Source organism: Leptosomus discolor, chromosome 1, assembly GCF_034619465.1.
Source record: "Leptosomus discolor isolate bLepDis1 chromosome 1, bLepDis1.hap2, whole genome shotgun sequence".
Taxonomy (NCBI): Eukaryota; Metazoa; Chordata; class Aves; order Leptosomiformes; family Leptosomidae; genus Leptosomus; species Leptosomus discolor.
The window spans coordinates 139,831,847-139,976,025 of NC_141391.1; the positions used below are offsets into that span (position 1 = coordinate 139,831,847).

Here is a 144,179-nt window from a genome sequence, read left to right on the forward strand (position 1 = left end):
TTTGAACACAAAGTGGTTTTTTGTCTCGGCGATTAATCTCCCTAGGAGCAGCAAACTGAATATTCTAAACTCGTGTTAAAGTCAAGTATATCTGCTTCTTAAAGGAAGAAGAATGTTTTCTTACTAGGGAAAATGAGATTTAGTGTCAGGCGTTTGTGTACAGCAGGGTTGGATGGCCAAAAAGAAATAGTCTGGACATGCACACACACACACACACACATCACCTGTTGGGATACCGAACTGCAAGCACACAGGGTTAATGCCTGCCTCTTTTTCATTAGAAAGAAAAAAGAAAAAGAAAAAGAAAAAGAAGAAAAAAAAGAAAAAGAAGAAAAAAAAAAAAAGACGTTTTAACAATTTCTTTTGCGAAGTCCATACGTTGCAAATCCAGCTGCGTTACCATACTAGAGGAAATGAAAAAATGTTTCGGTTTGAGAGGACGAGTCCTTTATTTCCCTTATTGGATACGTTTCGTGTGTTTTCTCCAACACTCCGGCTTAAGGACATGCCTTCTGCAGCACAAACACAGACATAACCCGCACCCGCACATGCACACAGACAGATAAGATACGTATTAGATCCTGACACATACGGGGTGGGGGGAAGAGCAGGAGAGAGAGAGAGAGGGAGAGGGAGAGAGAGATCCTCCTACCTGGAGCCATAGATTGCAAGATACGTGGTGTTACCTGGGGAAGTCAGAACAAGTAAAAACACATTGAACTTCAGGGCTCTATGAGGCAGTTGATCAAGATCAGTGCTTGCTCATTTTCTCCCTCAGACTGTCTGTCTTGGGTTTTTGTTTTACCGTTTTGAGCAGCTCTTTCTATTTTTTCCTCCCTTTTTAGCTTTAATATCTGAGCCGGTTTCGGTCACCATGTCTCTGGGAAGAGCTGCTCATCTGCACAGTGTTGATTTTTTACAATTCGGCCGGCTTTGCTCCTGGGTAGCTTCAGCAGTGCTCTTGACTGGGATTTAATCGCCAAGATCAGTTCGACTTTTTGTGCAATTTTTATGGCTCAGTCCATTCCCTAGATCATGCACAGAAACTTTCGGAAGTGGATTTTCTACGTGTTTCTATGCTTTGGAGTCATCTATGTCAAATTAGGGTAAGTCCTTGTGCACGACATATCTCCTTGGCTTTTGGGTCACGTTATTACAGAGTTGTGAACAAAATGTTGAAAGGAAAAAAAAAAAAAAAAAAAAAAAAGGTGATTCTGTCTCTCTCCCCGCCCCGATCCCCCGGGTGTCCAAGCGGTGGCAGCCCCCAGAAGCCCCCCGTGTTTCTCCCCGCTCCCGGGGCAGCGCGGCAGGGCGATGCCCGGCTGCTCCAGCAGCGCCGAGCCTGGGGGAAACCGGTCGCGGGTGATGACGGATCCTTTTATTTTGTACTGCTTAAGCGAACTTAAATATTATCTCTGGCGTACAGTACCCTCAGAAAAAAAAAAAAAAAAAAAAAAGAAAAGAAAAGCAGCGTGACAGAGTTAACTCAGCCGCTGCTGCTGGGACAATAGAGCAGAGCTTAAGTATTAAAAAGGCGAAAGGGGCGGGAGGAGGGAAATCCCTGCTCTGAATCTGCACTCAGGGATTTGTTTCATGCAGGCCTAGACACAATTTGCGTTTCTATCCATCACGCGGACGTGTTGAAATTAACTTGACAACTGGTCCGGCTGCCTCCGCGCTGAAGCGCCCAGGAAGCCGGGCGGGCTCCGCCGACGGGACCGGCTCGGGGGCCCGCGGGCCGGCTGGCGGCGGGGGCTCCGGGGAAGCCCGCCGTTTGCTCCTCGGCACTTGGCCACCGCGATCCAGATCGCTCTGTTATTTCAGTTGCCAAGTTTCTCCCTCTGCCTCTCCCCCCCCCCCCCCCCGCCCAGTACCTGTGTGCCCTTATTAATATTGCTCGTCGCAGTAGGCTGACTTGAGTTGAATTTCCACATTCCTGAGCCCTAGCCGAGTCCTTACCTGTCGAGCTACAAACTCTTTAAAGATCCTGTCTTTGCATAGCTGCGGGATTTTTTTTTTTTTTAATGATCAAGAATGCATAAGGTGAGTTGCAATCCAAAAACTTTTGCTTCCCACCTTGAAATCAATACGGGGAAGGGGGGTGGGGGGGTGGGGCGGGGGAGCCAAAGGGCAGCCCCCCAAAGGCAGGAGAGCGGGGGAAGTTCCCCGGAGGGACGGGCAGGCCGGCCGGCAGCGCGGTACAGCACCCCTGCCCGGCCCGGCCCGGAGCGGGAGGGCAGCGGCGCAGCGGGGAGCGCGGAGCGGCCCGGCCCGGCCCGGCCCGGCCCGGCCCGGCCCGGCCCGCCCGACCGCCAGGACCTTCTGGGGCCGCGCAGCCCGACCGCCCCGCCACCTCCGCGGGCGCTGCTCCGGGGGCGATGCTCGGCGGGGACAGCCCCGTCCCCGCTGTCAGCGGCGGGGAGGAGGGGGCTGGCGGGGGGAGGGAGGGAATCGGCAAGAGGGAGCACGCCAGAGCCCAGGATTAAGGTTACACCGCAGGGAAAGGGGGAGCGGAATTAAATCAGGCTCCTCGGGGATGAGAAGGGAAGCGGCGCCGCCCAAGCAGGGTAGGTGCTCCCCACCGGCAGCTCCCCCAGCTGCAAGGGCAGGGCTGCCTCCGTTGCAGGGCGACGGCGAAAGCCACGGGCTGCCTTACGGAGGGTCCCCGGCAGGTTGCTCGGCGGGCACCAGCCGGATTGCATCCCTGTGTATCCGTTTGTTTAGTTAATTTTGGCACGGTTCTTCCCACCCCCGCCCCCAGCCACAGGTACCGCGCTGCCCCGCAGGCGAACCGCGGAGGATGCGTGGACGCGGAGGGGGCGCCCCAGACGCCCCCCGCTCTGCCCCCTGCCCTGTCCCGGTGAAGAGCCCATGTCCGCCACGTCCCTGGCTGGCTCATGGGCCCGGAGGCAGCCCCAAATCCTGCCCGCCGGAGACAGGAGGGTGTTTTGGGTGCTCTAACCTCTGCGGGGCTAAATACCTGCGCCGCCCTTTGCGGGAGCTGTGGTCGGCAGCGATGGGCTCTGTCGTCCTTCAGGCTCAGATTGACAGGGGTTTAGATGAGAAGTGAATCTGCTGAGGTTGTGTATCCATACGTGAAGAGATGACGGGGGCACCCCATCTACTCCAGTAGCTGGAGGACTTCGTACAACACATCCCTCCCAGAGAGGCAGGCGAGCTCAAAGAAAATACTTTGCAAAATAAGGGTAATGGTATTGCTGTTCGCTTTTCACTGCGGTTTTATTTTTAAAGGGAACAGAAGACTGAGCATATGTTACAGCCTGGAAGGCAAATCTCTTTTCGAAATTGATCGTAGCTGGTTTAGAAGGGGATTCAGAGCAAAAAATCACAACACACTTGGACTGAGTCTGGAAGTAAAACTAACTGGACAGCAGAAACAGTAAAAGCCCTTACAGAAACCCTATCAGATCCATCACCGTGCCTGTAAGGCGATGAGGATACTTCACTTTCTCTGAACAATAGGAGAGAAATTTGCTCTGAGATCCAGGGCTACTTCTAGGCTAGGCATGTGGGATGCAATTATTTCCTCTTTCATCAGCCACTGGAACTACCATTTTGTTGAAACCATATCCTTTGAGTGTAATGATACCTTTTCTAGTGAGGTCTTTGCGTAGAAAAAGGGGGGAGATGGAGTCAGATAAAATGTAGTTTGTCTTCCAGTGCATTAAGTTTGTTTTGCAGCGTGAAGGAGAGATCCATTGAGTCAGCGATAGCGAAGAGGTTAGACTTGGCAGGCTTTTTTTTTTTTTTTTTTTTTTCTTTGCTGCGGAGCACGTGTTCCTGTCTTAATAAAACGTGCTAAAAGCTCCACTTTCAGCTGCAAACGTGAGACCGAGGGGAGAGAAAATAACGCGATACATAAGTATTCACACAGCTGTTGGACGGGGTGGGGGGTGTCCCATGGGGTGACATAGCAGGGTACCATAAAGAAGCCGCTATGTCCAGTTAGGAGGAGAGAGCAAGGTCTTGCTCAGGTAGTTCTCCCTCAGGGAATTCCTGTTCTTCTCATTTCTGTTTCCTATCCCCGAGTTTGCTGGAGAGAGAGGCGGGAGGTGAAGCATCCCTCGATATTTCTGTCGACGACGTTTCCGTCCAGGCACCGAAGAGTGAAGCATCTGCAATCCGGCTGACTCCACGTATCCCCACGCGAAAATACATCGCATCAAATATTGACCTCGGCTAGCAGCAGGACTGAAACAGAAATATTTCCTGAGAAGATCGCAGAGCACTCTGCTCCAGTTTAATTGATAAATACATGGGAAGTTAAAATATCACAGCCGTACCGCAGATGCAAACCACAGCGGGTGCTCTGGGGATGAGTGATGGGATCTTCCGAAAGACGGAGCTGCGGGCAGTGCCCCGATCAGGGCTCTGGGGGCAAAACCCACCCTTTTCCTTTCTATCTTTTCTGGAAGGAAAGAAGAGGGGCAGAGCCGAAGGGGGCGGAGTGCACACCCCCCGCTCTCGCGCGGAGGAGGTCAAGGTGCGGTTCGAGGGATGCAGGCGGTGGGAGCTGGCGCTGCCCAAGGGAGCAACGAAAGGTGCCGGCATCCCTTCAGGGGACGGCGCGGACGCTTCTTCCGTGCCCCTGCGGCAAAGCCTAGCGGAGCTGGAGGCACACAGGGCTGCGGGGCGCGGTGTCCTTTCCCCACCCCCCACCCCGGCCCTTCCCTGGGAGACCGGAGCACGTCGCTGCCGCTCGGGACTCCCGGGGACTCTGCAGCGGGGAATTGGCCAGCCGACCACTCTCCTCGCCCCTACAGCGAAGCTCGCCCTGGCTTTGCGGCGTTTGCATCAAACGCCAACGAAGTCCCGCTCCCCTCGCCCATCCCCGGGGCTGCCCGGCCGCGGTCCGGCCCGCCCCATCCCCCGGCCCCGCAGCAGGCGGCAGCTGGGGCGCAGCCTCGACGGCGGGCACCACGTGGCAGCGCCGGGAGCCCCGGCGAGGCCGCAGGACCCCCGGGAGGAGATCCGCGGGATTTACGCTCGGAGCCCCGGGCGCTGTGGCTGCGGCACCGGGGCTGCCGGGCACCGTCCCCGCGGGGAGACGACACGCTCCCCGACCCCTCCACGGGCACCCACCTGCCCCCGCCTCTCCTCGCCAACCAGACATCCACTCATTTTAAGAGGCTCATCGTTCCCCCTTCTTCCCCTTGGCGCTAGACTTGCAGATCGGTGAGATACAAGGAATATCCGACCAGAAAAGGAATCCGGTGTGTTGCCAACCGGGCGCACCTTCACAGCTCTCACCGGCTCCCGACGTGGTCTTGTGCCGGACACTCCGCAGGTTTGGGGTAAGAAAGAAAGTGCAGCTGGGAATAGACAGATAAAAGAAAAGAAAAAAAAAAATAAAAGGAAATACTTCATTCGTGCCTGCTCTGCTTCACCTGCCTGACTATGGTGTCGTCAACCATTTCAGTGCCGTTCTGCCCCTGTTTTGTCCAAAATACACGTGTTTGTGGAAGAAGGAACAACAGATGCTGAAATGCCCATATTAGGTTTACTGACAATACCCTCTCCTCCAGTGCCACATCATTTTATTGAAGGGACTATATTCGGCTTCAATCAACAAAACAAGTGCACTTCTCGCTATTCCCGGCTGACATACGTATAGAATCAGTTTGGATGGAATTTAGCAGGTTATTCTTATCATCATCATCACCATCATCATTAATTTTCCGACATAACAACTGGCCCGTCTTTTTAGAGTGAAACTTAAATTCCTGAAAAGAAATGATGCAATTTGGTTTATTTTATACAAGCTTCCTCCCACATCACAGCTAAACTGTAGATAAAACTAGCTTCGATCCGAAAATTGTGGAGATTGGCAAACCGTCTTCGTTTCGGCTGGGCTGGGTCAAACTCTGCCAGCACCATTTCGAAGTTTTCCAACGCCAGCATCTACTTTGCCTTTTTACAATACACGTTTTCCCTTCTTCTTTCCCCCAGGCACATCTTTTAAAAGCAGATGCACGTTTAAAAGTATATCCGAAGCCGAACAAATGCTAGAAATAAAACATCAAAAGTGGCTACCCGTTTTCTTAGTTCACGTTCAGCACAGCTGCCCCAACCGCAGCCTGCAAGTCTGAGAAGGAGAACGGGCATCACAGGCGGTACACATCCATATGTGTCTCTCTTTCTCTATACACACACACACACACATATACGCATGCACGCACTTACAGAAGTATAAATACGACGATTTTAGAATCTTAAAGAATTATAAACCAGACGATTCTGGAATGTAAATAATCGTTGAAAGGCTTAAGCTTCTGTCCTTTGTTAATCGAGATTAGCGTTTCTCAAAAGCACGTTGACTGTCCCAGCATCTGTACTGAACTTGTAGATGAAAGTGGTTACATGAAACCAAACTGCGAGAAGATTTTTATCGCACGTTGGGCGGCAGACAACGTTTTTACACCAATTCTGCCATTCCCGTTTCATCCGAAGGAATATTTCGTTGTGTCACGGAGACAGCTGCACCCGTGTGCTGGGACTGGTTAACTGGAGGAGGTGTTCTCAGGGTGTTTGGAAGAGATCTTGGCCAAGAAAACTCCTTCAGTCATTAGGCAATTAACCTGGGACAAACATTTACAAACCCTACGGACCGAGGAGACTTCGGAGCCCCGTTCTTGGCTTATTTCGGCTACATTTGTGTTAAATTATCTGCGGTGCACGTTGATCTTTCGGGGTTCGTTTTCAAACCCTAACCCCGGCATCCGCAGCGCACGTCTTTCCACCATCTCTCCCATCACTAAAACGTCTCTTTTTTTTTTTTTTTTTTTTTTTTTTCCCTTCCCCTCCGAAAGAAAGGACAAACGCCCCACAAGGCAAAGAGGAAGAGCGACTGTCTCCTGCACGGCTGGGGCTACATGGGGCGAAGGGCTCCCGCCCGTCGGAGCGGGGAAGGGTCGAGCATCCCCTCGCCCTGGGGCGCGGCGGTGCCTAGGGGGCAGGACCCGGCTCGGGGGAAAGACAGAGAGGCAACTAACCTGCCGGGAAACTTCTCTTCCGTCTGGCATCTTCTCAGGAAGGAGAGAGGGAGAGGGAAGAGAGGAAATGCCAGCTCTTCCCGTGGGAGCGGCGAGAGGTGCGGGGTCCCGGGAGCCGCCGGCAGACGCCCCCCGCTCGCCCCCTACACGGGCTGTTTCACACCAGTCCTTTCCCTCCCCTTCGCTCACGCGAAATCCAATCTCACCAGGAAGCTACGAATGTGCATGTCTTTATTTCTCACTCAGGAGGGCTACGGCAACATATACGCCTTTTTTTTTTTTTTTTTTTTTTGAAAGATCATCCTGCAAGCGGAGCTTAATTTTTAACACCGGGGACAACAAGAGCCAAACCCCTGCCTCGGCTGGAGGGATGGCGAAGCCCTTCGGGGGAACTGGGACAGCCGCCCATAATAATGCAATTAACCAAGAGCGGAGCTGCCAGCTCCTGCAGGATCTCTCCCAGGGCGAGCTGAAAGGGTGCCACGGCAGACGCAGGGAGCCAGCCGAGCGCCGGGGGACACCTTTAAAAATGCCCCACGAAGCGGGTGAGGAGCGCTTGCGGAGCGAGGCGTACGGATAGGGCTCAGCCAGGGAGCGCGGATTCATTGCAGCCCGGGCTAGATCAGTGTCTCTCCATTGTCATCCTCCCCTTTAAAAAAAAAAAAAAAAAAAAAAAAAGGGAGAGAGAGAGGGAGAGGGAGAGAAAAAAGTAGGCGGATTGCAGTGAGTGACTGCCCAATGGCAGCCCCGAGTCTCAGGAGAGTTACAGAGAGAGGGGGAGAGAGAGAGAGGCACTTTCTGCCATCCAAATCCCTTAAACCATCCTCATTCCAACACGAGAACCCACTGTAACAACTTCCAACCACTGAGACATGACAGGCAGGAGCCCAGAGGCAGCAGCAGCAGCGAGAGCAGCAGCAGCACCACATACTCTGCACAGGGAGCAGCATTAGCACCAGGGGAATACTAGACACAACAATACAAACAAACAAACAAACAAACAGACAAAGCCCCCCCAAGCCCAAGGGACTGGATTCCAACTCAAATTCAAGCCACAGCTGACACCAAAAAGGGTGGGGAATTACGACCAGGGGGGGCCAGAAAGGAATAACCAAGGAAGCGAACTCCGAGAGTGTAAACGGGATTCAGCCATGATCCTTTTTTCATCTCGCAGTGTGTTACTCTCAGTGTATTACCCTCAGATTTTCCTCATCCTTACCAGTGGGAGTTACCTGTAAGTGATCCAGATTTTTTTTTTTTTTTCCAAAATACTGTTTGAAATGACCCCGCTAGCAGCTACCTAAGGGCAATGCGCAAAGCAAGCAGAGGGAGCCGGGAGAAGCCAGCACGGGCGGCAGCTCCGTGCAGTGCGTGGTGGTGAGGATGGTGGTGGTGGTGGCGGCGGCGGTGGTGGCGGTGGTGGTGTTGGCGGCGGCGGCGGAGGTGGTGTTGTGCTGGTGGCGGTGCTGGCGCTGCTGCTCGGACCCTGCCCGGGGGAAGGTACACACCGCCAGGTAACTCCCGGGGCTGCCCCGCCGGCGGGGCCGGGACCCGGCGTGGCCGCAGCGGGGGGGCGGCGCACCTTGCGGAGGGTGGCGGGGCAACGGGGCACGGAGCGGTCGGCGTCTCCCCTGGGGACTCCGACCCCGACTCCTCCTCCTCCTCCTGCCAAACCGGAGATGGGCATCGCTTCGCGCTCGTCGGGGGAAGTGTGTTTCTGCGCGGAGAGCCAGGGGAACGCGGGGCTGCTGCAGCCGGCGGCGAGAGCCCAGCCCCGCAGCCCGGAGAGAGCCCCCGGCCGCGGAGGTGCTTTGCGAGCCGGCTGCTTTTGCTCCGGAGGGATCTCCAGTCCCGCAGTTAGAGCTGGCTCCAGGACCTTTTCCTTGTGAGGAAGGGGGTGGAGGTAGGGGTGGGGGAAATGAGAGTCGGTGGGTGGGACTGCAAGGAGTTTCTGTCTCTCTCTCTCTCTTTTTTTTTTTTTTTTTTTTTTTTTTTTTTAATATCTATATCTGTATCTAACGTTGCGGTGGATAAATAGCGGCTGGGCTAGTCCGTGCGGGCTGCGGAGAAAGTGTCCGCCGTCGTGCTCCTGCAGGTCCCCCGGCAGGTCTCTGATCCCGCCGGGCGCCGCGTTAGAGGGTCGGGGATGACGGCCCGGTGTCCCGGCGCCGGCCGGCTGCGGTGCCGAGGGGAGCCGGGCCCGGCCGCGGCTGCACGCCGGCACCCGGAGGGGCTGCCCGGGAGCTGTCTAGGGCTCTTGCTCTCCGGCATTCCGGCCGAGACCGGACCACGCTTTGGGGCAGCCGTGGGGAGAGGAGGGCGCTGGGGACGGCAGGTCCTCCGGCCGGTGGAGCCGGTTTACAATCGGGACCCTTCTCCCTTCCCTGAGCATCCCCCCAGCCCCGGGGCACGGTGCGCCCCTCCGCGCCGAGACTCGGGGATCGGGCCCCGGGGAGCTCCGGGAAGTGCAGCGGGAGGTTCGGGTCCGGCCCAGGCGGCCCGGGGGCCGCGGCAGAGGGGTTCACCTAGGCTCCGTCTGTGACGGGGAACCCCCTCTCGGTATCCCCGGCCTCGCATCCCCCTCGGCTGCGGGGTCCGGGCGGATTTCCCTTCTCTGCCACTCCCCGTGCCGAGCTCGGACCTTTTTGTACGCCGGCGGGTGCAAAATTTGAGCTCCTACCGCTGAACTGTGTGTGGATTTATATGATTATACATCTTATTTTTTTCTCTGTATGCATGCACGGGAGTACATGCACATAAACAAGCACGTGTGCATGCGTTGCTCTGTGTGTGTGTGTGTGTGTGTATTTTCCGTGGGCTATAGAAAAACATAACCTACCGGCATGGAAGAAAAATAGGAATAAACACACCCATAAAAAGAAACTAAACGCCTATTTCTGCATTCTTAATTTTTTGATGAAGTGCACACGCCTTGGCTACCGATTTCTAAAGGCGCTTAATTTATGGAAGCACGTTAGGTTTAATTCGGTTGGATGCTATTGATTAAACCAAATAGCCGGAGTTGCCTGTTTCTATTCACAGGCGGGATGTGTCTGCTGGTAGGTGACCAATAGCTTATAAAAAACCCTGCAGTGCTATTCTTTTCTTCTTTTTCTTTTCTTTTTTTTTTTTTTTTTTTTTTTTTTAAAAAAAAAAAACAAACAGGAGGAAGGAGTCGTAATAAATAAATAAATACACCCTTTTAATATAAGCGTAGCCATATTTTTCTCAAAACCGTAGGAAATTACTATCCTACAAAGTTTGCCTTCTATAAATAGTTCAAATCTTGAAACAAAAGTTTTAAACCGCACACCAGATGCTGGGATGCTCGCGGTTTCCCTTGCTGTGTGACATAATTATAAGGTCCGAAAGCAAAAGCTATAGAAGTATAATAATAATACTAAGGCGACTGCTGAGGGGAAATACAAGGGAAGCAATGCCTGCTTTATTTAGAGCGAACTGCTTGGGGATCTTTTGAGCGCTGCCCCGCGACAATGAGAAGTTGTTGCAGATAAATAATGCTCCCTCGCCTTTCCCTGTGCCGTCCCCAGTTCATCCCCTCAGCGGCGGGTCACTCGGAGCTGGACCCGCGGAGCCGGAGCCGAGGTGGCTATTGCAGTCCAGCAGAGCAGAAGGGAAAGGGATCAGGAGGTGAAACCCAACAAAGAGAAGCCCCAAACCAGCGCGCACCTCCCTCCATCCATCACTCCTGAGGGACGGAGCCGGCTGCCTCCCCGGGGAGATAGTCCCAGGGCCGGCGGGGAGAGGCTGCCCGCCCCGCATACACCACCCGCTCCCCCCCCCCCCCCCCCCGCAAAAGTGCCACCCCCGAGCCCCGGCCGGGCTTGCTGCATCCCAGCTCTGTCCCCCACGCTTCGCCCCCAGTAAGCGGGGAGCAGCGGCCGGGAGAGCCGGGCACGCCGCGGGGCTTCGCCTCGCTCCCATTTGAAAGTTGAAAGAAAGATGAGTTATTTCAGTGCTTAATGGATAGTAGCCTAGCAAACTTGTGGTGTTTATCTTGTGGGTAAATATACTTCTCTGGCTTACTAATGGTAGCTTTTGAAGATTAAAGCATAGTAGAGCCTGTTCGAGTATTATCTTCTGGTGTCTGTTTCTGCTACCCTCGCTCTCTGGAGGGGAGGATGCTTCCCAAGCTGCTATTTAGTGAGTTCTCATGGACTGTCAATGGTTATGTTAATTTTGCCCGAGATCTCTATCATCTTTTGACTATGGGAACAGCTCCTCGGCTTCAGAGTTGCTGGCGCTTCAGGGATAAAGACGAAACTACCAGGGGCAATATTTAGCGGATGAGCAAAGCGAGCGCAGCGTGTCCGTGCTCTGTCTCTCTCGGTGCGTGTGAGTCGGGGCAGGGCGGGGGACACGATGCAGCTCGGTTATTCTGCTAAAGAAGCTGTAAAGCAAAAATCCCATCGTGAGGAAATGGGATTTTCAAAATGAAAAAAGGCAATGATGAAATGAAATTTTATTTTCAGAATGAAAAGGGCACCGAGGCCTCAGCTTTTTGTGTGCACTCGCTGGGAAGAAAGTTAAGTTATAGCAGACTACATCTTTTATAAAATTGATTTCTATATTGTAAGTACGCTATCTGATAAAGTTATCTTCTTTGGCATGCTTGCCTACTAACATTTGGCCCTCTGAGACGCTGTAAACATTTTTACAACCAGGAGCAATTAGTGTCTGACTTTTTTTGAAAAAGTGACTGCAGCTAGAATAGCTGGTGGTAGGATGATTGATTCATTTTAATGCTCTGGACATATTTTGGTAATCCAATTACATATTTAAAGTATAAAACTGACATTTAATAATATTGATGTAATTAGTATACATGTCTAAAAAACAGGATTATATATAATACCGTCTGGCACAATTTCTTGCATTGCATGTTTGAGTGCGCATGTGTCTGTACATGTATACATATTTAGCTTCTAAAGAAGATGCTGCTGCTACTCTAACTTTCCACTTGTGTACTGCTTTCACTGTTCATCTTCTTTAGGGTTGGATGCATTCACCAGCAACATGAGAGTCCATTCTTAAGAAGCTTATTTCAGGGATTATCTGCTGGTACATAGACAGAGTTAATTCAGTTATTTGCTATAAAGTGATTGGGAATAACTCGTAAAAGAGAATGAGTGTACTTAGTTATAGCAGCATAAATCTTCAAAGTGGCTATGTATTCTAACACCATAATACAGGAAATAATTTATATTAGTGAGTAGATATTACTGGCTGGCTAAGAAATGTAGAGGGAGAAAAATCCCCTACAGGTTTTTGCATCTCTTCTGCTGATGCTCCCATGTCCTTACAATTCTACTTCTTTCTTCACTTGTGGGAAGGGGGTTAGAAGGAAAGCATATTTTTCATATGCCTACAGGAAAGTACTCATGACTAATCCCTAAAGATTAGGATGCTGGACACAGTCCCTGAAGCTTGTTTCTTAATCTATGCAGTGCAGAAGGGAGCTATGCAAGCAGAGAACAGCCAGCCTGCTCTGTGGTGCAGAGCCTTCAAGGGAACAGTGGGCACTGCTTCACCATTAGTATCAGCCAGCGTGACTGATGCTCCTGCATTATCTGATACAGTCAGGGCTACACTGGCTGGCCCACTCCCCCCGTCCCAGTCAGATCAGGGCTGTACTGACCTCTGTGATAAAACTGTCTGTTATGGGAACAGGATTGTCTCTAGCTCAGTCACTGGACAGTGGTGTAAATCTGTCATTTCCCTGCTTTTACACCTTGTTCATCTTATAACTGAGACTGTGTGCTCTCTAGGGCAAGCTTGCTTTCTTGACTTCTATTTGTGCAGTGTTCCGTGCCTGAGGAAGGCTCTGTTGAGATCCTTAGATACTCTTTTTACATTGTATTCTAATAACAGTAATCTATAAGAGGATTTGGAATAGGTCTTCAACTTTGCTGTCCCTAGAGATGCGTTGGCTTAGACACAGAACAACTGAACCTTCAAGGGGTATTGACTATTTTCAAGATCACCTAAAGCTACTGCACTTGCTCAGCAGTATCAAGAAAGATAAAGAATATTTTCATGCTGGGCTGCTGTAATCACTATGAGCTGGGCTTACCTGCCTGACACAGGGTATTTCCATGTACAAAGATGGAAGAGTGATTGTGACATGACTTCTTGGTAGCTCTAGAAGGTAAAGTCCACCATTTCTCTGAGAGTCCCAGACTACAATTCCCTGTCTAAAACCACAGAGCTTTGGCAAATCTGTGACTGGCCACCTCTCTCTCTCTCATGGTCTAGGCCAAGCACTCAAGTTCTGAATATTCTTGAATCCAAATGCATTTGGATGTAGACATCTCTTTCAATCCTTTGCGGCAAGTAGGTTCTGGGAATTAGATGTCTAGCACACCTTAACATTGAAATAGGGGTAATGACTTAAGTAATTACAAGGAAAGGTGGCAGCATCCAGAATTTGTAGGATGTCAGCGTGGAATTATTACATATGTTGCATTGCTAACATCATGTAACAAGTGGGTACAAAGCAACATGAAATATTCAGATGAGTAGGTAAGATTAAATGCAGATATGCTTGCATATTAAACAAAGAACAAGGCTGATCCCTCAGAAGACGATCTTTCAAAGGAGGTCTTAAAGAGCTAAACAAAGTGAGCTGCAATTATACTTAGATTGACAAACACATTTTATGCAATGGAAAAAATGCACCCTGTGTACCTGGCAATATGGCATGCTAAAGGTATAATGGTGCCAAGTATTTCCTCAGTGCATGGGACTGCGTAATTTGGACTGAAATGCTGCCAGAGAGATCCCTAACCCCCAAAATACAGTTTAACTCTCTAGTCCTCCCGAGTCACCACAAGCAACAGAAAGCTGGGACCAGCTATAGATCAAAGGAGTGCTGCAGGCGTGCTGACACCACGCATTACAGAACTGGTTAATGTTGCAAGCCCGATTTCTTCAGCCCATAACTTTTGCATGTTGTTTTGCCCTCAGTGGACTCTCATTGGTGTTTCTCATGCGTGTTGGTGAACCACCTCTACCTGCTCACTGACAGATGGGTTTTTGCAACTCCAGGTCCACCTGCTTGATTCTTCTCATTATTTTTGCTCTTTCCTCCTCAGTGCTTCACTGCCCTTCTGTACAGCATTACTCCAACCTGCCCCAGGTATATAACACATAGTATACAGTAGCATGCTACATGGAAGAGTCATGGGAACCAGCCAGGCCTCTAGTCATTAGAACCATGATCAAAATATCTGTGCACGAAGACAAAAGCTCCATGACTTTTGGGTCGTGCCATTGGGCCATGCACATGTGAATACCCTGGCAATGAGATGAACAAACCCGTCACAGAAAGCTGCAGGTTTACAAGCCCAGAATTACTTGGGAGGCTAAGAAAACCAGGAGCTCAGGCACAGGAGTGGTCTGGAAGAAAAGCCAGCAAAGGTAGATTCTTGGAAAATGTCTTTCACTCCTTTAAGGGTTATTAGCACCCTCTCCTTCTCTTTTACTCTCCCTTTAATCCTCTCCCAAGAGTAAAAGGATACATTTTCACTCCACTGTGGAGAGCTGCATAGGACTTGCTGGCTACTTCTTGTCAAGACAACTCCTGTGTATTTGCTTTTGCTACAATACATACGTAGGGAGCATTGCAAATACTTAATCTGAGCAAATGTGAAGAAATTCTAGATACAGAGGCTTAAAGTATTTTCTCAGTAGGTTTTTCTGTCCGTATGCAATATATTTCTATGACTTCTCTCTTCTGTTACTGCCTAAATGTTGTTAGGATAAACATTTAGATAAAGTACTGAGTTGTCTTTTCCATGCTTTCCTCTTGGGCTTTCTTTCTAAAAGGAGGTTTTCTTGATAGTGTGATGGAGCTGAAAGTTTCCTGCCTCGTTTAGCCCTAATGGAGAATAGGCAGCCTTTTGAAAGTTAAAGTAGTTAAGGGTGAATAGTCGCTCTCATCATAAAAAAAAAAATCTTTCTTCCACTAGGATCCGACAGCAAGATGATTTTTACCTATTAATTATTTTACAGCAAATCTTACCTTATAAAATCTGAAGAGGGGCTAAATTAGGGAGTTATTTTATCTTTTTCTGGATATAATTTTAGTAGTGCATACAGTTTGTACCCATGTCATAGTTACAGTTTTGAACATTTATTTTCTTTTCAGCCTATGCTTGTGGATCAGATTTCCCTCATGGCAGGAACCCACAAAGGATAAAATTTACGTTTATGCAAAAATCACCATTTAATCATCATGGTGACATAGTCTTTGTTCCAGCTCTTTCAAATTTCACCCTGAGTTCCTAAATTATAAGAAAAAAAGGACATCCAGTGGTATAGCAAGCGTGCAACCGGGGGCAAAAGCTAGCCGCAGATAGTTAACATGTGGCAGAAGTATTTTCCCCTGTGAAGTGGCACCAACTCCACTGGGCACTGCACTGCGTGCCCCAAATTGTTTATTTGAGGTAGAGCCATCCTGTTGCTAATCAGTGGCACCACTCTCAAAGCTGATTGAACTCCAGGGACTTTACTGGCAGATTGGTGGTGCAAAGACACTGCTGAGAAGTTGCACCTTCCACCAGCATGTACCTGGAATACACAACACAGGCATTCAAAAATATTTGCTTCTGGTTGGCCACTGCTATAGTCCGCTGCAGCATTTTGGAAAGCTCTTATATCTTGACTTTCCAGCCCTGGGGGCCTAAGGCTTCTCTCCCCTGGGGTTACATCTGCAGCTCAGCAAGTTAATAGAGCAGGAGTGACTCTGCTGCAGTCGCTGGAGTGACTATGAGAGGGAACTATGAGAGGAGAACCAAGCAGAAAGTCAGCACAAGCCTTGTTCTTCCAGCACCCATTCGAGTACAGCCTTGGCACAGACTGCCATATTATGCAATTTAAAGGGAATGTGGCTGTATTTCCCAAGAACATACAGCGAAAGCAATATTAATAGGAGGCCATGTCAGACAAAACCCAAAATCAATTCTACAGGCTATTGAAAGAATCAATATGGTCTCTGATGCCAGTAAGAGCTGACATAAAACCAAAACCTTATTTATTTTTTGAGGGGAGAAGCACTTCAAAAGTACTGCGGCATTTGCTTGTTATGTGCAAAGCATTGCAGGGCAGCCCCGCTTTCAAAGCTGGAAGTAAGCACAATCCATAAAGATAGAAACCACTGTCTGCCTGCAGGTAGGGCCTGGAAAAAAATTTGAGGTGTATTTAATTTAAAATTGTTTAAGTGCTGCAATACTGAGACTGGGTATCATACCCACCCTCCTAATCTGGCTGAAGTGAGACATAATTATGAAATGTGACTACTATTTAATAATAGTTTCTTTCATTCAAGGACTGTAAGTGAATTAATCCTCCCAGTATTCAAGTGAATTGGGCAAGGATCATTTCACTCAGCGCTGGGGTGGAATGCAGCAGCTGCTATGTAGCGCCCAGCAGAGCTGTATGGGCATGCAGGACCAGCACTGGTCCTAACCTCCCCAGCAGCAAGGCAAGAAAACACCTGAAAAAGCCCAAGTGCATCTGTAATTGATCTGGACCCTGGCCAGGGCAGCAGGATAGCCCCTTTAAAGATTATGCTTTTCCATGGTGGGATTTGCTCTGCGGTGAAGACAGGCAAGGTCTGAGACTGGACCGATGCCTGAGATGCTGAATAGCAATATCCTGACTTCTGCCTGCCTCAGTTTCCCACAGTTTTAATAGGGCAGTAACAACGCTGGCATGGCTTGGAGGTAGGGGAGGGGCAGGAGAGCAAAAGCTGCCACAGCACTTTGAAAACAGAAAACGCGGTGTAAGTGCCACGTCATTACTTTCAATGACTCTTCTGACCGCAAGCAGCAGAGACAGCGTGATTACGTCTCATCTGAAACATGGCGTCGCTATTGCCTTCTTCACCACCATGTCCAGTGCGACCTCAAGGTGAGGGCAGGGGCAAAGCACCGCTTACCAAAGTCATGAACAACGTTTCTGACAGTACCTCCTCCTTCCACAGGAGCCAGACAGATACCACGGGCACAGCGGAGCAAGGCTTTGCCGAGAAGAGCTGCTGGCCTTGGGGTGCGAGCTGGGGCAGGCCGGGTAGCAGGCAGGACATGGTTAAGGGAGTGCTGAGGGAAATGGCAGCATCTCTCATGACTCCTTTGGCTGCTCGCCAGGGAGCCATGTGATTCCTTGGTTAAAAGAGTCCTCTCAACCATGAGACACTTTTTTTTTCCCCCTCTGGTTGTACCTTTTCTTTTCTGAAGAAAACAAAACGTACCCACAAAACTTTCCACATTAAAGTTATATTGTAGTCTGATGACTCAGGGTGAGAAACTCAAGGGGAATGAAGAGGAAGGGGAGCATTTCTGAATCAGACCTGTTGTGCTGAGCCTTAAAGGAGAGGAGGGTTTTGCTGGATGGAGAACAGCACTGCTGCACAGCACAGTGAGCAAGGAGCAAAGGATGGGTCTTAAATCTATTCCCCACTGCTGTGGACTGCTGCTAAATCTGTCAGGGTAGCTTCAAATCCAGTGGACTTTGACGCTATCAAAAGGGCTAAGGGTGGGAGCGCAAATAAATATGGCTTCATCTGATTCATAGTAAATACCTTTTTCTCCACTCCCATGGTCTAAAGGGCACATCATCTAGCTTTACAGTTTTTGGTTGTTTTATTGGCACCTCTCATCACACTATCTGAGCACTGCCCATGATAATTAGATTGGCACATCCCTAGTAGACTTCCTAGAGTCTTTTGTTCTTCTCCCTTCTCTGTCTCTGAGGAGCTCTGCCCAGGGTAGGTGCTTCTGAGGGGAGGGATAGGGTCAGGTTATTGTTGTTAATGTCACTCTGGTTATGTTGTAAAAGATGTATCAAAGAGGAAGTTCTTGCACTATGACCTAAAGGTCATCAGACTCTGGATTAGTCTAATCTCTGAAAGTTTATTCCCCAGACAGATGCTTTCGACCGAGAGTAACTTACCTCTGGGTTTAGAGCTTTGTCTTGTGCTTTATGATCTTCGCTTTTCCAGAGGAGCTCAACAGCCCTGGCAGCGGCAGAGGTTTGGTCTGTCTTCTCTTGCTGATCCATGATCCACTAATTGCTGTGTAAAGGTTAGGCTTCACACCTTGAACTAGGGATGAAAGAGAATAGGAGAGATGAGAAGGACTTGCATGCAGAGGCAATGTGCACAGCGTAACCTCACCTGGACACATGCTATCTGCTTTGAAGTCGGCATGCTGTTTTCATGGTCAGAGTGCTTTGGGAGTCATAAAGCATGTGTCTCACTTTGGCTTTGTCCTCTTCTGGGAGTAAAAAGGGTAAAACATTTTGAAAGTTGCCAGCCAAGCAATTTTCCAGGCTCATCCATCTGTTTGGGTCTCTTGTAGGCTGCACTGAGTGGGTAGAAAAACTGTGGCTGAAGAGTGGCAAGTTCAGGGATGTCCATTAGCCAGTAACACACAATGCAAGCTGTGCTGAGGATGTGGGGGTGCCAGACAGGATTTAGAAACAACAGCTAGCTCATTTGTAACCCCTAAACACAGATGTCCTTCTGAGCAAAACCAAGGCATCGTCTTGGTGTAAGTACTCACTTTTAAGGAATGCACTTGAGACAAGCATGTGTGTCTGCCCCTGTGCGCTCCTCTCCCCACCCCAACTATGCAGCGTGCCAAAGCCAGCTCCTCAGCAACAAGACTTGGCAGGTGGCACCTGATGAGATAATCATGCCCCTGGGACATTAGGAGGCATGGGGTGCAGCCAGGTGCTCCTAATCTGTCCATGGGTGTGATTTTCTGTGGTAACCACACCCTCAAGTGTTGTCTTACTGCAATTAGGAAATTTGTTCAGTTTAGGTCAAGTACTTCTATTAGGGTGCTCTTCACATCTAACATGTGTTGGCATGGCAGGAGCATGTGGATGTCCAGGGTCAGGCAATGCACTGTGCTTGAGTGGTGTTCCTGCAACTAGCAGGGAAGAGATCCTGCTTCTTACCACTTTGCTCTCTGTTTATTTCCAAACTTGGATCTTCTCTACACGAAAACCCACTAATCTGAACATTAATTTAGGTACAAATAAAACCAAACGGAAACGGCTCGCTGGGACAAGACACTCTGTTTCATACATGTCACAGACAAGGAACCTTTTAAGAGGTTGCCACTTCCGCTTCCTGGGATTTCCATTTTGCAGGAAGTGCTTTAAAAACTAAAATATATGAGGCCTATACTATAGCACAGATCAAATGACAGTTCCTTTTTGTAGGTAGAAAATGCCTTGTTTTCACAGGCTGGCTTGCATTTCAATCTTACTGTAAGTATTGAAGTTAGGTGTTAAATCAGTCTAGTAATGAAAAATATCAGTCAGATACTCACACAAGTTCCTACCTTCTTATTAAAGACATGGTGTAATAAGGTCCAGCAGACAACCCGGTGCTCTGGCTGTCACAGAGGTGAATAGGAAAGGGGGGCCTCCAGGTGCTTTTGGAATTCGTTCCCCATGTCTTTCTTTGGGCAGAGCTGTCATTGCCATGTCTGCTGCTACACTGTAGGAGGTATAAACTGAAACAGCACAGAAGTGGCTTCAAGTGCTGCCAAGGTCTTGGTGTGACTTTGAGGAAGCCTTTCCTGCCTGAGTGCTGCAGTTCCTCTTCCAGCATTGCCTGCTTGGGCTGGAAGCGGGGAAAGATCTCTGTGCCTTCACACAAGGAAGCACATAGGAAACTTGTGTTATTTGCCCTTCACTCAGCCAGCCTAGTTTAAAGTTTAAGTTTAAACTTTGGCTCCATCCAAACATTGCCTGAATAACTGCAGGATTTACCTCACAGTATTTTGTTACGATAGTGCTGTTTCTTGGAAAGAGGGACTGGTGTATTTTACCTCTCTGTAAATGAAAAACACTTTCAGTGCTAATGAAAGTCCTGCTTTTCTTCATACTGCACAGGTATGTTTTTTGAGGTGTATCAGATCTTTGCTTACATGGTAGTTGCCATTGTATACCTAATTAAAAATCAGCTTTAGCTTTCTGACAATAGCTGGCACGGATTATGTTCACTCTAAGACATCTTGTGAGATAATTAAAGCGATGACTGACAACATAGCACAGCAAAAGGAATGTTTCTCAAAGCAGAGCTGCTTTACAGGTTGCTTGTATGCATTTTGGTAAATTCAGCCCTGGTATAACTACCCTGACTTTGATGAATTTCTCATAAATTAATCTAGTGCCTTACTTTTTGAGAGCAAATCCTGACATTCTCTCAATTTCTGATTCCTTTTTAAATTCATGTTTAAACACATGTACATGAATGTACTGCTTATGAAGGGTGCCTGAATCACAGCCCTGGAAAATGAATTCCTCTCCTTACCCACAAAACCAGCACAGCACAAGCAGAGGGTGTGTGAGCCTTCCCACTCCACCCCATCCTTGTGTCTCATCCATGACCTAGAGGGGCAACCTCTAGCTAGGCATAAGCGGGTGGCTCAGTCTCTGTACTTATTTAATCCTTGGCCAACCTGCTAAGGCTGCCAATAAGGGTGCCAATTGTGGTGGTGGTTTCTGTGATGTGGATAGTCGTCCACTGGGAACTGGATTAAGACCATCAACTCATTTCAAATACTCTAGGCCACAAAGCATCTGCCAAACGGTAACCATTTTTTTGGTCACTACTGACTTGGGTCATGTTTGGATCAGCGATGAAAGGCTCCATATCCCAATACCAATCCCCTGAGCCATACAGTTTCCCGGAATAATTTTTTTTAAAGAAGGAAAACACTATTTATTGTCCTAGATTCTACTTTGATCTGCTGATTTTTAGTGTACATATTGGCCCTTTAAGGTGCATAATAGTCATTACTAAATTGTAGAGGGTTCAGATGGTGGGAAAGATTTTGGAAGATGGCAGGTGTCAGGTCCATGAGGTATGATACAAAACGAGCTTTCAGAGATAGTGGTTACACACTCTGGCCCCTCAGTTGCCATTATATTTGGACCTAAAACTGATTTTACAGCTTTAAACTTACCATACAGTCCCTCATCAAGGAAACTGCCATTAAATTGAAGATCACATTGCTTCCTTTACTCTTGTTCTTTTGGAGATACCTAGATATCTGTGTTGGATCTGTGGCATCAACCAGCTTTGCTGTCAGCTCTTCCAGCAGCTAATTATATTGTCAGAGGTCCCTGCTGAACCCACCACAAACTTTCATGTATGCCCACTAGCACCTCATGTTGGGAGATGACTTATTTCACAGGCGCTGCAGAAAAGCGGGAGGCAGAGTCGAAATCATTTGACTCGAATTACACAGCCCAGCAGAGCAGGGAACTGGTCTCAGTTCCTGATCTCAGCCTAGCCTCCAAACCATTAGCAGTCCTCCCCTTCAGCATAGCTGAGAGTGGAGCTAGGGTCAGATGAAATTCTTGGCGATTTGGCGATTAATAATATTGCTTCCTGTGGCTGTGTCTCTTGCTCAGAAGAGACCCAGTCTCAGTGAATGCCTAGGATGAGAAGCACATTGTCAGCATGCTGAAGGAGCGTCTTTCTGGCCTTTCTTGAATAATACAAAGCTGCACGATATTGCCACCAGCTCTCCCTTGAGTTGGAGCAAATCCTAAGAGGTGACTGGGTTTTTCTTTCCTGGGGGTAATTTACATTTACCCTAGCATGAAGGCACTGCTTTGCTTGCATTAGTTCCTCAGTCACCTACCTTCTTCTCTGTTACACGTAGAAGTGAAGCATGCTGTGATGTCAAAGGAGTGACTGTTAAGATGATAGAAAGTTCTTGGCAGATCCATTACAGCTATGGATTTTCAGAAGTAACAGATAGAGGAAAAAACGATGGTATTGAGTTGATGGTGTTGTGAGGTTGTGGTAGAATCTGCTTTCTATTACACAAGAAAAGTGTCAGGAGCATCTTGCCAGCAGATACCTCACAGTGGTTTATTTGCATTAGACTGTGAAACATATATTTTGGATTTCCTTTTGTTTTGTTTAAAATAATGAACAAAAAATTATTTTATTCAATGTATCCTTCCACTGTGAAAAATTGTTTCTGTTAAGAGAAATAGAAGATGATGGAAAAAGTAGGGAAAAAATTGTGTTTGAAAGATTATGTGGAGTTATATAGATATGTATAGAAATCATAATTCTTTAATTCTTGAAAAAATAAATGCATCACTACAAAGCTTTCTTTTTTTTTTTTTTTTTTTTTTAAAGTTTCTCTGCTTATTTGGAGCCCTTTCATGTATAGTTTCTCTTTCCAGAATAGAAGCTTCCCTTTCAATAGCAGCCAAAGCTTAAATTCAAGAAAACGCATGGAGAAATGTAAGCATACTGGCTTAAGAGAGCTTGTAGATACATGCGTATATTTAAGCAGACCACATACCAAATATAGAGAACACAGGACATATACAGTGCCTAGCGCCCTTGTACGTTCTCTGAGTTCCAACACATGCTTAACTCTATCCTAAACCAAGTTCTAATTTTGGGTGATAGCTCTCACTTTTACTTTTTCACCAGCAAACCCAGGAAAAGTGAGCTGAAAATGTACAGTGTCAGAGTGTCAGTGAAATCTCAGCCTGGGACACATGACTTTGTATAAGTAAGCCAGATTTTTCCTTTCAGCGTGTTGGCTGTGTGTGAGGACCAAACTTACCATCTCAGGAGTTTTGAGAGGAAAGGTGATGGAGAGTGATGGGTAGCAAGGGAGAGGCAGCCAGGGCAGGGCTTGTGTGTTCCCTAGGGAGAAGGGAATGGAGAGAAGTGTGGGGCGGAAAACCCAACAGGAAGGAGAGTGAGCGAACCAGGAAGAGAAAAGGGAAAGGAGCCCAGCAGCTGGAAGAAAGGAAGTGAGAAGTCAGGGAAGCATGGAAAAACAGAAAAGATGGAGCTGGAGAATGAAACAGGCTTTAAGATGGCTGCCAGGGAGGGAGGCAGTTCTTGGGAGGCTCGGCATTTAGCTGAATCATTGTTCAACCATCTTGTCGGTCCAAGTCACGGCCCCATCAGTTGGTCAGAAATTTTATCACCTGAGAGCAGCTTTTTTGCAACTGTGCCTGAGGACCACAGTCTGGAGAAGAGCATAGCCTGGAACCAGGAGGCAAGTGCGGAGTTAGGAAGTCTGATCAGAAAGGATGAGCAGAGCAGCTCAGGAAACTGACCTCAGCCCAGAGCCACCACTGTGCTGCTGGGGCTTGTTTGTCCCCAGAAAGAATGTGACTGACCATCACTGGCCAGGAAGAGAGACAACAAAGGACAGAGCACAACCCATAGCCGGTTACTTTCAGCTAGCAGAGGATGATTCCCCCTTTTGAAGAGGGGATGGGGGAGAGGTGGAGGAGAGGGAATGTAAAAGATGTAAGAGACAAAGCGCAGTTTACATCAATAAGAGAGCGTGGCTCTGGAAGAAGGCTTTCTGCATGGCTGCTCCGCATAAATTGTGCTTAGCTCTACAGTTGCAGGATTTTTGGGGTTTCTGGTGAGGCTCTTGAACTCCTAAGGACAATTTTACTATTTAGCATCCCAATATGCTACCACCCATGAAACCTAAAGCCTTATGTAGGTGCACTTTTAAGTTTAGAGATTCATAAATGCTGTAATACTAATGGTCAAAACCCCCCATGGATTAGAGGCTCTTTTTACAGGATTTCATTTGTGAGTATTAGGGTAAATGTACTCTTTGCTCTGACAGTCCACAACTGGAGTGCAAAACAGCAACATACGATATTACAATCCTTCAGTCCCAGCAAATGCTCCGAAATACCAGTGTGCAAGGCTGAACTGGGACAGTCGCTACTGAGGGGATGCTCAGCTTTTCCTTCCTGTAGAGCATGAATTCATTTCAAAAGCCAAGCTTTCAGGGGGTATAACATTGTTTGTGTGCAGCCAAACCATAAAGGATTTTCTTCTCAAATTAAATTCAGCTATTTTCTTACCATCTCTAGAGCTAACTCTTTTCAATACTTCAGCTGACTGGGACATAGTTTTAAAAATATATACAGGAGCTATTGCTTGGTGCAGAATAGAGACCTTGGCTTTTATAGCACCCATGCACTACTAGGGTCTAGTTTATTACTTTGTAAAGTATTTTTGGGATATATTTTTGTTTCTATAAAACTAAGTCCAGTACTATACATATTTCACCTCTGTCTTCTTTTCTGTTGTTTTCTTCATGGACACAAACATATAGAAAAGGTCTATAAGATACAGCAACACTCCAGAGAAGGTCTTTTATGACTGACTGTGACTGGTTTTGGGATCTTCTTTTTATCTTTGTTTAGAAATCTCCTTCCAAAGTCGCACAGAGTTTTAGTTGAAATTGGTGCCTCATACACACATATATGAATCACAGGGCTGTATTTTTTCTCCCTCTCCTCTATTCCCTCCATTATTGTTTCTAAAATAAAATTATTAAGGAAGGAAATAACTGATAGAGAAACACATGAACCTGAAAGAAAGCTCAGAAACTACCTATGATCCCCATTGGTGTATTCTGCTCTTTGGAAAAAGCCTCAAGTCACACACTTTCCCTGAGATGTGACCCCAAAACTATGCTTCCCAGGGACCAGGACACACCTGGCAAATACCTGGAGAGAGACCCGTTCACATATTCAGCAACACACGCTGGCACACACATGCAGTCACCCAGGCAGAAGAGTAAATGCTAGTTCCAGTGCTTCCAAGTTGAGAACACATATCTGGGCAAACATAGGTTATTATAACTCTGGACAGTAAACCACAAAGGCATTCAAAGGATCACCACCACAACATTATACAGAATATTATTACAACTGTCACCAGCAGTTCTGTCAGAAATCTGAAAATTGCAAAGGACAAAATTTTAACTACTGAGGAGCAAAGAATTAGCAAAAGTTATCTGGTGGTATGCTGGCACATTTCAGACCAGACAGAAAAATGTTAGACTTTGCTGCTAACCATCCTGCAGAGCACAGGAGGAAAACTAATACCAGGACAATACTCATCTATACATCTTCATTTAAGATCCTACATGCATTCTGATTAGTATTTTTATGTCTGCTTGCTCTCCTCCTCTGTATTACACCACTTCTTGAGCTGGACTAGCTCCAAGGACTGACTTGAACACTTCTTCATCAAAATCTCCAGTCTCACTAGAGCTGTGACTTTGGAAACAAGTTTGAATTTTATGAAAGAGAAAATAAATGGAGCTGTGCTCATCTGGCCTACACCTGGACCAGCAAAACGTGTCACAGTAACATTGCAGTTAAATTATACTTCTGAAGTCACATATGACATCTGGCATGACCTCTTGTGCTGTTAAAAGACTTATTTTATGCATTTATATATTTTGTATAAAATACATGGCATTTTGTGTTGTTCCAGATTTTAATTACACAATATTAATCCTTTCCCCCTGCCTCCTTAATGCAAGAAGTTTTCAGAGGAGAAGTAGAGATTTGGACACAAGGATCTGGGAGTTGGCATTTTTTGAGCTCAGGAAGCTTCCACAGGAAGGAGGCTTGGTGGCTTGAACCCTTGGGATATCTTCTAGACAAGAGGTGGAGCAGGGTTGTTATGCTGTGGTGCAGAGCTTGAATTCCTTCCTTAGGTCCCACAACCAACAATGGCTCTGAGGAACCCTCTCCATACTGCATGCCTTTTAGCTGCTACTTCAACCAAAAGTGATCCATGAGCACATTGCCTAAAAGCTTTATTACATTATTAGGAGTGAAAAGGTTAAGCACCGTAATAGCCATCTTTGCAAGATTTCAGGACAAGCAGATTTGTAGCATGAACTGTGCAGCTCACATTCCTCTCACAGCTATTGTTTCAGACTCCTTGCAGCCTGAGGGGAACAGCAAGGTTACAGTAGTTTGCGCGTTGAAGAGCTAATGAACTAGTTAAGAAAATACTCAGGATCAGAATGGTGCTGCAGCTTCCAAATAGTGAGTGAGGACATGTTCAGGCAGTTGGCCCCAATTATTGTCTGTGTGAAAGCCTGTGTGCAAAGTGTTGCTGGGTGTGTGTAAACTTCTGCCAGCAAAGCCTTGTTGCGTCTGTCATCATGTATTCCAGGGATGGCTTTCCTGGAGCCCCACAGATGGCACAAACAGACCCTGTGGGCGCTTCTGTATGCTGGCTTGTGATTGCAGCCAAACAGTGCCCAGAGTGATGCCCGGTGGTGCCTGCCTTCTATGTTCTCGTGTGATGCCCTGCACAGAAAAAAGATTTATCCTAGAAATACCTGAGAGACTTATAAAGCATATTGTTTTCACTACTGGTCATGCCCATCTCCCTCTAAAGCCAGGCGTTTCTACTACTAAGAGTTCAGGGAGTTGTCTGCAATATAGCACCAGCATTGTGGAGTTGTGAAAGTGTCCAGTTGTGAGACTGTCCAGTTGTGAGAGTGTCCAGCTGTGCAAAATCCCTTCATCTGACACTGCCCTAATGACTTGGCTGTTGGTCTAGATCTGGAAACTGAATTTCAGTGTCGTGTGCTCTTCCTTTGGTCCCAACGCTGGATGTGACATTTTGTTACACAGCATAGTTATTTGCAACCAGGAGAAAATGCAATTGTATTTTTCCTAAGTGTAAAAAGCCTCCTACTTTACAGGCCACCAGGGTGAAGGTGAACAGGTTATAACAGGAGCACTTTTTAGGCAATCTGAGGCCACTATCTACATAAAAGTGTGAATTGCCCCAGAGACAATAAGTATGATCCTGTAAGGCCTAGAAATGGACTGAAGACAATTCCTAGCTCCTCAGTGGTATTGCATGCTCTTTTCCAGTGGTAATGACTTATAAGATATTACACATGAAGCATGTCAATCATCCACGGCTGACTGTTGCACCTCTGACGTAGGAAATAGTGATTCTGGGGGGAAATACGTTTATTTATGCACTAGTGGTTTTATAACTGCTGCTTAGATCTGGAGCTTCAGAAGTGGCTCCAGCAAGCCTGGGTTAATGGACTGAGAGTACGAGAGGTGCAGGATAAGTAATGTAGGAGGCATTTCCGCAGCTTACCAGCTGATATCACCACAATGTAAGTGATATCAATGTATGTGCTGAACAAAGCAATCTGTTGTATTGGGTTCCCGCCTAGCTCAGTTCAGCAAGAGGCTGACGTTTTGTGGCCTAATTTCACCAAAGTACTTAAGCCTGGAAGTATCCCACTGGCTCTGGTTCGAGCTCAGTGGGAACATATGTGTGTTTAAAACTTTCCACACGCTCTTAAGTGCATGCCTAAAGCCCGTTCCCGGTGTGCTCCATGGGACGAACACCCAAAGGCTGAGTGTCATCGGCAGCCACTGGTGACGTGTGTGCTTTGGTCACAGCACGCTCCCTTGGGTGGGCGGTTGCTTCACCGGACTGTTTTCAGTTACATTTTTTTCCTGACCAGGGTTGTTTAATTTGTCCCTTTGCTCTCAGACCTTTGCTTGGACAGTTTGCGTCACTTTTTAAGGGCTGCCTTTAATGCAGGAGCTCAGACCTCTTTGGGAAATTTGCCTGTAATCATCAAAATCAAAAGATGCACATGGAACATGCTGAATGTGTAATGTCATGTAGATGCCTAAAGGAGAAATGAGCTATTTAGGAAATTAGACTGCTCCTGTGCTAGAAATCTGGCTTTCAACTCTTTGGAAAATCTGAGTGCTGGACAGATATCCTTTTAATTATCTGTCTCCACTATCTTCCCTAGTACTGTTAAAAGCTTACTGAAGGCAATTACCTTCCCTGAAAAGCTGGAGAACATTCACTCACACATGTGTACGTGCTGTTGTCCGTACATCCAGCTGAATATGCACACATTCTCCGGCTATGCATATAGCACTGGCTCCCTTCCTGGTGCCTCTTCTAATAGAGGTGCACCTCCAGCTGCCTCACCACCCCATATGCAGAGACGTGGCATAACCCTTTATACTGGTCTTCTCCAGCTCTGCTCTAGGGATGGTCGCTCTTCCTCCAGCATTGGTCTTTCCTGTTCATTGCTATTCTAACATTTGCTATGTGTTTATTTTTAAGCTGGACCTTTGCTCTACAGCTGTCCATGCAAAGTAGCTTCTAGCAGGGCCAATCACCAGCACTGGTGGAGTTCATCGTCTACCACCCATACCCTGGTCTAGCAGGGAAGGAAAGGGAAAACCTATGCACAGGCAAGGTCCTGTGCAGGACAGGAACACTAAGGCAACAATAACGAGCGCTGATACTGACCCTAGTTTACTATATACATATCGCCAGTGAGGACAGTCATTTCTTTGGATTCCCGAGAGATTCTTGTAGACTGAAATGGACTTTGGCTCAGGCAACTGTTGTTTGATAAAATAATTTGCTTTAATGGGGTGAGTCAAATTACTCCAGTTCCCTCCTAGTTTGGAACGTGGCTGATTGAAGGGGAGGGTGTGGAGGTTGCAGTGGGAGGGGGAAAGAAGGCATAGTCTCCTTTGAAAGCAAATAAATGCTACCACTTCTGCTAATTGCATAAAAGTAAAAAACTAGGCCATAAATAGTAGTGCAAGTCTGAGATTACAGCCCTGTTATTCAAATGCAGAATGCTGTATGAAGCAGATACAGAAGAGCTTAGTGTTAGAAAAGGCTCTTATCTTCACTTGTTAAACCACTCATGTGCTATGACAAGTCATCCCCAGCCTGACAAATGAAGATTAGTGCACCACCAGCAGTGCTGAAAAGTATAGATACTAGAAATGTAACACTGGACCCAAATGGCCCCTGATCTTTGGAGAACTGACACCTCAATCCAGTCATAGCTCAGACCCCTTTCTCATGAAACATCTGAAACCCACCTGTCTGTCACGTACCGATGAACATGCAAAATACTCTTTTGATATGAGAATTGACTTCCCAGTCCAATTAATCTAGTGAAAAGACTCCTGCTGTTTTCAGTAGGTTTTGGATCAAGCCCAGGAGTGGCTGATAATGCACACTGAGCATTAACATGTGGCCCAGAAGGATGGCAGATATCGCAGCTTCTGCTCATATTTAGTAGCTCAAGTTAAAGCCAAGGCATACCAGAGTGGCTCCTCAGAGATGACTCACTGTGGAGTGGCAGAAAATTGGCCTTGGTGTTAATATCCAGAGTTGTTTTCAAAGTCAACTGGAATACGTATTTGTGTGTAGGATTTTTCCTTTGAAAAATTCAATATGCGGAAACCACAATTGCTCCATGATAAGAGGTAAACAAAGAGAAGAACAAAAGGAGCTGTGAAAGGCAGCAGTGTGTTGCAATCCATTTGAATGTTTATCTGCAGCAACATGCAGGGGTGGATTCATACAACTAAAATTAGGCAATGAGGAGAGGCTGTCAACTCAGGAGTCTGGTCTATGTGGGTGCCTCCTATAGTTAATGGAGAAACAGGCAGGTCCGTGGGGTAATTCAATACACGTCCATTCTGAGTCATCCTGGGAGGTGGCTTGCTCTTTCCTTGATGGTAGAGGGAACCTGGGGCTCCTTGTTGCCTAACTCAGGCACCTCTGGCAGCACTGTGAACGGCACAGAAAACGGGGCCCAGTGAAGAAGGCTATCACGTCTTTCTTTAGTTCCCATTACATTGAACTAGACCTAGCCTGGCTGCCTGAATGTTGAGATGCACAAGAGATAGAAGGGACCAAATGGAATGGATGTTAAAGAGGTTGGGGACCAAACTCTGCTCTGTGCCCATGATCCCACGATATGTGTGGGTCGCAAGTAGTGTAAGGAAAAACACAGCACTGGCAGTCTTTGTGCTGCATGGATTTTCAGATTGATGAATGGGAGCAGTAAAAGCCCCTCATAAATTATTATAGCCCCGAGGTGCTTCAGCAGTGGCGTCCTTCTTTAGGCTGTTGGACTGAGTAGGGTGATGGCACTGATAGCAACATTTCTTTGAAGACGGGATAGTGAAGACCTACTTACAGCAATACACTGCTGTTCCTGAAGAAAAACAACTTTTCAGCCTTTGTTATAGGTTATCAGCACCATGGTCAATGTACAGTGGAGGAGGAGGCAGAGCAAACCTGTTTTCTAATTCAGGTAAGAGGTTCAGCAGCAGTTCGGGGAGAGGTAACACAATCTCTAGAGTTGCCAAAGTGTGCTTGGGACTTCCAGGCAGAAAGAGTGAGTCACAGGGAGGGAAAATGAGACAGAGAAAGAGAAGTGAGCTCAAATCTGGGAAGGTAGAGAGTGTGAGTGGGAGGCAAATAGCATGAAAGAGCAGAGAGCTGCTCTGTGAGTCAATTGAATCCCATAGATACTAATATTTATCATAAATACCAAAGAGTTTTTAGCAACCACAAACTCTCAGAAAGTAGTAATGAACGCTGTTTCCTGTGGTTGGAAGGACCAGAGAAGAAGACGTGGAAGAAAAAGAGATAACAGGATTGTGAATACAAGGGAAGGGGTATTGTGGAGTATGACGTAATGGAATACGAATTAGCGGAGATTATGTGGCATGAACAACAAGATCACATGATCAGCTTTTCCAGAGAGATGCAGTGTTGTTTTTCCCAGTAATCTCTTATTAAAAGGGTGCTAGAATCACAGAATATTAGGGGTTGGAAGGGACCTCAAAAGATCATCTAGTCCAGCCCCCCTGTCAAAGCAGGGCCCCCTAGAATAGATCACATAGGAACACATGAACAGTACAAGAAAAACCATTATTCTAGTGTCTTTTCTTTCCATAACTCCGTAAGTTTCACACAAAAAGCATTGTAAGATACTACTTATTTTTTTAAGTGTCGCTTCATTTCAAGTTTTATGTATTTTACTTCCTCTCGTTTTCAGATGGCACTGAAATGTGAGGCTTATGATATTTAGCTCTTAAAGTTGCTTTTGGGGAGCTCTGTCAATATAGAGATCACCATTTACTACTTCTACTTCACAACATTATCTCTCACAAGGGCCTGCCCTGTGGGGTGCAATAGCCTGTCAATAGTTCATTTTTCTTCTTTCTTCAGAAAATGCACCGGAGAATGAAGGAAATGATAAGCATTATAACAGTCTTCTTACGTAGCTTTTTGATACTACTGATAAAAAAGTCATTGTGAAAAAAAGTTATAGAAATGCATATTTGAAGGTAAGGCAGCATTACAACACCTAGGAAAATGCCTATAGTTTTCTCTGACTCTTTAAGAATATTGTAGAATAAAGCCTAAACTTTGGGGATTTCCAACATGCAGAAGTGATTTTTTTTTTCTTTCCTTTTCTGGAGGCCAGATTGCAGTGAATTTCAAATATAATTGTCAATGCTGGACTCTAAACCTTCTCTGGTGGTTCCATCTACAGGTTAAGTAGAGCAGTATTCAGAATGGAAAAAAGAGTGAGGAACTGGGCCACAGCTGATATGTTGGGACTATACATACAAGTCAAGGCAGGGAGAGATATTTTTTAATCTGAAATTATAGGAGGGATTGTTATGCATTTAATTTGGTGCCGAGACTTTTCCTGTTCTGTGACTGCCTCAGTAATTTCGGACGGGACAGTTCAGAAGACTCTTAGGAAGAGGCTACAGAAAAGGAATCTGCCCTGACCTTCATGACTCTCATTATCTCTAGAGTGCTCTTGAACAGGAATTTGCAATTGGTATCGGAGCTGGGTCCAAATGTGACATTTGAAAGCTCCAAGTTTGGGTTAAAATTTCAGTTTAGTAGTTATTTCTTTTTTCCTGACAACTGCCAATGGATCCTGAGTGTGGCTCCCACCTAAGTGTGCATTAGTACATGGTCCTTAATTCAGTCACATTTTTCTACAGGATCCCTGCCTCAGGAGCGCACATGTTGGGGCATTTACTTAGAGTGACTTTGGGTTGGTGGGCTTTCCTCCAAGGGCTGTGATTAAGCACAGGTTGTCTAGGGGGGAGCAGGAGGGTCCCCCCTAGACAAGTGTTTGACTGTTACTATCAGGAACTATGTCCTGTTCCTTCCCCTGGCTCAACAGCCTGTGTATTGCTAGCTGAGTCATTGAACTTTTTTTTTTTACTTTTTTTTCAAGTTAGTAACTGTTGCCTGTATTTGATTGCTTGATTAGGGTTCCCAGGATGTGACTTGCTGAAATGGGGAGCAATCCCAGCTGCAGCAGAAGTCAGAAGGGGTGTCCTAAGAGCCGTCAAACTGAATTCCTTGGATCAGGGAATACTTCATAGCTAAATCTTTCTAAATATCTAAGATGGGAACAATAATGTCTTCTCTCCTCAAAGGAGTGTTATGAAATGATTTCTCTGTGATCTTCTCACACATTATATTGGCTAGCACTATGCAAAAGCCAAGGTCAAGCTCAGAATTCATCAATAAAATGGAGTTTGAGGCGTTAGTAAAGCCTAGGGTGTGCACAGTGAACAAGGAGAAAGCGAGAGAGCTCCTCAGGGTGTATCTACCCTGTGCATTAAGTGGAGGAGAAGGTCCTGTGGAAAAAAAAAGGCGTGTTGCCATTGAACTGCAGGCTGTATCACTGTGCGCTCAAAAGACAGATGAATTGAAGTTTCACTGTTAGTCTTCATTCTGGCATTTCCTAACCTAGAAGTGCTTGACCTCATGACCTTAAAATATTAGTGCAGAGTTGTTTCCTATTAGTTAATATTATGTATGCTTACAGTGGTTTAAATGGAAAGACTGATAGAACGAATTAGGACATGAAACCGTGATATAAATTGTGGTGGGTTTTGTTGCTTTTTTTTTTTCACATTTTAGAGAACAGTTCTTTCCATACTTGATTTTCTGAGGCTTCCTCTAAGACATATTATAATATATTGGCTCACTCACTTTTAAATTGACAAGTTAATTGAAGGCTGTTAAATCCTAGAATTTAACAGTTTGAGATTTTAGAGGCATTGCCCATATTCATCCCTCATATTACTCTAATGACTTTGGTATTCGGCTTATTGCGCTCCTTTCATTTTGGAAGGTTAATCCTGCTAGCCTTACTCACAATGAAGAGATACATCAACTTGGCCTGTTACACTGGAAGCCTTTGTGCCAACAACTCAGTAAACGAAGAGACATATTTGGATTCCTTTGCAGCGCAAAAAAAAAAGAACTACTTTGTGTCTTGCCAAAGAAACAGAAGCAGTCAGAGGGCAAATTAAAGCTTTGCCACATAGCTGATGGAAAACAGCTAAATGATAATTTCACACAACAGTTTGCTGAAGACTGAACCCTGCTTATTAGCTCTTGGTTAAATCCATCCTAACTCTTAAACTCTAGGTCTTATTAAAACAGAGTGTATTTTTAAATAAAGATATTAGAACACACTGTAATTTCTATGGCTGATTACACTTTGCAAGAGAAGGAAACAGGGTGAATGGCTAGGTGTGTGTGAGCATAGGTACGTGTGTATGTGTGTGCAGGTATCTGTAACAAAGGTGGAGTTAATGATTATTTGAAAGAAAAAGCAACCTTGGCAACTTCTGGTTCTGCTTTTTTTTTTTTTTTTAAGAAAAAAAGCTTGTAAAAGGTGCAACCTGAAAACTAGCTTGGCTGTGTTAGGCCAGGGTAAACGAAGAAGGGTGGTAGTAGAAGCAGGATATCGTGGAATGCATCCGACCAGAAGAATGGTGGCCTGAGTTCGATCAAAGCTTACAGAACAGAGATCTCCCAGCTTTGCGGTGATCAGCCCAAGTTCTATCTAGAGCAGCATTAGTTGAAAGACATCATCACACCACAGCTGCTGGGTGGTTGAGGAGAAAATGGATGTTGTGGCTTGATAGCAGATCCCTCATGGGTCCCACCAAGCCACTTCTGTAACTAGCAGTAATTAACACCCCTATTTCCAGTGTAGCTCCAAAGCCAAGAGGCAGGCCTGGAAAAGTGAGACTTCTCCTCTGAGAGGCCCCTGGGTTGTGGCTAAACTTGTAGAGTGAGCACTGTAGTACCCTCCGGCCTTAGAATACCCAAAGAGAATGGGTAGATGGGAAGAACCTAAACCATGAGAAGCAGTGGGTTAAATTTACTATCTCACCATTTAACTACCCCAAGGAAAAGCAGTGAGATTGGTTAATGAAGAAAGAGAACTCAACTATATTTTAGGATGCTACAGTCAGGGTCATAGGGCAGAACTAAATTTTGTACTGCAAGGGTTTCAGTTTTCTTTGTGGCTGCTGTTTGCTATTCTGTGACAAATGTCAGTGTCTGAATCAATGACTGGAAGCTGAAAACAGAATCATTCAGATTTTTATGACAGCAAATGTTACAGCAGCAGTCACTAGAGTAAACCACAAAGGGGAGCGATGGTCTGTTCACCTTGGGAAGCACTCATGTAAAGTCTGGATCCTTTCCAGCATGTGCCTTAGTTCCAAGTTTCTCAGATGAATAATTCGTGACCTCTTTAGGGGACAAAAGAGGATTTGGATGATGTTACAAGATTTTAGATGGCAGCATGCAGCCACTTGGTTCCTCCAAGGTGGAGCAGTGAGAGGCAGCGCAGGTATGGGTGTCCTGTGGTTGCAGTAGTCAAGACATGGTGCGATGGCTTCAGTTTGTTGGTACGAGGTCAGCTCTTCCAGACCAAGGGAGATATGCAGCAAGCAAGGAAGGAAGGGACAGTGAAGCAGAGAAGAGGTGTGTTATTGCCAAGTAGGGAGTCAACATAGTCAGCATTTATAAATTCATAAAACTTCTGCTGTATCAATGTAGCTTGGGCTGCATCTATGATAAGAATTTGAGGTATGATATATTTGGTATGTCCTCTATGCCTTTAATAGGAGATAATTGGTACACAAACTAATATTAACATCTTAGGCAGGTAATAACATGCTAGTTAATGTTATTCTGTTTAACATAGCTGAATTTGAAAATTGTCCTTAAGATGGTACTGCTGAGCCACCTGAAGGAGGTATTTAAGATTTACTATACCTACACTCATGTACCTTCTCTGGAGCTGGAAAACATTGACATACGTTCAGCAAAAGTGAAGAGGATGGTTTGTTTTAGAATTACTACTTTGGCAACAATATCAGCTCAGGCAGGGAAAAAAACCTATGGGCATCTTAGAAAGACAAAACAAAATCCCAAACCAATGTCTTTTTTCTGTGCAAATGAGTGACAGGAACTACAGCAAAAATGATCAGGATCATCTAAAAGAGTTTGAAAAGGATAATTTGGATGGCAAAGGAAGCACTAAAAATGGTGGTACTCTTTAGTTTTTTAGTGCCTCCCTTCTTTGGTGTCTGTTTGTTACTGGTGGTATCTATGTGGAAGTCAGCTGGTATGTGCCTTCTAATTAATTTTTCAACTAAATTAATGCCTAGCACTCAGTCCATACTGTGGAAGAGATTACAAGAACAGGCAAGTCACCATCCTGGCCCATATACTGTCTAGGAAGATAAAACAAGTGAATGCAAGGAAGCAGGAAAGAAGCACGAGACGATGAAGTGGCTTGCCCAAAGATACACATCGAATCAGAGCCAAGGCGAGGACGAGATCTTGTTATTTTGATCCAGTATCTGAGGCACTGGAGAAATGGCTCTCTGCCTCTTGTCTGTGGATGCCTGGAAGAACAGATAAGCAAGGAGAGCAAGTGTAGGCTGCTCTTCAGGACCAGGAGACTCTTGATATCCTGCACCTACCTGATGCATCCCTTACACAACCTGACTCAGGTTGTGAACATGGAAGTGAGCTGATATCTTAGATGTGAACAGAGCAGCACGAGATCTGAATCAGGTTGCCTGATTTTCTGTGAGTCTGTGACTCCAGAGAACAATCTTTCAGATTTCCATTTCTAATTGTAAATATATAGGACGATCTGGCCTGTCATCTCCCTGATTTGACATTATAGTGCGAAGGTCTCTTGTTCAGAAAGACAATAGGAAGGCAAATGTGGTAAAATACTGCACTAAGTATATGCTTCCCATGCCATTAGAAGCTGTAAACATCTAAAGTGTGGAGGATATTGACGAAGGTAACTAAAACCAGCAAAATTTAATCTAGTGTCTAGCAACTGCTTGGTTTTGGTCATATCTAAAGGGATACATCTATTGGAAACTATAGCTAGCAATTTTTTACAAACTCCTGTGTAGAGTTTTGATAGCTTCATTTTTTATTGCTATCATAGTTGCAATCACTCAACTCTAAAAGGGAACAGGTTATTCAGCAAGTTTCAATAAGCACTGAGGAGCTGAGTAAGAGTTTGCTTGGCAAAGATACTGCATGTGAAAAATTTCGCTAAGTTAAGATGGTAGGGAGCCATTTAAGATATTCTCCAGCTTTTCCATTAAAGTTCATTAAAAGCTTTGTGAAGCAGAAGATGTTTTGGATTAATTACCACATTCAAATTAAAACCAGTTTTTTGTATAGTTCTGTGACTCAATATCCACATTTCTAACAGTATCGCTTCTCATCTATTGCTGTTGCTAGGAATTTTCAATCCCTGATTCTTTAAGACCATAGGCTTTTCTTTATTTCACACAAGACAGGTTTGAAAATAATTTGGTTTGCCTGTACTGTGTCTCACCATGCACAGAGGAAGGTTCAGAACATGTTGGATTCCACCGACAGCTGATGCCAATTAAGAAAAAATAATGGAAACTAACACATCTTAGAAAGGATAAGTGTAGAGTTGCTGCAGCAACAATCAATTCCTTGATAAAGTTGCTGTACAGAAATCGCAGAAGTCTGGCTTCAATTCTTGTCTGCAGTAACTCACAAGGTCTTCACAGGGACCTACTTCTTCATGTTTTCTTTTTAGTCATCTATACCAGTGTCAGGTTACAATTTGGCTGCTTTCTACACAACTTTCCTTATGACTTAACACAGGCCAGGACAGCTGTAAGCTTGCAAGTCAACAACTTGTAATCAAACCCCAGGATCTTAGCCACTAGGAAGACAGTCTGTCAATAAGACAAAAATAAAAGCCACCCAACAGTTTACCATGCTTCAGAGCAAGGCATATTTAATTCCATCCCCTCTGTCTTGAAGTAACAGTTTGAAATTGCTAACTTATGTGTGATTTGACAGAATTCAGCGAAGTGCTGGTGATATTGATGGAATCTGGAATATTTCGTGCAGAATTTTAAACCCATGAAGACATAAGGGCATTGCAAAGAATCAGCGACCAAGGAGACAAGTTGGTGTAGGCAAATATAATACAGCTTTTTATTTTCACACCATTGATTCAGATATTGATGAAACAAGTAGTTTTGAATGACGTGAGTTTGACCAGCCTTGGGATAATTTCCAGCAGCCCAGAACACCACAGCTGCCATTATCTGGCATTGCTTCCTTGACAGTTTCGACACAGAATTCAAGAACTGAATGGTTATAGGAAAGGAACTACCTTTTCGCCCTCAGAGATTTTTCCAATTCAGCATTGAATACTGCAGTCATTGGGTGCGGAGAGGGAAATAAGGGAGGGAGGACATCTACTTCTAGAAACTCACCAAAAGAAACGTGCCAAATTTTTTTTTGTCTTCCTCTCATTCTAAAATTAAAAAATTTTAAACTGTGTCTTGGAGGAACTGGAGGAGAATTTCTTCTATAACGGGAAAAAAGACATCAGGCAAACACCTGCTATTGAAACATAATTTCTTTTATCTTGGCTATGTTGATTTTTATTTTCCTTTGCAATCCCTGTATTTGTCATGCTGAGTCATCTAAGGTCGAGCAGCTCAACCAACTGTGTCATAGTGCACATCTTTTCTGGGATCACTATTGCCATGTTTGGATATTGCAGCTGTAGTTATCATCAGATCCTACTTAGCTTGGGTACCGCTAGCAGCGCAGTGTGGTGCCTGGCGTGGACTAGCAGTCCTACCATGCACAGCTTCTTCAGACCAGACTGCATTTCCTTCTGCCTTCTTTACATTGCTTGGTCTCTTCCATAGATCTTCCCATGCTGCTGTCACAGCTGTGACCACATTATGGACATAGGTGACACTCTAACAATGGAGGGCGGTAGATTTAGGCTATGAGGTCTCTTTCTCCCAAGATGTCTGCTCTTCTTTGGTATTTCCTCACTCATTCCTGGAAGTTATTAACATTTCAGCCAGGTTTTGCCGTAGATTTCAGTCAGTAAAAGTGACTTTAGTGGGCTGCAATGTGTTAGGACCTTACACCACAAACTATTTTATTTCTCTTTTGAGTTTACATTTTCCTTCTGAGTGACTGATTTTTTTGTTATGGGAAACATTTCCTATTCTTAATGAACTTTTCTCTGTGTTAGAGTTTAATGCAGTGATATTGTGTAGAGATGGAGGATGCACTGCTGAACATTTGGCAGAACTGAGAATAATCCCTTCACCAAGAAACTGACTGCCAATTTTTATGTCTTTCACTGAAATAGCACAAAGGTGGTTTTGAGCTAAATAACCAAATTGGTTAGAGGACTGATCATGATATTTATGGTTCAAAAAGGGTTTATGGTATAAAAATTGATTATAATGTCAATCTTCTTGTTTGAAGTCTCCAGTTCTGTGAATCACATTTTCTTCTACTAGCAAAACAAGAAGGGTGATCACTCTCTTCTGTGCAGTGTGGATTAATTCATTGCTATTTCTAGAAAGCCCTGGGATCCTCAAAGTAAATGATTTAAGTTCAAAAGTAGTAAGCCTGTTTGTTTTGTAAGTCTGGCCATACTGTAAGCCAGCTGTTTTGACACCCACAATTCCTCTGTGGTAGGTTATGGCTAAAATCCATCCTGGCATCACTTCTCTTCTCCAGTCAGAAAGCATCCCAACAAACACACAAAACCACACACTTTTTCTTTCTGAGTTAGACACATGCACCTATACTTTCTATGTGTTTTACGTAAGTAAGTCATGAATGTAAGATATTTCTGTCCCTTCTGAAGGAGTCCCAAAATGATTGCATGGTCTCTGACACGTGTACTCAATTCTACGTTCACACGATTGTCTCACTGGGTCATAGCGTTAAATATCCAAACCATGTCTAAGTTCCTAGGCAGAGTCATTCAATTCAGAACTGGAAAATATCAACTATTCAGCAGGAAGTCTTATCACATTTACTCAAGTAATCAGGAAGTTTCTTGCCCCTAGCTTTACTAGAAAAAAAAAATCTAGGATGGTCATTGTGCAGACCAAATGCAGAAAAACTGTTTAGACAGAAAGAGGAGAATGCAATACATATTTAATACTTCCTGGAATTTTACACAGGCAAGTATAATTATCTGGTTTTCCATCAGTTCTCTGATTCCAAAAAATACCAGAGAATTTTTCGCACCACAAGAGATCAAGCCCTCTGTTTCATCTCTGGGAGGCAACATCAAACTCTAGGGCATGCGTCATCATCTGTCACCATCTATATTCACTGTGAATTAGGCATTTGGTATCTCCAGAGGAACTGGATTTTGGGTTAGCATGAGATTGCATTGTTTTGTTCTACAACAAAGACGCTGATTCTTGTTAGCTTTTGGGAGATGGTTTGTGATGTTTGGATTGTATTATCAGGATCATGCACCATATGGGTTAGTTATCAGATCCTTCATGAAGCTATAGTTTTCCAAACACTAAACAAAAAACCCCGAAGGGGTGATTTTCTTACTCCTACTTCTGTAAGACAGAAAGAATGCTGTGGATTTTTTTTTTTTTCTTTCTGGTGACAGGAAGTTTTGAACCATAACAAACAAGATGCTTAAGAGAGGTCTAAAGTATACTTTAAGACATGGCATTAAGATACTATTTTATAATACCCTTTTTTGTGAAAGCATTCAAAACATTCTCTTTATTAAAGTTACTGAACAAATGCGTATGGTGTTCACTCACTGCAACTAGTTTTTCCTTTAAAATAAAGATTTTTACAGCATTCTATAGCTGTTTTTTAGAACACACCAGAAGTCACAATAAAAGCACTCAGCTTGGAAAACACTAGCCACCACAGGAAGAGCCTTGGGAAGATGGATTTTGAACAACATGAACTGTGATTTTGTTTTCTGGATGTCTGTGGGGTGGGCTTCCCCACACAGAAAGGCAGTTTGTGTCTCATGGGCAAATTTTCAAAATAAGCGAGATTTCTGTTGACCCTCCAAATGGGTGGCCAACTCATCACAAAGAATTGTGTGCCAATTGAGTAGATTTGTGACAGGGGTGAGTGGTCCTACTTACGGACTGAACCCATGACCTCCTAATCCTATCTCATGTGTAGTGCCTGCTAGACTGTTCAATGGTCATTAGACCTGGGTGAACAATTTGGACAAAAAAATCAAGCCATTCTGGGGATTAAAGATCCAAAGAAACCAAAACTCAGCTCTCAAAGTTACTTTGGGCTTTCAGCTTCCACACAATTTTATATTACAGCGATGTCTTTCCCATGATACATGTTTGTTTTGCTGTGACAGTAAACTTTCATCCTGGATTCTATAGGCTAAGCTAGGAAAGCTTCAAGATACGCCACAAATCCTTTGTGTGTGAGCTAGAGAAAGTCGAGTTTAAGGATTCACTTTGATGGAATAACGCAATGGTAATCCAATAAAATCAGGCACTTTGATTTTTACTAGGGATGAAATTCTCAGAAGTTGAATTAAAAAACGTAAACACTGGCTTAATTCTAGAGCTGTTTTTTTAAAGTGGTATTGGATAGGAAGTTTTATACCATATTCTATAGAAAATCCATGAATTATAGCAAATTCAGAAGCATCTAATGATTTGGACTCAATATTAACTCCTAGGGCCCCTTGAGCATACAGAGTGGCCTAGAAACAGAGAGACTACATTTCAGCCTGCAACTGAAGGACACTTTTTCCCCAACACATGTCATTCCTTACAACATAAACTTCTTTGGCTTTGCTTTGAGACATGAGAGAATGACCCAGTAAAGCTAGAAGTGATGCCACCTCATCTCTCTTAGCCAGTTCACAGATCTCCAATTAGAGCAATTCTTCAGTGCAGTTCTGATTCTCAGGAGTGCAATGAAACCAAAACAGGTCAAGCCTACTATGGCTATGGTTTACTGGGGAACTTGTTTCCTCTGCTGTGATTCCACTTAACACCGCACCAAAACTTGGTTTAGATTCATTCAGACTGTGTATTGGTGGGAGCCAATGTATGCAATATTTTTAAGAATCTTAAGATAGATGTTTTTAAAATATGACCTTTTTGTATTTGAAGTATTTAGTAAGGATACTCTTACTTGCCAGAATTTATCCTGTCTCAGACATTCAACTCCTTAATGTAAATATCAAGCATAATCTATGCAAATTGTGTTTCTGCACTTTTTAATGTACTTCCCCTCCATCTGCCCCACATTTTCAAAGTCAGATGCTGCAAATTTGCTGCTTATTTGCAAATCAAAGAAGTGATGATAACGATGCTAATTGCACAACTGCTACTGTTCCACTAATGAGGGGGTAAGACACAAGTTCAAGGAATCAAAACATTTTTGCAGGGCCCATTTGACACAGCTGCAAGATAGTCTGAACACCGCGTCCATGCAGGAAGTGAAAAAGTTAGAAGCAATGGAAAGTCACTACAAAATGAGGACTAAAGAGTTACTTTACCTCAGGTCTCAACTCTGTTTCTCTCCTCCCTCCACATGTACATACTTTCAGATTTGGCAGTGTTTTGCTTCATTTTGATGTACAAAAAGCTGGACGTCAGCTAGCAATGTGTGCTTGCAGCCCGGAAGGCCAACCACATCCTTGTCTGCATCAAAGAAGCACAGCCAGCAGGTGATTCTCTCCCTCTTCTCCGATCTGGTGAGACCCCATCTGGAGTTCTGCGTCCAGCTCTGGGGCCCCCAGCATAAGAAAGTCGTGGACCTGCTCAAGCGAGTCCAGAGGAGGGCCATAGAAATGATCAGGGGATTGGAGCAGCTCTCCTATAAGGAAAAGCTGAGACAGTTGGGGCTATTCAGCCTGGAGAAGAGAAGGCTCTGGGGAGACCTTGTTGTGTTTTTTCAGTACTTAAAGGGAGCCTATAAGAAAGATGAGGGCAATCTTTTTAGCAGGGCCTGTTGCGATAGGACAAGGAGTAATGGTTTTAAACTAAAGGAGGGTAGACTTAGACTGGATACAAGGAAGAAATTTCCCAGAGAGGTGGTACAAGTCCCATCCCTGGAAACATTCAAGGTCAGGTCGGATGGGGCTTTGAGCAACCTGACCTAGCTAAAGATGTCACTGCTCACTGCAGAGGGGTTGGACTAGATGACCTTTAATGGTCCCTTCCAGCCCAAACTATTCTATGGTTCTATGATTTTCCCTTCTACGCAGCTACGAAGGATACAAAGGAAGACCTCAGTGTTGAGCCAGTATTGGGTTTGATATACTTGAGATACCAATGACTTCCCAAATCAGCTCTTTCCCCCTCACCTACAGCTATCCCAGGGTGTCATGTTTAATCTAACATGGGTAGTCCAGGAGCCTCAGTATTGCAGTTGGCCTGAGATCTCTGGTCCTCAATTAAGTCAGTCATTCCCTTCATGCAGAGTGGCTCTCTGCTGGACCAATCCTGAAAGGAGCAGCACTGCTGCCTTTTATGCTGTGTGCCTTTTCAGACTGTGGTGTGATGGAAGGAAGGACTCTTCAGGGTTTGGTTTGGGATGTAACATTCATAAGCAAGGAAGGGTAAGAGTGTGGTATAGAAGATACGCTCTGTATTAAGGTATTGCCCAATTTAAAGCCAAGGCCATCCCAGGGTCACTGGGTAGCAGGCACCATCTAGAATGGCACTACGTATGTGGGGCACCAAAACCAGTTATCTTATTATTGTATCCCTGTAAGGAGGAGAGGGGAGTGTATTTCCTTCAGTGCCAGTCATGTTATTTAGTTTATCTTGTGCAGAAAAGCATGGACCAATGGGAGGGAGCATTGAAAACAGTGATAGAAATGATCAGAGGTCTCATGCCTGAGAGAAAATGTTGAATGAGGACTGTTTTACAGAAGATTTATAAAAACGTAAAAGACAGCGCAAAACCTCTGGAGACAAAATATTCTGTTTTCATTTGTCTTCAGAGAAGAAGCATTGAGCTTTAATTAGGAAATTTAGGGAAAATTACAAAGTTATTTTTATAAATAGTACTAAGTATCTGTCAGGAGCGAGAAAGGTGAGCTGATCCTGCCTCAGGGAAGGTGGATGGACGACTGACTCCTCAAGGTCACTTTCTGTCCTATTTATTCTGTTCTGTTGTTAATACTGTGCCTTCCCATCACCATTCAGACAGAAGTGATTGCCACATTGCTTTCTCACAAAACTGTCTCTGGGGAATGCAGCTCATTCAGTCTCCAGCATTTGCGGTCTTGTAATATCCTAACGGGAGCCTTTCAATGCAAGCACACAGTGGCTGGCTCTGCACACTGCTGCGCATACAGATGCCAGTCCAACAGAACATTTTGGCATGTACTTATAGGACCTTTGATGCATGCGTTCTGCTAGTATGCTTAAAGATAGGCATGGGCTTTGTTTTTCCAGGGCTGGCTTAACACCATATACAAAGGCATGTCACATCATCTGGGTAACCGCTGGGAGAGATTAAGGATGCAGGTTGTAGATTTCGCATTTTAGAGCGTGTCTATGACTATCCTTGGCTATAGTCACAACCCTTTTTAACTAACCTTACCTTCTGAGTAGTGGGGAAGTGCCATAAGGCTTAATGATGTTTAAGTTGGAGGTTTTAAGGAAACTTTCGTAGTTTCACAATGTAATTAGAGTCTATGATGCTGTTAGCTTAAGTTTTTCTTCTCTAGAATGGTTAAATGTGATTCAGACAGAAACGGTACACTTTATCAATTTCTATTGCACTTAAGGGTAAAAACATTAAAAAAATCAGTGGCAATAAAATGACAGCATTGGGGCAATAAAATGACAGCATTGGGAAAAAAACAGTATTTGTTAGCAGTGAAGGAAGATTTATCTGAGAGTGTGAGCCTGGCAGAAGACGAAGACTACAGTGTGGCTCAGGTGTAGATGTTAAGCGATGCTTAACCTGCCCTGTATGTTTGCTGACTGACACTGTGTGTGCCACACCATCTGCCTATATAGCCTATAGATTTCATACACCTTGTTTTTATGTAGCTGTTTTAATACCACCTCTCCTGGCTCAGCTGTGAATCCCAAACGTTTGTTATCACTTACCTCTTTAAATATATTCACTGTTTGGATTATGTAACCATAAAGAGACTTCTTCTTCATATTATTAGAATTAGAAAGAGAAGTGTAGGAAAAAGGCATGCAAGATGCCCATAGCAACAGCGTCTTCAGTTTGAAGGCAAGAAGTAGCTAAATTGTGGTCAGTACACCACATAACAAAAATGCAGGTAAATGTTTGCATATGTATGATTGTCAGCATGTGTGTGATCTTTTGGGAGAAGATTTCAGAAGGAGAAGTATTTGATCCAGCTGCTTTCACAAGCTTATAGCGATTTGCAAAAAGCTAGGGACACACCCACCATGGGCCACTGGGATAATAACACAGATGCACGATTTTTATGGCTGCCTACCAAATTTAGAAACTCCCTCTGGAAAAACAACTCAGAATGGCTTTTGCTAATCCTTCTGAACACCTGGAATAGGCTCAACAAGCCAGGGAACTAGAAAAGTTACTGTGTGGTTTACCATGGCTCTTACATCACTCAAAATTAAAATTTTGAAACAAGAAGCTGAAAGAAACCTTAGAAATTAATGGATAGCCCTGTTGGGTGTTATATTGTTTTGCGTCAGTGTTGACAGTTCAGACTATAAAACACAGTGTTTCTGTTCGCAGAAAGCCTGCATGCTGAATACAATAATGTTTTGAATATTTGGAAATCTGCACAGTAAATATATTTTTTATATTCTACAGTTTCTGGGGGGTTTCCCTTTGTTTCTTCCCTCAAGGCTTTCTCAGACTGCAGCCTTTTTATAGTAATGTCCAACTGCTGGGAATAGATCTGAAGGTCTGATGAGCCTCGTGGTGTACTAACAATCAATCCCTGTTTCCTTCTTTTACTAATGTGAATAACCTCACATAGACAAACGGTCTCACAACTTCAATGGGATAATTCACATAAGGAAGTTAAGCATAAATCATCTAACCAATGGATCAGAATTTCTCTTTGCATGATTATCAAGAGCCAGTGGGAATTTTGCTGGGTGCAAGGAAACCAGGCCTGCTCCATAAAAGTGGCAAGCAGTTTTGCTTACAGTTGGTTATGATGGTGCAGAAAGCCTGCAAATAATTTTCTTACTGGGAAATACAGGTTGCTAAACAGATTCTGAACAGAAAAGGCAAGATTAGTTAATACGTTTATAAGCTATTAAAAAAATACTCTTACAAGTATTATTTTTTGCTTTTGCTTTTAGACAAATATTTATTAAAAGTATACAAAACCTACCAAATGCAGCATTTCTGCACTCTGTATTTCTTAAGTACCTGCCTTAGGGCAAAGTTTCTCCCTCTTCAATTTGTATTGGTAGTTGGGGTTTACTATGAAGTCTTCATGCAGGGACATATTCTGATACACTTACTTAGGCTGCCTCGCAGCTTAATAGCAAATTTCCTGCTGAAGCAAACAGGACTACATGACCAGGAAAGCATGAAGGGTGTCAACTATATATCTAGCATACTGAAATCTGTGACAGATCTCTTGTATTTAATATGCTGGTCCTAATAGCACTTTCCTTCTTTAAATGCAAGATCTTACCTAAGCTGTGCAGGCTGAAGGGGACTTTCAGCGCACCTCTGTTTGAGGAGCATGCTCACGTTGCAGCCAGCCTAGTGAGCTGATTCAAAGCTACCTGTCTAGCTGTAGCACAACCTCCTGGTTGCCAAACCTGTCTCAGGAGCAGGACAAGTACCCAGGCAATCAGCCCGTGCCCATCTCAGGTCTATGGTGGTTACACTGAAACTTCTGGCAGATCACCTAAAGATAGTCTGGATATGTCTGCATGAGGCTGAGCTTACAGCAGGGTGGTGGTGCACTCTGGTCTGAGAGGTGGGTTGGCTGTGCAAGTGCACGGCATCTCTAACACCAAGGACAGGAGGAAGGCTGTATCTGCCATATCACCTAGAATGGAATATGCCATTCTGCTGCTTCTGTTAGCTTGTGCCCGTGTAATTTTCTGTGGACTCTCTTTCTGGTTGTTCTGACCTGCCACCGAGTAATGTGACACGGCATTTCGCTTACTGGTAGCAACATGACAGTACTAACCACAGAATGAGTGTGGGTCCTCTAAACCAATAGAAAAACATTAGAAGAGACAAAAGATTTTGATTCAAAAATCAGATCGCTTGGGAGAAACTGTGATATAATTAGTTGCTCTGAAAAAGGGCAAAGAATACCTGCCTTTATGCCAAACCTGGAGAGGTCAATGGTTTGTGCTTCTGAGACTTTGTATTTCTTTCCCAGTTTTTCCTACATCTCGGAAACAATGTAAGTGTGTTCACTATAAATGAGTGTACACTAACTAGTGTAATTTGAGGGAAACGTAAAAGTGCACCATTAAGGAGGAAAAGGTCTAGGGCTCAAGGCTCTGCAGCCAAACTGGGAGTATGTCAAGGAGTCAATGATCTGGCTGGTACACTCGGGCACTGTCAAGGATGTGCACAGTCCCCACACTCTCTTCCTTACCTCCTGCATGCCTGCCCTTCCCCTGATGGTATGTCATCCCAAATCTTCATTAATTGTAGAGAAAAATCAAGAGAAGACCTTATGCTCTTCATCCTCTGTATTGGCATACAATGGTCTTGCCTTAAGTGGGACAATTAGAGCAGATGGGAACAACAAACGCTGCCACTGGTTTCAGCAATACACCCATTCCAGATGCAGACGCCAGTAAGCAAACCTGACAGCATCAAGCCTATGGGTTTTTGGTTTTAATTTTGTGTGTGGATGTTCTTTAACTTCATATCCTGGTATTTCAGGGTCTTAGCAAAGATTTGCCACCACGAAAATACTGGTGAGGAAAGGAAAAGAAGAAATAAATCATGACTCAGAGAACATTGGTGTATCCACTGTATAAGAATTCAATGTCACTTACAAAGTGAATTTAATTTTTTTCTGTTCTGCTGCTAATTTAAAACCAGTCAGACAGATTGATTTGTGGTCATATAACCGTGTACAGATAGCAGCCTCCAGTGGTCATTTAGTCCAAATTGCACATTGTGTGGTGTCAATATGGCCTCTCCACCTTTCTCACATAAAAGGACCTCTGAGACCTCTTTGTATGGCTTTTCAGGTGTGGCTTAAAGCCACATGCATGCGTTCATCCTCATGACTAGCAGCCACTGCAGTGTAGTCTTAAAATTAAAGCAGAAGTCTAAATTTTCTAACATAATGGCTCATTAGTAGATTTTCAGAATTTATTCTCATTGACTGTTCAGATCTTGGCTAACAAAAATGAGTTCCTACCTGAACCACCATAGCAGTAAAGCCAAATGATTTCCTTTTGGAAAGCAGGTATCTTCCTTTCCTGAAGACCCACTATTACGTGTTTTCCTTTTTCAGTTTTTGTATCATACCCATGGAAGCCCTGTGCATGCAAAGCAAAAAAAAAAAAAAAAAAAAAAAAAAAAAAAAGTGCTATACTTAAATGTTAAATGGAAAAATATAACAAAGCATGTTTAAAATAGATTCCACCAACAATCCATCTTTAAGGTTTTAAACCCACAATGCATACCTGGTATTAACTAAATGACATTTTAGAGCGAGCTAGCCAAGGAATATATGCTTCTGTGCATAAGAACTGTTCTACCATGGTTTCAGAGCCACACCATACTGTGACATGCTTTCATCAGATCTCACAAACTAAGCAGGGTAGGTCTTGCCAAGTTTTGGACTTTGCCTGAAGGACTTAATCTTTCTCTTCCCCGTTTAACCTTTTCACAGGAGAGAGCAGACTGCTAAACTCTGGACAAATCCAACATATGGAATCCAGTTATGGTTAATTAAGACTTGGTTGGAAAACGCCCATATGTATGCATGTCATGTGCAATGGAGAGAGTTTATTCATTCTTATTTGCTATATGAAACCATAACAAAAGCATGGATTTTACAACTTGAAGTGTGAAATTTTTATTTCTCCATAATATTGAATTGTTTTTGTGTAGACACTGAAAATCTGCAGCTTATCTCTTCCAGTCATTTTGGCATTTCAAAGTTGTGTTCCCCCCCAGGAGAACAGCGATATCCCACCACACTTATTCTGCAAGGTAATTTTGCTTTCCAGTGTGGTGGATCACTATTCACCAAACAAAAACTTTCTGTTAGATATCAGCATGACTCTTTCTAGTGCTAAAGGAAAACAGAAATGGGGTGGAAAGCAAATAATAGCGCTAGACATCAATACCAACTGCAAGTGCTCAGCAGGCGTCTTGGCATTCAGGAACGGACATTTTTGTTACTGGTGTTGGAAGTTGCTTGACACTTTGCAGGGCAAGGTGTGTATATGCTTGCAGAACTGAAATGGTGGGTCCTGTTAACTGTGTTTATATAGCCGTAAGAAAAAAATTGTATAAACCAGAAGTGTTTCAGTTTGATTTCTAAATCTGATAAGGTCCTTAGTTATTAAAAGGAATTGAATAATTTTATATCAACACCATTTTTCCTTAATTTTACTCAGATAAGTTCAATTATGCCATATGTGTCACCACCCTCATCACTGGCAAGACCAAAGCAGGAATATTCCAGCCTTTCCTGAATTGCCCTGTGCATGCCAGGAGAGCTGTTGCCTTCCTGCAGCCTCCAACACAAGCCTATCAGTTTACTCTGGTTTAGCAAACCAAACACTTCTTGGAACCCAAATTGCTTTGGAATCAACGTTTCCCATACTTCAGATATTTTAACATCCTATTTTACTTTTATTGATTTTTATATATACAAGATGCAAATGTTTTCCACCATATAACAAGATGCTCATAGAATAATATGATTTGAGACAAGAAGGAAAAGCTTGTTATATAGAAGTTTGCCGTGCAAATTCAGAATGCCTGCTGTAAGACAGTAAATGTCCAATGTAAATGTAAATATCCAGTTTGCCAGTATGATCTATACAATAGGAGAAATGAAGCATGCAAGGCATTTCTGTGTACACCTTTTCTTGGTGTAAAAAATTGAGTACAGGTGAAATAGAGATGTAACAGGTATTCAAGATATCCTGTTATATATCAAGTATTGCCTCACTGACGGAGGACCAGCCATGCACCAAAAAAGCTACATGTCAATTTACAGTCAGATTGGATTGTCATTTTGAGGATAATTCTCAGGAGACATCATGCCAGAAATACTCCTGAATCTCAGATGCTTTTGTTGTCTCTTGTTCTGGCAAGACCAGTAAGAATTAATGAAAGGCTGTTACCAAGCATTGATGGGTTCTGTGACAGCTGGTGAGGTGGAGAGTCAAATTTTGTCCCTAAGCACTTCCAGCCCTCCTACCGTGCCATAAGGCTATTTAGATAAGGCTCCTGGGCCTTCAGTTGGAACTTCTTGCATTAGGAAGCCCCAGCTATCCTCCATTTCAGACTCAGGACTACCGATAATCACAGAATCATAGAATGGTTCGGGTTGGAAGGGACCTTGGAAATCATCTAGTTCCACCCCCCTGCCATGGGCAGGGACACCTTCCACTAGATCCTGTGGTTTTGCACAGCAACTAAAGGCACAGTGCAGGCTACAAACTGTTCTTGTAGAGGAAGGTGCTTTGTTGACCAATGGGGCTTTTACTGTCTCCATTTTCTCTCATAATGTTCACACCTGCATTGCTGCTTCTGGTACTCTGGTGTAAACTTTTCTTTGCTATACACTAGAGAACTAGTGGGGTAAATGCCACATCAGCAGTGATCGCATGAAAATGTCATCTCCAAGGAGCTGAAAATGTGTGCCTCTGAGGACACTGCTTGTCAGAGACGGTGCTTGCTGCTGCTGTGCAGCCTGTGAGTGTGGGTCCTAAGGGCTGCACGCAGGCCACTGCCACACCAGAGCTGTGACCTGGGGATGTCTCTCTGCTAGGCAATGTCTCCCTGCCTTCCTCTTGAAGCCTAAGCATTTGCTGCTGGCTTCATAGCAGCCATCCTGTGCCTTCCAGCTGGCAGGTAGGGGAGAGTGTGAATCTAAGGTTTTGCTGATATTCTTTCCACCACTATTGCCTACAGGAATGGGGTCCTTGTTCTCACTTCTCTCCAAGTAGGCATTTAGCCCCAGACGTGCTCTGCCCTTGTGTGAGTCATCCCTCAGTCTTACCTATCCCACCATTTTCATTCTTGATCATGCCAGTAATCATACTATAGAATTTAGCAGGATTTGGTGTGTTTTTTTTTTTTTTTTTTTTTGGGTGACCTCCTCAAAGAAATCTCATCCTTTCATTTAATGTCGGTGAACATGGTCCCCCAGGTCCAAAGTTCGGCTTGGAGCTCCAGCAGAGATGAGTGCACCGCAGGACAGTACCACGCAGCCCTATTTGATTCCCGTTTCAATAACACATGTACTGAACAATGATTTCCCAAAGCCAGCAGTGGAAAACAAAATTGAAAGCCTAAACATATGCAGATGGCATTCAGAGCCCGGGATGCTCCTGCCAATTTCTGCAACTGATGCACGCTCAAAATATTTACTTAGGAATTCTTAATTAAGTAAACCATTCAGTAGTGGTGTAGTGTTTCAGATGAGTCACAGTGTCACCACAAAATATCTCAGTGGTTCCTTCTAACAAAGAATCCATTATGGGGGTTTTTATCAGAGACGGTGGCGTAAGTTTTCGGTACAGTGCACTGAGGTTTAAGCAGTGCAACTCCTCTGCTGTTAATGGGATTCATGTGGCTAAATCTCTTCATTCCTTGCTGAAAATGAACTCCCTGCCCAACAGAAGCTTCAGGTGAATACTGAGTAACAGAGTTAGGGGTGAGATCACAGTGACCCTATGGGTGCTTATTCAAAGGGCTTGCAGTGAGGCTGGCTCAGCGTCTTGGGAGGAAATGTGCACTGTGCTGCTGTGCAGCCAGGAATACAAATGAGCAAGGGTGTCAGAGGAGAAGGTGTAGTTCCTGAAGCCACCCTTGGCCTGCAATAAAATGTTATTTGCCCAGGGAACAAGGATTGCTAGAGAAGAATTTTTAGGGTTTTTTTGGGTTTTTTTGGTTGTTGTTTTTTTTTTTTTTTTTTTAAATTAAAGGTTAAAATCAACTTGGTTAAATGCTTTATTGGAATGAAATGTGTTGTTGGTTTAGTCTCTCTAGTTTACTTCTTATTTTGTTTTGTATTTGTTAGAACTGACTTACAAGCTCCTCGGAGAAATGTCAGTACACATCTGTGCCTGTACAGGAGCTTGGGGACAACTCTGAAGACTGGTTGGTTACTGCTGTTTATCCATACTTAAACAGTTTTATTTCATAATTTTGTCAAAATTTGGATTCTTCTAACAACAGTAAAAATTAGAATTTTCCTCATGTAGCACACGTGGTTATACAACTATCCGTTACAAGGATTTACTTTATGTATTATCCACTTGTGCAAAGGCTCTAAGACTGTCTATAAACTATAGTTCAAGTGGTGACCTTCCTATATGCAAAATTTATCTGAAGTTGCAAGAACATAACAACATTTGAAATCAATGAAATTACTAATATGCTCAAGTTAAGCAAATACTTACATTTGCAAATATAAAATGGAGACTCAAGAAAGCGAATTATGAATGAGGAGTACATTTCTCTTCTGACAAGCAATACTGCATCAAATTTTATGTTCTTAAAACTCACATGATTTTAAGCCTTAGTGTTTAGTTTCTGATGTGTTTTCAAAGACCTTTACTTTTATGAATTGCTTGGAATAGATAATAATTTTCATGGTTGTGATCTTTTGATTTTTCCACATAACTGTGTGAAAAGGAAAGCTGTAGTTGTTTTGGTCCCGGAGAGAAGACGTATTCATAATAGGAAATATTTTGAGGGAGAATTTTCCTTTTTTTGTGACAGTAGTCATCTGTCTTTGCATAATGAAACAGGCATTATTTCAGAAGATAAGCTGAATGAACTTTTGTTTGCTATGATTGCAGTCATAATTACTTTATCAAAGAATGAAAAACCTGATGTTTCAGGATTCTGATGCAGAAACTAGGCCTTCCAAAACATTGCTGCCCAGGTTTAGTCTGTTGAAAGTTTGAACTGCAAGGTCCTATTCAAGCCCAGATCAGTGTTGTTTGTTGTGCTTGTTTGGTTTTTTTTGTTTGTTTTTTTTTTTTTTTTAATTTGGATGTAACTCTGTTTATAATTATTGCTGAATTTCAGTGCTGCTGTTTCCCTTGTATTAATGACTAAGTGATAAAGAAAGGTAAAGAGTCTCCATATGCCAGCCACTACCGTTAATTGCTTAGGAAATGTGACATTATTCCACTAATGCTATTTAGTTGGATAACCCATGTGGATGATGTTTAATTGGATAACCCATGTGGATGATCCAATATAAAACTCTGAAGCATGCACAGGCTGTCGTAATGCGGGATGGTTACAATTACCATAAACTGCACAAGAAATCTTAACAAAACACTGCACTCAGGATTTCGTTGTGATAACAATCAAGTAAGTTTGCACGGCAGGGAAAGATTAAATAGGAGAAGATGCCAAAATGTGGCATGGGGATCTGACATTTGACAGTTATGAAGTGAAACATTCTTCATCCAGTAAAAAAAATAAAAGTAGCTTTCAACCTGCCAAGGGGCAGGAGGACAGTACAACCCTCCTGAATGTGTGATGGATGCAGAAACCGGGAGATGCCACAAGAAATAGTGGAGAGGAAGCTTGAAATGCTGTTGGGTGCGTTTCTTTAATATAAATAAAGTTTTCCAAAACCTCAATTTCATGATTAAGCTTGCTTTTTTTTTTTTTTTTTTTTTTTTTTTTTTTTTTTTGGCACTGACGTTACAGTAACAGTTTAAATGTAGGCTAAAAGAGTCTGAGGGAATATGCTGGTAAGTTTAGGCCAGAGAGCGGGAAGCCTCTGAAAGTAATAATAAAAAAAACTAAGACCCCCTCCACCCACAATAACTGCAGTTTAATTCTTTTAATGAGGAAAGTCTTAAAGCACTTTACAAACACATAGTAATTACTACATCCTCACAGTACCTTCTGAGGCAGATATGATCATGGTTATTTTCTGGATGAATAAACTGACCCACTGTATTAAAATGCTTTGACCAAGGCCTGCTCTAAAAACAATGGGAGACCAAAGAATACACTCTTTAACCTAATTATGAGACAGTAGCAATGTGTATGGAGGAAACAACTAAACTGAAAATTCTATGTGAGGTAGATACCGTAGCCAACTCTTTCTTGCTTTCCTTTGTTTTGAAAATCTAAGTTTTTTGCTGCTCAACTTGAGATAACAGTTAGTGGAAACTGGGGGCTCACAACTTTTAAAAAAATGTCATAAATTTATCATAGCTTTTATCAGTATTTAAAAAAATATTTATATAATATAAAAATAATTTTTATATATGATATTTAGCAGTAAGTTGGTTGCATGGCCTCAGTAAATCAACAACTGCCGGGCAACCAGGGGACCAGAACTGCATGTCTTATGCATGTGTGTCGAGCATCAACTCAGATTCTGAGTGCTTGTGCATGTCATTTTCTTAGGATCCCACCCTGTATTCCTTCAGGATCAGGTTTCCCTAGAAGGGTCAGTGTCTGAAACAGCTCCTGCTGCAGGAAAAATGGGTTACAGGATGGGGAGGTCTTGCAGGATGCTTGGGCACCTGCTTTGTCCCAGAGAACTAGGCAAAGTCAGGTGGAGGGGATGGGATAAGGATGGGGCACAGCCTGACAGGCACCTGGAGAACCACTGTGTATGCTGAGCTGGGGAAGTGTTGCTGCCAGGGAGCCCTGGCTGTTGCTCTGCTCTGAAAAACAGCTGGAGAAATTCACCCTTTCCTCAGCTGACCCACTGCCTCTGTGTCCCAGCAAAGGGTGAGTGGCTGGCCTGGGCTTCCTTCAGCCTCCCTCTGGAAGAATCACGGACTAAGCTGTAATGGCAGAGGCTGCTGTCCCCCCAGCATCTTCAGGTTACTTACCCAGTATGAAATATCTTTCCCTTATCATAACTTTAAAACCATGGAAGGGCCGGACCTGGATCCTAACACGATTTGGGAAAGGATCCTGGCATTTCAGAGTCATCAAAGAGTATGTGTTTCTGAATACATCAGCTACAAAGGAAAAATACTCTTCTTCTCTTTTTACTGCAACATTTTCTGAATGTACATCCTACTTCCACATCCTGCACGCGGAGTCGCTGAAGTCAGAGAGATAAGAGCTCCATGAGCTATGAAAAAAATTGACACTTTTACTTTTAGTATTGGGAAGTGCCTCATCTTCTAAAAAATATATACTGAATCTTTCCCCTCTGATTTTCATTAACTTTCGAAGCCATAAGTTAATATATGAAGGGCCATTGTAAAGGTCAGAGAATCTTATTATCTCTACATCAAACCCTTTTTTTTTTTTTTTTTTAAGATTATCTTGTCTCTTGGAAAGTCCTAACTTAAAGACATCAAAATTTAAATATTTTATTCAGTTGTTTAAGTAGAGGTGGGCCAGAAACCAAACCTTAGCTCAAAACCTCCATGACTCTTGGAGTCTCACTGGTTCCAATTGATGCTCCAGCTTTGTTACTCAGTACCCAGAGGAACATGAAGGAAAGCTACAGGTCTGAGCGCTTCTGCTCCAAACTCTGTGAGTGGTTGGAGCTGCAACTACATTTTGTTCTTATTTTTGTTTAATTGGTAGTGCCACACGGCATGCATGCTCTGTGTTTCCAATACCTTGTCTCTATATCTATAAAAAAAACCCCAAGCCATAAATAAAAAACCACAATTGACAAATTTCTCATGAATTGTTAACTTTGGAAAAGATGCACAAATACCTATTAAAGGCAGAGTGAATCATCAAGGAATTTCCATTCCACGGTAAAAATGGTATTTCATTTTGGCCAGGGAAGAGTTCTCCATTTCACCCTTTTTGCTCTGGCTTTAATGTAGTTTATTAAAATGGCAATATGAAACACTCCGATTCTGTTGAAATGCAACATTTATGTAATTTCGCAGTTACCTTTGCAATGAAGTTGATAAATTCCTATAAAATTCTTCAATTTTGTTTAGCTGGCATTTTCCAAAAGGAGCATTTCCAGTGGGAAATTTTTAACACTAAGAAGAAAGGCTTAAGTCAGTGTTCAAGATGGAGAGGAAGTTAGTCTGTCTTCTGTTACTAACCTATTTATATAATATAATAATATAATCTGTTACTATGAAACTCCACTTAAACCCAAGGTGCTGCAGCATGATCTGGGCAAGCGTCTTCACATTACAGAAGCAGCTAACAACAGCATTTGATGGGAAAATAAAATTATCCATATGATCCAATACCAGGCTGAGACAAGCCAAAGAAGGGAGAGGGTGTGTGGAGATACTTCTTTGCAGGTGCTGAAAAGCAATTACGCTCTTGGCACCCTGGTTTGCCAGCCAAGGAGCAGGACAGCCTGCTGGGCAGCTTGGCAGAGGCTTTTCCAGGCTTTGGTTACGTAGCTGCCTCAGGGTCCATCACAACATGCTGAGCAAGGCCTGTTTTGCTAATGCAGCTATACTGGTCTCTTTGCTCCTGTTGACTTGTCCAGAGCCAGTTGAAGCATCCCAGCATGGCCCTGGCTGGTATTCAGTAGATGTGACCTGGGGCATGACTGAACACGTAACCATGTTCTCTTGTTTTTTGAAAATATTATCACTTAAAATGTAGCCTGTAAAGATGTTGAAAAATAAGCCTATAAAGAAGTTGAAAAGTGAGCAGAAAAATGAAAAATAAATGCACTAAAGTAAAAACATATGACAGGTGCAAGTTATACGCAAACTTTATAACGAATTCCGAAAAAATACTTGAAGAATAAGAACTACAAATGTTTCTAGTCTGGATGGCACATATTAAGGATCACTCCTATGTGCTCCGTGATATTTGCCAGATCTAAAAGCACAGTTATGCTGGTGAACTTTCATTAATCACTCAATACCCTGAATGTAATAATGGTCAAGAGTGTTCGTAGCATCCATTCATTCTCTAAATTGTGCCAAACAGTTTCAAAGGAGAGATGGATCAACTGACTGCAGTAAGTAAAACGCTGAGCCTGAATGTAGGTCATTCAAAGCAGACATGAGTTTCAGAGATTTGCGGACAACCACTTATCACTATTTTTTGCTTTTAAATATGTCTTACTTTCCACATCTCATTAGCTTATTGTTCTGTGTAGGACTGGAAGCAAAAGTGCCAAAATTCCATTTCTTTGTTTCTGGCACAAATCAGATCACGAATTACTGCAAGATTTCTAACCTCTTTTGCCAGACCAGAGAGTTTGGGATAAGTTGGCATAATTATAGGGACCCATCTTCCAACCCTTCCCCTTTTGCCTAGCGCCTTGTCTGCCACATGGCAGCAAATGTCAGCAGCAATTAATGGCCTCAATTTCTTTATAATGTGTCTTTCTGCTTTTTTTCTTCAGAGCTTTGTCATCCGTGGTGGCTTTAGGAGCTAATATCATCTGCAACAAAATCCCAGGCCTGGCCCCTCGGCAGCGAGCGATCTGCCAGAGCCGCCCTGATGCCATCATTGTGATCGGGGAAGGGGCACAAATGGGCATTAATGAGTGCCAGTACCAGTTTCGGTATGGGAGGTGGAACTGCTCCGCGCTGGGAGAGAAAACAGTCTTTGGACAAGAGCTTCGAGTAGGTAAGGGTGTCTCTAATATGGTGCTGAAGTGATACGTTGGGGCTGGTTTTCTTTTAGCTTTCTCACCGCGGTCCTGCAAAGGTTTATAACCCTCTGCTATTCGGCTACTGGAGTTCAACAGTGATGCTCCCAGAACAACTGTGGTCTGTATGTTTTCACTCATTGAAAAGTAACTGGCAAGAGAAACAAAATTTCTAGTGATCTCCAGATGAAGTCTTTCATATCTGTGCAACTTCACACCCAGCAGTGACCCAGATGCCTGCACAGGCATCCAAGGACACAGTCATCACAGCCTGTGAAAAAAATACTTTCTATTGCCCTCCTGTTAGAGGTTGCTATGATAACTGTAGTGCAAATCAAAAGGGAACCAGAATCAGCTCCAAACAATCCCTCTGCAGACTTCCCAAAAGCTTAAGTAATGGGAGAGTCCCAATTAACTAATGGAAGTATAGTGCATATGACACTGGCCTTCCAATATATGGCAGTGATGCATATCTATTTTAAGTGCTGCCATCATACCATAAAGAAAATACTGCAAGTGATTTGAGGCAGGAAACTTATTCAAAGAAAATAATACAGGACCTTGGCCTGACAAGCTGTTAGCTGGCAGAAGTTAAATTGATTACTTTTCATTTACTCTATGTCTGATATTATTTCATAGGGGAGATAATGCACATTTTTCTCAGCACTGAGATCATTATTTTCCTCATCACCCAGCTGAGTATCCTTAGCCTGTTCCTGACCTTTCCTCTCTCCCCCAAGGGCTGCCCACTTACCATCCCCCATACTGTCTGCTGCTTAGTGTTGGAATAACATTTGCAGTGTGTGGCTCTCACAAGGTTCCTCAGAGTGATACCATCCACCTTTTTATTGGGGTTGTAGCCTTCTCTTGCATCTGATCCTTCTTTGGGTGACAACTTTTTCTTGAATTCAATGGTTCAGCTGAGTCTTGTGCCTCCAACACAACTGAATGTTGTCAGACATAAGATCTCATTAAAACTGTGTGAAAAAAAATCATAAGATTTCGTCCTATCTGTGCAAAGAGGAAACAACTTACATGGTGCTTTGGTTGTTATTGGAGATAAAGGCTTTGTTTTTTTTTCCAACACCCTTGTGAAATGAACACCAAAAGCTGAGGTACACTTAAGTCAATGATGGAACGGAATATTTTTTCAAAGAACATGCAAGCCTGAGAGTCTGGCTGAGGTCTGGGCTTTTTAAGAGTGCAGTGGCTCAGCTGTAAAGTGTTATAATTGAATAAATCCACTGGCATCAGGGGGACAGACTTACACCCACAGAGAATCTGTCATATTCTGTGAGCATGACTCCATGCCAAATCACAGAAGTGGAGAGGGCTAAAACTAATTGTAAAAAGACCCAGTAAACCAAATTAATGGCAAAAGAAAAGTCCATACTTTTTGAACTTCAGAAAAAAGTTTGGTAGAATTTGTTTTTGATGCTGAAAAGCTGGTGGTGAGGAATTTGCTCATTAATGTCTCTTTCCACGTTTGTCCTAAGATATTTGTAATTCTATTCAGACAACCTTTCTTGCCTAACTTTTGTTTCTTATAAAGAATGTGAGTGGAAGGCATTAAACATTCTCAAGACACCATATACAGGAAATAACCTAACGTTTGATTTTTACCTTCAACATTAAATGAACCAGAAAAACATCTAGTCACTTGTCTTGACTGTTAGAAGCACAGGTCTGGTCCTCCTTGGTTGGTTGTGTACTTGTTTGTCTTAAGTTGATGTCCAAAATGATGTTGCTGCCAGAAAATAAATGTCTGCCAAGCATGCCACTGTTGTACTTCTGATGCTACATTGCTTTGCTAAAGCTTGCAGGCAGGCTCTGACCCTTAGACAAGTAAGTCCTCTTAACTTCTGAGAGATGACTTATGTCCTTGAAGAGGCACACTCTGCAGGGTTGTACCGTAATCGATGTCATCACTAAGTTTCATGGTGAAAAGGCTTTCACCAATTCTGCTCTCCTCTTCAAGCTGAGAATCTTGTGGCACATCATCAGCTCTGTCGTACTCAAAAGTGATAATCCTCTTCATCAGAGACTCCTTTCATCCTCAGAAATCTTGCAAGTGAGCACAGTCCAAATGCCTGAAGAGGACTACAAGTCATGCCTGTGCTTTCATTCTGTATGTTTCTACACAAAATAAGAGCTACAGGGAACAAAAATTGGCATCAAGATGGACCAGCTATCAGGTTGGTCAGACTAGACAAAGTTTGAAAAAACCAGGGTTTTCCTGAGCCACTGTTCAGGCCCTATTTGCCAAAATGTTCACTAGATTCTTGATCTCTTCACTGAACCTGGGTGGTTTCTTGCAACTCTGAAATGACTGATGTGGAATTTGGTGGGTTCTTTTATGGCTTAACACAAACACAGACAAAACTTGGCAGCTGCAGCTGAGTTCTGCTTTGACATTTGTTGGGTGTGAAACCACACAAACTCTAACGGATGGAGAAAGTTTACATGACCCCTGCCAGCTGAGCCGGATGAGTTCCATGCAGGTCTATAAAGGATCCCATAACCCACATGTCTTTATTTGTTTTGTTAGTGGAGTAGCACCCAGAGATGATGTGGTCAGTATCTAGGAAAAGGACAGGGTTTAGGAAGTGGTGTTATTACACTAGTGAGGAGGGAAAAAGTAAAAAAAAAGACAAAGTTTAAAAAAAACCCCAAAGACTTATAGGTACAAAATACTTGTAAGCACAAATATTCAAGTGTAACAAAACACATCTGTGTCTGAGTCATAAAGAAACACTAAACCAGGTATTTGGTGCTGCCTGAACAGACTGAAGAAAAGATTAAGTCTAAAAAAACAGGCATGTTTTTCACTTCACCCCAAAGTAAAGCTCATGTAGCTTCTTAACAGAACTGCTTAGGGACATGAGCAATCAAGGCAAGTTATTCAGGTCATAGGGTGGAGAGGGTGAGTATGCTATGATAGCGTGGTATTAATGGCTCTCTATCTGCATGGGAAAGAGAGGACCTACTCTTTAGCCACTCAGCCAAGGCTCTACCACTAGCATTGACAAGTGCAGATTTATCTGCATTATTTATGCATAATTTGTATCCCAATGCAACACACTCCCCTCAAAATTCAAAGCAAACCCCAGACACCCAACATGAGATTTCTCCAACAGCTGTGCATCGATTGCCAGCAACACCTCTTGGGTGCCATTATGCTCCAACTACGCATCTCTTCCAGCTACAACCAAGCAGCAGCCAGAAGGCATGACACAGGAGTAAATGTCCACACTTGTGACTTCTGGGGATCCTACGCCAGGGGAATCCTGAGTAAATTAGCTAAGCTGGATCAGTGCTGAGCTATTTTTTCAAAGAGGTGCTTCAGTGAATGAGGGCTATACTACATATATAATACATGAGAGTCTGTATTAAAAATAATTTAAGTAGTTCAGAGGACAAAATAACAACTATAGAAATTATGTTAGGCATGGGGCATTTGTGTCGATGTGAAATATTTATAGCAGCGAGAGTTAAAAAGTGACAAAGATATCCAAATTAGTAGCATGAACAAAGGATGTAACATGGGATGAATTAGCCAAGCATTGTGTATAATTTTTTTTGGTATATTTATAGCTGGGAACTTTTCCACAGTCATGCCATCCCCAAAGAAAAGTCACTACTACACTCACTTTACTCATCCTGTCTCTGGACATATTTGTATTTGTCACCTTCCTGCACTCTTCCCTAATTTTCATGCCAGCTTCTCACATAAAAATGTCTTTTGTACTCTCCACTCGTTCCTCTTGCTGTAAGTTTCTTTAACAAATTGCCTCTTTAAAGATTTCCTCTTTAACAAATGGATTCACAAACTAATTGGTTAATGATATATCGATTATTATTATTGATAACCATTGATGAAAGATAATTGTCCTTCTAATTTTTTGAAGGCAAGGACCTTGATCTGGAAGAGTATAGTCTCTGGTCCTGCTAGGTTATTGATGTAAAAGAGCTCCAGCACTAAGGACTGATCTCTAGTCCCCCAAATGATGGTTGGAGCAATCTATCATGTAGGTAACTCTAAAAGTTGCAAACTGTTATTAACAGTTGAAAGCAAATAACTCCAAGCAAAAAGTAAGCAGTACAGCCTCTGAAGCACAGAGTCAGAATCAATAACAGAAGTGAAACCTATTGTTCTTTGAAAGTGGATTATTCTGGCTAATTATTTGTGCACTAACCATTTCCGCTGGAATTCTCCAGATTGAAGTGCTTATAAACAGGCTGCTTTTATCAGTGTTAAATTCAGGGCAAAAACGAGATGTCTTGAAAAATATAGCTGTCAAGATATCAAAAGTATTCTGCAGATGTCTCCTTTGTCAGATTCATGATGTGGAAAAAGATCATGATTTAGTAATATTCATTCAGCTGTATTGTTGATACAACGATTTGGCAAATCATTGAACTGGACACCCGATGGAAGAATCAACAAATAGGCAAAAAACAAGGGAGTGGGAGTTCTGAAGTTTTTTTTTTTTGAATCTCTGAGCTTTTGTATTGATCTGTAGATTTCTAGCATGTTGAAAGGAGACATCTGAAGTGAGATTAATGCCCTGTTTACTGTGGGAGGTTTAGGAGAAAAACATCTTAAGAAGCTTCCTCTCTCCACGCATTTGCTCAGCTTTTGATCCACTCTCCAGGCAGGAATGGGGAGGGATGGAAGAGAAACTACAGTCTTAAAGATTAACAAAATCTCTGCATGGATTTTATTAACTCACAGGTGAAGAAGAATTTACAAGCTATTTTGAGAAACACAGCCACATAAAGTTGAATGTTGTGGTTATATACAAGCATGCACTCGTGCACATGCACACATGAACTGTTTAAGAAGACAACATAATTTCGAACAGAAAATTAAGAAAGGGAGCAGAAAGTCTTTTGAAGGAAAGATACTCATTAAAAAAGTAATTCTTTCTGTATTTGCAATGGAACCAGGTAACTAAGTCCACATTGTATCCTACTGTTTTAGCTGCAGGCCTGAAAGAACATGGGAATTGGGCACAAAAGATATGTAAGTGATGGTGTCATGGAGAAGTGGCTGGCATGTTATCATACATGCTGAGGGGGTGCCAGTCAGTAAATTATTCTCAGTTCAGGCCGTATATAGGCTTAATTAAGTTTGGATTTAGACTCACATATGAATCCAGTAGTTTTTATTCTGGGCTATGATGGTGGTTTAAGTGAGATGCCAAATGTTCATAAAAATCTCCTACCAAAAATGGGAGGAGTAGAGAGGCTCATTATTCTCCAAAAATGGAAATTCGCATCCAAGCAGATACATTAATCTAGGATAGTAGTGTCTAGTATGGTATGAGTTGGCCAACTTGGAAAGCCTGACTTTCAGTATGAGCAGAAAACTTGCAATACATGAAGACAGGCGGCATTCTTAGGAATGCTTTACAACCATACTTGTGCTTTAATGCTATCAGCAAATCAATAAAGGGAACCATAAATGAATCCAGACAGTTTGCTTAAAGTAAGTGCATTTCTATCTCACTTTTCACCTTTCTTTCCTCCTGACATTTCTTTCTCGGTTACTTTATGTTCTCATTTTCCAATTTTTTAATTGATTTATGTTGTTAGTTATATATTTATTAATGCTTAGTAATATTCGTATATCAGGTTGGCTGTATGTTTATTATTCTAACATCTGTGTATTTATTATGGGAAAATCTATCTTTACGGACTTGTGTTATATCCAATAAAAACAATATGGGGGAAAGAAAGGAATCGTACAGCTGGAAGTAATTTGGAGGGGGAAAATGAGTTGGAATTAGATTATTTTAAATGTGATACAGAGAAGGGTACACACTTCACTGACAGAAAGGCAGTAATCATCTTTGTCATAGCAGTAGGTGCTATGATTGGTTTAGGCATTTGTCAGTTATTGTGAACCTCAATTGCACAGTAGCTTTTGGACCTAATGTGGAAAAATTTCTGGGTTTTTTGTTGTTGTCATATAGCATGGTCCCAGACAACAATGTCCTTTGAGTGTTCAAGCAACTGTTCAGAAAAAAACTTGTTTTCAGTAATTTGAACTGTAAGCGTGCGTTGGTGCTAGGATGTGGTAAAAAACATTTCAGTGTGAGGGGTGGCTTCTCAGGGCATGGCATCAGCTTTCAACTCCTAGTGCAGCAGGCTGCCTGGGATGCCAAGAGAGAGGTGCACAGGATGCCTTCAATCAGCTGAGATCTGTACTAGGGCTGTGTGCAACCCCAGAAGACCACGCAGGACCAATACAAACCAGGTCTTTATTACTCCTCACATGGCTACCTCGGAGTGACTGCTGATGTCCATTTCACAAAATATCATATGGAGACATTGCATTTGCAAGTGTGATTTAGTTAAACTCGTAGATGCTATAAATACCATGGCAAATTTAATGAGCTGTGGCTTATGCAATTTTAGTTTTTAATAGAAGCACAGTGGTGTATAACAAGATGTATAATTCTTGGTTATTTAGAGAGAGAGTTTTCTCATTATTAGACTGAATTAAAAAAAAAAAACAACCAAAAACCAAACTGAAGACATGCATGGTGAACCACCAGCCATACCAGCTGGGTAACTAACAGGCACAGGCAGCTGGTAAAGAGGAAAAAAAGCCCTAAATCTCAGGACGTCCTTAGTGTGCTCATTTTGCAGGAAAGATTTATCACACTGCAAACACTCATTGCAAAACCTTCTCTTAAAATGCCTCAAACAGTGCATTTCTTTTCACAACTGACATGTTGTTGCTGGAAGGAGAAACAAAAATACCCGTAACCTTAAGGATATTCAGTATCTTTGTTCTAGCTTATTAGATATATATTATTGTAGAAGGATTTGTTATGTTGGTGACCATAAGTTGCCTTGCAAAGGTAGAAAGGCCATGCTGCAACAAAGCTGGGCTATTCCACCTACAGACCTGTGTGCTTGTATTAGTTGCCCTACAGGCAGTAAGGTAAGCACTATTCTATGATTCTATGATTCTATACTATAAGGCATTCAAGCTGCCTTATGAAGACAGTTATTTCAGTGCCGTTCATCTTGATGGAAAGCTAAACAATGGGAAAAAACCTGTAGTAATCTAGTAGTTACAAGGTAAAGTAAATGAGAGGGCTACTTCAGTTTGCATTACCATCTTTGGAGGAAATTAAGGACTTGATTCAAACAGTTCATACTTTCTGACTGTTACAGCAGGGTGGATAAGCCTTTCACTATCACAAGTAGCAAAGCAAGACAGTAACCCAAACCAGAATAAGAAAATAAACCTCCCAGCTGGTGGTAGCTGAGGTTGGGAAGGACTGGTAAAAAAGTTATGAAACAGCTACTGTGCTAGGAATTTATACTATTTTAACTGAGGATACAGCCTATTGTGAGAGTGGTAGGTTCAGACTCTTCTCCATTTTAGTAGCTTTCTGTCACTTAAAGGTTTTTAGTAAAATAAAAATATTTTTTTATTCTAAGGAAGTACTGTTGTATTAAACTAACATCCTGTTCTGAGAAGATAGAGGATTCCCAGTTTAGTGAATCAGTTTGAAAATTTGTGGGTGATAATTTCTTTGTGCTTTAAAAATTTCTTAGTTGCCAGAGCCTCATAATGATCTGGTGACCCTTTAGTAATGTTTTCAAAACACACTCTAAATCATAGATGAAAAGATAAATATGAAAGCAAAGTACCATTTGTAAATTATGAGTTGACAGTAATAAAGTTTGTTTGACTTCACTAGAAAAAACGTAATTTTGCTAAATTAGTTATGTCATCTCTATCTCTCTTCTTTGTCTACCTAGAAAATAAATGTCCAGCATATATAATCTGTGGCATATAATAAATTCCGACCATGAATAGACAAATTTTTATATTTCCCAATTTATGTCCTCTACTCCTTAGTCTTTTTGTAAGGTACTACTCTCTAGTTCAAGTGTAGCTCAATTGTGTTTTCTTTTCCCTCAAGGGTCATGAGTTTGAAGTAAAGTATAAGTTCTCTTAAATTAAAATGTTGTTGTTGCCATTTAAATATTTACCTCTTTGGCAGCAGGCTTGCTTTAAAAGGCAGACATCCTTTTTCTAAACATAGCACTAATATGTTAATACAATTACTTCATGAACTCTGTGTGGCTTGCAGCTGGATGAGAAATGGTAGATGTTGACCTGAAAGAAATCTGGAATTTCCATTCTGAGGGAAGTGTTAACTTTTTAAACTTCTGTTTCATTCAATTTTTACATATAAAAATGAAAAATTTAATTGAAAGGGATGTTTTTCTTTAGACATCTTCAAACCAAAATACACTACTATACCCAACTGCATCACTTCATTTTGGTTTATTAGTGCACTTCATTTTAAATTGGTTAAATGCACTGATGTAAACTGATGCAGGGAACTGTAACTGGGGAGACTCAAGTGTCTGTATCTCAGACGTCTTCTCTCACTTGCTTCCATATGTATTCTAAGCTATATGGTTCCATAACACACTGCACAGCTTGATTAAGAGACATCACGTAGCATGACACACTGCATTCTTGTGACCTGAATCCTCAGGTCTCTCAAAAAACAACAGACTGACATGGGGATGCATTTTAATACTTTGTTTCAATGGTTCAGAACTAAACGGACCTGTTTTTTTCCTAAATGGAATAGCTCCATTTAAGCGTCGGTATGGAAAACGGAGGGGTGTGTACTTACAGTTTTTGGCATTCTGTGATCATCCTAATATATACGTAATTAGCTGTAGTGGAAAAGGGTATTGTTCTGTATAATATGGCCTTACAGGCAGAGTCTGTAAAGACCTGTAACTCTGATCATCTCCTGGTCAGCATTGGCCATAACAAAAATCCTCCTATTCTCTTGCTTTTAACTTGGTCTTTAGCTACTCAGGATAAAATTTTCCATGTTACTTTTCTCGTCTGCCTTGGGATGAGTGAGTCAGAAGTCCTGTGGAAAAAATAGTATGCAAATTCTAGGCTATTATTTAATCGAATATTGTACCATAACTTGGACACAACAAGGCTAACTTTGCATAACAATATTGTTCAGCATTTCCTTACTTCCAAGTGCCTCACTTGGAACGTTAATGTTCATTTAATGTCATTTGGTTTATGTCACTTTGTAATAAAATTGCTGGCTACAAATGATCCATAGCATGCTGACTGAATTAGTTACATCCAATGTCCCAGTCCTATTGGTCAATGACTTATAATGTAATGCACGCTTCAAACAGGAAGGCAAATAACATTTAAAGATAAGTAAATTGGTGCTGGGCTTAATCCAATATGACAGGGGCCAAATCCTGGTCCTATTGCAGTCAGTAGAAATTTTGCGATTGCTTTCACCAGAGCTAGGATTTTGAGAGCAGAAGTTCAAATTGGAGCTGAATTTTGTAGGAGGGACACAGATAAAACCGAGTTAGTTAAACGAAAATCAAGTATACAACATTTGATTTTTTTAAGTGCAGAGTAACTTAGCAAACACTCAGGTGCCGCCAAATCTTGCCACGGTAAAGAAAATTCTTTATGTAAGATGACAGGTAGCATGGGAAGGCAGCTAACCTGCCCATATGCGATCCTGTACTATCTTGGGGTTCTAATGACTTTGGAGATTCCTTGAGCTTTACTACTGTGGTTAACTGTAGTATGTTGTCAAAATCTCTTCCCTAGAATTACAGATGATAGGTTTGGTCATCTAGTTCAACCTCTACATCAAGAAGGATAGGCTAAACATAACATTAGACTTCAGAGTTACATGTGTAGCTGCATCCCTCCCTTTCCTCCTCTGTTTTTTTGGAATACGTTCTGTTTGGTAAACCATCTGTTTCCAAATTGAAAAGCTTGAAATGCACAGAGAGGCATTTACAAACACTACAAAAAACATAGCAGTTGTTGATCTGTACATTTTGGTTTGCAAATAAATGTTTTAGCATTTGGGCTTAGATTGCCATCCACGCAGTTTGCTGTCTTGCCTCTAGTCACAAGCAATTTAATTTTCTAATGAAGTGGCTGGCGTATTCCAAAATATTATGTCTGACAAATATCTTATTTTATAATTGACAAAATTTCCTTCCTGATTATTATGCATGACATTTTAGCATGAGATTAAATTACCCATGGTTTATTTCTTATTGACGTATTGTATGTCCATAACTGTGAAGTATATTATTGTTACTGATATAAGAACCAAATTAAAATGAAAGAAACAAAGCAAACAAGAAAGAGGACTATATAATCTGTTATTTGGAGTTTTAAAAAAGATTAATCTAGCATGGTAGTGCTAAGGTGGCTGTTCTCTCAGGATTCAAACTGGGCAACAACTTTAGTTGTGCTCTGTTTACCCAATATGTGCTTAACTTTAAACCCTCCATCTTAAGTCCTATTAAAGAGAGTTTGAAAGCGTTTCACTTTAAAGGCGTGTCGGAGTGGTTTGCAGAATACAGAAGTCGTAGTGAAAGCCAGCATGCAGGATTGAGCTGATGATAGGTTCTTCAGCTAGTAAAAACTGTTGCACCTATTCAGTTTTGATCACATTTGGCCTTAGGATTGAAATGGATCTAGGGGAAAACTTTTAGCCACAAATGTAATCTGTTGCTATCCATAATGCTGTCTCCACTACAGAGGTTCAATCTCTGATTTCTGGGATTGTGAAAGACAGATGATTCCCAAGAATTAACCAGTGTTAATAAAAAGTGGATTTTTATTGCTGAGGAGTCTTAAAGTAGTCTGCTCTCACCACAGAAATCTCACTGGTGCACTGGAAGAAAACAGTTCTAACTCTAGATAGAAGCTCAACAGACATGGACCAAATTGCTGTAGACAGCGAAATTCTATTCAAGTTGCTGAAACGAAAAAAGTTTACCCACAGGTCATGATTGATTTTTACCTGTTCACTCATTTCTTCATGACAACATGGAAACTTGTTTTCTGTCTGACTCAGCCTCCACCCATCCTGTTTAGAAGAGGTCTTCATGCAAAGTCCCACCCTCACATGGCCAGTGCAACATTGCAGTTTCTGAGGGGAATGGCACAAAGCGTAGCAGTGGTTTCTATCTCTGTTACTGAACTAAAGGGCTTCAGACAACAAAGGCAAAAAAATGGGGAGCCCCTTCCTCACTTCTTTCCTTTGGCCCAGTTTCACACCACATAGCTCGAGGCATTTGCATGAGATGTCTTAGATAGGAACCCAGTCAGCCTGTATTCCTTGTATGGTCAAAGAAGAGAGAGAAGCACTTCCAGAGGGTGATTTGGATCTTAATTTGACTGCATGACTGTCCCTTTTGAATATCCTGGGAGCTTAGACTCCCTAATTAGGTATCAAGCCTATTAATACCTAATTTTTCTTTGTCTGTGAAATTTTTCCACCTCTCCATGTATGTTTCTCAGGGGAGCATGTGGTTCTCTCATAAAGTCATATCTGCTTGCCCCACATAGCAGACGTGGAAACTTGTCATTTAAAGTCCTAGCTATTCTTGGTGTTCTTTCACCAGTAGAACCTGCAAAAGTTGTCTTAGTTGATGACTTTCAGATAGATACTGGCAAAAAAAAAAAAGTTGCAACCACAGGCATAACTCCACCACCACTATTTGGAAATCTAAGAACAAGTGGGAGTCCAAAATTACCACCAGATGGTGCACCTATTTAGCAAGTGACAGAGACATGTTCCACAAGAAAGGGTAGCCACAGCCTCCAGAACCCATCAAGTTGCTTCCCCTGCTGTTTATTCTCAGCTGTGATATAAATTGAAAGTGTTTGAAACATGGACCTGCCAGTCATACTATTCTGTTACATTTAATATGGAGTATGTTTTCAATCTCTGTGATGGAAGACTTTCAACTGCCTGGCTAGGGACATGAGGAAGTGGGAAAGAGCGTAGCAGATCTATGAATGCATGTAAAGGGAGAAAGGGAGTGGGAAAAATTGGTAACGGTAAATGGCAATGAGCAGGCTCCAAAATCAGAAGTGGTCAGCACAGAGCATCTGTGCATTGCTGTTTCATTAAGCTGGGCTAGTTCTGGCTATTAATGGTAGTTAGCTGGGAGAAGATTGAGGTCAGGGCATTTCTGAAGGATAGTTTTGATGTATAAGTCAGTATTTTGGAAAACCGCCAAGGCCAGTATCCCAGGCAAAACCACATGGGAATATTTTATTTTATATATAACTGCATAGCAAAGGTGGTAAACTTTCCTAAACGGTGAAGTGGTTTTTATTCTCTAACTGTTTCTCATTCCTAGGCACTTGTGGTACTCCCATCTCTTCATGCTCAGCGAAGATTAGTACAATTGATAAGCATATATTTTCTGACTTATTTCTCACAATGTCACAAGATCATGTGATTCATTCAACTAGATTTGCTGTAAATAATTACATTATTATATGTAGGACATGAGTAGGGGTGTCTTCCCATTTTACTTCTTGCTTTAAAGAAAATTCTAAAGTAATATCTAGGTTACTGACAATCCTCTTTCATGAACATTACAAAATGGATGCAGAAGAAAATATTGTGAGTCTCATTCCTTTGCATAGGTGTGTCTTTTACGGCTTTCTCTTGTTTCGATATGTTTTAAAGGACGCCATAAATAGAATTTAATATATTACTAAAGAATGATTAATTAGAAAGGTTGTTCTTTTAATTACAACTTGACCAGTAAGGAAACGTCTGAACTGAAAATTTCCTTTAAGCAAAAAGTGAAAGCATTTGTATGTTCTTTAACCACAGAAGTACTCATTCAGAATGGATAAAATTATTTTTCATTCTCTTTGTCCAAGCTGAGAGGAAGGTGTTGACTCAAGATGCTCAATACAATTTCCTTCCTATCATTTTTCACATACCCTGTGGCTCCTTGTTCGATATTAGAATTATCATTTTATTATGGTCAAATGGAAATGGACTTGGACTCTGTTCCCAGCTGTGCCATATACTTGTTACCTTAGGTAAGTCACTTCATACCTTGCTGTCTGGAGACTAATGATGACTAATTTCAGTGAGGAATTGAAAGGCTTAATTAAAGTGGACTAACCTGCACTTAAATATTTGTGTAGTACTCGGATCCTCAAACAAAAATGGTTGCTGTTAAAGTTTTCTTATCCAAACAGGAAACAAAGGACAGAAGTGTTGTGGAGGGATTTGGTCTTCTAGAAAGCAAGCCCAGGCCTGAAAAAAGACCATAGTGAAAAATCTCAGTAGAATAGGGCTGGTAAGGTTGTTAGTGTAGCCTGCATAAGAAAGAAGTTTGGAAACTGTAGGCAGTTGTCAACCAAAAGCCTAAACTCAAATTTCACAAAAAGAAAATGCTTACATTTTCAGTACTTACATGTAACATAAGAAAGAGAGAATAAAGCCCACAGGGAGAGTAACTGCTGGTTACTTACTGTACACTCGCTGTATGTGTGCTGTGATTCTTCAAGTAAATCCTCCTGTCCGAGACCCTCTTTTTCTAGCTACTGGTGCACAGTGACATCCTGACACCAGCAATGGGGCTTGAACTCCTTTCCCCTCCTTCCTTTTTCTTCTTACTGTCTCCCATTTTCTTTTACTTCAGCAGTTCAGTATGCTGAAACCAAGTTCCCTTCCCTTTTGTTTGCTTTTCCCTTGTCCATTGATCAATCATGTTGCTTTATTACAGACACTGTAGTATTAACTACAGTATAAACAGAAGCTCTTAGCAGGAGAGTTAGCTTGAATTTCCCTGCCCTCTTACACAACCAAAGTTTCTGCAGCACCACTTTCTTGTTTGTTTTCGGGGATTAGTGGCAATATTCCACATACTGCTGACGTAATGAGGCATAAGCTTTGCTCAAAGAAAGAAACACACTGATTTTTAAAAGACCCTGGCTACTATGCTACTAGGGACAGGCATGAAAAGTTTGGAAGGTGGCAGACTACCTTCAAGTCTGAGTGGAAGTAAGGTTGCTCATGGGTTTTTGCACAGCATGAAGTATTTCTGTGATACTGTGTTCTGCTCAAAATTCAGAGTGAATGCATGGAATATCTCATATAGCAGCATGTGCATACTGTCAGTTTGAGTTAGCCAGAGGAACATGACATCATGTGATTGATAGACAAAAACACTACTTGGTACCATATAGCCTAATCCAAGACTTTTCACGTGAAACATTTGTTTTGTTTTGGGTTTAAGACATTTGCCTTTCTAACTGGTCTGTTTTAATTAGAGCTCAACCTGAACCACAAACGATAGATTTGAACTTTCCCAGAGTTCAGTGGTGTTCAGATCTGGCTTTTGGTTTGGCCCATCACAAAGACAGGGGTCAGCTTCAAAGTTCAGATCTGGAAACGGGCTGTTACAAAGCAGGGGGCTGAAAAGATTATTTAATGAGACCCATATCTTGTTTTAATGGTGGGTTTGCAGTAGAGACACTTTCTAGCATTTTTTAAAAGTACTTTTTCATAAACAGCATCTTGAAGACTGATGTTAATACCAATCTTTCTATTCAAATACTCTTGTATTCATATTGCAGAAAGGGACTTGTCCCCCCTGAAGCCGAAGTACCTTAAAAACCTACAGATTTTTCTTCTTATCTTTGTTCGAAACTCATCACTCAGTGCTCGGGTATCACACTTAAAAACAATGGAAGCTCTTTGTGGGCTGGAAATTTGATCTTCTCATCCTCATAACATTTATTTTTTTTTCAGCTGAAAGGGCAGCTAACTCACAGGGCCGGCATCTGCCCATTTGTCAAACTGTTGCAGGTGTGGATCAGCATTTTAGGGTGAACTTGCCCAGTATCTGGCAAAACACAAGCTTAACACAACACAAATAACAAATAACAACCACTAGTCTACTAGATAAGACAACCTAACTAGTAGAGTTTGCTGGACAGGTTCATATTAAACACTGATTCAGTATCTTTCATGAGTTCTCAGAAAATTCATATAATTCTTCCCTGTTTATGAGAATCTTGTCACTTCCCAACTCCTGTCAGGAGCAGAAACTCCAGAGCTGAAAAAAAAGACTTTGCTCTTGTGATGCTTCCAGACTCATTTTGCAAACCAGAGAGGTTTGGACCAGAATCTAAACTTTGTGTATTTATCCAAAACCCTCTGAGCTCTTTACTCTTTTAAATCTCTTTCATATGTGTGATTTGTGTTGAGTCTTGTTCACTGGGGTTACAAACTTGACTGCCAGGCAAAGACCCTTTAAACACCAGGAAACGTAGACATCATTAGTTGAACTTTGCTCTCCTCCCAGAAAGATTGTCAGGCAAGTCAAATGTATCAGAAATGTGAATGCAGCCACACAAGCAATGTAAGAGCATTTGGAAAATATTTAAGCAAATTCGGAAGCAACTTTCAACCCAGCACTTTCAGCAGAACTTTCTCATTTGCTTTTCCCAAAATCTGAGCCCTGACAGGGGATGCCAGTGACTTATGGTGTTGCTGACCAGCTGTTTGCCTTATGCCTGGAAGATGTGATCTCTGCAGTGAAATTAGCAGAGCAGAACATAGGCTCATACTGACGATCTGCAAACTCAGCCTCTCTGCTGCAACCACCAAGGAAGGGCTGGACTGTAAGCTAAAGCCAATGAGGCACAGTCCTGCTACCACGGGAGATATCAAGGGAGTGGTAACATCCTAAACAGTCACATGGAAACTCACTGTATCTCACCTGTCAAACCCTTCCTTGCCAAGAATGCACCAGGGAAACACATTAAAGTCCACAAACCAAAAGGATGAGTGGTGAGTCACAAGGGATAGTGCTCACACTATAGATTTGCTTGCGAAATATGATGTATTGAGTTGGTCCTCTAAGATGTCCTGCCAGGCTTCAGAAACCACACCAGGCATTTATGTGAGCAATGCATTTGTAGAACTACCTTAATGAACAATATGCAGAATTATCCTCCAGGAAACAATCCAATGGCAATTCCCAGCAAATGCAATGAGAACCTCTCTGCTATGTTCATGTGCAGAATTTTACAGAAAAAGGCAACATTTGGTATACTATTTGATACAAATCAATTTTTTTCTTTTTTTTTGGTCAAGCATAGGAAATAGTCTTTTGTCTGTGTGTCTACAGTTTTGAAGAATATCTTAAGGCCAACTTGAAGAGCAGAGTCACTGTAGAAGATGAAAGCATAAAAAATTCTGTGCCTGGAAAGTACTATCCTAGGCATGCAGGAGCTGTTTGTCCATTACCAGTAGCCTGAAATACTTTTCAGAGCCCCATGCCTGGCTGTCACCATTTCTGAGGTTGGGCAGTACGTCCTCCGTATTCATTGCTATTACCACAAATGGATGTGTAGATCAAGGTACTAGATGTCATAATTTCATAGTTATTTGACATAATATTCCTCTTGTATTGCTGTTGTAGTGAAAGCTACAGTATGATTGATGGCTATACCATTTTATGATATTTCTCTGGTTAGATTTGAAATCTGACAAATAATTTAAATAAATATTTATTTATTAGATCCTGTCTAGACCAAGTAGATGCTTTAGTAGTGTATGCAATTCATAAAATATATGCTGCTTTTATTTTACAAATGACACAATTAAGTAGAACTAGTACTCTACTATATAGAAAATCATCCTAATTCTGTACTTGGTAGAATCAAGTTAAAGATACTCTGAAAAAAACTAGAAAAATTTCTAGAAGTTATATTATGTTCAGCAGAATATCTTTATCCTAATCAGTGAAACAAAAAAAGTCATCTTCTGGCTTTTAATGTAACAAAATCTTTTTTTTCCCAGTCAGAATATAAAACAGGATAATGGACTGATAGTGGAATATTTTAAGGGCGGGATCTCCTTTTCGAAAACCACCATATACCCTCAGCAATTACACTTAGATGACTGCTGCCAGCATAGTTGGAAAGGCTCACTCTGCCGGGAAATCTGGTTTAACTCTCTGATGCGATAAGTTTAGACTCCCTCTCTTTGCATTTTCTTCTCCCAGTTTTGGGGCTTCCCCATGCAGCTTGATAGCTTCTGGAAGTCTTGCTTTTTTGGTGTCTAACTCTCTCAGTGCTTGGTAAGGCTGGATTCCTATCCCAACCACATGGAAAATACTAGATGGAAGAATGTCTAAAAGATAGGCTTTAGAGCCAACATCCCTTTTCAGATTTAGCTCTAGGTGCCTAGCTCTTGCCCTGTAGATGTAATTAATTTTATGTATTGTAAGCATCGGCATCTAATCTGAAAAGAGTACCTCATACCTGCAAAATGTCTTGGGCTAGGCTTGCTTGCTGCTGCTCTTTCTTTGTATGTGTTTCCAAAAGGGGGTGTCTAGATACATACAAAAATATATATCAAACAATTGTGTTGACTAACACAGGAAATGAGTACAAGAAAAAAAAATCTATGCTGACAAATAGAAGAATCCAGCTTTTAAGATCCCATTTAAAGTTGCACATGTCTTACTAGTAGTCAGAAATGTCATCAACTCCAAATGGGGATATGAAAGTATTTAGCATCTCTGAAACAGAAGCAAACGCAACCTCAGCAAAACTTCTGGCAAGACACCTAAAGTAGTTATTTTTTCAAATCAAAAGTAAAGAAAGGATGTGGAAGTAATGTTATGCAGGTATGGCATGTGAGGAGGTGTGAGGGCAGAATGTTAGGAGTGGACTCTATGTGCCATGTACTCCTCTGGGAGGCATGGTGATGCTGAGCATTTATGTGTCCAAATCCCTTTATGGCTCAGGCAGTAGATGACAAGTTCAATATTATGCTAGAACAGTATATGGAAGAGCAGAGCAGAGAAGTCCCAGTCCCAGAAGCTGCTGCTTTTTTCTTGGAGCTATCCTGTCCCGTCATACAGCTGCATGGACATCCTCCCTTAAAACACAGCTGAATTTATTTCAGTTGTTGGTTGAGAAGTCTACAGCTAAATCCCTCTGTGGCCTCCCCACAAAGAGAATCCAAAGAAGAGGACAGCTTGTTTTCTTACAGATCCTTCTGCTGCCTTAACCTCCTTATGCCCCTGTGAAAGAGAGGTAATAGTATCTCTCTTGTGTTGCCCTCTTCAGCTGAAAGACACAGCTGCTTAAGGCAAGGACTACCTCTTGCATAAAGAGATTTGTGTCTAACACCAGTTTCAGCTGGGTATCACCTAGCACATCTGTAATTCAATAATTATGGCAAAGTGGTATTAGCCCACTAATAGGCTCTGCACAATATATTGAGGTAACATTCATGATTTAACTAAACTGCCTCAAGAAATTCTGAAGCAAGAGCTGAAATTTCATCTGCAACATACACAGACATTCGCACACACAGACACCCACCCACAGACACTCTGGCATGCCCAGGTATAGGAGCTTAATGCTCACAACTACTCATAATTCGTTGAACCCTTTAAAAAGTGTTGTTGTTTAACATGTTTCTACAGCAAAGCACAGGTGTGCACAGTGATTTACAAAAGAATACAGACACGACCACTGCCCTCAGGGATTTGTTATCTAGGTTAGAAGTGACATAAGCTAATACAGGAAAAGATGACTTCATGCAAACGGCAGTGCAGATTTATTTTTAAAGAGATGTTCTTCAACACAGTATATTTATGTCAGGCCACTGAAATGATTGAAACAAGTTAATTAAAATTATGACCCAGCAGAGAGTCCACTGAGATGGTCTGATTCTACAAGGCGATGACTTCTTAAGATTCATGAGCACAGTAGTTGGCATGACGGAGTATTTGTGAAATTGGGTCCATAGCAAAGTCAAATATAATCACAGAATCATAGGTTGGAAGGATGCTGTATTGACAACCAAGGAGAATATCCATTCTGAATTGATTCACCCACTAAAAGCTCAAGCCTATAAAATCCACACACATGAAAATCTCAGTGACTAAAATGGTTTGGTAGCAACCTATCCTACTGTTGTATCCTACTAAATTGAATATGAAGTTGAGTTGAAAACAAATTTACTTTAAAAAAAGTGGTAGTACTGTCCTCCATTTCCCTGACAGGTTCAGAGTGGAGGTTTCTTTTTTCTTTTCTGCTATGGTTCTCTTTTTTTTTTTTTTTTTTATTTTTTTTTTTTTTTAAAGATAATATGGCAAGCATATTTTCTATTTCTAAAATCAGAGTTGACAACATTTCCCTTCCTGAGCACCACACAGGTATCTCAGAAATTTTTAACAAGCCCTATTGTAGTGCAAGAACACTATCAAGAGCAAACCTAAAAAAAGAGAAACATATGCGCTCACATAGCTATAGATTCCCTTCCTTTTTTCTTAAATATTGTTTTTATATCTTCCTGTGAAATGCCCTTAAAAAAAAGAGACCATAATGCATTGGTAAATCCTACACATAAGAACTGTTATCATGAATAGATTGAGGCAGTTGAATTATTAGAATAGAATAGAATAGAATAGAATAGAATAGAATAGATACCAACATCTGTTTCCTCATAGTTCCATTTAATTTAAGGACGCTAGTATACTTCAGAACCCAGTTTCTCTGAGATGCCTTCAGGAGTTCACACTTTCCGACAAGGCGTGCAAAGAACTTTTTAAAACCCCAGTACGCTGCAAGATGTCTCCAGCTGAGCTTTCACATATTACGATATATCAAACCACTAGTCATCACTGAAAAGAAAAAGCACCAAACATTCAGCAGGGAATCATTAAGTCCCACAATGGGACATCAGTAAGTCCAGAAGAGAACACTGGCAGGACACGATCTCTCTGCTCCAGCTATTGCTTCCCACATACTACTTTGACAGTATTAGCAGTAGCATTGTGAAAACACAGCCGGCTGTGACACTGCACAGGCTTTTCTCAATGGTACAGTGTATCTGGGAAATACTCTGTCATGTTTTGTGCACTGTCTATTTCTCAAGCCATGCTCTTGTGTGTTCTTTAAATGAGTGCTTAGCATCATGTTCTGATTAAACCTTGACAAAAACAAACTGGTGCTTTGGGATCAAAACTAAATTTCCCCATTTTCTGTGAGACTGAGATATAGATTGTTTGTTAGGACTGAGTTAGTGAGAAATATTTGCTACAAAAAATGTAATTTTACAGGGGAGAGAGCAAACATTTTGTATTTCTCTGGGCATTTCTAGACATCCTCCCAAAGATCACAGATAACTTACTAACCTCACAGGAGCTGTCCCAGAAAAATCCACCAAGTGACATGCTGTCAAAAGACAGTCAAAAACACGACAGAATTATGCTCATTTTGGAAGAGAAATGCTGACTGTTGTTTATGGTTGCCAGGAGTTAACTGAATATGTTTAAGGAGTAAATTAAGTAAAAGAAAACCCCGTAAATTGTTGGAAGCCTCATTACAGAAACCACTGTGGAAAGTACCACCAAGTCTTTAGAAAATAACCGTGAAATTGGAAAAATGCTTGAAAAAATGTGAAAAGCAAAGGCATAGTAAATAGCTCTTTTTAATAGACATGCTTCCAAAAGTATATAAATAGTGACAGCAAGGAGCTGCAAAAAGGCAAGTGTGAAATAAATCTGGCTCACGTACAGCCCATTCTAAAAGAAAATTTGACAAACCCACATGAGCAACAGAAAAAAATCCAGTTGACAGAGCGATTCTAGACTGATGGCCAAAATTCTGGCACCTCCAACCATAAAAACTTAGTGGGAGTCTAGAAATGAAAAATGCTGAATAAGAGAAGAATCTGTAAAGAAACCATTACGTCATAGCACTACACATTCTCAGCTTTGAAATCTGCAACATTCCACGTGTAGCTGGAAATAGACATCATGAGCAGTTTAGGAAGAAGCTGCTGAAATCATGTTCAACTCCTGCTCTAGCTCTATCTGGATGAAGCAAAATTAAACAAGACTGTTTTAATTAAACTCTAGTAGAAAAAAAAAAAAATGTTAAGGAGGAAATGGGAAACAAATAAATGTTGTAAAGAGAACATTACCCCAAATGACCATTGAAAGAATCCACCAGATTTGACCAGAAAGTCCCGACAGAGTAACAGATATTCGATCTGCACCAGGTGCATCATTCAGGAGCACATGTGCTACAAGACGTACCTCATCACCACAGATGACTAGATCTGGTTTTTTGACAACAGGCTACACAGTAATCATTCAGTCGGTGCTTTGTCAATGAGTAGGAAATGAAAAAAAGCTGGTCCACTACTCAACAGAGTGGACCCCTGAAGAGTGTGTAAACCAAGGATAATGTCAAGAAGGCCAAGCACTTATTGCATCAGCCTTCACTGAAATGGTCAATGGTGAGCAGATGGTTATAGAACTCATATCATCGACAGAAATACCATCTCAGCATTAGATAGAGGGAAATATTTGTCCAGGTTGAATGCTTTCCAGTTAGCTGTCCCTCATCTCAGAACATTTAGTGAAGCCATTTTTGAGCCATTAGTCCTGACAGCTACTAGTGTTGAAAAGTTGTGGAGAACTCTAATTAAGAAGAATTGAAAAGACAAATGTATTGCTTTTGTCTAAAAGAAAAAAAGAAAGGAATTATAGGACCAATCAGCTTAACTTCAGTAAATGAAAAAATATGGGAACAAAAACCTATTTGTAAGATCATAGCTGAGAACAAGGAGATGAGTAACAGTCAACAAGGATCTGTCAAGAACAAATCACGTTAAACCAATCTAATTTCCTTTTTTTTTGCCACCCAGAGCCTCAGAAGCAGAGAAGAAGCAGTTTATACCATATATCTTGGACTTAAATGAAGCTTTTGACACTGCTTTATATGACATTCTCATAAGAAAACTAAGGAAAAGCGAACCAAATGTGTACATACTATCTGGAAATCGTACTTGAAGGGTAGCTATCAAAATGGAAGGATGAACTAACTGGGTTTCCTTTGTGATCTGTGCTGGATCTGGTACCAGTCACTATTATACTCTTGACTTGATCAAGGTAATAAGCTGCACACGTGGAATTTACAAATTATGTCAGGCTGGGAGGGACTGTAAGGTTGGAGGAAGTTTGGGTTGAAACTGAAAATGTTGATGAAGAAACAGTCTGCAAAAGAAGAAAAAGGAAAAAAAAAAAAGGAGGCAAATCAGAAAAACAAATACATGGGGATCTATATGTGGGAATAATCAGCTGCACAAATGCGAGATGGGAAACATCTGGTGTGATAGCAGCTACACAGAAGACGACTGCAAACTGAGTAAGAGTCAAAAATGTCCTGCTGCTGTGAAAACACCATGCTAACATGAGTATACGGGAGTGAAGCATGTGAGACATATGAAGTGCTGTTTCTGCTGTAGCCCCGAGCAGGCAAGGTCTCAGCTGGAGCTCCCTATTACATCTCAAGCACTGCACTGCAAGGCACAGGCCAGCCTGTTGGGAGAGCCTGGGGAGAGCAGGGGGAATGAACAAAGCTTCTGAAACTGCTCTGCAAGGACTGATGATGGAACACATCTAGAAAGGGGTGGAAGTCTTTAAATATCTAAAGCCTGCTGTCAGAAGAAGGGAGCAATCTATTCTTAGCATCTGTAGAGAAAGAAGCAGTGGGTTTGCATTCAGAAAGACAGTTTCAGGATAGTAAAACCTGCACCAATAGGGGTCCTGAGGCACTGGAATAGCCTATGGAATCCCCACCACTGAAGATCTTTAAGAACAGGATAAATAAAAAGCTGTTGTGAAGGATGACTGTGTTATTAGCCTACATGAGGGTTGAGGGATGGACTAGAGACCCTTCTGAGGTTCCTGCCAGCCGTGTTTTTCTATGGTGTTTTTTCTGCTTGTACAAAGTGATTTCAATGGTCTTTAGTTCTGATACGTAGCACTGAGACAGTAAATTAGAGGGACAGAGAAATGAAACTAAACGCTGCTTTTAGATTATAAACAAAGAAGCCCAAAATTAATTACACTGAAAATGCAAATAGAGAAAGGATCTGCTCCAGACAGTGAGAAAACTCTCACTGACTTGTATTGCCCTTGGATTGAACCCAAAGAGAAGAGCCTATACTATCTTCCTTGTGAACTCTTAATGAGCATGTTGAATAAAATACAAAATTACAAAGGAATTATATATTATATATACAAATAAAGTAGTCTGTAATAGTCATCCAGCCCTACTTGAAGTGCTGTTGTCTGAGTTTTAGTTTACTCATCTAGATATATCAATTGTCTTTTGCCCATAAAAAATGACTCAATGTGTCCTCAGCTCTTACTTGCAAAAGAAGACTTGTTAGGATAGGTTTGGGAAAAAAAAAATCAAACTTCTGCTGCGGTTCATTTCCTCTTACCACTGACCTATATAGTATTGTGTCATATAAGCAATGTGGTGTCTACAGATGATGTAAATACATGAAGAATTTGTTGTGTTTAACAGCAATATGTAGTACTTTATCATTGTTGATCCAAGATTTAGCAAATTACTGGCGAAACAGTGTATATTCTGTGGTTTAATACTTAAAGTTAAATTACAGTTCTAATGGCTGACATTCAGTGGCACTCTTATTCATTTAGCTGCTGACATAACGTAAGTTAGAATGCAAATGAACTCAAGCAAATGGCAGTAACTCAGACCAGCCAATGACAGGGAAAACTTCTCTCATGGCCTGGCAGATTGCAAGAAGTGACCTTCAGCACCTTCACCAAAGACAAAAATTCGTTTCACTTAGTACTGGTGGTGATCTCCTATTGGAATTATTGGATCAGACAGTTATCAGACCAGACAGAGTAACATTCACATTACTCACGAAAATATTCATTCTGTGTTTTGGGAATTAAATGAGAACTCTGAACACCAAAGCAGATATTTCTAAGAAGGAAATGGATGAATCCAGGGGTTGCACAAAAAAGTGTAAAATCTCGACAGAATTATTCTGGTCTACAGGACGGAAAACATGAAAAAGTCAAACAAGATTTTTTTTTTTCTGAGAAGAAGATAATGAACATATATAATGCCAAATAAGTAGATGACCACGATATTCACTGGAAAAAGAAAAATCTAGCTTCAAAGTTGGGTCAAATACAAAATCTTCTGCTATTTATCATCTTCCTCCATTTCATGAACATTTCTGGAAAGACTTGTATCTGTTTCATTTCATTGCAGAACAAGAATATTCTTGGAATCTCAGAAAATTCCATAAAATGAGAGTATTGTTCTCCATTCAGGTATCACAGCAATCATTACTTAAATATTTTTAGCTGCCTAACAAAGGCTTGCTTAGAACAGATTCCAAGTGATGACATGCTAATGGAAATCTTTGTGTATAGCAGACACATTATCTGAGTACAGAGGTTCCCCTCCCTCCTCTATCAGCATTTTCTGATAGACTCTACTGATCCTAGGACTTTAGAGAACTGCTGAGGTAATGCTTACACTGAAGTTCAAGGGAAGTTTTGGGACATTCTCTAGTTAAAAAACTCTAAACTCCAAAAAAATTAATTTTTAGCAGGACAACTTCACTTGCAAAAGGAATCTGATTTTCAAGCCAGATCTTATTTCTGAGCCCTTCATATTTTAGAGCTGCATTGAAACAGAAGAGTAATCTCTTCAAGAGACTCAATATGGTTTCCATTCAGTATTATCCCATAACTTGAGATAATTCCATCACTGCTATAGCTGTTAAGTGGGTGAAGGAAAGATATTTCTGAAGGTAATCAGGGGTATAATGGGAACGAGTGGGAGCAAAAGGCAGATAAAGACAGGTTATTCTTTAGTTTTACAAAACTGATCAAGGGAAGAGCTGTGAGAAAACTCACAGACAGGTCACAGACACAGTGGCCATGATGAAATGGCTTACCTTCTACTCTGTATGCATGTGAAATACATTGAGCTTAAACATAGAGTGTAAGCATCCTCTCTCTGGTTAATCTCTGAGTAAATCTACTGAACTGTAGCTCACAACTGCTATATTCCCTGACAGAATTATGTTTCTGCTTGTTTATAAGAGTTTCTACATGTGTTTTGAAAGTGGCTGAACTAAAAAATTTTCCTTGGTCTGATTTTGCACTCTCGTTTACTCTTATCCTGAAGAAGAAGGAAAACGTATCTATATATGTAGTTTCTACTATATGTCATATTTTCAATCTCTCAATTTATAGAATAAGAACAGTCTTTTTTTAAAGGAGATGAAGAAAGAAATCCTGCAAGTCAACAGGATACATTTTAAAACACGGGTCTTGGCTTTGACTTCAGCTGGTGGATGAAGAAGAGAGGAGTGAATATTAATACACATTTTTAGAGAACACTCTAGGAACTAGAACAGAAGTTCCCAAACTTTTTTGGATTGCTATCAACCCTCAGAATTTCTTGTGGACCACCAGGCATCGTTATCATCAAACTTTTAATTGAAAACACTATTAAAAACAGTGTTTAATATGGCTCTGTGGATTAGCTGCAAACCATGGCCTCCTGGACCACCAGTGTTCTGTGGACCACGGTTTGGGAACCACTGAACCAGACTACACACATAGTACACCCCAACAAAACATTTCTGTGTCTGAAAGCAAAGTCAGTCCCTCTATAGCGCAATGGACTCAAATAGTACACAAATCAGTTTAACCTTCTTGGTACCTGAAGAAACACAGCACCCTTTTATTTTTCTCTTACCTTATATTTCTTTTTTATTGCTTTGCAGAAACAAGTAAATGGTGTCAAAACCCAGTTTATGAGTCTTTCTTGTAAGATCTTTCTCGTATCTGGCAGTGGTGTAATACTTCAGGAAGCTATCTACGAAAATAAGAAATATAAACCATAACACACCCCCCTGACACACACTGTGCACTGGTCATTCCAGAATAGTTGTGATATCTGTGAATCCTAAAATAAAAAAGTTAAAAATAACTTCAAAGATTTTTGGTTATTTTTTCTCCAATGGAAAATTTGTTCTTTTTTTTTTTCCTTCCCAAATCCATCAATGATGTTAAAGCTCTGTGTGTGGTCATTAAAGCATTTCAGCAACTTTCTGCAAATTCTTTACAGTTATTCTTTGGCTGTGGTATTACAAGGTTGTCTGTTTATCGCCAGATAAACAGACAGAAGAAAATGAGGACAGCACCAAGAAGAGAACTTGTAGGGAAATATTACAAATAAGAACAGCAAAACACCAAGGGCCGTGATCCAGCCTTAAATTAAGTCAGTGACAGAGTGTGGTCTCAAGTGAGAGCTCAAATGGGCTGTAGCATCCTTTTCAATTGTTCTGCCTCTGTATCTTCTTGCTTATGTGCATCCCATAGGCAAACAGTGCCTGTAAAGAAAGGGGGATTATTTACCTCTCTTCACACACTCAGTATCCACACCTATAACACAGAATTGGGAATGAGGAACCTTGGCAAGTAGTGGCATTGTAAGAGGAAAAAAAAAGACCTTTTTTCTAAAAAGACTCTTTTTACTGAACAAGAGTTGCTGCCATGACAGTATCTCACTTGTTTTGGAGAAGACATAATGCTGCCACAGCACTTCCATACCCATTGTATGCTTAAATAGACAAGGTAATGCAGAAGTTTGAGACAGAGTGGGAGTGGAAAAGGGTTGTTATAGCAAAACTAATACACAAGAGAAGTCAGCAAGGGAAAGTGGTAGTCTCTACTTTACCTCGAAAGAAAACAAAACCTACCCAGCTCTTGTCTTTATAGGCCTCTCTTGCAATACTTTACGCTCAGCATCACTACTGAGTGATGGATCCTACTGGAGCATTTATAAAGGTGAAGTAATAATCTTCCCCATTTTTGTCCTAGCCGTCCTGCACACCTGAAAGGGTCTGCTATTTTTTATGTTGTCTGAATGCTTTTCTTTTTCCATGCAGTGCCAAGGGTTAGAGGTAACTATTGTTTTCCGGTGTGCATTGCCATCAGTGACTCACTTATTCATCTGAAATAGGTAAAGTTCAGCTTGCAAGCCTGAATAAACAGTGTGAAAACAAATCATGTTGCCTCACTTCACCACTGTCCAGACTCATTGTCAAATTCCCCTCTGGTTAAGGGGGTTAAGTGGGACTATGATATGCCTGGTACTCACCTGTGGTAATATGCCCCAGTTGAGCCAAGCATTTTAAATACGTATGTAGTTCTGCAAGAATGAGAAATACACACTTAGTAGTAATGCCTTCCTCACATTGCTGCCTGACACCATTGCTGTAGATAATGTGTGTAATTTCTTTAGTAAGTGCTGCCTTTCTGCCAACCCATCAGCTTTTGGCTTCTCTCCACAGGAAGCAGGGAAGCTGCGTTCACCTATGCCATTACTGCTGCCGGGGTTGCACATGCTGTCACGGCCGCCTGCAGCCAGGGCAACCTCAGCAACTGTGGCTGTGACCGAGAGAAACAGGGCTACTACAACCAGGAGGAGGGCTGGAAGTGGGGAGGCTGCTCTGCGGATATCAGATACGGCATTGAGTTCTCCCGGAGGTTTGTTGATGCCCGAGAAATCAAAAAGAATGCACGGAGGCTGATGAACTTGCACAACAATGAGGCTGGAAGAAAGGTATTCCAGAAAGGACAAGGGATGGGGAAATGTGTGTGCTGGAGGATGGGGGGAGGCTGGCTTGGTGGCAGGAGGCATTTCCCAAGAACTTGCCCTTCTCTCTGCTGTTATCCCACACCCACACCAGGTTACCTGATGGCATCTAATGTTTAGGTTTTGTTGCAGTTTCATTTTACTCAGATCATATATTACAGATGTTCCTCTAAATGTTTCTGCTTCCTAAGCCAGTTCCACTGGTAATAGAGAGGACTTTGCTGGAGTTGTTTGGCATAATGATAAATCTTTGCTTTTCACCTCCTTCGCAAAAATCTAGCAAGAGATGTTGGGGCTTGTGATGGGACAGGGCTGTGTCTGCATTGCTGAACTCCGGAAGCACTTGCAGCTATTTATTCCATCCCAAACCAAAACATTTCTCTGACCAGAGCTTCATCGAGTTTCTTGCAATGGAAACAATAAACATCATGGATCTACACTGATTTATTTCCATTGAATAACAACCCCCACAGCTCTCAAAGCTTGCCATTTAAACAGTATAAGAAATTGTTCTGCATGATATATACCTACTTCAGGAGAGATTTTACTATACTCTTCAAAGTGTTTTCCCCCAGGTAAAAAAATGTTGCTTCTATCCTCCAGTGTTGTAGAAGATTCCAGCATACCGCTCCTCCACACCTAGTCCTCAAAGTTAGACTGAAATTTTCTTCTCTAAAACAGCATGTGCCTTCAGTCCTACACCAAGCACTAGCAACTGAGGTGGGCATAGATGGTTGAATTGGTGGTGACAGAAGCAGTACAACTATCTTGCTGCCTGTATTTTGCTTATTAACACTCAGTCCATGCAACAAAACCTCCTGAGAACTGCAGGTGGCTGTGCACTGAAACTGAAGTTGATATATGGGCAGTTATCCATTGGGATGAAAGTACTATGTAAATTCAATATGGTGAAAGAGACCAGTAATGGGGCATAATCTAAAGTGTGGAGACAGGATCGATAGGCTAATGATGGTTGATACCGAGGTCTCCAGATGTGAAGGAGACAATCGACTGAAGAACCAGACAGAAAAGCATCCTTAAGAAGGGCACAACTTTTTTTCCCCCAAACTTGCTGCCACAGGTGTAAGAGCACCTCATACTGCTGTATGCCTCATAGTGATGTATGAGGTGCTCTTGGAAGACCAGCAGCTTGGAAGACCAGGTCCAGGTCTGATCAATTCTCTTAGCCTAGGCATTTCACCTCAGCACCATGCATTGTGTTTGGAGGCAAAAGATGGAAGCCATGTGTTACATTTGTAAAGGAGCACTTATTACTGCCAGATGCATTATCACCCCTGCCTAAACTGGCAGCCCTCTGTGCTGGGCACTGTGCCACTCCCATGGAGATGCTGACGTATGCCCTGTTTTGAACATGTTACAGTCTAGAAGTGAAAGAGGGACAAAAGAGCAAAAGTGGATGCATAGATGGAGAATAGTGAAGTCCCTTGCCCAAGGACAGAAGGCAGCTCAGTATCTGAGCCAGGCACTGTTCCCAGGTCCCCTGGTTCTAAATATAGCCCAGTAACCACTAGGCCACATTCCTGATTCTTATTAAGCAAATTATATTTTTACTCTTCAACAGAATTTCACAAGCAGGGGGACATAAGCAAACCAAAGAAGTGTGTGTTTTTACAGATATTTCTGGTAGAAACATACATGCAAATGCATTTCTTTTAACATTTCTAAAAACTTAACTTTTTGCGAATGTTCTCGCAAAAATGAATTATAACATTTACTTTCATGTTTTTGAGACAGGAATAAAAAGGCTTGTAAATGCTGACAATATAGTTGTTTTTTTTTTTTTTCCCAAATACACTTTTTCTAGTATTTTGGAATGTACCCACTTTTTTGTTGGCATTTTTCAGTAGTTATTTGTACCCATATATATTCATTGTAACCATTGATGCACCATAGCGCTTTCAAAAGCTGACTGAAAGGATTTGGTGTAGATTTTTGGGTTTGTTTTTAAGTACAATCCATCAAATACTGAGGAATGTGCTCATATAAAAGATGGTTTGGGGGTCACGTTTAGAAATAAAGTTGGTGTTATGACATACATTCCCATGAAATGAATACGCTAAGTTGTACAGTATATAATAGTGATTTTGTTTCATCTGAGATCATCCGCTATTTGCATAAATTAGACATTCTGAATTCTAGACTGACAGGCTTAAGGTTCGAATAAAACTCTGCAAACTAGGATACATTTTCTTTGTTCCTGGGTTGGACATTTACAAAGGCAGCCACAGAGTTTTGTGCAATTTCAACATGAAATCACAAGTCCCTTCTGAGAATCCAGGCAAACTTGAAATCTGACCTAGGTGCACCTGAGCTTTGGCAGTTTTGGCAGTCCTGGGTAAAGCTGGATTGGATTGTGAGCCTGACACAAAATCTGAAATCAGGAGATTTTGCTTATATGTGGATGTCATTCTGACATGCTCCACATGGTCCTTAATCACACGCAATTCAGAATGTGCATTTATGTCTGGACACTTTCTGCAGCACAACACTAAACCTCCATCTTCCTCCTTTTCCCTTCCAAAAAATCTCACAACTCAACTGGGAAAAGCTCATACCTCTCTGAGTAGGACTCTGTCAGCACCATCTTGCTGATCTGTACGTGACTTGTTTTAAAATTTGGCGGCAGTTTGGAGCCGAGCTTCTGGTTCATGACTGCTATTATTAAGGGACAAAGTAAGGATATTTTTCACTTGTTATGAATAGGAATAAAAGATAAGAAGGAGGCCATAGGCAACTCAGATTATTTTTTTACGTTTTTGTTGCTTCAGATGTTCTGAAATAATCTTTTAAAACTTAGGATGGGAATGACAAGACAGTAAGGGAAATACATGCTTTTGTAGCTTCCTACAGAGATTTCACAGCACTTTCACTATTTAAAAAACCCTGCATTTGCGTCTGTAATAGTAAGGCTCACAGTTCTTAGTCATACAGAATTGGCTTTTTGAGTTAGGTAAGAACAATGATACTTAGCCAATAAATCTTCTGTCTTCATTTTAGTCTTCCCTTTAAGTCCCAGAGCCTCCTAAGACAGAAACAGGAGGCAAAAAGGATACAAAGAGCTCCCAGCCCCACCTACAGTTATTTTCAACTTGCTCTGAAGTCAGTGGAAGGCCCTGGATGACCTCACTAGACCTCTACCAGGTGGCCAGAAGATCATTGCTAGGATCATTATCCAGGACTCTGACCACCAGTTTTGCCCTCAGCGCAATTAGTTGGATGCTTTATTATACCATCGCATGGACTTTTTCATATGCCAGGGTAGGAATCTTGCCCATCCTTAGTGTCTCCCAGCACTTGTCCCAGACATGCCTTCGAGTCAGAGGCGTTTGTAATTATACCAGTGACCATAATGTTTTGCTCTCATAGTGATGTTCTCAAAAGTTGGTCTGCTGGTCTTCCACTGTTGTTAAAAATAGTCCTGAGGAATTTCTCTTTGAGGAAAAAACAGCATGCTGTATAAATAATTGCACAAACTTTGCAAGCAGATGAGGGGGGAAACAGTTCTGGGCACTCTTGAATCTGGGGGTGAGATGTTCAGCACAACGTTCTGATAAAGTACCTCCTTGAAAAAATACAATATTTAGGCCTTTCAGGGAATTTCTGAAGGCTATGGAAAGAATGAATCCCCTAATTGCCCTTCATTGCATCACCTAATGGCTCTGCATTGCATTTCTAAGAATTGTTTCAGCTAATGGCAAGTTTATGAAGTTTCTAATAAATTTGTAATGAATAGCACCAGTGACAAAATAATAAACTTGCCATTGGTGCCATCTGGAAGAAATAAATGCTTAGTGATTCCTGGTGACATGAGACGCTACTGATGGAAGATTTATGCTTCATGGCATGCTGTGCTGTGTAAAAGAGCGAAGTAGCTAACTTCGCCATCAGTTTTTAAATGGCTGCTATGATTCAGGATGGAAAGTACAAGTGCGGTAAATGAAAACAAGCCCCCAAAGGAAGACTAGTGTAAGTCTAACGCAAATGTTACTGAAAGAATGGCTTGCTGCAAATCTGAATGATTACAGAGAGATTTGTGGGCAGAACTTTGATAGAGTAATGAAAAATTAAATACCAACAAAACCAAGTAAGCTTTGATGCTGTTTTATGAGACAGCTTTCTACCGTGTATTTTTAGAAACAAGTATCTTTATTCTGGGATAAATGAGCTTAGAAAGAGTAACATCTGGGAACGCACAACATTAATCTTAACTTTTTGTTGAAAGCTTCAAAACAATGACCGGCTCTCTTGGGGAATCTCAGTTATAAAAATGGGGTTTTCTGTTTGTTTGTTTTTAAGGGGGGAGCTAAAAGAACAAGCTGACAAATTGGTAGCAGATCACAGCTTTTACCAAAAAGAAGAAAAGAAATGTTTCTAGCAGTTTATCAATCAATTAGGCTCTTATGATAGACAATGACTGTGGTTATGCGGAGAAAAAGCTGGCCTATTTCTTTCCCTTCCAGAAACACACCCATCACACTGACTGCCAGCAACTCAGCCTGGTACCATCCCAATATTTATTCCTTTGTAATGTTGATGGGTTTTTCTTGTTGTTTTTTTTGAATGCCTGGAAGATGACAACATCTTATTTTACATTTGAAACAAAAAGAGTGTAGAGACAAAAAAAAATAATTCAGACTCTCTTCAGAAGAGATTATTCTATTGCTTGGGACAACATTTCCATCTGAGCCACGGCTTGTTCTCACAGTTCCTGGCGCCACAGGACTGTGGTACTGGGAAGGGTTTATTTGCTGACATGCTTTGGCTGTAGAACAGCTGATGAGGTGATTTGTTGGTCACTATTCATTATATATATACATACACACACACACACACGTATATATGCAGAGTGCGCGTGTGTGTGTGTGTACATAATTATGGATATATATCCATATTTATATGTGTTGCCTGTGCATAAAATATGTAAGAAAGTGTTAGCTCACCTCATCTCACATGGAACTTTTAAATTAATGAGTTTTCTTCTGCAAGCTGCACAGTATGCCCTAATATGTTGCAGACTGCCCTCACTGTCACCTAACAGGACATAAAGGTTAGAAGCAATGCCCAGAAAAAGACTCTGGATTAAATGCTCCAAAGTCACAGTGGAGGCTGAATCCCAATTTCAAACTGCTCTTATAAGCCTACAATATTCTTTAAAATGTGACTTTGTTTCCCAAGTCATTTCAGTGATTTAAAGAATGTGACTTTCCAGGTTTTACAGCCCTGAGTCCATCATTTGCTGAAAGCTTCTTTCTCTAAAAGAGACAAACTATTTCACTGTACATCCCTTGTGAGAACACTCATGAAAGAAAAGCTTTTTGATAGTTGTGCTTCACAGCATACTTTCCACTTTCCCACTGAAATTGATTTGCAGACAGATATAAATTCAATTTCAAAAAGTTTGGTGTTACAGCTTGGGTGGGTTAGATGGATAACTAATGCTTATCCATATGTCCTGAATATGCAAGCTTTGGCTCAAAATCTCATGAGGATAGTTCTCCTGCTTCCAGTCGGGCTGGATTTACTAGCCTATTTTTTCCTTCCAGAAACACACCCTTAACATTGACTGCCAGAAGCTACATCTGGTACTATCCTACTTTTTGAACATTTTGCTTTAAAATTAGAGGAGGGGAATAGCCAAATAATTTAATACTTGCTAAATGGTTTTATTCTAGAAATGCGCATGCCCATGCATACCAGGCAATGTATGCAAGGCAGATATCATCTCTCTAGTCATATTACTGCCCCCCCCCCACCTGACATCTCTATACTGCCTGACAGAATAAAACCAGCAACGAAGTATTCTTAGACTTTTAAGATGATATTTAAAATTTTACCTTCAAGATTTGCAGCAAATTCCATAGAAAAGAGAATGAAATACTGCCATCACATTTGGTTGGGGGATGATTTGAAGGGTGCTTCTCAAGATTTTTGCTTTTTGCAACATTGCACTGTAAAAGTAAAATTCAGAAAGTTTTAACCAATTGCAGCAGTTTATTGCTCAAACCTAGCAGCTATTTTCTCTTCTTCTAGAAGGTAGGGAAGAGGCACAGATGGTTTAGGCTCTATAGCCCATCCTCATAATAATAGGGACTTTTGTCTGCTGGGTAGCAGTCCCAAAATCCCATGCTTACTTTCCTGCTAGCCAAGTGAACTTGGGTAAAGACAGCAGTGGGCCTTCTTCAGGTTTTTTTTTTAATGCATTCGGTGTGGACACTATAGGAGAGGATGCCTTACCTAGGGAGGCAAGCGAAGGGTGGGAGGAGGTGAATTGATGCCTCTTGACACTTCAGAAGGTCCCCAACCCTGCTGAGCTCTGGCCAGTGCCAGTGAAAAAGCATCTGACGTTGTGGCTGGATACCGACCTGCTGCAAAGCAGAGGCTGCTGCTCCCATTGAACTGAATGGTAAGAAAAATAAGGATGTGACAAGAGAAGCCGTAAGCACAGTAATTCAGTTCCTCATCTCCCATCCCACAGTGCATAAATGCTGCTTTGATGCTCAATGGAACAGCTTCACAGAGGAGCAGGAAGAAAAGTATGCAGCTGGAGCACCCATATTCCTCTCCTGAGGATGAGAGGAAGACGGATGGCTCCATGTCTTCTCTTCACAGGGCTGGGCACAGCCTGAGGAGACATGGCATGAACTGCTCAGTTTTGGGCTCTGTGATCTGCTGTTAATAAAGAATATTTTCAGGACATTTGTATTAGAGGACTGGCATCACACCCTACTAATTTAAGTTACACCCCTGGCTATCCAAGTTAAAAAACCAAACCCAACTTTTTTTCCCAGATGGGTCCATGAAATCAGCATTTTGTCAGCAGTGGTGGACCCCACGATGAATTGAGACTAAGGTTAGCTAGTGCCTGCACATCATCAGCAAGCCATTGGTGCTCATGTCTGCAGCCACATAACTATTGAATGGGCAGTGACATCTTGTGACCAGGACCCATCTATTTTGATACTGTTATTACCCAAAACAAAAGTTGATCACTTGCATATTTGATGGAGTAAAACTCCTAAAGTCTTCTATTTCTTTTTGATACTGCACTCAGAAAGTAATATGGATTTTGTTACATTCAACATCTGGTCCAAAAATGTGCATTTCCACTAAGGAAACACAAACCAGAAAAGGCAAGCCAAAACAAACACGCACAAAATGTTACTATTGTTTTTACATATTTTATCCAGATAAGATTTTTAATATGTAGAGAAATTGTATCTGATGTTATATAGTTGGGTCTAGATATGGAACTTGAAAAAATGAATTTCTTTTCATGCATATTGTTTTGTTTTATTTCAGTCTTTGCAAGTCTTTTACTACTTAACTGGCAGCAGAAAACCCTCAAATTGCATTTTCAGTGTATGATTTATATAGGTATAAAAATATGTGGGATAAGAAAGCTTTAACATTATATTTCACAATTCATTTAACAAAGTAGCAGTAGTTAGAAAATTTTACTTGGCAAGATCATACTGGGGCGGGAGCGGGTCTGTATGTGGAAAAGGGACTTAAGGAATGTTCCTACGATTAGTCTGAGGCAGCACAGTCCAATGATGGGAATTTGCTCTGGGAGGTAGATCTTGCTGTAAACCGTTCAAGATTAGATACGAAGCATTGACATATGACAAATGAAACTGCTGAGAGAGTGGGTTGTACAAGCTAATGATTTTCAATCTTTAATCAGGCACCTAGCTTGGCATAGTGTATTAGATTTGAGTAAATAAGTACCTTTAAGGCTCAGGGTCAAAGCTTTGATGGGAATTTTGCTGAGGAAAACTGAGCTGGAGGGACATTTAGGAAGAAAAATGCTAGTTGCTCTTCATTCACAGCATTGAGCGAACAGGGTCAAATTCTGTCACCTTTGCCAGATCCAGTGGCACCTTGCTGGCAAGTAGGAAGCTGCTCAAGGTACCACGCAGACAGACATATCTCTGGGAAAGCTGGAGCGTGCTTGCTTGTCAGCAAAGAGGAACGTTCCACAGCATCTGGGTGGAAAGAGGGAAAAAAATTGTTGCTTAGAATCTGCTTAGTTTGGGCCTTGTATTCCCTGACCTCCAAGTTTTTGGGCACAATTTTATACCCACAGCTGACTGTGGGCACACAAATTATAGCATTCAGGAATTTAACTACCTGATGATTGGGCCTGTGCTCAGTGTTGTAACCCCAAGCATTCCACATTCATGAGAGAATCCTCCAGAAAAATAAAAAAAAAAACCTGTGAGATTGGCTTCAGGAACATGAATTAATACTTTTTGAAACTTCTGCTTTTTGAGCCTGCGTGGCTTGCATTTGCAAGTTCTTCCACCATCATAAACAGTGGGAACTTTTGAAAAAATACTGCAGTGAAATCAGATTTCTGTATAGCATAATGACTCGCTAAACTGGACCTTTAGAAAGACAACAACAACAAAAGAAATCAAGACAGAATAAAGTTGCTGGAGATTGTACTACAGAGGGTGCCAAGCAGTGCTGTATATAAATGGCAGTGTCTCAACTAAATAGACACACGTAGGCAAACATATATATACACACAGGTCCATATATAAATACACATATACAAAGATATCACCTAGGACACCAGAATGGGTGATATTTTTGTCTTTCAGGAGCAATGACACTTTCTATTGTATCAGGGAAGCACATCAATAACAGAGACAGAGGCTCCTTGGAACAATGTCCAGAGTGTTGAGCCCACACAAGAACAAGGAGCCTCACAAGCTTCACGTCCTCCCACTCTCTGAGCAAGTTACTGACTTGGCCTTTTCAACCAAAAAAACAGGCATCAGAAATACCTGCAGAGCATGACAAAAGTGTGTATTCTTCACCAACATTTACTACTTAGGGAGAAGAGGAGCACGAGTCAGGTGTGGCAGTTCCATCCCATTGGTAATGTTTTCCTAGAAGTCCTTAGATCTCAGTGCTCTTTGATGAAAGTGTAGAGAAGGTTGCCTCCATCCACCTTTTGTCATGGATTTTGCTGCAATCCTTGTGGCTGCAACTGCATGTTGACCTGCGATTGAGAAAGTTGTAGAAACAAGCTAGTTTCAAATAAACATATTTCAGCAATATCAAGCAAAACTTACAAGCACTTCTATCTATAGCTACATGCACATCTAAATACCAATGGATTATTTTAACTCAGATTTGTGGAACAGGACTAGAATCTTGTTTGAGTGTCTTTGAAAAACCATGTCTTTCTGCACAGGCACCAAGTACAAGTACCAAATAGAAGCAGACGAGACCCCAGGGACCCCTAAAAGACCCTAGAGTATTTCATAAGGCATTCCTCTACTCAATGCCACTGAAATTCTGCTGCTGCAGCAGAAGGTGGCAAGTTTTCCTTTTTTTTCCTTAGGGAAGACAGGAAGGTCATAGTTTGTCAGTGGCCTTTCCAGTGTCCACAAAAAGCAGCTCATCACAGCCTTGCTGATTTTCTTTTTTAGAGTAGTTGCAGCTATAGTAATTTCTTCCCTAACCCAGTAAACCTTCCTGGAAATCACCTTTTCTGCCTGTGATAGGATAACTTCACCTTGACCTGGGAAAGCTCGTGTTTCCAGAAGATCTAAGATATTTTTGAATAGGGTGCTCAGCTATCTTGTTCTTGCTACTGTATATTGGTAAGGGAGAATCAAACCCAAATATTCTCTTTAATACTGAGACCCCAGAAATTTGGGAAAAAACAAAACATACAATTTAAGTGAAACTCGAACAACTCAGGAGGGTGCCCTCAATTTGCAGGGATAACCAGATCAGTACAGCATTCTTAAGCAGTAAGCATTTTTTACTTCCCTTCTACTTCATTATACCATTGTACTCAGATTTCGTCCCTCTTATCCTTTGCCCATTTCAGTCATGTTCTGGGGTCTGCAATGAAACCACTACAGGAGATGGTCTGCAGCATCAGTAATGCTTTAAGACAAGCTCAGTAGCTCGTATTTCTTTGCTAGCATCCCATTGCGAAGGGGAAAGATCAGTTTGCTTTGTTCTTAGGCCTTGATTTTCATGAGCTAATGATGACTGTGGGTGTAATTGTGGTCAGGCTTAAGTGGTAGCGCGAGGGCAAAAAAACAGAACGGTGCTTCCGTGAGGCCTGTTTCCCCTCTGCCATGCACATGGAATGGGAGGGGATCTGCTTGCTTTCCCCCGAGCACACACCCATGCCTGGGGAAGGAGTCATGTGCTAACCATGCCACTGCTCGGCTGCAGCAGAAGCGGGAAGTCGGGGGGCAGGGTGTGAGAGCAAGCACCCACCAGTTTGGGTCTCTTCTGGGGACCATTGGATGCTGGATTAACCTCCTCTAGATTAACAGCCCCCAGCAATAGCCATAATAAATGCTCCCATTTCTCTTTGGCTCACAGCTCAGCAGGACCCTTCAGTGGATTTTATTTTCTCTAATGTTGCGCAATTGTTGCCCTGGTGCAAACAAATGTATTTGTGGCTGAACATTTGTTTGATACTGCAAGGAGTGCTGCTTTTAAAGGGGATGGTATGCTCTGTGAGTTAAACAGTTAATAAGTATGGTGGTATTACAGCTGCTGGTATAGGCCTAATTTTTAATTATGCAGTGAACATGAATGCCTATTCAGCCACAGGGTATATATTGTTCTGTCATATTAAATCCAGTCAAAACTTTTTAAACATTCTTTGAACATTACTTTAAGTAATTAATATTAAATATTCTGAATCTTACAACACTTTAAAAACATTTTTTTTTCTGTTTTCCAAATGAAAATGGTTTGAAAAATTGTTTTTAAATCATTGGAGTCCCATGAATTACTTTGGGTCTAAAGACATGTCTTCTAAAACTTAAGTAAATATTCTCCAATATTTGGAAGCAGAATGCAAATGTTTTCTAATAAAATGACAAAACACTGTGTTTCCAACCAGGTGCCATGTAAAACAATATGCGTTATGAGCATTCTGCTGGGAGATGACAAGATTCATAACCATGCATTCAAAAAATTTCAACCAGCAGTAATGAATAGTCACATGAACCAAACAGACTGAGATTTAGGCAAGCTGCAATACCATTTTCCTGCAGTAACAATATACAAATGTCTATACACACAGGTTCTTGAAGAGAGAATGAAATTGGAGTGCAAGTGTCATGGAGTTTCAGGTTCCTGTACAACTAAGACCTGCTGGACCACGCTTCCTAAATTCAGAGAGATTGGATATATTTTGAAAGAGAAATACAATGCTGCAGTGCAAGTGGAGGTGGTACGAGCCAGTAGACTAAGACAGCCAACCTTCCTGAAGATCAAGCAGATTAAGAGTTACCAGAAACCCATGGAAACGGATTTAGTGTATATTGAAAAGTCACCCAACTACTGTGAGGAAGATGCTTCCACAGGGAGCGTTGGTACCCAGGGACGACTCTGCAACCGTACCTCTCCCAATGCAGATGGGTGTGACATGATGTGCTGTGGAAGAGGGTACAACACACACCAGTACACCAAGGTGTGGCAATGTAATTGCAAATTCCACTGGTGCTGCTTTGTGAAGTGCAACACGTGTAGTGAGCGGACAGAGGTGTTCACCTGCAAATAATGGCATCATGTGCAAATGAACAGAGCAAATCACCATGAGTGAAGAAAGCGGAGTACAACAAACGACGACAGCATCATTTTGCACATCTAATCTACTTTGGAAAAAACCCCAACCAACACCGCAACAACCACTTCCTCCCCACTACTTACACTTCTAAGGATGGTGCTGGCTGGCTGTTGTAACTGTTTGGAAACAAGGGCAATGGGATTGAGGTGATGTTCACAACCACATGAAACTTTCTTTCTCTCTCTTTTTTTTTTTTTTTTTCCCCTAACTACAATCTGAGTGTTGTTGAGTTCTCCTACTAAGTGTTTTAAGTTATACATATCAGAGAAGCTGATTGCATTGCAGCTCCCATGAAATTTAAAAGAAAAAGACACTTTTGTCTATTTTACAACAACAAAACCACCGAGCCCTGTGCAAACAAAGACTTTTTTTAAAGGAAATGAAATCTTCACTGACTAGAACACAGCAGTCTTGCTGTAAAAACCTAAATTTATAAGAAAGCAGGTAGAGAGAAAACAACTGATAGGGAGATAAAATCTATGGCGGAAGTACTCCACTATCAGTTTGGAAGAAAGTAACATTCACAAAATCACATCAGCTGCCAGTGACACTGGAACTCTTTGAATGAACATTAAAAATAATTATTTATGTTTTTAATAGTATCAAAAAATTCTAAGCACTAACGGGTAGCTATGTCTTAATTCTGTACTAAATGTAAACTTATTGGAACTCTGACTTTAAGATTTTTGTATTTGGTTCTCCCTAAGTTCTTCAATGCTACTGATCTGTTGTCACTCCACTATTAGAGAGTTCAATTACTGTAGGCCTTAAGCAATTACCAGAACTGAGCAAAAAGATCATGCGAAACTGTGGTTACAAATGCTTGATAAAGACTTTTCCCACTTGCCTCCTGAATAAGAATGACTCTTTTTAGACTCAGGCTTGAGGTATGGTCCTCGTAGGAAGTTTTAGGATACAAAGACATGCTTCAACAAATATCGGAGGTTTTGCTTTGCCGTCAAATGCACTGGCAGGATCTTCCAAGCATTGCATTTTGCCTTTAATGGTTGAAAGTTAGTATCACCAATAGTTTTAAATAACTTACGCTCAGTATGAACTGAGAAGTCAATAAAAATGTGGTAGCTGAGCTCTAGGTTGCCGCAATCTGTGAGCTGTGGTGGCTTCATGAGCATAAGACAGCTAAAACTTGGGTTAGTCGTTGTTATACTAAGGTTGGCAATAATGTACCCCTTGGTAAATACATGAATGTTAAGAAAGAAGCTGACATTTTACACCAGCATTCAATTCTAATTCACACACCTTTTCCCTACAAGAGATTTTAAAAACATCCTCAGATATTTTACTGCTGTAAGATCTAGTGGTTTTAACCCCAAGAGTCAGATACGCCCACTTATAGCACAGCACGTTTATGTATAAATGTATAAACATTTGTTTGTAGCAAGGGTCCTTACCTGATTTTCTGAAAACTTGGATTAAAAATTTCCTAACATCTGCATATCTGCATTTCTAGCTTTTGTTTCACTTCATTACTTTTATTGAGGAGCTGCACAGCCACAAGCCCTCCCCACCTGACATGGGAGCACTTGCCACACCACATGGTGCTTTTGGGGCAACGGGCTGGTGGAGCTACTGTTCCACCAGCTCCCATGCTAGATATGTGAATGAGCCAGCATTACCTCTGTAATTTATGGGCCTATATTATCAAAAGTAACTAATCACTTGGGGACCTTCATTCAAACACTCAGGAGGACCTGCCTTTCTGACCCCAAGCACTTACCCTCTGAAAATCAGAGTCCTTTGATCAGTCTCCCACGGAGCAATCTAAAATTGAAAAGCTTATTTTTCTTGTTCGTTTCAAAATACTAGCCTTGGTATGAATGAGTGCAACTCCACAGAAGTCAACAGGGGCCCCCCAAAATGCTAGAGTCACTCCATATATATTTAAAGTCTCTTTGATTGATGGGTATTGTTGTTGAATAATAGTGATATACTGTACTTTCACTTCATTCTTGACAGGAAGCAAATAAAGCTCCCAAGCACAGTAATGCACAGTCTTATGGTACTAGATACTGTAAATATATTAGAATAGTATTTGTTAAGTACAATTGAGGAATCCAATTAAGTTATATTATTGTATATCTTTTAAATGTCTATAGAGTATTTTAAATTATTGTGAACTACACTGCGTTAAAAAAGAAAAAAAAAGGTTATATATTATAACAACAACCACTCTGAAAAGTGGACCAAAGTGACACTTTCTCTCTTTTTTTTACATACCCCTGTTCCAAATAGCTCTGTCAGCTATTGTAACACCACAGTAACAGTCCTACGATTGGATTAGCTCTCTAGAATATAACGTTTCAGAGTATCCTATCAAAGTGTTGCTCATGTGGGGGTGCAGCATTCAGAAAAGTACTGCACGGCACAAAGCAGGGGCTGACCATGGGAATGCATGGACTTTGAACCATGTCCCAGGAAAAAGCAGTTTTGGTCAGAAAATAACATTACCACTAATGTACTGAAACATCCCCCCAAAATGCCTAACTTTTAACGAAGGTGTCTATGAAGAGAAGTGGGTTACACACAACTTTTATTTTAAAAAATGTAGTTTAGTGTCAAAGAACCTTGACAGTGGAGGCTTGAATGTGACCAACAACTCAACGTGGTTTAACCATACCTTAGCCATGACAAAACTCAAAATACTGTATGTTATTAAAGAATTTAAGAACAAAGATCAATTTGTTTACTATGTTAATGTTTTATGGCAAGCAGAAAACAAAAGCTGAAATGTGTTTTCATTAAAACTTATTTTTTTCCCCCTTCTAGTTCCCGTTCTTTTTGTTTGTTATCAATTTAGGAAAAAAAAAGAAAAGGATGGCAATAAGGCCTTATGCAAAGGCCATTTATGTACAAGCTTCTCTGGATGGGAAATGATAGGCAGTTTCCAAGTCCAAAGCAGTTTTTGTGTTTTATGAGAAACAGTAATGAATGTGCCTGTGTTTGGCATCAGAGTCCAAAGTCAATCTACCTACACCAGTGGTACAGAGAAACTGACACAAGCACCAACCTTGCTACTACCAGAGACTTTGCTTAGCTCAAATGAGGAGAAGATAAATGTTTTGTGATAGAAATGTGGCATCCAACTCCGAAATGGTTCTTGATCATGAACTTCAGGTAACAGATTAGCAAACAGAGAGGAATAAGAGGTGTAGAGGAAAGTCTTGAAGGCCCTGACTTCAGCACTTGCACATGCTCCAGCTTATCCAAGCAAGTTATGGGTACATATGAAAACCATACCTGAAACGAAAACCTAAAAGATTTTATAGCATTTACCTTGGTCAGAATAGTAGTAACCTCCCTGATACTGGGAACAGTGTCTTCCTATATGAAATCTAAAGAAAATGTATAACCTTTGTTGTATTTGCCCCTTGGGGAAGATATCCAGATATAGATAAAGGTATAGCCAAATTCCACGTGAACTAAGTCCAAAATAACTTCATTAAAATGAACTGAGTTGCCCTGGGTTTATAGCAACATAAGAATGCACAGCATTTTACCCACAGATGCCAAAGAAAATACTGCACCTTCTTTCTAATTACATCATGGGAAACTTGTTAATAGAACTGCAGGAAGTTTTTATAGCGAAATGGTAATATTATATTTGTTTCTAGAATGACATCTGGAAAGTAGATGAAATGCATCAAAAGGTTCGCAAACCTTTTAACAAATCTAAAGCATGTTGTGAGTAGGTCACTTAAAGTTTCAAACATATTTCCATGGATTTCTTTCTTAGTTTAAGGTTAAAACCTGAAAGTGATACTGAATGTAACAAATCAAGACCTTCCCTTATACCATCTTTCCTGTGTGAATAACCCGATATGCCTTTCACTATTGAAGGCACAATTGGTGTTCAACGGAAAACGCTTTCTGTAAAGCCAGAGATAATTTTCATTCATAGCAATTTTCATAACTGGACAGAATGACTGCACGTTTCCTTTCCAGTCCTTCAGACCTTTTGTTGCAATGACAGTTCCCACGGCGAAGGCGGTACATTAAGTGGTACAGTAAAGACCCAACATTCTTCTCTCTGAGCGATGGCCACAACAAGATGTGGGATATACACAACTAAAACTATGTCTAAGGGGAAAAAACATCAAAGTTGGAAAGGCAGGGGAAGTTGTAAGCAATTTGAGTTTGTGATACTGATATTGTAAGAAACCTCCTGCACACAAAACAAACCGCATTGTAGGCTGAACTTCACCCACAAACTTTTTCCCCGAGAATCCAAAGTCCCCATCTGCATCTCTGACTGTTTCGTTAGAGGAAAAGCATGCTCAAAGGCTGGCAAGTATTTTCCTTTTTGGTGTTTTAGCTGCTATTAGAAAACTGTAGGGGATCATTTTCTGACAGGGGACGTGTAGCTGCCAATTCAAAATTTGCATGTCAGTTTTTAAATAGAGATCTAGGGTTTTTTTCCCTGCACATTCCTGCAGTACAGATATATGTGCTCTAAAAGATTAGTTTGGTGAAGAGTAAAGATGGCATTTTTCACGTAATACATGGTTGTTGTTTGTAATGTGTTTCCCAGAGCACCGAGGCAGAGGGAATAATACTGCTATAAATTAAAAATCTTTAGTCATGCTTTTTTTACTGAAAGCGATGCACTAAATGTTACCTGTTTGGAGATCCTACTGTGATTTTATTTTATAGGATAGTCCTTTTCATAAGTTAATACTATGATGGGCCAAAAAAAATGGGAATAATAAAGTTTACTTTGGTTCTGCGTCCTCTTATTCTCACTGTAAACAGACCATATGATCAGTAAGGAACCAGCTTAATGATATTTAAACTTGTGCATAGGTATTAAAAATTATTAAGATATTTGTTTCATAAGCAATCCCAAACAAATGGCACCACACTAGACATTGGAAAAGTTTGCATTGAAAGTCAGCTCTATGATTAGCCTCTGCCTTCATTTGCCCAGCAATTTAGGGGAAAACCAGCATTTTAGATCCCATACAACTAAAAGGAATTCCCAAGGAGATTACAAGATTTTGATCTTATTGTTTGATTCCTGTGGCTGAGAATGAAAAGGAGCATTCCCTCAATCTTTGGGCAAAGGGAAACCCAAAGGCATTTGAAGACTATTCACACCACTCAACTTAAAAGACAAAAAGAGGGGCTAAGTGAGCTGACAGCCTCTCTGGACTCCCTCTACAATAGGGAGAGCAAACTTGCTCCGGGGGAGGCATTAGTTCAGCTCTGACGGACCCTCTCCTCCTTCTCAACTGGAGAAAAACCCCAGGGAGACATGTTGGATAATTTATCTGCTGAAATTAAGCACCAAAAATTGTGTCGTGTGAATGAACTCCCATTTCCCCTCTAACGTTTGCCTCAGCTGCTTTTGCACAATAACTATATTTTCCTTAGGATTTTTTTCAACTTCAAGCTTTCTTATTTTACGTTGTGGAATAGATACTCTATTATGCCAGTGAAATTGGCTTTGCTTTTCCTTTTCACTGCCACCCTGCTCTTATCTCTTCCAACCAATCTCAGACTCCCGATTTTATGCATGAACACAGAAATTATTTCGAAGAGAATTGTAAAAGCTGGACTACTATCCAGTGCTTTGATGAAGCAGTTTCCTACAAAGTGGCTTATATACGGTTTTGCCTTCCTCTTAAACCTGTATGCTGTGCAGAGATCTTTAATCCAAGGGGTGAACTTTTAATAGTATTATGATACTGGTTGAGAAGGATTGTAACGGGTGTGCATTGCAATGCTTTCCTTGTTATTTCATTGGAAGGCATCCGGGCTGCTGTTCTTGAGCACATCAGGCTATGCCAAAAGGCTCTTGTAGCAGCTGCATCCCAACTACCTGCATGGATTGCACCCTGCCATTGAAGTCGAGTTCAGCCTACAGGTTAGGCTTGTTAAAAAGGCAGTGAAATTTAACAGTCATTGTATTCTCAGTAGTGCTAGCCATCGCATAGAATATGGTTACTTGTCTCAACACCTTTTTGAGGTAGGCATTATATCCTTTAAAGACAAAGAAATACATACATAACAGTACTTAAAAGAATTAGCATACCCAGAGGGAGGAATTACATTGTATATCCCAAATAAAAAGACTAATACGTGCACACATCATATGTGTATCTCCATACTCACATATACAAATATATGTAAATACATTAAAAAATATAAATATGTGTGTGTGAGTATTTGAAAAATACACACTCAATATATTCAGAACAATTTGTCTAAGATCCTTCCTCATTATTCACCTTTTCAAGGGAGTGGATTTTGTATTGTCTTACTGAAATACAAGTATACAAATTTCCCACATTTTCTTCCAGACGTACTGTGTCATCAGCGCCATAATAACACATGATAACCTTTCTTTCATGTATAGGTATTTTTGTTTGTAGGTCTCAAAGAAAAGCAAAAAAGCTCTCATTTTGCAGTTGGAGAGAGTGGAGATGTGTGAAACCTCCCGCCCCTTCACCTATCAGAAAGAGGAGGCAGATTAATTTAGCTCTAAATCAAAGACCCCACCAAAAATCAAGAGTTAGGGCTAAAATTCAGATGTCCTGGATTTTGGTCTGGAGCTCCAATTACCAATCCTACCTGCCATGGTTACTGCAATGCACAGGAGCAACAGTTGCGATGAATTTAGGTTTATTGGCAAGCACTTCACAACCCTTCTTCCTTATCTCTCTCCTTAAAAGATAAGCTACTTATTATTTGCCGGTGGCTGGTATCAACAAATGTGTCATGATATGCACTTACTTTGCACCCCTGTTAACCTTTTGAGCAGATGCAGGCACTTTCAGTCAGAAAATCATCACGAATGCTCTGTTAGTACATTTACAGTAATGAGTCAGATAAATGCTTTCTGTTTTTAAAAGGCTAGAAGCAATGCAGCAGGACAGGTTTGTCCACCCGCTGCATTTTGTTCCAGCAATTCTGGCACAGGGCTGCATCTGGGATTGAATAGTCTCAGGAAGCCAACATGCCAAGCTTGAATAGCAGGCTAATGTAAATATATAATGGCGTGGGAAAAAGTCTTTTGTTTGTTAATATTAGGTGATACAGAATATCTGTTGTTCAGGACAAGGAACCAGAGACCTGTTGGATTACGTTCAGCAATGCCCAGTGCTGTGCATCTGTGTGTGTGCGCATGCATCCAGGGACACTTAGGAAGCATTTAACTAAGTCAATGCATTAACACACTTTCAATTTCATGGACAAAAGCTGGAAAATAAACCCAAAACATTTAGTGGGAATCTAAGTAAGGGATACCTGGAGATGGGTCGCAGCAGCATGGTAAGAAAATATGTGCTTTGGAAGTTTCAGCTGACTACCTAATCCAAACCACTCCTGGAGGAAGGAGAAGGAATGAGGAAGTCAGTTTGCGGTCACCAGCTTCTCTGCCTGTGATATCCAGTACATAATTATTACAGGGCTACAGTTCATCCAGCTTTTGACGAATGAACTACCAAGAGTTTTCTCTGCATGTTTTCTATTCAAGTGTGTTTAGTCATAAATACTTGGTTCTAATAGCATTTTCTTAGTCAAACAAAGCCACTCCTAAGCATTAATAATACATTTTATTCTTGGTATAAGCCTCTGAACAAGACTCTTTTATTCTGGTTGAAGGTCTTTATACAGAAGTTGAATATCCTGGATTTTTTTTCACTCACACTAATTTTGACTAATTATACCCCTAGCACTCTTCATCTCCAAACCCTTTGCAACAGTCCATATATTCTATGCTGAAAAGCTTCCGTGAAATAGAAATAATCCCTGTGATATCCAATAAAATTATCAAATTAATTTCATAAAAAGAAACAGTAATAGCAAAAGGACATAGGCATCAGGTCAGAACACCAAATTGCCTTGTTCCCAAGGACTTTACTCATACTCAGCTTTTCTAGTCTTCAGGTTCACAAAACAGAAACTCCTAAGTGGATGTAGTACTCCCATTAGCTCATTTAAAGGTATCCCCATTTTAGAGGTATCTGTAAACATGGACTTTCAGTACCGAAGATCTGAAGTAGGAAGCAATGAGCCATAAACGCTTCCTGGTAGGGCTACTGTATGATTTCACTGTATTTGCAAAGTTAATATTAAAATGATAATATATGAATGGAAAAATGTCTGGTTTTAATTAGTGTATATTTTCCAAATCATATTACTTTTTAAAATGAAGGGCAGTACTCATTTTCATCCAATGCACTTTTAGAAGCAGTCAATAGGAGGTCACACACCCCTTTGGTGATGGTTTCTGAAATGAAACTAAGATTTTATAAGTTAGATGCTGTCTACTAGAATTTGAAACATTTTTGTAAGCTTTGACTCTGTGTGAGCAGCTCATGTATATGTAAAACACATTTAGCAAAAGTACCGTCACCGGCAATTTTTGTTTTCAGGTATTCCTGAATTTTTCTCCCCATTCCTAACAACCCACCACCAAAGAGAACAAACAGAAATAATTTTTTTTTTTAAAAAACCAGTCAAATGGATGTTTTTCCAAGGACCTGAGTTTGCTTTCCTTCAAAACCAGTACCCTCGGTTTTCTGTTAAAAACCTTTTGCATTCGAGAGATGCCTTTTTTCCCTAGGTGGGTTCACTTGAGCTTCTTTCTCCACTTCAGCTTTTTAGTTAGCTACACTCCCTCACAATCTGATGCCTGTTCAAATGTCTCTACTCAAGCTGAGACAGATCCAAAAAGTACTTGTAGAGGGTGTTGGCCACAGTCCTGAAAGCCTTTCTGCTGGCACTTCAGAGCACTGAAGTGTTTACCTGCTCCCATCATCTCCAGCTGAAAGAGGAGGGAACCGAGCTTACCCTTCAACAGTGGATGACTGCAAGGTAAACCGCATCGATTTAAGAAGCATGAGCATCAATTTAAGGAGCAATAAACCAAATCAGGCCCTGCTCAAGCTCCCGATCTGAAACTTGTCAAAGGTCATGGGTTTTACCATATTCAGCTCTGACTCTACGTCCAGCAAAGCCAGAGTAGAGGATGCTGTGACCTAAACGAGAGGGTTTTCTAAGTCCACCTTCAAAAGTGAGTTCTGACTCTTGAACAACTCATCCTAAATATCCCATTTCAGTTTTGAAAATTTTGAAAAACTTTTTGTTTAAAAGCTTTGTGTTTAGCGTAATTCCCATGTTTTACTGCTTTCAGTAATTCAGTTATTGAAAAAAGATGTCTCAGCAAGGGATTTTCAGAATTAGTCTCAAAATGATAATGTAGCTCACACACTCAACAGAAGCACCAGAAAGAAAAAATAAAACCAAACACAAAAGCAGTCACATGAAGCTTAAAACACTGAAACTACTGAAAAGGTGGAGTCCGTACTGAACAGTAATGTTAGCATAGATCCTAATCAGTATATAATTGCAACAGTTATGAGGCTGGCAGGGTTGCACGCATCCGTCTGTCCTATAACAGGTTCACACACTTACTTTGGTTGGAAAAAAAGCCTCAAACCTTGCCTGGTGAAAAAAGGGGTTAATCAAGACCAAAATAAGGTAGAGTTGGGATGAATCTCTCAAACTGATCATAAAAATGGGACACTAGCAAGTCAGAAAAATTATTAGAGTAGGCTTCTTCAGTGTCTTTATTTTTATTTAATTTTAATTTTAAGGTAAAAGCTCAAAAAAGGGAAAGAAACAAGAAACAAAAAGATTTCACAACCATCAGAATGAAATAAGTTGGCTGGTCCAAATCAGATGCTATCTTAGATCCAAGAAATCCCAGAACTACAAATTTGTGTGCTCCCTTGGAAAGACAATACTTTTCAGGATTCTTTTTTTTTTGTGTATGTGCGTGATGGGAAAATCATCTTACTCCTGGCTTAAGGAACATACTATCTTTTTGAACATTTCTGTTCAAATAGAGCCCATAATCTTTCTTTCCTCCTACTTTGGTCAAAAGTAACGAACGCGTGACAGTGGTGGGGTTTCATATTTCAGTTCCAAGAGAAGACAGCTCCTTCTTTTTCTTCTGTCTAAGCCTTCTCAGATGTATACTATGTATTATAAGATGTCAGTCTTCCAAGTTCTGACACCCGAAACAAACAAAACAGGAATATACGATTGTCTTCATCTTAGATAAAGAGCAGGTTTTTTAAAGGCAGTGGGAATACAAAAAATAAACCACAACAAACCACAGAAAACAACATTTAAACAGTAGAAGCCTAATATTAAAACAAAGCCAGGCTGTCATATTCTTTCACAGTTTTAAAATAAACACTGGTGATTAAAAATGAGCTTCCTGGCCAGAATTGAGATCCCATTTGTGAAATATTGTTCAACAACTAGATAGTTTCCCCTTTTCCTTCATTCAGAGAACCCTGGATCCTGAGGTCAGGTGCAGCAGAGGACACGTCAGGGAGACCAAATCAAACCTGGGGAGCCAGGGAGCACATGCCAGGTGTGGCAATACACAGACTGCGATGGCTTTTTTAACATCACCACAGCCATTTGTAAAACACAAAAATACTCATACCAACAGCCGTACCATAGGCAATTCATGGCTAGAGTTATTTTCACCCACAAAAAGTGCTTGACTTCTCCACACAGTTGGCTGGTGACCGCTTCTGCATCCTTTGGGGGAGAAGAGGGCAGAAGGCAAGTCTCCAAGGCTTGATTTTGGGAGCCACGGGTGACCTGCTGGAAAACGAGCACTCTGGCATCGGTGCTGTCATTTCTGTTTATTGCAGCACCAGCTCAGGAGAACATGATGGAGACATTATTTGAGAGTGAAGAGCGAAATGCAGTCAGTGCGCAAGCACAGAGCTCTTCTCAAATGATGCTGCAGACCTGTCATAATGCTGACAGCTCCCTACTGTATCCCACAGTATTTAGTCTCCATTATTTGGAAAGCCTTGGGTTATATTAGTTTTCTTGGTGCTTTCCCAAAAGGTGGTGGCAAGTGTCTTTCTTTTCAAGACCAGCAACAAATCAGTGCAAAATAAACATGCTGTCATGAGAGTGTGTCGTTACACATTTTCAGCATAGGTTGCAGAGTCACTCCAAGTGTGGATGAGGCAAACAAACAAATAACCCCTCCAGCTCGTAAAGCAAATATTCCATTCATGTCATTTTGGCAGTGGCATGTGTCAGGAAATCAAAGACACAGGGGACCCTGTCCACTCAGGGGCCTGAACTGGGATTGCTGCCCTTAGGAGGCTGCCCTGCTGCCAGCAAACAGCCATGGTGCAGACTGAGGAGCCAGAGAGGCATAAGCCCAGCTTTCAGCACACCTTGCCATGCTGCTCACAGCTCGTGCTGAGGAGATCATGTTTGCATACTCAGGGCATGAATAAAGGCAAAATTTTCCAAACTATTTTAATGTAAATACAGGGGCGTCCACAGCTAACCAGCATGGCAGTTTGACTGGGATGACTGCCAAGGAACAAATTTAATGCAATGTATTTCATTTACTCCTCAACAATGGGTAAATGGCACTCTCTTGCTGTTTAAACGGCATACCCACTGCTGTCTACGTGTCTGCCCACAGGTGTTACGCAGTACGAACACTTACCGTCTGTTAACATAAATTTGTTCGCTTGTGTTTGCTTCCCTCTTCCAGCCCGGCTGCTAAGCCTATCAAAGGTCCCAAGCTAAACAAGTACAAACACCGCTTGCAAAGTGTGTAGGCAGCAATTAAAGCACGCCGAGGTAGGGTGCAGTGTTTTAATTGTGCTGGCTGGTGGCCAAGGAGCTGCAGAAGTGAGCTGTGCTTCCCCAGCCATGGAGGAGGAAGGGAGGAGGAATTCCCTTCGTGCTTCTAACATGTTGCTATCAACAGAGCTCCTTCATTTTAGAGCTGTGTCCTTGTCCATGCATTTCTACCTGCCAGTGGATATTTGCATCTGTATTCTTAAAATTTTCCTCCACTGCGACTATTCTTGCAATCATATTAAGTAGTAATAGTCCCATATTTTCCCTGACAATTAGTTGCAACTAGCAAACAAGCGTCTACTGAAGTGAATTTATTACCTTATTTGAGCAAATGCTGACAGCTCTTTGTTGATTTTGCAGTATTCATGAAAATACAGTGCCAAAACAAAAATATAGAAAATATTTTGGTATTACACAATAACAGGGGAAAAAAGTCATCCGAAAACGACAAACTAAGATATTTTATCAGTTTACAACCTAAAAAATGAGCATGCACAAAAACAATTGCTGAACTGTAACCTAAATGTTTTTTACCTTCTGGGACAAAACCCTGGTATAGTGATGATGATGGGTAGCAAATAATTCTGTTAATTCCTTGAGTCTTTCTTTCTAGTATTTTTTTCCATTATTAAGCGTATACATTACGATAAGGAAATAGATCCAGCTCATGCAGTTTTTCCTTTGGATGTAAATGCAGAAAAAACTAAATCACACGGTTCACTGCAGTGCTCCCAAAATTTTCAGCTCTGTTCACTGTTCTATTGCCGTGAAATAACTAGAAGTTCGTCCTGGATATTAGCATACAAATAGTATAAACTGAATTGTTTATAAACATCAAACATTATTTACAGCTTGCTCACACACACACACACACATGTCACCATGGTAACAAAGTAATTGCCATACCATTAGGATGCAATTTCTCTGTGCAGTGAGGGAGAATGGCGATTTATCTGCATCTGGGTGGTTTCATGTTACTGTCTGTGGCCACAGATTTCCTCTCCAAAGCATCTTTTGCATGTGAAATTAGTCTTGATTACTGAAGAAAAGATTAGATCAATATAAGATTGAGAGGATTTGAAACAGAAGAGCACATGTGAAAACACTGCAATTATTGCACAGGAGTGATGTGAACTATTCAGCGATGGGGGCTCAGAGACAAACTGAGGAATTTCAAGTCCAGTCGAAGGTCACTGTAGGCCAGCGCTTCCCACCTTGCCATTGATGATAGTCAATGGTTGCTGCCATCTGCTTGCTGCTTGGCAGACTAAATGAAGTAGTATTGATTGCAGATTCAAAAGGTAAAAAATTAGCCTGAAGTAACATCCTTGTTTATAATCCTTCTAGGAAAGATCAAGGATGGAATGGAGCAGAGAAATGTTTTTCCTCTTTAAAGAACACAGTGTATACACAATACTGATATTTAAAGGTAAACAGTTTTATGAGAAGAAGATAGGGGCAGAGTTTCTAAAGGACAGATATGCCTCCATATAAACATCTTCTGAGATTTTTTTAAATATAAGTAAGAGTGTGAGGCATTGACACCACTGATTTCCACCTTGGACTTGAAATGGAGGCTATGATACAAAGAAACATATCCTTAGCCCTGATAGTGTTAATGCCAAGATTATCACACCTTGGCAATAACAGCTTCCTAATTGGTCATCCCTGCATAACAAAAGCCCTTTAAGAGAGTTAACAGGAAATGGATGATAATTCAACAGCAGCATCACACCAGACTGTATTAAACCATGGCTTGAATTAATCATACATGTCCTAACGCAAGAAAATGTACTAACATTCTCGGCTAAAATTATCAGTCCTCTCAACCAACATGTACAAGGATGAATTTACAGAATCCTTGTAATTTTGATGAAAGGTTCATACTGAGGCTAACTTTGCAATATTATTGCAGGCAAAACTCCCACAGAAGTTAAGTCAGAATTGCAAGGTTACACTAAAAGATTGTACATAGAATGTCCCATTACTGCATGAATTAAGTTTATTCCCCAGCTAGATTTCCTATGAGCTGATCTGCATTCAGTCTCGATAAAAAGTGCTCCTAAATTCAGAATGGAAGATTGCATTGTGCAATCTGTCCTAATAACAGTGAAACCAGAATGGCTTCTATGTTTCTGACAGAAGCTCTTTCTCAGAAGGGCTAAAAAAAATCTTCTCTCTCCTTGCAGATGTAAATTCTGCAAAGTACTTTGGGAGCCTTTAGGATAAAAACCACTGCTCAAGTAAACACAAGGTATAATTATCATCATCTGTCATCTCTGTGAATCCATACATTTTGTATTCCACTTAAAACAGAAAAAAAAAATCCTCAGTGGGATGTCTTCCAGTGAACCAATTTAGCTAATGAGAGTGAATATCAATGACTGCTGGTTAATCAGAATGGTATTAGCATAAATTTTACTTAATGAGGACCTATTTGCCTGGTGCCAGGAGGAAAATAGTAGTAAGCTAGAGTGTAAAATGCAAAGCATGGGTAAGTCTCATCTGCAAAAAAAAAAAAAAAAAAAGCGAGCAAATAAACAGAAATGTATATGAGGTCATTGCTATACTAGTACTTTTTATGCAACCTGGGATTTTAACCTCACTTGAGGCTATTCAAACTTTTTCATTACTACAGAATCTTATCAACCCTTTAACTGTCATGAATTAAACACCCTAGGGAAAAGCTTGACAAGAGATTCAACTGAACTCTTTTAACCTCATATTGGTAGGTAGATCACTGAGGGAACTTGCTTTCTGCTTAATTTAAGGCATGCAATATATGCAGTCTGCTGCACAACAAAATATTTTTCCTTTGTGTATTGTGTAAGGTTTTCTCTCTCTGAAAAATGCCTAAATATCACTCTCAGCTTCAAAACCAGCAATGTTACATTGCCCTCTGTCTGCCTGTGAGCGATCTCAGGCGGAAAATTCCCTTCAGCCACTATTGTCTTGAAGGAGTTAAGTCCCAGAAGCATCCCAGTGCTGTTATGCATGCTGCGTTTCTTCTTCTTTATATAGGCTGTGTATTAGACAGTCTGAGAAGTCTCCATGAACAATATGAAAGATTTTTGTCTACAGTAACATAAAGGGGTTAGAGTTCAATGCTCTCACAAAATATTTAATCTTGTGAAATGTTATTTGTAGTGTCATTCTTGTATATACCTGCTTTGAAATTCCTAACCTTAGATTCTTCTATGTAAAGGAATATAGGGCACAAGTGTTCTTACCTTTGATACACTATAGGATCTAACAATATTTAACTGGTGAAGTCATTTTTGTTTCCAAACCTGTGTCTCAAATATGCTTGGGAACGTGGAAACTCACAATGCCCTTATTCATGACATCAAAATCAGTTCCATGGTAACACATTGTGATGACAAAATACACAGATTGCAAGGTCACAAGTCACACTTAAGAACAGGCAGGGGAGAAATTGTTAGTTTAATGAATAACATTAGCCAATTCCAACAGGAATAAAAAAAAAAAGAAAAAAATAAAGTGCTTAAAGTAAATACCCTTAAATGCACTTCAAAACCATTTCATCTTAAGTAGTTCTTCAAAGGCAGAAGGCTTCCACAGCTTTCACCTCTGTGGCAAATAGAAGCCCACGTTAAACAGAAAGATGCTGTACGCTAATGATGGCACTAGCAATGCTTTTCCTCTATATGCACCGAGAGAAATAGCAACTGCAGGGAATAAACTTTAGAAGAAAAGGAGTCACGCTAATTCCAGGCTAAATCCCCCAATGCAACTAATGATTCTTATGCTTAGCAAGGACAGGGTTTTTGCACACAGTGATGAGCCACTTTTGAAGCTTGCATTTCCTTGGTCTATAGCCAGGTATTTGAAATATTTCTGTCACAGAAGTCAGCAATGGCAACTGTGGTACAGATCCTTCTAATGAATTTGAAGTGATTCCCTCATTGCTTATTTACTGAACACTGTTTCACAAGAAAGCAATCCAGATTTACAGGGTTTTGATTTACACAGGCCATCTCTGAAATTTAAGCCTTTTTGCTGCAAGGACCCTAATATACATAAGTATGAGAAATCGCTGCAACTCGCTCATCCCCTCAGTAGATAAAGCCTGCAAAAGACGGAGAGGAAGGAAAATCACAAAAGAGAAAATCGCCAGCCCAGAACAAATGCCAAACACCTCTAAGACTTTGACATTGCCGTCAGATTTGCAACGACAGGAAAAATTTGGAGTACTTCAAGCAAATGAACCAGACAACTCTGTGGTTAAGGTTATGTTCTTGCATATGGCATCTCTTAGGCATTAGGTGGTTGGTCCATGAAGTTACTGTACAAAAAAATAACAAGAACACATTTGAATGAGTTTTCCCTTCTGACTATTACATCAAAACCTTCTTTGAAATTGCAACTAAAATATTTCACATACAATCTATTTGACGCGACTGTGTCAAAAAATTGGCACTGTATGTTCTATGCTTACCACAGTCTAAAAGGTCAATGGAGAGGATAGATTTCTTTTAACCTCTTGTTTAAATAGCATCTTATTTTTATTAGAAAAGACTTTTTTTTTTTTAATCGTATCATGGCAAAGAGCCCTATCCCAATACATCCTTACATAAATAGTGACTGAACAGCCAAAAAACAAACTACAGCTTAAATTCTACAAGGAGAACCTCCGATTAGTTTTCTTCCCATATATCAGAGCAAAAGATTTGAAAGGCTGGAGCATTTCAAAATAGATCAGGGAGCAGCATCTTCAATTTTATTTAAGTGACATAAAATTACTGGATTAGTCAAAAAAAATGAAGCATGCTTTGGTAAGACATTAACATTTTTAACATGTTCTTGCTCTCTGGCAGCGAAGGGGATGGTAAAATTCCCTCTATATTATATAAACCGGCTTGACAGTTGCATACGTACTTAACCACAGGTGGGGGGTTCTTCTTAATTTGGTGTCTATCATGTGATGCTTCATAAGCAAAGAATAGCAGGCCATGCTGCTTTATTCAATTGGGTTATGCTTTTACTCTTTCTTCCTGCATGTGAAAAGCATAACAGAGAACTAGCAGAGCAGAAGTAAGATGTGTTTTGTTAGTTGTCTGAAGCCCTGGGGCCCGGAACCGGATAAGTCCTGATATTATACCCTGGATTGAGCAGAATAAATCCATTTTGTTTCCTCCAAACATTTAGCCATTAAAAAAATATGAGATAGAAAAACAGACTTTGCTGTCTGCATGCCTTCTTGTAAAGCTTGTATTGTGGAAATGTCAGAATCATTAGGTCATTGGCATATATTTTGCAAGCTAATGCTTCTACTTTAATTCTCACTGGGGACTGCATGTCTGCTTTTCAAATAAAAACCCAGACTGAAGAAGGTGAAGAGAGCTTAAAATGATGCTGGTAACGCTCTGTGATGGCTGATAACACTTCTAGATACGAGTAATTATGAAATATCTGCCAAGTTTGATACAACCACAGCTATTAAAGTACCTACTGTAATACCAAGCCCCACAAAGGTAATTGGTAAGCCTTAAAATTGCCTCGTAAATATCTGTGGCTCATTTTAGATGCAGATAAAGGCATGTGACTGAATGAAGTTTTAAAATAAATATAGTATAAGAAAAAAATTGAATATGTGAAAGTAGGCACATAATAGGAGAACCACAGCAGATTACACTTCAGAAAAGACAAGTGGATGAATTTGCTGCTAAATCACCAAAGACAGATGCAGATGAAGTGGTCACAGAAACACAAGTCCCATTCCAAAAATAGCTACTCATCTCTCAAAACATATATTGCTGATAAAATCTGGCACGAGTTGAAGAAAGAGGTTAATACTAGTAGACATAATAACATAAATAGAAACACTCTCAACTCACAAGTGGATAAATAAGTCTTGAGCTTGCAGCAGTTACTCTTCTGCCTGAATGCGTACTCCCCAAATCAGGTTTTCAGCTCTTTACAAACACACACACACACACAGGCTTTCTTCTGCGATCAAGCACAGAAGTGTTTCTAGTCCCAAGAGAAACACAGATGCCTTCACTTATAGTGCTGCCCTTGCAGAAGCCAACCTGGCTCCCATGGGTGACTCTTGCAGCCCTGCCAAAGGCTCCTGGGGGGAAGTGTGGCAGGGCTGGCACCTCCAGGCTTTTCACCTTGAGTTTGGGGCTCTAACATACTTGAAATAGCCAGTCAAAACCCTGCCAAAACAACTGAGCACTACCTGGCTTGGTAGCATGGCCGGTTTAAACTGTACAAACCCGCAAGTTTAGTGTGATTTTGATACCAGTTTATAAATAAACCCAGGTTTACCTGAAAACAAATTTAGAGTCAAGTAGGCAAGTTAGTGAACCTGAACAATCCTTTGGACAAATTTTTTATTCCAAATTTCTAAACAAATCCTCAAACTAAACAAATAACATGCAGTTTCTGTTTTCATTGTGGACATCTTGCACAGCCCTAACTAGTTACAGATTTCTGGGTCCATTTTTACATTTCTGATCCATATTTTGTGGTTGCACGCTCCATAACAATCCTACAGTATATATCCTGACCAGCTTCCACGGGAACTTCATGTACTGTGACACACTGGCTTAGAGTTACATTGCTCCAAAACATAGGAAAATCAGCTGTGAACACTGAAATGTGCCATTTCACTCGGCATTTTTCAAGCTATCCATTTAAGTTCAGAGCACTTTAATAAATCAAAACTTTCCTGTAAACTTCTTTAAAGTGAAAATGCAAGATCCAAACAGATCATGAGCAATGCATAAGCATAATTCTTTGGCCATCAGAGCAGAGATATATTGTAAAACCTGAATCACGCTCTGATGTAGAAAACTTTTCAGGTTTGAGAACATTATCGCTCATTAAACTTAAGTTGTCCTTTATCAGCAAGTTCCTTGGGTTTTTTTTTTTGTCAGAAATGCCACTAATGTTAACAGCTTTAATTCATTTTCCTCTATCTGATCGTTGCATATACAGCAGTGTGTGTTCTGGAAGCATGTTTTGTCCTTTTGGCAAATACTGATTTTCACAGAATCATGGAATCACAGGTCTCGCTGATCTCTTTCTTCAACCTGATCTCCTTTGTATTTATTTTGATTAAAATCAGTCCAGCTCTACAACCTATGCTATGTATTACAGACAAATACACAAAAATTGTTCTGCGTCATTCCTCTGGAACTGTGTGACAGTTGTATTATCCTATCCAAACAAAAGATGAGTTTACAGGCACCCAGTTTTTATGTGTGCTTCCCTCTTCCTCCACTGCAAAAGTGGGTGAGATGGTCAGTAAATAACTCATTAGGAATGTAAAATTAAATTTTACTCAATTCTGTTTATGATTCATTCTTGTTCTTCAACTAGTATTTGAGCAGTTCAAAGCATATTGGGAAAACATGAACTCCCAAAAGCTTAAATACTGGAATAAAATAGTTTTCAAAATGTTTGCCCAAAACACATTAAAACTATAATCTATGCAATGTAAATAATTCTATTAAAGCAACAGTCTCTGACAAAGAGCAGAAGGTCATCTTAGGTATCAGTACCTTCAGTGGATGCTGGTGGACTGTTCAGAGAAGAAGGTGGTTCACAGAGAAAACTGGGGCAATCTGAATTACACAGTTTCTTTGAAATATTGCAGAAGGCAAGTAAGTTTGGAAACATTTTCAAAAAATGAATGCATATTTTCACAATCGTCTCTGGATATAAATTTTCTCTGATTATTAGCTCAGTGGCACATCTGTTTATTCTTAACTGCTATAAAAAAAGAGTTTGCCAAGTATCGGCCTCATGTATTTTCCTTTCCAGATCAAGCACAAGAGCAACTGGAACATGATTAAAAAGAAGCCCATATTATAGCTCCTGCGAGAATGATGGCAATGTTTTTGTGGGTTAGAGCAAAAGAAGACGCATAGTGCAAGAGAACTAGCCCTCTAAAAGGCATGGAGTGTTTTAGTTTTATCCTGTCCTTAGATCTAGCTGACTTCGTGAAGACCCCTCTCTGTCTTGGTTTCTCACTAATTCCCTTTTTACACAGTTTGCTTATTCTATAACTTCTCATTATAGTTTATAGTTGCAATACAAAATTCTCACTGGAGTGATGATCACGTCTGAGCATTATGTGGTACCATAAATTTGGAGGCAACCTCTAGAACTTGAGGAGAAGATAAAGGGGTAAGTGCAAGGCTCGTGTCAGTCACAGAACTGCTCCAATACATCTGGCACACAACTGGAAGAGGTTCAAACATTCTCCTCTTCATGAAGACAATGAGTGGGGGGAAGGCAAAATTAGCTATTATTTTCATAGTACTGAGTCAGAAGCACTAGATCTATTGAGAAGAGCAAACTAGTTGTAATCCTAAATTACAGAAATCATGACGATACAGTTTTAGGAAAAACTAAGCTACAGGGATAGACATTTCCTAGGAGAGATAAAAAGATGGAAAGACTTCTGAGGCCTTTATAACAAGTTTTTGACTGTGACTGCTTATATTTGTAACCAGATTTTGATTTGATTCTGTGGATCACAGAACCAAAACTGAAAAGGGAGACTGATCTGATTTAGATATCAAAAGGAAGCCCATAGAAGGTGGAAGCAGGGACAAGCTACCCGGGAGGAATAGAGACACTACTTGAACTGGCAGGGATGGAGCTGGGAAAGCCAAAACTCAGCTGGAGCTGGCACTAGCAAGGGTTGTGAAATAGAAGAAGTTTTTTTTTCTAAGTACATGCACAGCAAAAGGAAAGCTAAGAACAGCATGGGCCCTTGCTCATTGGGATCTAGTGAAAAAGGACATCTAAAAGACTAAATTACACAATGCTTTTTTTGCCTCAGTTTTTACTGGTAGGCTTTGTCCCAGACCTCCCAGGTCTCTCAGCCTTCTGTCAGAGTCTATGGCCATGAAGCAGTACCTGCAGCAAAGGAAGATGAAGTGGGGGATGACTTAACCCATCTGGACATACAAAGCTCCATGGACCAGACTGAATGGGTCTAAGGGTGATGAAGGAGCAGCCCAACATGATTGTGAGGCTGCTTTCTGTCGTCTTTGAAAGGTCATGGCAGTCAATGGAGATTCCTGATCTCCAGAGGAAGGCAAATACCACACCCCTCTGCAAGAAGGTAGCAAGGAGGATGGTCCAGGTCAATCAGCCTCACCTTGGTTCCTGGGAAGGTTGTGGAGCAAATCCTCACAGAAAGCCATTTGCAGACATGAGAAAGGCCTGGGAAGGTGACTGGGAGCAGTCAGCATAGATTCACCCAGGGCAAAGGACGATGACCAGCCTCATTGCCTTCTCTGACAAGGCGAATAGCCCTGTGGACAAAGGCAGTGGTAAAGGCAACACATGTTGTATACCTTGGCTTTAGCAAGGCTTTGACATAGTCAAAACCCAGGACAAAAAGAAACAGAGTGTGTATGCTCATACTGTGAAAAGGAAAAGAGAGGAAAATTTTGTGGGACTCATTTCATATACAGCCACAACAGTAACTGAAATATCATGTTTTTATAGGTTAGACTTTGGTGCATAAGTTATTCTCACAGCCAGACAGTGTGTACAGGCTACTAGTTAGCTGAAGTTACAGAAACCATTTTCAAAAGAAAACCTATTTATAGCAAAAAGAATTGATAAAAGCTTTCTTTGATGACGCTAGAGTGAAACCAAACTGTTATGTATGGATATGAAGTCTATGTGAAAGTATAACAGAGTCTTGAACAAATAAGGTTTATAATTGTTTTCTTATAAAACATTTTCAGGAAAGGGAGTACTTACTCAAGCTGTGAAAATGCCAGATATTAGGTTGTTAAAAAAGTGAATACAGTAGGAGGACAGAAGCTATTAAAAGGTAGAAAATATATTCTCAGATGTTTTTAATGGCATAGAAAAGCTATTAATGGAATACAAAATAAAGTTAACAGAACTCAATTTCCCTATTACATGTATGCCAACACATACTTAGAAGTGTACTCAGATGAAAACTTAAGGAAGAAATTAGACTTATTGCTCTGAATCTAGCAGATTACTGATGCACACTTAAAGAGGTTTTTTCCTCTACCAGCTCCAGAAGAGAAAGGGGAAACTTGTTACCTACACCTACTTCCTAAGGGGCTGAGTGTACAGAACTCCACATATCTACAAGGAAAGAAGTTTATTAATAAATGTATTTTGCCCCTCCCCCTTTCATCTCACCCTAAGTACTTCACCAAGTTGTGAAAATATTCTTTAGAAAGTCAATTCACGTCTGTGAAATTTTAATTTACACCCTCTGAACACAGTGCTTTACCATAATTTTAGGCTATGTTCTGCACCAGTATCATTTCACAAAAGGATATCCAAGCATGGAAGGATACTGAAGTTTACCAATGGTATTTTGCTGTAAGTATAAAGAATGGAACGGTATTACAGATATGGAGCCAGTGGTGTAAGCTTGGAAGATAACAGACAGCAATGTAAATGTAGAGATGAATAATTAACTTATGTAGGAAAACCAGGACTGATCCAGGGGCCCTGTTAGACCTTAGGGGGGTAAAGATGGTTATCAATATTTCTCTACTTACACAGAAGGAAAGTACATAGGAATGATAGATTTGGTTGAAAAAAATCTATCCACTCTGGCTGCCATAACCATTGATCTAAAAACTTTCATCTGCAAAAAATGAATAGTGGATGAAAGACACTAATCATAACAATTAGCTTAAGAACAGTTTATAAAGAAAATGTCCTTCTGTTGGGTTTCTTATGGCAATTGCTATATAAAATTGTCAACTGAACCCGCTATGTGAGGCTTTGGATCAACTTTTTTGCAATGATGGGAATGGTCAGAAACTGTAGTTAATGCTGTAGGAAACCGAACTCAAGCTGAATGCCAGTGAATATGGACAGGAAAATGAAGTCTCCGGTGCTTATGCATCCACAAAAAAACCAGTTCCTCATCTGCAGAAGCAGACTGCAAACTGTTTATGACAATGGCAGAGAAAATTGTTTCACAAACACAACTTTCCTTGAAAAGGTTATTCTTTCAATTGCAGATGGATGATTTATAGCTAGAATATAAACCTGGAAAAGACCTTGTGCCAGCAGACACTCTGTCTGAGCTTTCAATAAAAGAGAGGTAGTACAAATGCCGGAGTCTGATGTTGTTCATGTAAATAGGTTCAAGAATATTTTCTCGGTCTCAGACAGGATGCGGTCTGTCACTGCAAGAGACCATAGTGCAAAAATGAGACTTTGCAAAAGGTAATACCAGCGATTAAGGCTGGCTGGCTTCTGAATGTAAACCTACTCCTTTTAACAGGTTTGGAGGAGAAATTTATATTACAGATGGTACTTTACTCAAAGGTTCCAGATCGGTAACATGTAAAATCTTAATGCAGGAAATACAAAAATGAGTACATGAAAGGTGTGTGGACACCAGGAGTGAAGAAGATTGGTTAAAAACACATGGTATTTTCCTCAAAATTAATGCAGATATAAGGTGGAGATGGGGTGGGAACTCAATGCCACAACAATAAATGAAAAAAAAAAGAATATTCAGAAACTGTGGGGGGAAAAAAAAGAAACTCTGATTGTAAATTTAAACAAGGTTAGACTTATTGGCCGTATTTGGTGTGTATGAATATATGTACATAGATGTATATGTACATAGATGAATAACTACTCATGTTTCAGTTGTGGGTTATTATTCTAATTTCCAGAAATAGCACCATTAGAGTATGTAAACATGAAATATGTGATCTCACATAAAATCTCTGTTTGCATAGAAGTTACCTGCCTTGGAGAACCAATGATGCTATTAATGCATTTTTTGTAAATTTTGATAAATATATTGAAATAAATCGGAGCAGAAAACACTGTGATAGTATATCACATGACTAAAAGTCTTTGTAGTCACAAAATAGCACACACAAGGTATTTGACAGCAAATGCAGTTACAATAATCACTTGTTTCCTGTAAAATAATTTTACTCTTTTCTCTGAGGAGATTACTAAGAAAGGCCACACACATAGTGCCCACTTTAAATCTGCAGAAAAGAAAGAGGACCAATACCAAATCCATCTCCCGGCCCTGCCCCTGATGACAATATGTCACCACTGGTGCTGCAGGTCTGGCACTGGGGCGGTCTCAGGCTGGACTTGGCAGCAGACGGGATGCAGGAGCTGGATTCAGGAATGCATGCACCGGGATCACAGACAGAAGAACTGATGCAGTCCTCCTTGGATGTCAGCCATTGAAGAAGAAAGCAAAAGAGCACCAGCTCAGAGACTGCTGGAGAGCTATGCAGAATTTGCTGCATCATCACTTAAATTTTTCCCCTCCTTCATGGAGAAATGAAAGTCCTTGGTGAGGTCCAATACCTTATTTTGTCTACTTAGTTTATAGCTATTAACATAAACAGCCTGACTTTGGTTAGGGATCCACCTCCCTTTCTCCCAAACTCTTCCTTTGAGCAGTCATTAGCTTACATTGAAAATGCTGAGTGATTTGTTGGCCAGCACCTAAACATGCAAGACAAGCCTCAGAGAACTCACAGTTCAGGTAGACTATCGTGATGATGTAAGATGGAATGGAGAAGCAACAGCAGCTGATTTTTAAGAGATAAGCAGTGGGGAAACAGGCATACTAATTCCTTTACTGTTATTAAAATTTTCCCTTTCCATCTCCTGCAGCATCTTCTTTCAAGAGAGTTTAAAGAAACAGGTAATCTTCTGAGCAAAGTGAGTTTTGAAAAAGAGAGGGTAAAGGACAGACAAGTTTCATATTATGTATATTAATCTGCTACAAGGAAAATTGCCCAAGAGTACGAGCTACAGTCATCCCGCAATGTCTGCTCTTGCTCAGCTCTATTACTGACCCAGAACTGATCAATGGTAGTAGTTCAAGATCCTTGAAGTAAATTTCTAGGTTTTCAAGCAGGGACCTATGGATTTATTATAGCCATTCGGCTCGTCTTGACCCCACCTGAGATCTCTGCCCCATTTTGTGCATTTAGACCTCAATGGAGAAAAATAATTTATAAATGTACTTAACTTTAAAGAGGCAATTAAAGCCTACAGACATCAATAGCAGGTAAGCACATAATTACTTATGTCTAAAATTTGTACACTTCAAGTGCATTCCTAAAAGGATTTCTTATGGGAGACTTTTTCATCTTGTTTTGCTCACCTTTAGAGTCCAGCACAAAGATTTCTATAAAGAAATAAAAGCAGAAATGTTTCTTTGAGAAAGAAGCAACGTTTTGATTCGCTTGGAACATAGTAAATTTTACCATATAATAATGTCTTCAAACATTTGCAGTATTTGTGCGAAGGGGTTTTCGAGACAGTGTAATTTACATTTTGATTTTTCAAGTATAATGCCGATGCCTCTACTTTTGGTTCAGTCACAGTAAACAAGAGAGCTTCCTTCCCTTTTTGTAAGGCCTGTTTGGTGCTGTTTCTTGATCTTGAATTAGTTGTTGACTCATATCAAATGCAAATCAAGCCCTTTTACAGTATGAATCACAGCTGCCCTTGGTTAAGGGGGTAAGAAGAGATGAGAAGGGAAACATTACATTTCTGGACAATACTGATGACTGAGGGCTGGTGTGACTCATACTTAAGAGGGCCGACATGCACTTTCAAGTCAACAACTTAGGAGATCAAGAAGCAACTTCAAACACGGCTTTCAAAGGGAGAAGAAAACAGGAACTGGAACAAGTAACAGAGTAATGCACACAGCCACATCCTGAAGTCCTTACTGATGCAAGATTCCCATTGACATTAACTTTATGGTTTGCAAGCGCTAAGCTTAGAGTTCATGGTTTAAGAGTGACCATCAGTTAGCTGGGAGTTTTAAATAGCTGAAAGACCACTCAGTAGCATTTTAAAATAATTATTTTTTGGTCAGATTTTGTAACAAACAGGAATCCAGAGAGCTGCATGTCATTTTCCACCAAAAAAGTTTCCTTCTTATATACATTACATTGTTATGAAAACTGTGGACATATCTGTGGTTACAAGGACGAGGATATTGAAAATTAGATGTGGAGGATAAGTCTCAAAGAAGTATCAGATAAATAATTTTTGTATCCCATCTAATTTTTCTCTGTGTAGGAAATTACTATGAAATTAGAAAAATGTCCACCCATGCAGCAAAGCATCTCTTTGCTGATGCAAGAGGGACAGAAACAACGTATTGTAAAATCAGTGAGTCAGCAGTGTACCAACTTTTGTTATTTACCACAGACAGAAAGAACCATTTCTTTGCAAATATAGGTGAAGAATGCTCTTTCTTCAGTTCGCTAAAAATTGAAAGAGATTTTTGCTCTTCCTTTACAGACTGCTTTAGAGGGTTGTTGTATTTTGGTTTTAATCAAAGTTTGTTCCAAGGACTACTTTCCTACCTACCACATACATTACCGCACATGAGCTCCTTTTGTATTTGGCTACATGAGATTTAACTGCAGAACCTGTACTGCTCTCTTTGGAGGACAAGGAATCAACATGTCTTTTGTGTATGAGAAAGATTCTGCCTTAATCCCATAATAATTTTCTAATTCCTTTCATATTCTTGTCACTGATGCTTAAGACAAAAACTTGGCAAAAGGGCTTTAAAACAAAGTGAAGGTATTGCTCAACTAGTTTAAAAAGAGAAAGGAAGAAGAGATTTACCTATTTTTAGAGCAGCAACAAAAAAAATACTCTTACTTTATAAAGAGTTCAGGTGACTTAGTTAAGGACATTTTTTATTAAACGACAAAAGCAATTAGGATTGCTTGGCAATTACACTGGGGTAATCAACCAACAATCCTGCACAGAGATACCCTACTTCTATCACTTTTACCCAAAGGAGGGCATTGTACTGACTGCCAATGATCCAACCAGCTCCTGCTATCAGCAGGCAGATGTCCATCAACCCTCCCTCCTCCAAACCTTGCCCCCCTTGTTCCCATCCGGCTTGCCAGCAGGTGAGGATCCATGGGATTCACCTCGCTGGGGGCTGTCCTGTCTGCTGGCTTCACCTGCCATCCTTTCCACTCCTCTAGATGGTACCAACCTGCTGTACTAAGCCCCATGTTCTGATGTGACAGATCAAACACCAAGAATGAGGAAATCAAACAGCACACGAAATCCACCGGGAAAGTTCACTGGACAAATATTTCCAATTAAGTCTGCAGTAAGGGCCAAGTTCACTCTGAAGCTGGCTCTGTAACAAGAAACCTCCCAGTTGGCCAGACAGGTTTCATGTGGTTGTGCTGTGCTGTGTGCAGTCTGGAGGTGGAGAAGCTCATCCTGGGATCATAAAACTGGGGGGGGTGTGGGGGTGTGGTGTGTGTGTATGCTTCAGGGCTGGCACTCACTTTTTTTTGTTGCTGTTTAAGCAGGCAAGACAATGGGATTCAGGTGCCATGCTCCCCTGGGCATCTCTGGAAATGTGAGCGGTGCCCACAAGCCACGACATAGAGATGTCCTTGTTGTTTCCTGCTCTGAGCAGACCTTCTGCCTCAGCCCAGCCTTTCTGGGGCAGTTTTATGTTAATTCAGCGTGGACAATGCAGACACTAAACCATCTGCCTGACTTACAATGTTAATAAGCTTAAAACCTTCCATCTGTCAGAACAGTCAAGCACTCACAACACATTGCTCCTTTAAACCAACGTTAGATTTCTGTCTTGCCAGACCTTCAGTAACTGCAGCTTTCAGGTTTTGGCTAGCACTGAAACAGTTTCTGTAAAATATACCACAGATAACTTCTAATTTGAAAATATTAGCATGAATAACAATGTGTTTGATATGCATTCAGCCAGTTACGTCCTTGGTTAAAAGAGTAAATCCTCCAAGAAATGTTTGAAAGAATATGTCCACAGAAGGGACTGGTATGCATTTGTGGTGTCCATTCTTGTCTGTTTAAAATGAAAATAGAAAATCAGGTTGCCCAAGTTTTCCATTTTAACATAACTTTCTAGTTATCATCTGGTGTCAAGCTGCTAATTATACACAGGTGGTGTAATAGTCAAGTGATGAAAATTTGAGGCTCATGGAACAGAATACTTACAGTTTTGCACTGTTTGTAACATTTTCCAGTGAGCAATGCTATACTGGATTTACAAAACAGAGCCATAAAGTTAAGACCACGAATTCCCACTTGCAAAGAAACAGCACAAAGAGCAACAACTCCCACTACCCAGTAGTGTACCCTCCCACTACCCTGTGCACCTCAGATCAACCTCTGATGGAACTGATGTATGCTCATCATCTGTTTAGGTAAACTCACGTATCAGGTTTTCTGCTTTAAATTCCTCTTTTTAAAACATTGATTCAAATACCGTAACATGTACATGGAAATGCTGGAGGAATAAACTTCCTGGCAATATTTATCTTTAAAAAAAAATTGTCATATTTTACATAGCAGTGTTTTCTATTTCCTCAACCAAAATGAGATTAAAAAAAAAAATCTGCACTGGCCCACAGTCCCACCTGTACCTTCTGCATCTTTCTTTATAAGAGAGCTGGGTACAGGTTTATTAAAAGCGGCTAACGGGTCTTTACTCTCTCCTTCCTCCACTTCCAGTGGCTGTGGCAGAGCATTGCTTTGGCTCTTGGATTGTTGTCTGGCTGGATCAGGGCATTAGATGCAATTGGATGTACGGCATCTGCAAGCCCTGATGAGCAGCTACTGCCCTGCCCATGTGGGTCAGACATATTCACAACTCATGGGCTCACTAAAGAACCCTGGATCCTCCATGCTTACCGTTTGTGGCCTAGGCCTGCAGACGCAAACTCCTGAATGTTAAACAGGACTGCACCCAGCCCTGCATACACCTATTTATTCAGGCCACTATATGTAACTGATTAACAGAAAAGAACATTTAATATCAGCATCCCCTGGTCAGGTCATTCCAGCCTAGGTTTCAGATCATTCACAGTGAGCTCCAGTTTTGGTCCTGCATTTGTCTGCCCTGAGATGCTGTCACTATTAACTGAGGCCAGGATGCCATCGCATTAGTCCAATGACACAGAAAAAGCAGCAAGAAGCAGCAGTGCTCCAGAGTTGGCAGCCTGAACAAGCCATTAGGAGGAGAGGTAGGAAGACAAGCAGACGACAAAAGACACAGAACAACACTCTGAAAGTCTGAAGTAGCTCAGGAGCAGAAGTCTTACTTACTTTCAACAGCGCTTTTGAAAACTGCATCCAAAATGACTTCTCCAAGATCACATAGGAAATCAGCAGTGAATATGATATGAGTAGCAGTCCAGTACCCACAGGACCCCAAAGCTCTTCCAGGATGGCTGGATGCAGACTTCAAACAGGATAGATAACCAAACTGTGAGATTAGATCCGAGGCAGGAAAAAAGTTAAATAGTCCAGAAGTGCTGCTGAAAACAGGCAATATGGCACTGGCGCTAATGCTAGCCTCAGCATCCAAACCACTGAAAAGAAAACCATGGCAGCAAGGCTCGCAGAAGAAAAGGGCTCAAAACCTCACAAACAGCTATGAGGGAGGGGGAAAAGGATCTGAAAACTCTGCAATCATCCATACAAAACTGCATCAAGATGTACAACTAGCGAGGTCCTCATGGTGTGATGAACAACATGCCCTCCTGGCTCATGACTTAGTGCAGGCTTAAGATAAGAGAACTGCAACTGGGAAAGAAAACGAATGTAACCAGAAGAAATTAGAAAATGGAAGAAGGGCTAAGGGGGAGGGAACAAACCCAAGTACCTCATTTCTCCCCTGCAAGCAACAGAAAGTCCCAAATTTAAAGAGCAACCTTGAATTCTGGTTTGGATTTGGCTTTTCTTTTTATGTGGGCATTTTCTTTTTTTTTTTTAGTGTTTTTTATTCTAATATGATGCCAGCAATAGCAAACCATATGCTGCAAGAGATGGATGTCCAGGTAAGTAATGAAGTGGTAAAACAAGAGTTCCTAGTGCCTCAGACCTCTGCCCTGCCAAAGGGGTGGCCTGGCTCCAAGGTGCTGAAGGACAAACCAACGTGGAGGCCAATCAGTCCTAGCCTTCATCAGTCAGTGGGTTAAGCACAGTCCAACAAAACTATTAGTTTTCAAGACTTTCTCTAGATATCCCTGAAAGACCACGCAGGGCAAACATTCATGCTGTGTTTGGAGAAGCAATCCGGCACTGCTGCCAAGATCCAATTGGCTGCCCAGGCACACCACACATTTGCAAGTGTGCAGCCCCACATTGTCCCCCCCATGACAAAGGGTACCCCGCATACTTGAGGAGACAAAGTGGCTTGATATGCTGCCAGGTATGACTGGAAAGGCTCTCCTCAGGGAAGTGCACCAGGGAGTTGTGTGTTGCACTCATGGCTGCTCCCAAGACAAGTCACTAAGAGCTCTGTAGACACCACCATGGGGCAGCACTGTATGAGGAGAGGACATTCAAAACTCCACACAGCCGCCACAGAAAATTGCTTTGGCTCTAACCTTTGTCTCTTCAACGAAGCCACCTAACTATATCCATGTTCTGGGCATAGTTTATCACAAGGCTCTTTGTGCACATCTCCACAATGGTCCCTTTTCCTTCCACAGGAGACGTCCAGTTTAGTTCTTCTCTTCCGGTAGCAGTCTGGGCTTATTTATCCTCTTGGAAAGCAGTGTGAGGAAAACAACCTCAGGCTCCCAAAATCAGGTGTATGGGAGGCATATGCTTAGGATAAACAGGCTATGTGGAAACTTTCTATATAGACAAGCATTTCTCAAAGAGAAGTCCTTAGCTGTGCAATGTGCCCTATGCAATAGGAAACATCACTGCTTTTCACATTAAACGAATCTGTCCTTGAGGTTTTGGTTGTGGGGTTTTTTTTAGCGCCTACTCTCTAGATGACTTCCCACTGTAAACTAAGGCTTATACTTGTTCTTACACCTTACACTAACATGACTTTGGTAATATCAACCACACAATGCCAGAGTTAAAAAATTCTAGTGATGCAAGAGACTACAGAAGTGATGTCAGATATTGAGGCATTAAGCAGAGAAGCATGACACTGAGATAGGCCTGCCCAGGCTCTTATCTTAAGCACCCTAAAAATACTTACAAGGCTTTTAAACTCAAATGCTAGGTTCATTTCCTCTACTCCACTGCCCCCCCCCCAAAGCCTCAAAGTGAGACAGAACAGAAGAAGTATATTAAAAGTAATTATTTCCTCATCTGATCCCTCTGTTGTTGCAGGGTGCATCTTTTGGGTCTTGTTTGCTTTTCACTGTCTTTAGTTCTGCTTACAGTGAGGTATGACCTGTCTGGCTTGCAACAGTCTTGGCACATCTTGAAGTCCCTCAGCATGCATCTACCCTTTCCTCTTTTTGGAAGACACCCACTCCCTACTGCTTTATGACCTCCCTGCCTGGTGCTCCTTTTTCTGCCCCTCAGCTGGCTCTTGTGACTTTGCAGAACACAGGCTGCTGTCCTGGGAATTTCATGGGAAGGATAAAACAGAGGGGGGAAACGTGCTATATTGTTGTAAAAGATGATTCACAACACTTGGAGGTAACTCAGTCCAGAATAATCATAGTCCTCATTAAAAATTAAAGGCCAACTAGCAACTTGAAAAAAAAGAGCACAATTTAGCCCCTTCCCAATGGAATAAGTACCAATAAATTTGCAAAGCACTGTGCTGCATAATAGAGTTGACTCAGAAGCTGAATTTTGTGGAGCAAAGCTCTCCTTGCCTGGTGACACAAGTTACTGGGCATGGTGAATTTAGCACACATGTACATGTGGCAGTGGTATTAAGAATAGGGAGCAGACAACATAAGATACGAATGTGGAGATTGCCCTGAGCAGACCTGAGCCAGAGCTTTTAGAAAACGGAGTGAGGCAATGTGGATTTTTGTCTGGTGGTGGTGGTGTGCATGTTCAGCTGGAAAACAGGGCTGCACACACCAGTCTCTCCAAATACACAGCCTTGCACTAAAGAATATTCCTGACTTGCACCACCAGTTTCTTCTCCCCGTATAAAAGGTTCAAATAGTCACGGTGTCCACTCCAGTAAGCTACACAGAAAGACTCAGAAGACTAATGTTCTTCTGTAAATTATCCTGTTAAATAGATTCACAACCAGTAATTTTATTCATTAAGTTTCCAACTATGTTACAGTCTGTTAGTCTTGCTGCCTCTTGTTCAGTCATCTACGTGATGGCAATGTTCAATGGAAAACTTTCTTTTCTTTTCAATAATGGCAGGTATGTTCCCTTGAAAAATCCAATCCTGCAATTTCGTTTTGCTTCACGCATGCCAGCTCTCAGGAACAGACTCTGGGGAACAACTCTTGAACCTTGCTGAGCGAAAGACAGTTTGCTTTTTCTGAGATGTTTAGAGCCTAGGGAAACTGAATGTGAAGTAGCATACAATCAATAGGGAAAATAATTCAAAATAAGGTAGCATTTAAAAATCCTTTCTTTGGCTGACTCTGGCAGTAAATGTCTCACTTGAAATATTGCAAGCAAATTCAGCTTGCCTGCATGGGAGAGCTATGGCAGAGCAGGAAACTAAATCCAGTAATTAACAGTGAGATTTTAGCTCTGACAACACAAAACAGCACAGGACAAGGAACTTTGTAATATTTTGCCTTTCTCTATAAGAATGAGGGCAAAGTTTAAAATAATGCAGGGGACTTGGGTGAAAGTTAATCATTCAACAGCAGCTCCTAGCAAGAATCCCCTGACTCCCTTTCAGAAAGATGCTGGACTATCTGTGGGCATTTGGTCTACTTGTGTAGATCATGTTTTGCAAACTTGGTGCCTGATGTCCTGGCTCAAAGAATTCAGCCTTATAGCTTATGCAAAGAGTGATCTGAAGTAGATACAATAGAAGTATAAGGGAAGGGATACAGGACTTGCCTGATCGTTCAACCGTAAGGGTGTGCTGAAAGATTTCTTTCTGACCCTCCTCCGACACAACCCCACAGTGAAAGCTACTGCGCCGGGTCTACAGAAGTCTGATTACTGTGCACACCGTGCACTAGCTCGGCAATGAAGTCATTCAGTAGTCTGATTAAAATAACATCTTCTAATTCCCTTTTTGTTGTAATTTACAGTCTCTCTCCTTTGGCTGAACCTGCCAGCCATCCTGGAGGTGAACAAAGAGAATGTGCTAAAGTTGCCAATTCTGGGGCCTGGTGTGAGAGAAAGCTTTTGTTTCCAGAGGTTGTATTTACTCTGGAGACGGTTAATCAAAGCTCCGCAGAGCATTGTAATTCTTCTGTTCCTTTCATACGGGTATGAACTCTCGGTGTCCGATCCCCGCGACCGTCTTTCAAATCCCCATAGTAAGCTCACTCCAATGTAACTTACACTAGGGCTGGTTAAGAAAGATTCAAGCTTTTTCAAAATGGCTTTAGATCATTAAATTACATCACTTGTGTTGTTGTATTTCCTATTAGCACCATGGACACCATCTAACTTTCCTACACAGCTGAAATGAGTATCAGAACTAGTTCAGAAGAAGGACATTTAACACTGAGAGCCCAAAAGTGGACTTGGATGCAGCCAGTTCCGTTGAGGGAGTGAACATTTGGGACAATATGGTCAATTTGTCAAATGTCTAATGTAAAATCAAGGGAAAACCCACACAGAGACATCCAAAATGAGCAGGTGATAAAAATGCGTGTCTTAGATTTTTCTGGTCTTCTCAATTTGCTATTATCCTTCTTCTTTAATAATCCGCATCGCCTCCAACTGTACGTGAAGACTGCACACACAGAATCAATGTCTGCTAAGTAGTCATTTGTTTTTCATTTAAAAATCACACAAACAACTCGCTCTGAAGACCTCTGGTGATGTCAGTATACACTTTTTTTCCAGCTGAACAAAATAATAAATTATTTCAAATGGCCAGGTTCTTGGTTTGCTCTTACACTAAGTGTGGATTCTATGATGAAAAATTCTAAGGCAAAGTAAAACTACACTGGAGCTACTTGTGCTACTGAGACTCTAGCAAATCTAGTTGAAAGATTTGTTGTAAAGCATGATATTGTCTTTTCAGCACAGAATTATATAGGAAAAAACTTTCTTGATAAAGGAAATTGTGTACTACTTAAAATGCAAATATTATAAGCCTCTTTTGAAATAAAGATATTTGAATAAACAGATTCATAAAGCCAGTAAAGGTTTTTTTAAGCATGCACATGGATGTCAGTTATCCTAGATAAACATCAGATATGAAGATCGCTCATTTATTTTTAAACTGTTATTTATTTTTTAAATGGTTCCATTACACAAATGCAAACAAAGCACACTAGAAACAGAACACTGAGGCAAGTCCCCTGAGCACTGCCTGCGTGCGTATATCCAGCCGAGAATACGCCTTATGGGCAGTGAACTCCAAATAATTTCTGCCTATCTCCTTGGATGCTGCTGTATCTAGGATCAGTTCTGGGTGGTCTCTAGTTGCATTGGAGAGACTGTTTTAATACAGATAATTTAACACTGTGAAATATTTTGTGACTCTTTGGGGAATGATAACAGTGAGAAAACTGTGGTATTTAATGCAGTTCCTTCACCATCTCTATGAGATGAACCACACCAACACCTACCTACGTCACCTTCAGTTTGTTTGGACTGAACTTTAGCCAACTTATTCCAGCATCAGCCAGATGCTGAAGCTGGGAAAGGAGCACTGTACACCAATCCACTGTGTTTGGTGGACAGGGCATTAGACTGGTATGCAGAGCTAAGGATTTGTCCTGAGTTTACTGCTGATTTGTGACCTCGGTTCACATTGCCTCTGCTTCAATTTTAGCTTTTGTAATCTTGCAGCACACTTTTGTAGAAATATCTGCAACCGCAGGCAAGCTGGGGTCTCTTGTGTACTACAGTACCAAATCCAAACAGCAGCAGCCAAGCACAAAGAGGCTGTGCCATGAAATAAAAATGGGAGGTTGCCTACACACCAAAACATGGAAACAGTTCAGGAGACAGCCACTCCTTGTCTCCCACCAGGAAAGTATTGGGGTAATGCAGCTACACTCCCCATTCCCCAGATGATTGTGGTCTGCTGAGAATTGCCTCACCACATGGCATTTGCTCCTTGACTTTTGAGCAGTGGAAACCATGAACTGATGATATACAATATCTTTTCTGCTTTCCAAGTATAATGTTTCAATTAAAATCATTGCAACAGATACTACAGAAGCACAATCTGTGCTTAGAAACAGCAGGAAAGGTGATCTGTGATACAAGCTTTGCGTTAAAATGGAGTCAACCACACGAATGAAATCGAGTCTCTGAAAGGCAGCAGAAGACAGCAATACATCCCCAGCCCACAAGCCAGTGCATTCAGATGCAATAAGGAAAGATCATGGCTGGTCTTAAAAAAATAGTTGAACACAAAGCCCTTTTGTATCATCAGAAGATGATTGTGATCTAATAAGTCCAGCTCAATATCCACTTGAAGCAGTCTCGATTTGCTTCTATGCTTACTCACTTTTGCTTTCTAGTGTTAGATCCTTGTCAACATCTGAGAGAAAGCTGTTTCTAATTAGACATGCAAATGCTTATTCCATGTACTTAATTCACATCGCGCTAACATATGCAATGCTGATAAAGTAACAGAAGTGATTCTAAACCAGGTTAAACACAGGTTCATTTCCTGGGCAAAATGTTGCTCTTTGAAATGGCAGAATTTTGACTTATTCTGTCTTTGTTAGCAGTTAAGACTGTGCCACTGAAAACCTATGATGAAATCTGTCCCCTACTGAATGGCAAAACCCCCGGAAACTTTAGCAAGGCCAGGAGCAGAATTCATCCCCTGTATCTATAGCAACTCAGAGGTATAAATTGCATCCATGGGACCTTAAAAGTCAGAACGCAATGGGTGGCAATCATAACGAAGCTGTTTTTCCCAGGATTCTTAGAAAACAGAAGACAAATAAATAAAAATCCAGAATATTTTAGCATTTCATTTCCCCATCCCCTCTTCATAAGCAGCTACAAGTCCTCAGAGTTTCCCACTGCCAGTGGTCAATGATATCACTCACAGCGATTTTTCTACACCCTTCATTCGCTGGTCTTTCTTAGGGCTGTTACAGTTTCCTGTGGGCTTTGGTTTGACTTGTGTTTTTCTTGGCCATAAAATGACCTGAAAATATGAGGCTATTTCAGGCAAAAATATCAAAAAATAAAATAAAGTATGCTTTTTCAACCCCTATGGCTACACCCCTATGCCTTCTGCCATTCTGCCCAGTTAGCATTTTTAAAATGTTATTTATATATTATTTATTTGTGCATTCAATTGAAACTGCATGAGTATTTGGGGCAACCAGAATATAATTACACAGGCTGTAATTTGGCAATAGAAATCAGGTTCTTTCAAAAAGTGCTTCAAGTTCTTGCTCAAAGACACTTACAAAAGCCATGCCATGACTAGCACCTTGGTTTCTCCCATCATCAAAACCAGGCCTCCTCTTGCCACAGGATGCCACTTCACACCACAGTGAGGCATGGGTTCAGGCTGGAAGAGCAACCCTCACCCTGATGACCAACAGCACCTTCCTGCACCACCTGGGTGTTCCTTTGCGGTTTTCTTTCCTGTCGCTTTCCCCATGAGCAGGCTCTGATGAGATGGCAGGATTAGGTGATACCACAACACATGCTAAAGGCTGCACTTCCAGCCTCCCCTTTCCTTTTCAGGAAACCTTCCAAGCTTACCATAGTACAAATTGACATACTATTTTAACAGACTGCCTATATATATGTGGACAGCCAAACATATAATTGAAGGAATATTCTAATATTCAATTAGTCCTATTTTTCAACTGGTACAAGTCTACCACTGTAATCATGACATTACAGGACACTTGCATAGTTTGATGTGGTCTTTTTATAATAATATACAAGGCAATGGCATCATTTTGTCTAACTGAAAATCTACGTGGTGGCATTGAATCTAAGTTTTTCCACTTGCTGAAATGTGTCTCGCAACTCAAGGAAAAGAGAAGAAAAAGCCCCCAAGTGAATTGTATTTCTAATTTGTTGAAAGCTGCACATAAATCAAAACAACCTCCCACCCAGAGCCCTGTGGATTTATCCAGTTCTTCTTACATGTTAAGGTGCAGTCATGAAGCAACTGTAAATTATTAAGGATAAAACTACAGTTATTGTGACTGATGCTACTTAGAACTGCATACCTTCTTACTGAGGAAAGGCACATACTGAAGTGCAGACCAGTCTAACTGTTGCAAAACTACTTTGAAGTAAATTAAATCAAGTCATTCAATAAAACGTGAAGCAATTTTGCCACTGGGTTGTGGGAAGTGCAGAGTGAGAGATACTCTGAATTTTGTGCACTGTCTTCTGATACATTTGCAGGGGAGGTCACTTATGCTCTGATCCAGCAAAGCAGATGAGCATGAAAACAACCATCTGATGCAACAGAGCTCATCCGAGTCATCATTCCCCAGGGTAAAGGTGGGAGCCTTAGAGGGTATCCACAACCTGTGTGATTTCTGGAGAATTTTAACCCAATTACAGCTTTGGAAAACATCCCGTTTGCAGTTGTAACAGTCTACCCAAGCTTATTCTATGACCAGAAAACTTGTGAAAGAGCTATTTGGACAAGGCCAGTGAGATAAAGTTCCCCCTTCACAGACAAATAAGCAATATAACAGGTATTTGGCAACCCCTCAGTCCCATGGCCAGTCATCAAAGATGCACATCCAAATGATTCTTCTTGCTGTTGTTCTTGCTGACCTGGCTTCTGTTTCCCACTCCTACTAGGTAGCAGAGGAATCAAAGAAGGTTTAACATTGGACCATAAGCACGTATTCAAGTCACCTCCTCGTTGAAGAGCCATTCAGGTCCTAAGGTCAGAAGGATCTCCTCTGTAGAACAAACCAATACCTCTCAACTACCCCAGTACCATAGTTGGTAACTTACGTCTTGTCCATGCTTATCTTCCAGAAGTGCCTTTGTCTGAAGACATCAGAAAACTGAGGACACCCTGCTTCCTTTGGCATTTTGTTGCAACATGTAATTACTCTTCATTTAATTATCTGCTTCAACTGCTCCAGTGACTCATTAGAAAATCAGTGATACTCACCCACATGAATGCAAGCTCACAGAGCTTCAGAGAAAAATAAGCAAAGTTTTTTATCTCTGCTTTTTATCTGTGGCTGATTTCTCTCCATCCTTGCTACGGCTGCTTTGATCTCCCATTGGCCAGCTTCCATGACATCTTTCACTTCTTTTGGGGAAGATTGTTCTGTTTCATTGTCAGAGTGGTTTTATGCCAAGCTCCTTCTGTTCAGAGATGAAATTTCCCAAAGCGGTGCCTACTTCTCCATTCCTAAACCCTTATTTGAGCACTTTGGTAATTGGCTTTGGTTTTCTAAGATTTGGAGTTTAAGGCATCTTCTGACAGGAGATACCAGGTGCAGGCCCAGCTTTATGGAAAATATAGATCTTGTTTTCATGTTCCTAAATAGCAAATTAGAATTACAGGTTTTTATTTGTGGGTTAAAGACCTTGACAAGAATGCTTATCCACTGGATTATAGTTCCATATAATTTGGCAGCAATTGCTCAAGTTGTCATGAACAGTTTAAATCACCATCACACAATTTGCTCATTGGGAAGCAAGTAGTGGGCAAAACCAGATGGCACAGAATCAAAATATTAAGACATGTCCGCATGGCACAAAGCTGGGTCTAATGGAAATAGTTACGAGACCTCTAAATGGTACCAGAAGTAGGTGTGTGCCACATCACAGTTCCATAACTTCATCAGCTTTCTAAGTATTTCTGGGCTGTAGCATATTACTTTAGAACGGGATTCCAAAATTTCACCTAATACATGTCCACCATCATAATGATCTATTTAAAAATATTTAATATATTTAACCTTACCTCTGCAAAACACTAACTTTAAGAGTTAGCCTGGATTATTACCCTTACTGTAGAGTAAACATCATTGCTTTTCTGGATTTTAGGCTGACAGTTCTTCAGATTCTAAGCCAAATAGCATTCTGCAGATTTAACAGTATCAACACCTGAAGTGGTTAAATCATCTGAAGTGTTATTTAGCCACAATTTTCTCTACAGGCATTTAGGAAAAAGTACCTCAGCCCAAGCGAAAATAAAATATGGCCCAGTACCCACACAGTAGTGTAGGAATAACATACACGGACAAAAGCTTTGTTGTGAAAATGCTCCTGCTGGGGCTACATTAATTTACAGGTAAATTTCCTGGGATTACTTTGATGTCTTGACCACTATACATTGATAATGATCTTTGCAGTTACAGAAGAAATTTGTAATGAAGCTGAGATTGGAAACCAGCTATTTCACTTCTTAACCAGTGTCCTGACTTCTGATCTAGCCTTCCTCACAAGAATCACTGCACAGCACCCCTCCCTATCATCAAGAGTTGAAGCTTCAGGACAACTAAGCTATCAGGCAGAAACTTTACAGGGACAGTAACTGAGTTCAGTTGCTACCTGGATTCCAAACAGGGGCTTGGCCTCCCCACTGTCCTGCTGGGTAACTTCTACCAGGGAAACAAGGAACATTTCTTTGAAGTCTAACAACTGCTGTGCCTGATCTATTCCCACCCCAAAGGGCTGCATTGCGCAGCGGCTGGCTGACTTGTTGACATCGCCTGACACTGGCTGCACCTTGACCATTGCAAGGCCTCCAGGAAGTGGACAAGATCAGGACAACAATGTCCTTCCCAGACAAAATGGGGTCCTCTCCTTTGGGCTCCTTAACAGTGGTGTGTGTGCAAGACACACTAGAGGCCAAAGCCTGAAAAAAGGCCAACGGACCTGTATCTTGCTCTTTTTATGCTAATATTGTCACTTAGACTTGGACTGGATTTGATGGGCTAGACGTTACAACCTGACAGAGGTTCTCCAAGAAAAGTGGAAACTTTGTAAACATCCCTAAATATTTACCCTTTGGAGTATCCTTGTCATTATCTATAATGGAGGAAATAAGTTGTTAGGAAGCTGCATTAGGCTGATTGGATTACCTTCACATCCCTACCTCTCTCCTTTTTACTCGAAGGTAGCTACAGCCAATGGACTAAAAAGTTGGAGGAAAACTTGATCTTGATCATGGCCTGCCAACAAAAACCTGTGGATTGTCTGCTACAAGTTTAGGACATTTCCCATATGTCTGCTCAAATTAATGGCAAAAGATGTCCTACAAGCTTATTCACTGTAGTTTTTTAATGGGAGGTGTGAATTCAAACCATACTGCATTTCATCTCTAAACCATTACTAAACATTTACATCATAGAAAAGAAGAAAGCATATTTATTCTTATGTTTTATTTTAGGTATCTGATGAATAAGGCACTATAATACTCATTTCCACTTACTAAATAAGTGTTTTTTGCATTGGCAAAATTTCCAAGTTGCATGGAAATGACCACTTCTACTACTTACAGTGAAATAACAGCATTTCAGAAGCAGCATGCAGATTTACTGGGGGGAGTGTGGGAGGACATTTATGAAACAAGGGACATGTGAACAATCCAGCCTTTCCAGAGAATCTGAGCTGGGACGTACCGGAACTGCTGAAAGCATAAACAACTTCAGGTGCAGGGGGCATGAATTTCTTACAGGCGCAGGAGAAGAGACAGCTGCCATTAATGACGCAGTTTTAATTTCTTGAAGATGGATGTGAACATTTGTGAACGTGACTTGAACATGACTCGCAATGTGGCCAATCAGGTCAGACTATGGGCTGTTATTTGCGACGAAGCCAATCAGCATTTATTGGGTGTGGTCGAGGGTTATAAATTGCACTGGAAACACGGAAATAAATGTTCACTTGTTAGATCATATTGATCATGTCAGTGTCCTCACGCAGGTCCCGCAGGGGAGGAGGGTGATGTATCTTGTGTCCCCTCCACAGTTGGAGTGGTCATACAATACCTATGCCATGTGATGCTCTTTATCACCCTCAGACCCTGCTTGGTCACACAGCAGTGCTGTGGTATAGTTAGTCTTTACAGAATTTGCTTTGCCAGGCATAGGTAGTGGAGATGAGAGGAAAAGTTCTTCAGATGTGGTCTTTGAGAAGCACTAAAGGGCAGCTATCAAGATGGACTTAAAATCAGGTTAAGAAAAGCCACTTTTAAAAGAGCCACTGCTCTTTCCTGTTCTAGCTGTAGGTGAGGGGTTTGCTAGCATGACATCTCTGTGATATAGGACAACATCTCCTCCTGTCAGAACTGAAGTTATATGACTTTATATACTAAGAATTGTCCTTCAAAGTTTCCTCTTCTGCTCTTGAGTCAGAAAACAACTGTGGCATTAGACACAACTGTGGCATTAGACATTACAATCTTAAGGATGTAATCTCTATGCCTTTGGTTCCCTACAATCATGTCCTGTGTTAATCTAGGATAACATCATGTTACACCAATTACTGGAAAGCTTCACAGAAGTCAGGGAAAAAAAAATCATCAGTGTTAAGTGAAAACAGTCTTGAACCAATGTTATGCTACAGCATCAAGATGTTCCAGATGGATTGCAATGAACAAAAGTGCAGAATGTCAGCTATATTGGAAACCTCTGCTGAGTTTGATTTGTAGATTTTTCTTCCTTCCCCTCTACCACTTTGGTCTTCTTCACCCCCACTTTATTTTTATCATGTCCCTTTACCAGTGTTCTCAAAGATCCCCATCTGAGTTTGGTTCCTTTGGAACAGAGCCCTGCACATAAAATTATCTAAAGCAATCTTCCTTTATTTCTAATACTGACACTCATAATCCTCTAAGGACTTAAAAGAAAAAAAAGTAATAATATCAATTATGGGAAAAAGGCTTTCATAAACTAAAAAGGGGTTTTGATCTGTTAAAATAAAATTAAAAAAAATCAGCTATTTGCATAATATTTCCTAGGCTAATCCCCAACATAATTCAAATGAGATGGTTTAGCATACAGAAAATAATAGAAATTCTTTCTATGGGACAAAACCACAAGGTTTTGTTTATTTAAAATAATTGCAGCTGTGGGATAAAGAACTTTAGCTGTACCAAACAAGAAATCTTCATTCAGATATTACAAAAATTGCTTCTCCTCTTGGTTCTTTTTAGAGCAGAAAAGTGATTTCAAAGAAAAAGTAGTCAAGTGAATCTCAGTTGTTAACAATTTCACATCTTTGGAAGACACAGGATCACCTGTGCTCCCTTCAAGGGTACAGGAAAGGACAAAAAGAGATACCTTGAACAAGTAACAGGAGAATATGATCATCCTCCTTCTCCCCAGTCAAGTGTATTAATAGTCCTCTGCAAGATGTCTTCTGAGACCAGGCTTGTGTTGTGCTGATATCTAGTGCTCTAACTCCACAACTATCCAGCTATGCCATTAAAACCGCAAAGATCCTATATCTGTGGTAGGTATGATTCTCCAACATATAAGACATCTTTAATTAAATGTAAATGTTTGCTTTAAATTGCCACTTGAAAACACAAGTATTTTTAGAAATAGACCTAAAACCTAAGAACCATGGTTCTTCTCCCCACTTCTATTTCTGATTTCACTCCAGCGCATGTCAACATAAAAACATCATATTTGCAATTTCACTTAGAGGTTAATATTTGGGAAGATTTAGCTTAACTCTCTGCATTGTTCAAATTTCTACATTCCTCCATGTTCACTGAAAGAATCTGTCAAACAAATAAATAAAATATTCAAATCTTTTTCCACTTCTCTGAAGAACAAGCTAGGAGAAGTCATGAGGTCTGGTAGCTATATGTTTTGTAAAGCTGAGACAGTTCTAGGAATTGTGAATCTAAATGATGATGTGAATCTGTCATGTTTTCTTGTTCAAAGTGAAAAGCAGAGATCTAATCCATCTTCTGAGTAACTGCAGTTAGAGTCAGAACTGGGACTAGGATTCACACGTCTCTAATTCTTGCTCTTGCTGGTCCTCTACATCAAAGCACGACTGTCCTAGATTTGTGCATTTGCTGTCAGATGAGATACTTTCCCAAAGCTCATGGACCCTCCAAACCTGTCTCTCTTCCCCATCTGAAAGACACCTCAAGTCCAGCTTGAAAAATCCATGTGCAGTTTGACAGCTGACAAGTGATCTGAATCAACTGAGTTCTTCTGCATACCTATTTGAGGAAAACATGGAAAAAGACAAAATAGACACAGACGTGAGACTGTGTGATGCTCTCAGCACCATCTAATACAATCTTAACACCAGTTGTGGTCAGCGTACAGGGACTAACACCTGTCTTGCTATCTGTACTGTGATAACTCAAAACAATCCTCATATGAGGCTGGACAGCTGAGGGTCACTGGGAATCTGGGTCCATATGGTGCCCTCATGGTATGTGCCAGCTGAATGGCAGGGCTGGCTGACAGGGGTGACGGGGTAAAAGAGCTGAGGTTTTTCCATTTCACGCCTTTTAAGAAGACTGGACTCCTAAGGGATAAAAGAGAGCTCAAGAGACTGGATAGCGTCCTTTTCTATAAATTAAGCATCAATCCACCTTCAGTGCCAGTGAAACAAAATTTACGTTGGAGGATCACAAATGTCCCATGTCCATTGGCAGCTGTGAGCCGTACCTATGCCTCTGGGGTTAAGAAGGCTCACTGAGAATGAGTTGTCTCAGGAAGCTGCAGAGCTGAATCCTGAAAGGGGATGTGAATCCTCAAAAAAGCTGCCACGAGATATTTTTTTCCTTTCACTGCTGGACCCAACTTGTTCAGCTTTATTTACTCTGTCATTCCCAAAAGAATATCTTGGTCTTTTGCCATAACTACTTCCAGTTGAAAACCAGAATTTCCAAGGCACACAGAAACTGAGAAGTGTGGAACACTAGCTTTCCCAAAGTTCATGCTTAGCTAGCAACAGAACAAACAGACAGCAGCTGAGGTGAATATAAGACTAATTCATTCAGTTTTCACTAACAGACTTCAAAATAGTTCATTTTTTTGAGAGGGTAATGTTACTGTAGCTCTTTAAATCACATAGAAAAACCATCTGTCACATTAGCATACTCCATTAAATTACTGTACAGTGCTTTGATATATTCAAGTGAACATGGATTGCACAGATGACAGTCAAACAAGCAAGGTGTAATCTATTTCTGTTGAGTTGCATTGATATGTCTTACAGTATTTGATGTTGATAAATTTTACAGCCACCAGGAATATGAGCTTTTAACTGTTAGAGAAAAACATGTTACTGAATTGGATGTCTGCGAAAAACAGCTAGAAAGTATACCCAGCATTTATTTCCAAGGTTCAACCCTCCCAGTTTCACACTTTGCATTTCAAATTTTCAATCCAATTTTATTATTACTAGACTCATGATTCCTGAACATTTAAGATCCCACAAAGGACTCACAAAGCTGCTTGACGATGGAATTTCTTCCACATCTTTCTGCCATTTCATTGCTATGGAGTAACCAGAAAACTCTCTCTCTCTCCTTTGTGCTGCTGTGTAACACGCACAACAGAGTATGAGCCACATAAATAGACTTCTTTTTTTTTCTTTTAAGTTTAGCAAACACAACACACTTAAAAGCATAACTTTGAGGTCTTTAAAGTGCACTGCTCTACTATTAGTTTCATCTATGAATACTCTGCAGCCAAGCGGTTTATAACCTCTTACACAAAAAAAAAAAAAAAGAAAATAATCTGTGGACAATTGAAAATGCTTAAGATTTCTGCAAGATTCAGGAGCCTAGGGGACATAAGCAAGAGGAATTGTCCCCATCAAAGGCAAACATATGTTGCTATAACCTTTTTAAAAAACCCTGCTCTTGGAAGTGTTATAGTAAATATGTAAATATGCTTTGAAATCTAATATCCTTCCTGAAGTGGAAGCCCTGGAGTACAAGAGCTCTTTGAGAGTATGTTTTGGTTTCATGGGATTGTACGTATGCAATACCAAGCTGTGACCAGCAAGGCCAAGAGTCATCGCTACCATGCCCTCTTGCCAGAAGGCTGCAGAGAGGAGAGCTGTCCCAGTGAAAGGAATGGATAATGAATGTGTGCACTGTGACAGCATCCAGAGACCTCCGACCAGTCATTAAGAATCTATTACCGCAACATATACCATGAGTAGATGGTTTCTGCTTCAACATAAAATAAGCTGAATCACTTTCTATGTCCCTTCCCATCTCTTTCATGTGGGATCCCCGCACCTCACACAGCTTTTCACCTGTCTGTTCATTAAGTTTCTGCTTCCAGCCATAAAAGATCTTCGAGCTGACATAAATTACATTGCCAGAGCAGCTGTACTGCTCTGAATCAGCTGAGAACCTCATGTCTCCCTTTTCCTTCGAAAATAATTCCTCTCACCACCCTTTTCACCACAGCAGTCCACACAGGCTGGTGGCTCTGGTGGGTTTCCCAGTTTAGTCCCAGAAAATGACTGCCATTTCCAGCCAGAGCCTGAATGGCACAAAAATTGCTCCTCTAATGTACTGCACTATTATTCTTTGTCCATTCATGAAGAGAAATTAAGTTTTTGTTCTTCTCCCTCGAAGAGTTCTGTCACCAGACCACTGATACATTGAAGAGGATTGGGAAGTAGGAACAGCCACTGGTCTTTGTCCTCAGGAGACTGTTTCTAATTGTGAAACATGGGTTAGTGTTGTTATGGTGAGCTATGTCCCAGCTGCAGTGCAGGGAAGGATGTTTCTGAGCCAGAAGAAAAGTAGAATTAACTCAGGCATTTCACAGGCTTGGGGAATTCAACAAGAGCAGGAACACATGCACCACATGGAAGAGACCGTGTGGTGCTGGGTCCAGAGGATGCTTTCCGACAGGAAGGCACAGGTTGATGATAATATGTTTTCTGCCAGGCCAGTGCACTGAATAAGTATTCTTCAAGGGTTCTATTTTGCTCTCACAAGCAGCCAATCAGAACAGCAAGTAGCTCATGATCAGCTTGAATGGTTAAAACCAAATCATATTATAAAGCATTTAATCTTCTGCCCAATTCATGAAGCAGGGGATCCATAAGCTACCCATTGCTTGTGAAGTATCTTCCACAAATATTCCCTTGGACCACCTCTGGGGAAAGAGCTCTCTCTTTTTCAATTTTGTCTGTTAACTCCTTCAGAAATCTAGAAATGGGATTTGGAGAGTTTGTATGCAGAAAACTATAACAACCCTTTGCTTTACAGGTGTAACCCCAAATTTTCCAAGTGCTTTCTCCTCTGAGGGGTCACTGAAACTCCCCCTGTTCCCAGACAGGGCTCTGTGGATTGTGCAGTAGCATTCATACCAGTGTCTGCATCTGCAGGACCAAGGGTGAGGACTGGGCTGAGATGAGCCCCCTGAGGAACATAAGGAAGCTCCTGGCAAGGCTCCTACCACAGATCTTTCCCTGGTGTCTGCCCCACATTAACTGGGCAGGAGCACCAGTGGGCAAGCCCTGAGGAGGAGCTGAGGGAAGGAGCTGCAGAAAAAGCATGAGGCAGAAAAAGCTACTGTTTGGTTCTGCTTTGAGAGAAAGCACAAGCAAGGTAGGAAACACTTGATTTACCTAATCATGCTTCCAATTTTCATTATGGAAAGAGAAGGCACATCAATAGCGCTGAAAAATCCAGTCACAGACCAAAATCAACCAAACTCCAGCCTTGTTCTTTATTTTTGCCTTTTCTGCACTCATAGAAGGGCTGGAAGTTGATCATGGGGGAGGGCCCTCATTTGCACTGTACTGATTTGCAGAGGCAGTCATCCAAAAATAATACTCTGGGTCGAGTTCCTGGAGAGGGACGTTAGGGTTTTGTGGTGGGGGAAAAGCTGGCAACCTTAACTCTGATCTGTAAAAATCTGCCTTCACCCCTCATACATTTATTGGCTTGTTTTCACACCTTGCCCTCTTTGAAGGATTATATGCAGTAACATGATGCTGTCTGAAGCTTCAGATTTTTCAAAGGTGCATTCAAGCTTGAAACAATTCCTTGCCCCCCAAAAAATCCAAAAAAAAGGTCAGAGCTGCCTTGATTGCCTTCCTAAATTTTCCCTGCCTTTTTGTTTTTGAAAGAATGGTGCCACTTATGTGTGTTTTAACATATCCCTCAACTCAACAAAAATGCCATATCTAAAGCTTTAACTGCCACATGTCCTATATAGACATATGAAGCATATTTCTTTTTTATTCATATTTTATTGGAAGTCTTACAAAGCATACAGAACAGATGCCAGTACATCAAATTCATCATGCCGAGCCTTGATTATACAGACCCCGAAGCCCCAGCACTGCCATACAATCCTTCCTTTCAGGAAATAAAAGCCAAAGACCAGTTTTCCCACAGGACCACTTGTGGGTATAAGCTGAAGCCCTTATTACCGGAGGTTCCTTGGATACAGTTTAAAGTTTGAAAGTTCCTCATATAGCTGTTCACTCATCATAAGGTACCTCTCAAAGTCTAGGCATGCTGCTAAGAGTAGGAACACCCGTCCAAAACCAGGGAAGCACTCAGCCAAATATCTGCTTCCAGCTTAGTAGCAGCAGCTTTCTTTTTTGCTCTGAGTGAGAGTGCAGCAGATGAGGAGAGAGATAAGTGTACAGAGAGGGCAACATCCCAAATATCCACTGCCAGAAGCTGCTACTATGTGCAAGGAAACGTCACGTTAGTCACAAAAGAACAGGGTTGTCACCTGAACTAAATTTACTTTGTAAAGAGGATATCAAATAGTTCCCTGAGACCTTGACGTGCTATGCCATGACAAAATAGCAATTAAGAATAAATGAATAGAGCAAATTCTCATTGGTCTGACATTTCCGCTTATAGTTTGTGGTGTAAATCAAAGCAGGCATGACATTCTCCGAAATTTTAGATTTATTTAGACGTGTTTGGGCTGACCATGTTTACTCACTCAGGGTTTCACTCCACCACTTGTTAATGCATTTGGCATGCTGTCATGTAAATACATCTAGGATTTCAAAGGAAGGTCATTCTCTACTCCCCACTCCATGCAGAGGGAACATGCCAGAACTATGCTGAGGATATGGAATTAGATCATTCGAGATCAGTCACCATGGGTGGGTAATGATGAGGTTACCGCTATGGTGTGTGTCGATGTATTTCAGATCCTCATTATAGTTATGATATACTCACAAGAACACAACAAACCCATCTTTGAAACTGTCCCTTGATTTTAAGTCTACTTGCTGCTTTATGGAAGCCACTCCTGCAGTGATTTTCTATTGCTGTAATATTAAATGGCAGCAAAGAGGCGGGAAAAGGCCTTGAGGGGCAGGGAACGCGAGGAAAGGATGGTGACAGAAAATGGTAGAAACCTAGGGCTCCACTATGCATTTGAGCATGTAACTTCAGAACAGTTCTAAATCCCAGTTTATAAACCACTATTAGAAGTCAGCTGTGTGAGCAGATCCCAATACTTACATGCCTAGCTAAGTCAGGGGAGACTTTCTCTTCAGCTTCTCTGTGCTCAGAATCAGACCCTGTCAAGCCCCGTGCTTCTCTTCTGTTATTTAGAGCTTTTTGGTCAAACAAGAGCTTCTTGAAACTCAGCCAAGCACTGGAAGTTGCAAAAATTTCAGTTTCTTAACCAAAAAAGGATTCAGTGTTACACAAGAGAGGAGATGTCTCTATCAACCATAAAATCCCTGCACCAATTCACTTCCTCCGTGAGTCCAGGCAATTGCACTGGTCCTCGCTGAGGCAATACCCTGCAGTGCACAAACATCAGTTCCAATCCCATCTGACATGTATTTTTTTCATATTTATTCTGTGCCATTGTGGGAATAAAGTCTATGTTGGTTTTTAACTTTATTTTTTAAACTTTATGGTAAAGAGTTCAGAATTTATTTTACTTAGATTAGAATTTTCTTTATTTTAAATACATCTGGCTTGTTGGAATAAAATATAACTATAGCTGGCTGAATCCCTAGAGTTTAAAGGAATATTTCTGGTCACAAGGGATTTAGCTCAAAATTTATTTCAGGATTATGCACTCAAGGATTAAGGCAAAATAAAATCCATGC

The 144,179-nt window shown here is 41.4% G+C and overlaps 1 protein-coding gene across 2 annotated transcripts; it reads left to right on the top strand.

Annotated features, from left to right (window-relative positions):
- Positions 1-1,035: 1,035 nt before the first annotated feature.
- WNT7B (Wnt family member 7B) lies at positions 1,036-95,538 on the top strand. 2 transcript variants are annotated; one of them, XM_086466114.1, is made up of 4 exons: positions 1,036-1,106; positions 56,348-56,574; positions 83,662-83,933; positions 95,059-95,538. In XM_086466114.1, exons 1-4 carry the CDS (start codon positions 1,036-1,038, stop codon positions 95,536-95,538), a joined length of 1,050 nt encoding a protein of 349 aa, XP_086322240.1. The 2 variants fall into 2 exon arrangements, with proteins under 2 accessions (XP_086322240.1, XP_086322229.1); XM_086466103.1 differs by lacking the exon at positions 1,036-1,106 and adding an exon at positions 8,165-8,247.
- Positions 95,539-144,179: the final 48,641 nt, after the last annotated feature.

Excerpts from the sequence above, each read along its gene's own strand:
- WNT7B (XM_086466103.1), top strand. The coding sequence starts at position 8,165 with ATGATCCTTTTTTCATCTCGCAGTGTGTTACTCTCAGTGTATTACCCT. Across the intron at positions 8,248-56,347 it reads CTTACCAGTGGGAGTTACCT|AGCTTTGTCATCCGTGGTGG; the intron begins GTAAGTGATCCA and ends TTTTTTCTTCAG. Across the intron at positions 56,575-83,661 it reads TGGACAAGAGCTTCGAGTAG|GAAGCAGGGAAGCTGCGTTC; the intron begins GTAAGGGTGTCT and ends TTCTCTCCACAG.